Raw genomic sequence first — 144,179 nt, 5'->3', positions numbered from 1 at the left:
GTGGTAATTCTGCTTAACAGCAGGTGACAGACGTTGAGGCTAAGGAACTGACAGGGAAGTAAAATTGATCCTAATGACAATATAGTTCAGTACTACCGTTCGATGATACTTCAGCCAGAGAACGATGAGGCAGTGAGCCGGCAGACGAAGTTGCTACACTGGTTCGCAGTCTGGTTTATTCTTGCTATGGAGAGAGAACCAGCCGTGGTCTATAAATGAGTAGCAACGAGGACAGTCAGAAACGAGCGAAACAGATGCCGAATACGACAGCAGCATCCGATAAGATGTACGCTACATAAGGAAACAATGGAAGATGGGAACCCCCATTTGCTGAAAACAATACATGTACGTCAGCGAATACGACCCCGCGAGTTTCACTGCATAATAGGTTAACTACCGTCGCCGGCCGGGGTGGCCGTGCGGTTCTAGGCGCTACAGCCTGGAACCGCGCGACCGCTGCGGTCTCAGGTTCGAATCCTGCCTCGGACATGGATGTGTGTGATGTCCTTAGGTTAGTTCGGTTTAAGTAGGTCTAAGTTCTAGGGGACTGATGACCTCAGAAGTTAAGTCCCATAGTGCTCAGAGCCATTAGAACCATTAACTACTGTCGGCGTTCTAGCATAGGGCCACGACGTCCATGTACCGGGTGATCAAAAAGTCAGTATAAATTTGAAAACTGAATAAATCACGGAATAATGTAGATAGAGAGATACAAATTGAAACACGTGCTTGGAATGACATGGGGTTTTATTAGAACCATAAAAATACAAACGTTCAAAAAATGTCCGACAGATGGCACTTAATCTGATGAGAATAGCAATAATCAGCATAACAAAGCAAGTGGAAGCAAAGATGATGTTCTTTACAGGAAATGCTCAATATGTCTACCATCATTCCTCAACAATAGCTGTAGTCGAGGAATAATGTGAACACCACTGTAAAGCATGTCCGGAGTCTGGTGATGCATTGACGTCGGATGTTGTCTTTCAGCATCACTAGAGATGTCGGTTGATCACGGTACACTTGCGACTTCAGGTAACCCCAAAGCCAATAATTGCACGGACTGTGGTCTTGGGACCTGGGAGGCCAAGCATGACGAAAGTGGCGGCTGAGCATACGATCATCACCAAACGACGCGTGCAAGAGATCTTTCACTCGTCTAGTAATACTTTGTTTTGTTTTTTGGTTCTAATAAAACCCCATATCATTCCAAGCATGTGTGTCAATTTTTACCTCTCTATCTACAGTATTCCGTGGTTTATTAAGTTTTCAAATTTATACTGCCTTTTTGATCACCCGGTATATTGCGGACATGGGTTGGCACAATCGAAAATGGATGATCTTAGTGCGGAAATAAATTCCTGGAAGACCTACGAGCCAACGGCGTATCAGTGGCGAAGAGATACAGGAGTGTGTGAAGCAGGGGACTATTCGTCGGAGTGGATGAGGCAGACGCGAACTCCGTTCCTCCACAATGAAGAACGAGCCACTTGCCCCGTCGGTGCTTCGTGCAAAGCGAGTAACCACCGACGCTGTAGCACACGACGGCGGAAGAGGATCAGCAGTGTTCCGCAGCAGACCGCATACAATGCGGAGTACTGGACAGGAAGTGGCCGAAGTAACAAGCAACTAGCGACCATTCGCGCGGTACGGAGTTGGTGCACCCGTCTGCGGTACAGACGAGTCCAGAGGAAGGGAGAGAAAGCAATTGTTAAGGGCTGGCTGGCGCAGCGGCGGCGGCAGGAAGGAAGTATTGTCTCCTTGATCGCGGCGCGGCGGGCGCGGTGTCGCAGCAGGAGATGGGGTTACCGGGCTCCGGTTACCTCTCCCACGGCTGTTCTCGCCACCGGAAGTGGGCGCCTCGGCCGCTGCGGCGCGCGCTGCTCGCTCCTCGCTCGCCCACGCAGGCGCGCCTCCTTGCCGCTTCCCGTCCCGACCCCGCCGAGGAGCTGTCGGCCGCCGCGTCTCGCGTCGCTCAAGACCCACACCGCGGCTGTCTCCTACACTACTGGCCATAAATATTGCTACACCAAGAAGAAATGCAGATGTTATATTATACTAGAACTGACATGTGACTACATTTTCACACAATTTGGGTGCATAGATACTGAGAAATCAGTACCCAGAACAACCACCTCTGGTCATAATAACGGCGTTGATACGCCTGGGCATAGAGTCAAACAGAGCTTGGATGGCGTGTACAGGTACAGCTGCCCGTGCAGCTTCAACACGATACCTCAGTTCATCAAGAGTAGTGACTGGCGTATTGTGACAAGCCAGTTGCTCGGCCACCATTGACCAGGCGTTTTCAATTGGTGAGAGATCTGGAGAATGTGCTGGTCAGGGCAGCAGTCGAACATTTTCTGTATCCAGAAAAGCCCGTACAGTACCTGCAACTTGCGTTCGTGCATTATCCTGCTGAAATGTAGGGTTTCGCAGAGATCGAATGAAGGGTAGAGCCACTTGTCGTAACATATCTGAAATGTAACGTCCACTGTTCAAAGTGCCGTCAATTCGAACGAGAGGTGAGGGAGACGTATAACCAATGGCACACCATACCATCATGCCGGGTGATACGCCAATATGGCGATGACCAATACACGCTTCCAATGTGCGTTCACCGCGATGTCGCCAAACACGGATGCGACCATCATTATGCTGTAAACAGAACCTGGATTCAACAGAAAAAAATTACGTTTTGCCATTCGTGCACCAAAGTTCGTCGTTGAGTACACCATCGCAGGCGCTCCTGTCTGTGATGCAGCGTCAAGAATAACCGCAGCCATGGTCTCCGAGTTGATAGTCCATGCTGCTGCAAACGTCGTCGTACTGTTCGTGCACATGGTTATTGTCTTGCAAACGTCCCCATCTGTTGACTCAGGGATCGAAACGTGGCTGCACGATCCGTTACAGCCACGCGGATGCCTGTCATCTCGACTGCTAGTGATACGAGGCCGTTGGGATCCAGCACGGCGTTCCGTATTGCCCTCCTGAACCCACCGATTCCATATTCTGCTAACAGTCATTGGATCTGGACCAACGGGAGCAGCAATGTCGCGATTCGATAAACCGCAATCACGATAGGCTACAATCCGACCTTTATCAAAGTCGGAAACGTGATGGTACGCCTTTCTCCTCCTTACAGGAGGCATCACAACTACGTTTCACCAGAAAACGCCGGTCAGCCCGCATCTCGTGGTCGTGCGGTAGCGTTCTCGCTTCCCACGCCCGGGTTCCCGGGTTCGATTCCCGGCGGGGTCAGGGATTTTCTCTGCCTCGTGATGGCTGGGTGTTGTGTGCTGTCCTTAGATTAATTAGGTTTAAGTAGTTCTAAGTTCTAGGGGACTTATGACCACAGCAGTTGAGTCCCATAGTGCTCAGAGCCATTTGAACCATTTGAACGCCGGTCAACTGTTGTTTGTGTATGAGAAATCGGTTGGAAAGTTTCCTCATGTCAGCACGTTGTAGGTGTCGCCACCGGCGTCAACTTTGTGTGAATACTCTGAAAAGCTAATCACTTGCATATCGCAGCATCTTCCTCCTGTCGGTTAAATTTCGCGTCTGTAGCACGTCGTCTTCGTGGTGTAGCAATTTTAATGGCCAGTAGTGTAATAAACCACATCGTGATGGAAAACGCCCCTCTTGTGGTATCTGACCCTTTCGTGTTTACTAAATGGACCTATAACAAAACGCGCTGCTCTTCTTTGGATCATCTTTACTCCCTCTATCAATCATATCTGGTACGGATTCCCTACTGACCAGTAATATTCAAGTTTTGGTCGAATGAGTGTTTTGCAAGCTACGTCCTTTGTCGATTGACTACCACCAGAGAAAGCAGTGATATTGGATGCTGGGATCCGGAACGACGTCATCACAAAGGTGTTCCATGAGGTTCAGGTCGAGATTCTGGGTAGGCCAGTCCATTTCAGGAATATTATCGTCCACACACCTTTGCCTCACATATGCTGTTTTATGGCAAGAGACACTGCCGTTCTGACGCAATCATCGCCTCCGGATTGTTCTTCCACTGCAGCTGCAATTTCCCACATTAACAGATTATTGCCAGAGGCGAAAGATATGAATCCTGGGGTTCAATGGGGATTGAACTCCGGACTTTGTTTTGTAGTCGAGAACTTTCCCACCCGGCCAGCACACAGATTACTCAAGGAGAACTTAGTCCACTAAACATTCATAGACATACTGTTGTAATGTATTGTTTTTAGCCGACTAGATCGTTTTGACTACATTACGTCCTCCACTTGTTAAGTCTGCCTTCACGTAACTGTTTTCTCTGATTGGAGTAATACTTTACACCGCATTCGAGTGCTGGGCATGCGCCAATTCTCGGCGTTGCGCGCACCGTAATTATTTGGTTTGCTGTAAGTGCTGCGAGGTCAGAAGTGTCACTGGCTTGATTAACACCGTTTGGTCCCATCTACGAATTAGATCACATGCTTGTTCCTCACCCGCTTGTTTAAAGGCACCCCAGTTAACTGTAGTTCCCCGGAACTATTACATTCAACGAGGAGCGCCTACTGTGTGGGGACGACGCGCTGATTTACACTGGCACAAAAGTCATTTCGCCTAACAGTTTCTCACGAAATCATTAATCTTGCCCGGGCACATCGTTTTCTTTAAATGCACGCTGTTCACTGCATTAGTGTAAAAAGTGATCGTTTGGAGCTATTTCTGTCAACGCATATTTTCGTAGCGTTCTTATCTGTTGTATGGCGCACATATCATAAACTGTCCTCGAAAAGGAATTCGGAGCAGAGAATATAATTAATATTCCTAGCGTTCTTCCGTGCACACCTTCCATAAAAAAATTTGTTAAATGGATTTGGTCACTGACATACATGCACGTTTCAGATCGTTTATTTTTAGCAATGTTGCCAAGCTGTCACTGTCGATAGTTCAAATGGTTCAAATGGCTCTGAGCACTATGGGACTTAACATCTGAGGTCATCAGTCCCCTAGAACTACTTAAACCTAACTAACCTAAGGACATCACACACATCCATGCCCGAGGCAGGATTCGAACCTGCCACCGTAGCAGACGCGCGGTTCCGGACTGAAGCGCCTAGAACCGCTCGGCCACCGCGGCCGGCTGCTGTCGATAGTAAATTGCACATTAGTCCGTGTAGCCTGCATGTTCACTTTGGAAGGGACTTCCACAGTAAAGTAATAATATGGTGAGCAAGGAACTGTAGAAAATTCACGAGATGAATTACCAGTAAATAATGCGCACATACAAAAAGGCAAATCTCAGAACCACAGAAACTGAGGTAACGTATGCAATATACATCCCGGATGTTTGGACTGGAGGCTGATCATTCTCCAACTGAATCCTCCTTTTCACAAATAAAATCTTCTCTGCGCCGCCTTGACTCTTGAGAAAGACTACTGTCAAACCCTACGTTCGTTAAATGGCTGGTATCCTAGAAACATTGGCCTAGCGACGTTCGCAAGAGCAGGAAAAAGTTGAGTAGGTAATGCAAGGAAACAAACATAACTACCCACAGTGTATACTATCAGCATGTAGAAAGTAGGAGCAGATCATCGCTGCAAAGTATAAAAGAACTAAAGTGCTCGACGGATGCGCCATATGCCACCTGATCTGTTTTTGCGACCTGACTGGTCACATGAAGAAGAAGATGCAATTTAGGGTGGAGTCTTGTGTCAGCAGTAATTGCCCCATTTAAAGCGTACGGGTTTCCAGCCAGAATGAGACATGCAGCAGTCAGCAAAACAAGCTTGTTAATGCATTTAGGGAATTTTTTTTTGGTGTGAAATCTTATGGGACTAAACTGCTAAGGTCATCAGTCTCTAAGCTTACACGCTATTTAACCTAAATTATCCTAAGAACAAACACACACCCATGCCCGAGGGAGGACTCGAACCTCCGCCGGGACCAACCGCACAGTCTATGACTGCAGCGTATGAGACCGCTTGGCTAATCCCGCGCGGCTAGGAAATTTTCTACAGATTCTTGCCCAACAAATTATTACTTTATTGTGAATGTTGCTTTCGGAGTGTACATGCAGGGTACACTGAACAGTGACCAGTTTACAGTCGACATGACAGTTTGGCAACGTTGCTAAAAATAAACGAAGAAGCTCGCTCGTGAGAATTACCGTCTCCTGGACGATAAGACACGCAACATCGCCTCCTTGAGGTCACGACTCGGGAGTCAAAGCTGCGTGAGGTGTCCTGCGGGTTGCAAAGCGCCGTGGTCCGCCTCGTCCGGAAGGCGAGAGGCGCCTTTGAGTCCGGAGGAAACGGAGTATCGTTGACACCAAGGCCAGCCGCTGCGTCCCACCTTCCTCACTTCGATGCACTCGATTGACTTCGTCCACGGTTCCAAGACGCTACTGCGCTGTAGGATGATACAGACAGCTTTGTGTCCATACTGTTCATTTCGTGTTAAGTCGGCGTCTGTGCGGATAGCTTTTGTACTTCTTCACCGCTTAAAGTCGCTTCTGCTCGACTCGCCTTCTTCGCTCCAGTGGTTCTCTTTGATCTGAAAAGAGTAAGGTACATGGAAGAAAACAAGTGCTGCCAAAATAATATCAACAAAATTCAAGTTATATTATTCTTCAAGAATCAAGTTTGCCAACATCACTAGCATTCATTTTATTACTATTACCGCCGGCCGGAGTGGCCGAGCGGTTCTAGGCGCTACAGTCTGGAACCGCGCGACCGCTACAATCGCAGGTTCGAATCCTGCCTCGGGCATGGATATGTGTGATGTACTTAGGTTAGTTAGGTTTAAGTAGTTCTAAGTTCTAGGGGACTAATGACCTTAGAAGTTAAGTCCTATAGTGCTCAGAGCCATTTGAACCATTTTTTAATCTGTCATACATAAAATCCAACTGACTGTAGGGTCACGAATATCTCTACATTAGGAAGAGCTACTACTGTTACATCTTCTTATGAATATGCATACACATATATCATTCTACGATTTGTAGGGGCCAGTTTACGCTCCATCTGAGATAACTATGTACTATAGTGGAGTCTGTCTGAAGTCTTTCCACGTGACTCACGTTGAGCCAGTGAGGCTGAGAGATCTTGAGGGACATTCGAGGACGGTCACATGGATGACGATCCGGCAGTAAGTAGGCAAGCAATCGATAGTCGATGCGCCGTGGTCGACCCGTGGCTACGCTAATTGCGCCTTGCTGGGGCCTAATGAACAGCAGCGGGCGGGCAATGTCCACCGCGACTAATGACAAAGTTGCCGGACTTACACATTTATTATTCATGCGCTCACGGGCCGCAAAGAATACTGAACCCCGAAGCAGGACTAGCTGGTGGCTGTGCAGGGCAGACGACTTTTTCCGCCTCCAGCTGTAGAACCAGAAGACAGAGCCGCATTACGTCCACTCAAGGTGGGCATTAGTGGGTAAAGTCCTTTAGCGGTGCGTTTACCTGTCGGCGCGGCCGTTGTTAGGTGAGTTGTGTTTTGTTCATAACTTAACACCAGTTTTCAAGTCTCAATTTTTCCGTGTTGGTCACAAATCAGATTTGTTATTTGATTTCACCTATCATATTCAATATCAGTCGATGATGCTTCCTTGTTTCTTCTTTGTATACGAGTAGACTGTAATTAAAATGTCACTCTTTTTATGTCAGATCTGAGATGATAAATCAAAAACACGTCTTCACTACGCGAGTTTTAGGATATGTAAAACTGAAACAGAGAACAGTAAGGCAACACTTTAACGGTTCGTTCTGAGAGAAAAATGTTTTGTCATAGTCTGGGATTTCTCGTTTGCAGAAGGAAAGCAGACTAACACCTCTAAAGCCTGCGGGGGTGGCCGAGCGGTTCTAGGCGCTACAGTTTGGAAACGTGCGACCACTACGGTCGCAGGTTCGAATCCTGCCTCGGACATGGATGTGTGTGATGTCCTTAGGTTAGTTAGGTTTAAGTAGTTCTAAGTTCTAGGGGACTGATGACCTCAGAAGTTAAGTCCCATAGTGCTCAGAGCCATTTCAACCATTTTTCTAACACCTCTAACTCTGGAAATCACAACGGTTATTTATGTTATATTTCAACGTTCCGTAGACGGTAACATCCATATAGATGCAACACTGGCTATTTTTCACGAAGACTGGAAAGAAATCTGTTACGATATTCTTCAAAGAAATCCCAGTATTTCCAAAGAATGTTTTATTGCAGTAAGGCCAGACTATATGACAGCTCGTCTTTTTTAGTAAACGACGGTAATCACACCGCATTGGTTAGTGTTATTTGGATTAAAATATCCTTTTATATTGTATTGTACAGCACTGCACAGTTTCGGCAATATCGCCATTTTTAGTGTGTCATTTTCGGACATAGTCTGACCCGCCAGGGTAGCCGAGAGCGCTAATGTGCTGCTCCCTGGACTGGGGTAGGCACGCCGGCCCAGGGTCGAATCCGCCCGGCGGATTAACGACGAGGGCTGGTATGCTGGCCAGCCTGGATGTGGTTTTTAGGCGGTTTTTCACATCCCGGTAGGTGAATACCGGGCTGGTCTTCACGTTCGGCCTCAGTTACAGGACTCATAGACATTTGACAACGTTCGCACTATTTCATGACTTACACTAGTCACAGACAGCTGGGGTACACTAATTCCGTCCTGGGGGGTTCGGGGTGGTGGCAGGAAGGGCATCCGCCACCCTCTGCCACTAACATTGCCATATCCGTAATAACAAGGCCGACCCTGCGTTCCTGCGGAATAAAGGCCTACAGGAAAAGAAAGAAAGAAAGAAAAGAATTTTCGGACATAGTCTGAAGAGAGCAGATTTGAAGAATAAAAAATAAAAATATGTTTTAATCCAATTGACAACACCAAGAGCGGCATGGTTATTGTGATTTAAGAAATTTTCAGGGTGCGAACATCGTTGCGGCTGAAACATGGTAACTAAAATATGTGAGCGGAGTTGTAGCAGAGATGAACTGTTTTTTCTCCTGATCAGAAGTAAGCATGTGCGTATAGCAGTATAGAAGCAGGTATTCGGGAAAAAGAACTCACTCCACACCACGATTTTCATACACATAATGGGCAACTATAAAAAGTGTCAGTAGCTCGCAGCGTTTCGAGGATGCCTCGGAAACTGTGCGGCAGCGATAGCAAGGCTGATCAATAACTTCTGACAAGAACGTCACAGTTATCAGTGTGGCGTGCTACCTTGGGCGCGAGATATCAAAGAGTGTCGGCGGGCGGTTGGCACGCCTGGAGCTCCACGTACGCGCTTACGGGGGCATTTTGGCACCCCTGCTCGGCCGCACAAAGTGTCCGAGACACCGGAATGGTTTACAGGGACAAAAATCTCCTCTAATTTACAGTTTTGCTCTCCCGCGGCGGCCTCCTCGCCGTCTCTTACAATCCGGGGCTAATTTGCTAATTGATGTTGCCTTTAATTAGTGCGCCTGCGGCTGCGTGGCGTCTTACAAAAGCGGAGGTCGGCGGGAAAGCCTTCCGCCAAGACGCCGCTCCGCGGTGCCGGCGCCTTGAATCGCCACGGCCCTTTTGAAGCGATTTCGCCATTCACTAGGCCGACCCGCCTCCCTCCGCTGCGAACCGCGCCCGCGCCACCGGCAGCTCTCGCCACCCGCCCCGCGCTGCAGCTGCGCCAACTGTCGCGGACGACGCGGACTCTTTTTTTTTTTTTCCTGGCGATTTTTCGACTGGAAAGCGTCGCAATAAAGAGGCTGGATACACGACGAAACGAGGGCACTGTCAAAATTTCTTAACTCGGAATGAAAATACTGGTTCTTTGCTAACGGCGCGTTCTAGTTTCTCAAACGACGACGGCACATTCCGGATAAAAGGAGGAAGATTGGGAAAAAACAGCACTTACTTTTCTGGAGAAAGAGAATTATTCTAAGGAAAATTTCATAATCTTTTAAAAGATAACAGTGAATAGACGTTTGTTACTCTACACAGCAACCGAAATGCATGAAATTGTCTTTTAGTTACAGAATTAATTAAGATAGATTCTTATAAGGAGAAAATGATGAAAATTCAACGTCTAAGCGAAGAAATATAGCGTTTGTTATGTTTACATATTGTTGCAGTGACAGACGTTTCTGATGTCAGCCTGAAAAAAATTAATCGTTTTTCTCAGGGCGTCTACCCATGTTGGTGATTCCATTATCCAAATGGTTCAAATGGCTCTGAGCACTATGAAACTTAACTTCTGAGCTCATCAGTCCCCTAGAACTTAGAACGACTTAAATTGAACTAACCTAAGGACATCACCAAAAAAATGTTCAAATGTGTCTGAAATCTTATGGGACTCAACTGCTAAGGTCATCAGCGCCTAAGCTTACACACTACTTAACCTAAGTTATCCTAAGGACAAACACACACACCCATGCCCGAGGGATGACTCGAACCTCCGCCGGCACCAAAGGACATCACACACAACCATACCCGAGGCAGGTTTCGAACCTGCGACCGTAGCGGTCGCGCGGTTCCAGACTGTAGCGCCTAGAACCGCTCGGCCACACCGGCCGACTCGAAGCAAAATCGCGGAACACTTGAGAGAATGTGAACTCCTCTCTACTAGAACACGGGTTGCGTGCGCAATATTTCCACATCGACAATGGCAGCGTATGGCGCCGTCGTCGCCAATTTGAATTGAAGCGAAAAGAAAAAAAAAAAAGAAAAAAAATTACACTTTGATGAAGCTTCGTTACCTGTCTGTGGCAAAGAGCGAGGAAGAGATCCCTATTTATAAGAAAAGTCTTCGCCACTTCTGAGATTGTATTTGACCAAGAAGTCTCCGGCGGCGTATAAAAAAGAAGAGGAACTGGCGAAAATTCTGAAGAGCCCGCGGAATGAGATGTTTAAACTTTACGGAGCGGCGTCCGAGACTTGTGCAAGTTTAGGAGGGCCAGTCTGGGGCGCGGTCCATTTCGCAGGGACCGCTCGATGCGAACGGCGGCCGCGTCTTCAAGTTTTAATGCGGGTTCTTTGCGGGAGCCATTTGGAGCGCGTCCACCAGCGGAGCGGCTCGGTGCCAGCGGGCGCCGCTCTGAGTCAGCAGAGCGCGCGCTTCTGACACAAGACGCCGGCGCCCATCAAGAACATTCCGGGGAAGCAGGCGCAATTAGTTTCTGGGAAGCGTCGCGGCGCCGTTCGCCGTACTCGGCTGACACACGGCTTTGGTGCTCGAGGACGACGCTTGGCGTCGTGCCCACACACTGCAACGTGATCCCGAACACCCCTCTCCGCGTGCGCGTCTTGTTACTTGTTATCAGCAATCTGCCAGGTGGAATAATACTCCCCACCTCCACCACCTCGTTCTCTTACAGATGGAGGCTGGAACATTAGGGTTTAACGTCCCGTCGGCGACCAGGTCATTACAGACAGAGTACAAGTTCGGGTTGGTGAAGGATGGAGAATGAACAAAATCTCAGCATTTGACTAAAGCGACTTACACTGAAGTGATAAAAGTCATGGAATACCTCCCTCTATTATGTCGGACCTCCTTTTCTCCTGCGTAGTGCAGCAACTCGAAGTGGCATGGATTCAACATGTCGTTGGAAGTCCCCTGCAGAAGTATTGAACCCTCCTGCAGCTGTAGCTGTACGTAATGGCGAAAGCGTCGGGGGTGCAGTGTTCTGTGCACGAACCGACCTATCGATGTCCCACAAATATGCGAAACGTGAAACCAGTCAGAAGACTGATGACCCGGAAATATATATATAGGGATTCACGTCGGGTGATCTCGGTGGCCAAACCATTCGCTTCAGCTGTCCAAAATTACCTTCAAACCAGTCGCGAATAAATATGACCCGGTGACGTTGTGCATTGTCATTCATAAAATTCCAGTGTTATGTGGGAACGCGAAGTTCACGAATAGCTGCGAATGTTCTCCAAGTAGCCGAACACAACCATTTCCAGTCAGTCATCAGTTCAGATGGACGAGAGGATCCAGTCCGTTCCATGTAAACACAAAAAAGTGGTTCAAATGGCTCTGAGCGCTATGAGACTTAACATCGGAGGTCATCAGTCGCCTAGAACTTAGAACTACTTAAACCTAACTAACCTAAGGACATCACACACATCCATGCCCGAGGCAGGATTCGAACCTGCGACCGTAGCAGTCGTGCGGTTCCGGACTGAAGGGCCTACAACCGCTCGTGTGCTGAGTTAACCGCTATTATTTTGTCAGACTAAAGGAGTAACTGCCTCATTCGTGCCGTTTAGAAAATATATATAGAATCTTAACAACAAATTATGTACCGATTATTGCTATCTGACATCCTAATAAGCTTTGTTGGATTTGATACGAAACAACTCCCGAGCAAATATTAACCGATCAGCCTTTATCAGTTGTACTCGGTCAGACTATTCTGAACTGTTGGACTGTAATCCACTAGTTTATAACGGTGGGTTAAAAGGGAGTGTTTCAGTGTGTGTGTGTGTGTGTGTGTGTGTGTGTGTGTGTGTGTGTGTGTGGTGTTCAATGTTAGTAAACTAATTCGTAACTGGTAGCAATTGCTCTTGTACGGAGTTAGCCTGGAGAATAAAAGGTAATTTCTACGAGAAAGAAAAAAAACGGGACCATTGAAAGGCAAGGCAACTGATGTGGCACACGGCAATTGGAACAGGTCTCGTCTAGCAAATAACTGAGTTGCTGCGACTCCATGCGCAAGTAGAGCGAGCTGCGGTCGCCGTCGGGACGCAGCGTGTAAACAGTGCGGTGTCGGCTTACACGAGGTGACGAATTTAATTTTCGCCACACTTGACATTTGCGCGCGGAAGACGGGCGCGCCGTCCCGCGCGGGAGGAAGTAGCTAAATTAGCCGTAAACAAGAGAGCGCGAGCCGCGGCAGTAAAAACAGCGGCGGCGATGACTGTGAGAAAGGCCGGCCGGAAGCGGCTGGGCTCGGCGCAGCGGCCTCTCTGCCTTGAGATCAGGTGGCGTCGCTTCCTGGGCGCTGGGCTCCCGTCTTCCGCCCGCATCGCGCGTGCCGTACGAAGGGGGTGCGGGGGGATGAGAGGGGGGCTGCCAACGCGACAGCGCTGCGCCGCGCCCGTCTAGAGGCAACACTTTCTTCTCGCTGTCATCGCTCGCCTAGAGTGGTTACTGTGCCCTGGACCTGTACACAACTACACCAACCAATAACAGTGGTCACGCAGTAGACACCGACAATGGCCTCAATTCGGCAAGGAACTGGCCCCGCAAGTTTCATCGGGTAGGCCATATCCAATGGAGACCATTCGTGTCGTGTGGCATTATTGGCTTGGACATCGCAAGGGGACGGTTCAGTCGCTTAGTTGGAAAGGGTTTCCTTCCTTTGAGACAATGGACCCTTTATTGTGGATACGTGAAAGCTTTGTCTTCCGTGTAATTGTAGTGTAGGAGAGTGTAATGAATGCGTGTGTAGTGTGGTGATGTTAAAATGGTTCAAATGCCTCTGAGCACTATGGGACTTAACATCTGAGGTCATCAGTCCCCTAGACTTAGAACTACTTAAACCTAACTAACCTAAGGACATCACACACATCCATGCCCGAGGCAGGATTCGAACCTGCGACCGCAGCAGCACCGCGATTACGGACTGAAGCGCCTACAACCGCTCGGCTACAGTGACCGGTGCAGTATGAACATATTAGGTATGTCAGACGACCACGTCACCTCGAGAAAAGAGGATTCAGACGTCGGATGGCTGGGGTGGCCGAGCGGTTATAGGCGCTACAGTCTGGAACGGCGCGACCGCTACGGTCGCAGGTTCGAATCCTGCCTCGGGCATGGATGTGTGTGATGTCCTTATGTTAGTTAGGTTTAAGTAGATCTAAGTTCTAGGGGACTGATGACCACAGATGTTAAGTCCCATAGTGCTCAGAGCCATTTGAACCATTCAGACGTCCAGTTGACAACACGGTTCATAGTTGGTTATCCTGCGAGGAGAGACGACACAAATTAACACCTGCTCGTTGGCTTGCCCCCTCACAGCCATTTTAAAGCTGGAATGTGCCTTGCGTCGACCAATAGCTCTTTTGGGGGTATTTATTGTGTGATGCTTCCTATCCAACACTTCCTTAGATTACAATTTACCCTTCTCTGGGCAGCCTTAGCACTGATACTTGTTCATAGGAATGGTTACCAACTATTTCAAGACATGCCAAATACGCCTGTTTGTGTTTCTTGTGATAAAATTGGTGTAGTTTTGAACCTATCAAGAGAAAAACCATTAAACATGCTATCAGAAACGGAAGGGGGCGATAATGCAAACAGGATTCGTATAATTTTTTCAGCACCTGATGGTGGAACATAGTTCCGAAACGCACATACATACCTTTACGTGCTTTAAAGGGGAAGCAATAAAGAAAACGCGACCGACAGTTATGTGTGCTGTGAGTGATGCTTTAGAATTTCCACAGTAAGACTTCACAGTTCAGAAGTCCAAATAGCGCGACGCCAACACTTCATAGTGGAAATCTTGTGATATGACACTAGGGCGTATTGTCATCCGAACTGCCAAGTACACCGGTGATGCCGCTGAGGGCGCAGGGATTACGACCTGTATCGGGAGGGCGTCGTTAAACAGGGCGGGAGCCGCTTGATGATCAAAGAATCGGGGACAAGTAGCCCGCGGCGGTGGGATCCCGAGCGGACACGCAGGTGCTCCTCCAGACCTATCGACCGCCGTGCGCAGAGGAGTCGAGCACGGCCTTAGCGTGCCGCGCCGTGTCTTTGTGCGGCCCTACCACAAAGCCGAGGGCTTCTCAGCTCGCCGCCACTTCCTTCGGCTCTGCACACATCTTGAGAGCAACACACGGTAGGTCGTCAGCGCGAGTTCGCAGGACCTGCTGCATCGAGGGTGCCAGTCTCGAAGGATAGTGGTTACCTTGGTTTGCCCCTAAAGTAATACTTCGCGGCCCGACGCTCTGGACAAATGGGTCCGCGTATAAAAAAAACTGGTTCAAATGGCTCTGAGCACTATGGGACTTAACATCTGAGGTCATGAGTCTCCTAGAACTTAGAACTACTTAAACCTAACTAACCTAAGGACATCACACACATCCATGCCCGAGGCAGGATTCGAACCTGCGACGGTAGCGGTCGCGCGGTTCCAGACTGAAGCGCCTTTACCCGCGTGGCCACACTGGCCGGCGGTCCGCGTATCGTTATGGCGAGATCTTCACCAGGGCATTCAAGATGAAAAGATGCGACGTACAAGTGTTGAGATTCGCTCCTGAGGGATGTCGCATTTAAAAACTGACTGACAGCTGAAGGACTCGCGTCACTTGAGCGGGGAACTTAAACGCTTTCCCGTAACGGAACTGCGGTCGAACTGTAGCCTTCACAGATGAGACTACTTGATGCATTCTCAGACGTCTCTTAAAAAAATCTGGCGCCTAAGCCAGCAAGGAACTAGCAGCAAGCTGACAGGTTGCTTGAAGAAAGAAGAACAGCTGAGGGCAGCCGCCAAGTCCCGAGGACTTGGCACACTCGAACGGGGAGTATAAAGGCTACAAAAAAAAAAAAAAACTGCTTTTAAGTTGCAGATTTCTTGCTACATTTTAACAAACATCATGTCGGTACCAAACGACAACTTAAAGTCAAAGAAATGAACAGAAAAATAAGCTAGCTCTTCTTCGTTTTCGTCTCATAAATGGAAGGCAGTAAGGGTAAAGCCTACCGCGGTAGGACTCATATCTAAGAATTTCTGATCGCTTTACACGTTTCATCCCCTGTTCACCCACAGTTTCAGTTTCTCAAATTCATTCATTTTGAGCTATTCGGTATCTCTTCTTTTAAGGAAACCAGCAGCAGTAAACCCATATTCCGCCACTTACAATTTTAACTGGTTTTCTGTCAGTTTGTGAGTCCCAAGGAGATACCTTAAACACTTGAAATCGATTGGGAGGTCTCTGAAAGCGTTTGTGTTGAGTAATTCTCTGAAAGGGTGTCAGTGTTTGAGTACCAATTTGTATTCTTAAAGTTACCGTCACTGTTTCTGTTCTACACTGGCAAGAAATCAAATGATTCGAATACGAAGTATGTTTGCTGGATGCAACCCAATCAAAAACAACTCCCAAATAAACAGAGCCCAATGCAAAGATCTGTATTTTCGATGTTATTCAATGAAAAATATACTTCTGATCAAACTGAATACAATATACAGAGTACATTGGATTCAGAGCTCACGTGCTGAAACACGATGAAACTCCCAAGTCAAGTTTTACGAGGGAAACAAAGCAACGCTTCGTGACAAACTATTCCTAAGGTTTTGTGACCGTAACGCTAAACCTCATATTTTATTTCATCTAAGCCTTAAGCACTTGTGGAAGGTCATTTGATTTAGTGTAACACAGACGCTCACAAGCCGGTCAGGACAATCGCCGAAAGATATCCACAAGGCAAAAAGTGTGACCCAGTTTTTTGGAATTTACCCACAGAGGCCCCTGCACTTCCGTTCAACAAGGATACGTTTTGTGATTAAATCTTCCTTTCGCTAGTTGTCGTGTAAACGGTACACTGTGCACAAAGGGAGGAGGCATATTTGACTACACTCTGAGGCTGTTGTTCGACTCTCAGTAGGGCTGTCGTGATTTTAAGGTGTTTGTAATTTCTCTAATGGGCTTTCAAAATACACTAGGATCATTTGTTGTTGCCCACACAGATCAAATTCACACAGCTACTACGAAAATAGAAGTACTAGTGCTGAGCAAACCAGCTGAGAGCATCTGCAGATTTTAGCAAAAGTACAGAAGGAAAATGATTTCTTTCCTCAGCCCGAAGTTGCAGCGTCTGTACAGACTCTCAGATGCTCGAACGCCGAGAGGAGGCGAACCCCGCCGCCGTGCATCTCCGACGGAGAACCGCATCGGGCGTCTCCCCGTATTCGGTTTCGCGCAGTGCAAGATTATTCATGAATGCCGGCTGGATCGGAAGCCCCCGAAACCGGAATTAATTCTGCACGCAGAAAGAATTAATTGAAGACTTGTGTAAGAGCTGTCGCAATTACTAGTGGCTGACTCCTTTGATCGCGGCGGCAGCTGCTGCTTGCAGGGTAGGGGGCGGGGCTCGAGTCGCCTCTCTCTCTCTCTCTCTCTATCTCTGTCTCTCCCTCTCCCCCTGTGAGCGACGATCGATGCCCGCTTTATAATCTTATTTGCGTCACGGCGGATCCTGATATACTCGCGCTCGGCACACATCGCTCCGCCGTCACCGGCACCGGCACGGGATAATAATGCACGGGTAGGCAACTTCTGCGGACCGCTCCTCTTTCCTTCCTCTCTGTCTTTTTTTTTTTTTTTTTTTCAACTACCGCCGCTTCCTCCAACGACGCCGGCGCTCAACAGGCGCTCCGAATGCACCGGCCGCCCAACCGGGAAGCGCATGTCGCGCTCGATCGATTCTTCTGTCCGCATTACAAACAAAAGAAACTAAAGGCACAGCAGTCTCGTTTCGTGGACAACGTGGGCCCAAAGGTAATAATCGTTCTTCATCTTTTTACCGCAATTTGTGTCTTGTGCAATATATTTAATCGGGTAAACATCCGCAGTTGAGGGCCACATTTATAGAATAAAACTCCGCTTCAGTTGCCAGTAATTTCCTTAATTTTTCCCCACGACCAGTTTCGAAGCTTAAAGCTTCATCTTCAGGTGCCACCAAGCGTAGGACGAGCAACCACAGTGTCGGCCTCGACCGCACGACACATTGGCATCTAAAAATGAAACTTCTAACTTCGAAACGGCCTGGACAGCACGTCATGGATGTCGGTCGTGAAATAAATTAAGAAAATCGCTGGTAACTGAAGTGGATTTTTACTCTAGAAATTGTGTCTTGTTCCAATGTGTGTGAAATCTTATGGGATTTAACTGCTAAGGTGATCAGTTTCTAAGCTTACACACTACATAACCTAAATTATCCTAAGGACAAGCACACAACCGTGCCCGAGGGAGGACTCGAACCTCCGCCGGGACCAGCTGCACAGTCCATGACTGCAGCGCCTCAGACCGCTCGGCTAATCCCGCGCGGCAATTGTGTCTTGTATGTTGACGATATCATTAATAACGATCAGTCTCGCCCGTCCATGACTGACGAGTCTCGTGCGATAAATTGACCCTCCTCTACCACAACGAAATCTTATAATAGGCCATAGCAGTGAGAGGAGGTGTGGGAAACGCAAAACTGCATGCACATCGCGACTAATCGACGTAGCATCTCAGTATTGCACCTCCAGAACGTAACAAACGCAAGTACACTGAAAAACGTACAGCTGCGTTAACTAGTAGTAAACTGCAACATCTTTGTAGTAATGGAAAATACTGCAAGCACATTTACGATGGGGACCACCATATCTCCATTAATATACTGTTTTATCACATTCTGTGAGCGGAACTGTACAAGAATGGAATTGCTAAGCTCTACATAACGAATTAAGTTTCTGATGGCATCCCATTCCTTCCGTTTAAGTGTCAAGAGCACAATCCCTGGTACGACGACGGTCACTGAGTCGCAGCACTTTGCGGTATTAAAACTTAAACGGCATTAGAATTTCAATTTCCCCGCAAAGAAACATCGAAGCTACTAGTCCGAATGTCTGAAAAGCTGAACGTACACACTATTTACTGGAAAACATGTACAACGTTCAGTCACATCCCTAGATTTACAACTACCACCATTGTTTCGATTATGTCGATCAACTGATAGTATTTAACAGGTGGCAGCTGTATTTCACTCAGTAAGTTTTTATAAAAGTGTTACGAAGTGTGGCATGAGATTAAGATGTATTGAATGCTACCAGTTATTACTTATAAATTAAAAACAATCGCTACGTTACATGCGAATGTTAGGTGGTATGAAACCTTTCAGCTGAAATACGAATATAACACGGGATGAAGTTAATATTTTACATGTGTGTGAATGTAATTTGCACAGATGTGGATGAGTGGCTAAGGGGTGAAATGCCAGACTACGCATTCAGTTGTCAGGAGTTTGATCCTCGTTTGGTCCTACGAGTTTTATCTGTCACATATCAGTTATTCCACATCTGGTCTTGTCGTGGATAATAAAAAGGCTATGTTCGATTATAGTTTGGAGTCCTTATTAAATTAATCTATATCTATTATAAAAGTGGATGTAAGTATGTACGTATGTATATATGTATGTTACCCATCTGCTCCTAAACCACTGTATGGATCTCAATAAAACTTGGTAAACATGGTACTTACTGTATGTAAAGAACCACTGTGGGGGTAAAAACCACCTACCTTTCAAAGTGACGGGAGTGGGGGTGGACAGGGGCGTGGCTGCGATGCGCAAATAGCCACAGTCTATTCATCCAGTATTTGAGAATGTGAGCAGGTAGTGACTTGCAGCAAACTTTACACTAATTTCAAACCTTTATGAGATTATTTCTGGATGACAGCATCTACAAAAGAAAAAAAAATTGTCGCTTACTACGTTTTTCCTGTTTATGCAGTAAAACTGTAGCATCTGGCATGACCTTTCAATTTATTACTCCTGTACTAATGATTCTATTCGCAACACAATTCGCAGACAGTGTCCGCATATATTACTGGATGTATCTGCAAAATTATTGTGCTACACATTTTTCAGGAGATATGACGTCACAAACATTGAACTGCGCGAGAAAAAAATCTGCAGGGGGAAATTCGCCACAGATACACGTGAAATATGTGTACAAATATGAGCGAAGTACGTTAAATACATTTGACAAGTGCTTAAGTGGGCAAAGACTTGCGTAAAAATCTCCTTTTGAAACTCTTGGATCGATTTAATCTAAACTTGTTTTACCTCGTACTTAGTGTGGTGTCACCGCCAGACACCACACTTGCTAGGTGGTAGCCTTTAACTCGGCCGCGGTCCGTTAGCATACGTCGGACCCGCGTGTCGCCACTATCAGTGATTGCAGAACGAGCGCTGCCACACGGCAGGTCTAGTCTAGAGAGACTCCCTAATACTCGCCCCAGTTGTACAGCCGACTTTGCTAGCGATGGTTCACAGTCTGCATACGCTCTCATTTGCAGAGACGACAGTTTAGCATAGCCTTCAGCTAAGTCATTTGCTACGACCTAGCAAGGCGTCATATTCAGTTACTATGAATGTATTCTGAACAGATAATATTGTGAATCATGTACCGTCAAGAGCGACGTTGATCATTAATGGATTAAAGTTAAGTATCAAACTAATTACGTCCGCTTTCTGAATTCTAATTCCTTGTCATGTTCCAGACCTCACGTCAGTATAGTCCTTCCCTCCTCACGCGTGCCTTTCGGCCTCCACTAGTAACACGGTGTTGGCTGTTCTGCTAACACATCACTTAGTATCTGGAATGAAATGCTGTGGAGGCAAGAACCAGCAACCACCTGTTGTAATGGGGGTGGTAAAGAGTAAAGGGAAAGAGGGGAGGAAGAGAGGGAGCGACAGGGAGGGGGAAGGAGGAGATGGTCAGGGAGAGGGGGAGGGGAATGAACTGAGAGAAAAAAGAGGAGGAGATGGGCAGAGAGAGGTGGGAGGAAGAGATGGACTGAGAAAGGAAACAGGAGGAGCTGGACAGAGAAAAGGGGGAGGGAGAGGTAGAAAGAAAACATGAGAACATGAAGAAATGAACAGAGGGAGGGGAGTGAAGGAGATGGACAAGCGTGGTGTGGCAGGTTGGGGGGGGAGGGCGGGGGAGAGGCTGGAAGAGGTGGACAGATAGGGGAGAAGGAGACGCGCAGCTGAAGGAGATGAACAGAGAGAGGGGGGAGAGATAAGCTAATAAGATTGGAATAAAATACCTATCTAGACATCGATGGGTACTCAGCTAATTCCACTATAATTAGGTTGGTCGATTAGTTCAGGAGTCGGATGAAGGCGACGGCTTCAATAGGACCATGTCTGGAATAGCAATGAAGCGTTTAAAACAACCTTCGAGTTGTCGAAGACTTTAATTAATGTTGCACATATGACCGCTCACTACAACACCCGAGGCAGGATCTCCAATTTACTACGAAAATACGTCAGTAGCAGCCTCGATGTCGATAGGCCATTATGACCGAACTTTTCTCCTTCTCCCCCTACAGTGGCAACGATTTAAAAAATTCCGCGGCTTATTTTCGCACTCCACAGCCGCGGAATTCCATTCCGAGCAGTGGAACACACACACGCGTCGCGCACGCGCGCGCTGCAGCTGACCGCCAGCGTGCGGCAGCAGCAGGCGCCGGCCGGCGAGACACGTCCTCCCAATTTCCTCTCCATTTCCAGTCAATCAGCGCCCCGGGGCGCTGCAAACACGCGCCGCAACGAGTAATTGCGCGGCCGACCTCACCTGAAAACCGCACGCCGCAGCGGCGGCGGCGGCCACGGCGGCGCGCGCCGAGCACGTTCCAGCCGGCGCGGCGCGGCGCGGCGTCCAAGTTGCCAGCGAGTGGCCGCCGGTCTCGGCGGCCGCTGTCCGCAAATAGACCCGCCCCTCCCGCTGCGACCGGCGACCGGTCCCTGCCCCGCGCCGCGCCGCGCCGCGACTCGCGTGTAATTAAGTGTAAACATTTACCGTCTCAGCCGGCGCGCGCGCATGATTGCGTTCCGCGAGCTTCACAGGATCTGCGGCGCATTGTTTCGAGCCGACTGGCGCAAAATCATCGGCCGAGTGTCGCGGACGCGGTATTACGGGGCCGTGCGCAAAAACCCCGCACCGCGCTCTGTTACCGGCGAGGGAAAAGCCTCGCCACTTCCACCGTGACAGCTAGACGAGTAGTGCAGTCGATGACACTCGACTACGTTTGGCGCTCATTCCATTATTTACGCAGAGTTCTTACTGACATAAAAATTAAGGGCAATATCTTAAAACAAAATGATATACCTCAGCACCTGAGTCTAATCCAAAATATGTCCATACACAACGAAAAGTCCATTTGCGAGAACTATCTGTCAAGGAATGAGACAAAGGTGTCCTTTATCAAATTGTTCAAATCGCTCTGAGCACTATGCGACTTAACTTTTGAGGTCATCAGTCGCCTAGAACTTAGAACAATTTAAACCTAACTAATCTAAGGACATCACACACATCCATGCCCGAGGCAGGATTCGAACCTGCGACCGTAGCGGTCGCTCGGTTCCAGACTGTAGCGCCTAGAACCGCACGGCCACTCCGGCCGGCGTCCTTTATCACCCATATTATTTGATATACAGGGTGATTGCGTGATGATGTTACAAACTTTCAGGGATGACGGAGAAGGGTGTATGTATCAGTCTCAGGTAAGGGACTCTGGTCTGGAAACGAGCAAACCGAAAAATTATAAGCAAAAATCGTGCTGATACGTCTGACAGTGGACCTCTTCTACTGCAAGCTCTTTGTTTTCCATATTTTGGGGGGGGGGGGGAATTAGTACAGATCAAAACAAGAAAAAATTGTCCATAAAGCGCGGCCACTAATATGCAAGTCTTGAGAGCTATGGGCCTTTGTTCTGTAGAGGAGACGTGTCTCACGAAAACAAAGATGAACAAATAGTCGTAGCTCTTATTTGGATCCTTAGAGGCCATGTTTCCTTTACATTTGTTCTTTTTTTTTTTTTTTTGTACATATTACCTCGTCCCAAAATACGGAAGGCAAAGAGCTTGCAGTACGCGATGTCTGCTGTGCGTCAGAACGATTTTTCCTTATAACTCTCTCGTTTCAGAAACAAGGTCCCTTACCTCAAGTAGATATATTTACCCTTCTGCATCATTCCTCAAAGTTTGTAACATCATCAGGGAATCACCTTGCATACACAGACGACTTCGTAAAGACGTGGCAGAATAATCTAGTGCACCACTACAAACTTAATAATAAAGGTATAAATAAATACCTGTAAGATGATCAGATAATCACGGACTACTCTCCTCGAAAAATTTCGGGAAAAAACAATGTTGACGTTTATAACGTGATATCAGTACCATTTATAATTTATTGGCAAGAGACTTGGACTCTAACAGCCAGTGAAAGGAGGAGGACTGTAGCATTAGAGACGGGACTCCTACGACCACTAGCTCGTTACAGTATCATACACCGGATAAACAACAATGTGATTAGAAATGTACTCGGTGTAAAAAAGCATGCTTCAGAAAATAGAGGCACGCAGAAAGAAATGGCAGGACGTCAGATGAACGAATACATAAATTAATACGCAAATATGACCCTTAAGGGAAAAGTAATGTTGGGCTCCTAAGAAGAGATGGGGGGATCAGCTGCAATACGCTTGAAGTCCGGACTTCAGCCTATAACTGGATGTGATGATAATGAAAATCGTTGTCTAGCCTTATACGAAAGTGAAAATTGGGCGATAAGCAGCACAGACAATAAGAAAACATTTTTGTGATGTGGTGCAAGAGAAGTGTGTTGGAAACTACATAGAATGGTCGGTTAGCTGAAGAAGAGGTATTGAATCACATTTTAGAGAAAATAAATTCATGGCTCAACCTAATAAAAAAGGAAGGGCCAGCTCATACCACACATCCTCAGACAACAGGGAATAGTCAGTCTGGTAATGGAACGAAGTGTGGTGAGCAAGGTGCGGGAGGGGCGGGGGGGGGGGGGGAGGTGATTTCTCAACTAGTCTCCTTATTGACTAACAGAACCGGCTTTCCATGTAGCTTACAGTCTGTTGCAATACGTTTTCTTCAAATGTTAAAGTGTTTCTGTATAAGGCGACTTAATGCAGTAAATGACATCGAACCAGATTCGCGGTTGAATCGATAAAAAGTACAAAGTCTACAAATGCAAACCGAGCGAGGTGGCGCAGCGGTTAGCACACTGGAGTCGCATTCGGGAGGACGACGGTTCAATCCCGCGTCCGGCCATCCTGATTTAGGTTTTCCGTGATTTCCCTAAATCGCTCTAGGCAAATGCCGGGATGGTTCTTTTGAAAGGGCACGGCCGACTTCCTTCCGCCTCCTTCCCCAATCCGATGAGACCGATGACCTCGCTGTCTGGTCTCCTCGCCCAAATCGATGAATCATATCTACAAATGCAAACATTCAAACTTCGCTTATTACGAGTCTGTTTTCCATTACCTAACATAATTTTCATCTCTGGCAGTTCCTTGTGTTCAGATAAATAAGAAATAAAGGGGCCACTGTACTTTTTCTTATTTATAACTGCATATATGATCTGACAGTAGTATATATACCGTCTCATGTATATGACAATTGATAATGACCATGTGAACGACGTTGGCCAATAGTGACGAATAAAACATTTTACTCCAACAAGACAGCCTGAACGAAACCTTAACGTCTTTAACAGAAAGCTGTAACTCTTCAGTTAAAACTTACATGCTGAGAGACGGTAGACGATGTATACTTGCGAGACACATCTTCAGGGCCAGCTCGAGTATCCACAAATTTAGTTCATCTCATCGTAATACAAACTGGACTTTCACAGCCGATGATTAGCTGAAATTTCCAGGTTCACAGGTGCCGATATATAAAATTATCCACTGACATTTCATCCCGATCTGTGAGAGACGTTCAAAATGGTTCAAATGGCTCTGAGCACTATGGGACTTAACTTCTGAGGTCATCAGTCCCCTAGAACTTAGAACTACTTAAACCTAACTAACCTAAGGACATCACACACATCCATGCCCGAGGCAGGATGCGAACCTGCGACCGTAGCGGTCACGCGGTTCCAGACTGTAGCGCCTAGAACCGCTCGGCCACTCTGGCCGGCGTGAGAGACGTCTTCAGAAGTATAACTGCCGATTTATCTCTGAATATATCGGTCGCAGATGGTGCGGATAGTCTTGTACATCGACCACGGCCTCCCAGACCGAACATTTTCATTAAACAGAGGTCGTGTAAGACTACACGGTGCTGTAATGAAGAGAACTGAAATTTTGAGACGTGCTAAACAGCATCCCGATCTGGCCCCCAGTAAGACCAGAAGGGCACGTCCCTCGTCACTAACCTTTATGGCAGTCCTGGGTTAGAGTACCGGGACAGAGGGCTGCTGGGTCTTCCGTGGTCCGCGTGAGCGGCCAGAAGACGGCCTGCGGACGGAGGCGCTAGGCGCTCTGCTCCTTGGCTTCGGCTCCCCGCAGCACATACCGCCGGTCTGCCGGCGGCTGCTCCGGCCGTAGCGAGCGGTTCCCGTTTCCTCATTACGCGCCAGTGGGCCGGCCCTGGCGATCCCACGCTCCGCGGCGGCAGGTGCCACCCCGCGGTCCGGCCCGGCTCTCACGGTCGTGGTCGAGGCCCTCGTCGTGGTCGTCCCCTGTCCCGGGCCGTTCCGTCCCGTCCCGTCCCGTTTGCGGAATCGTTGCCCCTGGTCCAGAAGTCCAGCCCCGCGCGACCCCAGGGTCACATTCCCGTGAGAAGCTGGCCGCACCTGACCCCTGGAACCTCCCTCCCTTCCGATCGGGAAATTTCTGGTCGAACTCAGCTTCCTGACGGGACTGGTCCCTTCCCGCCCCAGGACCACTTGTCACTGCCACCGCCTTTTCTTTCGATCCGTTTCTTGTCTTCAGACCAGCTTCCCGTACACAAGACCCTTACGATACTGAGACCCTTGTGAATCGAGTCCAGATCGGTTTACCCCGCCGTTGCAACAGGCAGCATCCAGCTTCCATCAAGTTACAAGAGGCTACACTCGAATTTTTCTCGTCATGAAGACTCGTGGGAACATGCCTCTCAGTAGCAATGCCTGTAGAAACAGCTGGACATCGAGTGAACATCACAATAGTGCTTTTTTTTACGCAATGAAACTGACTGCTGTTAATTAACCATCATCAATAGTGATAAAAAAATACTCTCGCAGACGACAACGAGACACCGTTGCACGTTTGAAAACCACAGCAACTAAATTACATCTTAAAGGGAGTTTGGCAGAAAGCAAATGGCGAACTAAAGGAAAAGTAACATTTACGAACGAAGCCAAATAAATTCTGAACTAGGTAATTTTAATACTATCTCCCCCAGGCGCAGATGCAAAAATCCTAAAATATATCTTGGTCAAAATGGAGAACGGTAAGCTGCCACTAGCTCTAGATGGTATTCTAGGTATCCATGGATGTATGCAACTCACCCTGAGGGTCTTTTCGACGGACATATATTCTCAGATTCAATTTTCTGTTATTCGTCTGTATAAATAGTTTGAAGGATGGAGGAATAGAAGTGTAGGGTTTAACATCCCATCAACGTCGACTCATTTAGATCAGAATCAGCTCATAATCTCGAAATGTACTTGGAGTGATTTTATACAAACCACGGCAACTGAACTCCAGTGTTCTTCCGATTGTGAGGATCTGTCGCCTCACGTGGTTAAATCTTTTGAGGGTAGTAGAGTAGACAGTTGGTATCTGCTGCATCTCTGTGGTCTTGAAGACCATACTGTCAGACGACAATTTCTCTGCCTCGTGATGGCTGGGTGTTGTGTGCTGTCCTTAGGTTAGTTAGGTTTAAGTAGTTCTAAGTTCTAGGAGACTGATGATCATAGATGTTAAGTTCCATAGTGCTCAGAGCCATTTGAACCATTTTTCAGACGACAAAATTCACATTCGCACACAATGGCACACAGGCTGCTGCGAGTTTGCAGCCTCGGGCTTGCGTAAATATGAAATTAACTACAAGCAAGGTGGTTAAAGAGGAGATAATATGTATAAATCTGAAACAGGCGTAACGTGATTCACTTTATAGTAAGGCAGTAGTTGTTTTTTTCGTACGGTTCACCGAGTAGAACTACCGCCTGTCGCAGAGACGAGTAAATCGCAACCTGATCAAAAGTATTACTGTCATTATCGACTCTTGGCCGACTAAATCACTATACTGATTGTTTTTTCTGGATAGTTTCCCATAGTCCTGTGGGGAAATGCCCAACTGGTTCTCCATTTCTGCGGGTAGCTTCACATGATAAAAATATTTAAGATACGAAATTACGAGGAGAGCTATGCATTACTACAGCAGGCCAAGTAACTTTCATAGAACGTTGCACTAAGCTTCAACGAAGTCACTAAGTCCCTCTAAACAACGCTCGGAAACGTCGTAAAAATCGTTAAGTTACCAGATAACAGAAACCCGCTCTTTGGGCACGGAGCCCTTTGAGAACCGCAGTGTGAATGTCCCTATGGTTAGAACATCTCTTTCTCCCCGATGTTCTTTCAGATTGCCGAAAAGATAGAAATCGCACTGTGCAGGACGCGGACATCACGATCACCGTCACCCACATGTGTGCGGCCTTGTCATATTGTTCCACCTTTGTACTAGCGCTGGACGCCATATAGCATTTGCTTCATACACTATCAGAGTTTAATAGCGAATCTGCGTGCCATTTGGACGTTTTGCTCAAACGACTCGTCCCGTCCCGCGTACTTAAAATCTGGAGTACGTTTAGAGTTGCCACTCCATGTCAATTGCATATTGTGATGTACTTGTTACGCGTGACGCAGCAGAACTGTATCTGCAGGAAATCCATATCATGAACTCTTTTTTGACAATGCGTCACTCTTGTCTCAGCGTAGGACGACATATGTCGCTGACTTACGAAATCCCTATGTACGCAAACCATTATTTAGACGACTCGTATGCAGAACTGTACAGAAAAACGCTGTCGGTCCCTCTTGCCTTCCTTCGGCTGCAGTAAGTGACATCAGACACACAAACAAATGTGTTAATGATTGGGAAATGTATCAAGTGCAGTAGCGACGCGCCAGGAAACGGACAGGAGGAAGCTGCGGTCTCTCCTTGGGCTCTCGTTCTCCCGGGTGGGGGAGAGGGGGGAGGGTTGGGGTGGGAGGTACGTGAACGGGGCACGGGGCACGGGGCACCCGCCGGTCTTGCCCGCCTGTGACAGCCACGGGCCGTTCGTGTCTCAGGCCAGGGAAACCCTGATTGAGGATTTCCTCAATCACTCAGACGAACGCGCGCCTCACGTAAATAAGGGCCAGAGCGCGGACCCTTGATTTCTGTCCTGTCCCTCGCTTCCTCCCGCCGCGGTGCAACACAAACAGCTTGTTACTAGCCGCGGGTGGCGGGGGCGGCCGTCCGTGGCCGGCACCGTGGCCCAAAAAACTCCACACTTTGCGCCTCGTTCACCTAACAAGGTACCGCGGTGTCTCCACCAGGCATAACTACCGTAAAACGAGGCTCATCATAGCTAAATACCACAGCAAATGAAAAAAAAACTTGCACCTACTACTGGACGCAATCGTAAAGAAACGAGGGACTGTGTCGCAGAACACAGTGATTTTGTTTTGTTATTTTACAAAAACAAAAAAGCCATCTGCGAGTAGGACTCGCACCCTGAGTGTTCCGTACAAAGTTAATTATGTATATAGACAATTCATCCATTCCGGGAATCTAGGATTTCGACCATTTGTACCCGTTATCGACGACATTGATACTAGCAAGATATCGGCCTCTGTGATTCCAAGAACTTTGAGAAATTTTAAATTTAGGGTTTGAAGTCAGGTAACAGATGACAAAAGAAATATCTTTTCGTGTGCTATAGCTACATATTAACAATTTTCTGATACTTTTCTTTTCCTTGTACGGTGAAACCTTTCTTCTTGCCGAATTTCATCACTCAACGTCAAAGAAGTTTTAAAGAGTGAGTTTGCATCAAAATATTGGTTGCATTGACTTAGAAGTTATATTTATTACAACGCCAAAGGAGTGTAAACTTAGTATGCGACATATGTTTACCAGATCGTGACAAGAAGGTGTCCCAGCAGATGCACGAACAGACAGACAGTCTGATAACATAGGCAAAAAAATTTTTTCGTGTAATGCTCAATCTTACTTCTTGCCAAATCATTATTCTAGGACAACGGGAAGTACTCTATAGGTTTTAATGACCGAGTTTGCGAGTACGGTACCAAAGTATGTGGCAAAAATGGTTGCATCTTTTCATTGCACTGTCTTAGAAGCTTCACTTTTTTCCTTCGCCAAGGGGCCATAGACCTTAATATGTGACGTTTCAGCATTATACTTCTACCCGCTCCTGAGAAAAGGGGTTTTGAAGGTCCGTATGTACTGGTAGACATACAGACCTACCGACAACAAAGTGATTCTACAAGAGTTCCTTTCTTACACAGACTGAGGTACAGATCCCTAAAAATAGTCTACATCACGATTTATTTAATAGTAATTACCGGTTTCGGCCCAGTTAGGCGCTCTTCAGCTTTAAACCTAAAATTCCACAGACGTCAGTTGTTTTTTATAAAACACGAAAAGCACCTATGTATAACAGCTGGACAACTGTAAGGACAGTAAGTGTTGCAGAAACAGTATCAGCTTTCGCTCCAGGTAACGTGCGTAGCTGATCGGCGACCGTTTCGAGTGTCGGACTGCCCAAACTCTGATTTCACAGTGGGACGCAACCCTTGTGAAGGATCATCCAGCGCAAAGTACGGCCGGCAGCGTTCTCAGATAACAGTCTTTTTCTGTGGCTTTCTCCATGCCTGATACTCATTATGTGTGGCAAAGGAATACATCTGCGGTATCAGTAACGTGTTCTTAGTGCAGACGCAAGCATTGGAGTCCAACGGAGCGGATGATTGGTCAGCGGCCAGTATTGACGGGTTCGCGGTTCGCCTGAGGAAGACCATCCAGCGCCGCATCTGCCCGCCGGCCACGCGCCTGTCCCGTATCGGGTTTCACACGGCCTGGCGACCAGGTGGCCAGCCGCCGGCCAACAGGCAAAACACTCCGCCCACCGACATCCCAGCTTGATCTAGAGTCATGCTGTCTCTCCCAAGTGCCCGGAGGCCGCCTTCAGGTCGCGTTTCCAGTTGCACGGCATCTCTCGTAACGAGATGGGAACGCTCTGCACTCCGCCGAGATCCAGGTTCCTTTGTGATTTCCCACCGCACTGGTTCACCCAGTGTCAGGCCTTTCCGTTTATCTGTCGTAAATATTATTCCCAGTTGTTATTCGTTTAAGTGGCTTGCTCCCACGGGAGGGAGACAACGGAGTGAAGGACGGGAGATCCCGCTGACAAAGGAGTCCATTATAAAAAACAGCATCAGCTCAGTAGATAAGACTGTCGAAAGAAGTCTTAATCGTCATCGCCGCTTCTACGCAAAACGTAACTTGAAGCAAACGAAAGTCTCATACCTAAATGTGCAAAAACGTTACCTACAACCAGCATGGGAGCGTCTACAAGAATGAAGTCAACACTCTTTCTGGGTGTCCTCTATCTCTTCCTTTACAGTATCAGCTCATCTTCCCATCACTGCATTACTTCCGAACCAGTTCTCAGCGATCGGCTTTGCCAGTATTAATATCCTATATTGGACTATTATTCAAAAGAAGCGGGGTCCAATTCCCTGTTTGGAAATCCTGATTCAGCTTTCTGTAAATCATCTAAAGCGGGTAATGTCACGCGGGTAATGTCATGCGTCTCCGAACAAGGTTTTCTTCCGCCTTAAAAAAAAAAAAAATGCTTCAAATGGCTCCAACCACTATGGGACTTAACATCTGAGGTCATCAGTCCCATAGACTTAGAACTACTTAAACCTAAGTAACCAAAGGACATCACACACATCTATGCCCGAGGTAGTATTCGAACCTGCGACTGTTGGAGCAGCGCGGTTCCGGACTGAAGCGCCTAGAACCGCTCGGTCACAACGGCCGGCTTCCGACTTTCCCCATTCGATTAAGTTTTCCGCTCCTACCGATCAGACCCCTACATTATTGTTATCCTTATTTACAACATTCAATTCTACTACTGCTTGATAAAAAAGCTCATATATCCGTAGTCATTAGTTTTCTGGTAAGCTAAAAGCTGATTTAATGTAAGAAGTTTCTCTGCTACTTCAGATAAATACATTTAGGCCACACACAACACTTATTAGGCTTCGTTTCTGAAATATCTAAATGTAGTCGAAAAGGCTAATCTTACACAGTGTACACAAGGAGTTTTAACGGTTCGTGTTATCGCATTGCAGCAAATGCACTGTAGAAGTAGACTAGATGACACACAGGAAGGTCACCGACAGCTGTCTGCTCCTGAGCGTTCTAAAGTTCGCCGCTAATTTCCTTCACCTTTTGGCAACGGACGACCACTGTACTAGGTGAATAAAAAAAATGTAAAAATGTCATGTGTCGAAATCACCAGGGCTGCCGATATAATAATTATTTACTACCGTATCTTCTTCAGATATCACAAGATTGTTTGCGACAATCTGAGTGGCATTGGTGTGACTGTGGCGCCAATAAAATAAAAACCACAATAATGAGGTTGCCATGTAGGCTGTTGCAAACAGTTTTATGATACCTGAAGATGGATCAAAAGACCGAAACCGGTAGAAAATAAAGACTCATTTTATCAGCAGCTCTTAGAGCAGTTTTGAAAAAAAAATACCTGTTTTCAAATACTTACGAGCTGTAGGGCAGTACCAGCAAATAATATGTAGTAGATAAAGAAATCTCAGGCTCCTTACGATCGCGAATAAAAAAAAAGTCCCATTCTCAGCTGTGAGCAACGACTGTGTGCAAAAAGGTCACCACCTAGTGGGGCGTCACAGTGCCTCCCCTTCCCGATTCCGCAGTCGCTACACGGGTAACCGACGGAGGCTATAACTGCGAGGCGAGCCGAGGTGGCTTCTTGAAGGCATTGAGAACCACTCCTTGGGATCCTTTTGAGCGTCAGACGGGGGCACGAGGAGGCCGTACCGGTCGCGGCGAAAAGTCCGTTAGGCGACCGCCGCTACCCCGCCCAGCTACCTGCTCTGCGCAGGGTCTCTTGCCCGCTTCCTTCCTTCCTTTCTTCCTTCCTGCCGGCTGCCGACCTCCTTGCAGCCCGAGTCACCTCCGTCCCACAAAGACGCGGCTGGCAGCTCCTCAGCACAGCTGTCAGGAGCCCAGCAGACAAACACACCTGCCCCGCTGCAGCCAGCCCGCCGCTCCGACCAAACGTGCCACCACTGACGGAAACTACTGTGTTACATCTCCACAAAACATTATCCATATATTTAGTAGTGCTCAGTAAGGTTTTTCTTCGTCGTCGTATTCAAGCTTAGATGCGATCTCTTAAACCCCTTTTACACGATCGGCTTTCTTGGCTGCACGAACCCAGCGAGTCTACTGCAGTGCCCCTAGCTTTTTATTCATGTACTGAGTCTCGTCTGCGACGGGTGGCCGTTTTCATCTACACGTCAGTGTCAGAACTGAGTGTCTCGTGAGAACTGCCTGCACTGAAGTTCGACACCAGAACGGTGAAAGTGAGTTTATGAGGCACTATCCTTTTTGCGAAAAATCGAATTATATTAACAAAAAGGTGGAACAAGCAATGATAATCGTGTTTATTTATGACCAAAGCAGAATTCGTAGTGGAACTTCTTGGCAAAGGTCATTTGATAAATTCTCTACACTCCTGAGAACTGGAAGAATAGGATAAGTATCATCCAAACCTACACATTTATTTGCCCGAGAAAATATATACTTGCAAACTCATTAAGCATTATCTAGAATGCAGCAAAAAGCGCCGTTTTCTTTGTGCTTCTGTTTCCTTTCTAAGTACCAAACAATATAAAAATGCTGGTCGGTGTGGCCGAGCGGTTCTAGGCGCTTCAGTCTGCAACCGCGCGACCGCTACGGTCGCAGGTTCGAATCGTGCCTCGGGCATGGATGTGTGTGGAGTCCTTAGGTTACTTAGGTTTAAGTAGTTCTAAGTTCAAGGGGGCTGATGACCTCAGATGTTAAGTCTCATAGTGCTCAGAGCGATGTTTGAACATAAAAATTATTCTCTTCATCAAATAATTCTGCAATTTTCATTGGTGAGGTATTTTTCATCAAAACGCGTTTATCTATTTACGTTTTTATTTATGCATTATGTAGTCTTTTTTCTACAAAACAGAAAAACGTTTTTGCTTTGAGATATTTGACATCTCTCGTAGGAGAACACTATCAGGAAAAAATACCACGATCTTGTGTAACTTTTCAGCGTGTCACGGAACCGAAGCAAACAACACAATAAAGATTGAGATGACACGAAAGCACAAAATCCATGGCAGGTGTGAGCTCGGCCAGATCAGGTTAACTTCTGACGCCGCCATAGTCCCCTGTTTCTACGAATGCGCAGTGTGCAGCATAGTCGGAAATTTAGACTTCCACACTCTGCACAATCTATAAATCATTGACGTCATAGACACACTCTCATCGTGGTTGGTCGATAATTTACTTGCAGGCACAAAAGGCTCACTCACTTCGAGTTGTCGATTTTGACTCGCTCGAGTAAAACATGCTTTATTTAGGATATGTCGTGCCAGTCCTATCACGTCTGTGCACCTACCTTTCTTTGCCCATCTTCTTACTATACATATGTAATTCTTTCACTTCTGTTTCCCAGTTGTGATGCATAGCTACTTGTTTACGTCCCTCTTCGTGTCTTTTATATTAGATTTGTTTACCTTGAACCGATTTCTAAGATAAGTAGTCTACGCATTGTACAAAAAATTGACATTTTCAGGAGGAGACAGTGACTGCATTTTTAATTATAAGTTTAATATTTTCTTCGATGCGGTCACAGAAAAATTTTTACTTCGTTAATCAGTACTGGCTATCATTGACCCCTTCAGAACTAGAAAATAAAATAGATTCATTTCACTTCGTCGTCTCTATGGTTAGTCACCAATTAATAGTTTGTTAAGACGGATTCAGTTTGACAAAGAGTTACTGGGCAACCGTCTGTTTCAGCTTGCAGTAGGTGCGAAAAGTAATTTTGCTTTAGTTTTTTATGTTGTTGCCTATGCATGGAGTTGACAAAGTGAAATGGGTATTCTTTTCTGATGGCCGGCCGGAGTGGCCGAGCGGTTCTAGACGCTACAGTCTGGACCGCCAGACCGCTACGGTCGCACGTTCGAATCCTGCCTCGGGCATGGATGTTTGTGATGTCCTTAGGTTAATTAGGTTTAAGTAGTTCTAAGTTCTAGGGGATTGATGACCTCAGAAGTTAAGTCCCACAGTGCTCAGAGCCATTTGAACCAGTTTTTTTCTTTTCTTTTCTGATGGCCAGTGATCACTGAACGCATGTTAAGAATGCACAACGTTTCTTGTGACGTGTCGAAGAAAGTATTTAGTCTACAACTCAACTTTGTAACTGTTCTTTTTCCATTGTTGACATTGTGTTGAACTTCATTCACTACTTCTTGACATAAATATTACCGTCCCAGACTTACATTCTTATTCAAACTGACACCTGTTTTTTATCTTATGCTTTCACAGCACCCATTTTATTCTGAATGCAGTTTATGTTCTTTATTCACGTTTTTCTTAGGATTTTAAATCTCCCTCGGCCTAATATTGTAGAGCACTTTCCTACGTCCAAAAATACTACGATACCGATCGTAAATTGGTAAGCTGGTAGTGGTCGGGAAATGCTTGCGACAGTACTTTGCGTATCCGGAAGGGGTGAGGAGTGCGGGAGACGCTATCGGAGCGGCGCTCCCACGGGGTCACCTGCGCGGCATAGCGACGCCATAATTGAAAGGCAGGCTTGCGTGCGAACGGACGGGCGTCGGGGGCGGCAGCGCAAGTGTGGGAGCTGCGTGCAGTGCGTACGGCTGTGCGTGCCATATGGCGAGGCGAGGCGAGCGCGACAGCAGACACTTCCGACAGCTGCAACTGGTGGTGACGGACGGCTGCACCGGCTTCCAGCAACAGTTGATGCACTCATTAGGCCGGGGGTGGCCCACCCCTCGCTGTACGCGGCGCGCACCAGGCCGCAGTGCAATACTATTCTGCGCTTGGCTTTAAAACTTTATTTTGTTTTCTTTTAAATCGCCTCTGGAAACGTATCTGGGCTACTGCACAGCAGGCTCATCGTCTCCAGGTCGGGCAAGTATAGGAATTTAAAAATGTCAGATCTAGATTCGCTGTTATCAGAGGAGTTAGCATTTCACGTACTGTCATGACCTAGAGATAACTGTGGTTACGGAAATAGAAGGGATAGAGCATTTATTTGGACTGTTTTAGATGCGACGTTCATCTGAATTGTAGCGCTATACAACTATACTCCGCAAGCTATCTTACACTGTGTGCTTGGGTGAGGGGGCGGTACTTCTGGTAACCTTATTTTTCCCCTTCTTCACGACTGGTACAATGGAAGAACGAGTATCGATAAACCTCACCGGCCGCTGTGGCCGAGCGGTTCTAGGCGCTTCAGTCTGGGACCGCGCTGCTGCTACGGTCACAGGTTCGAATCCAGCCTCGGGCATGGAGGTGTGTGATGACCTTAGGTTAGTTATGTTTAAGCAGTTCTAAGTCTAGGCGACTGATGACCTCAGGCGTTACGTCCCATAGTGCTTAGAGCCATTTGAAAAAATGTTTCAAATGGCTCTGAGCACTATGGGATTCAACATCTGAGGTCATCAGTTCCCTAGAACTTAGAACTACTTAAACCCAACTAGACTAAGAACATCACACACACCCATGCCCGAGGCAGGATTCGAACCAGCGTCCGTAGCGGTCGCGCGTTTCCAGACTGAAGCGCCTAGAACCGCTCGGCCACTGCGGCCGGCAGAGCCATTTGAACCATTTGTTAAATCTCCGAAGACCTCTAATTTCTCTGAATTTTTCGTCGTGGTCATTCCGCGAGACGTTTGTGGGAGGGGTTAATACGATGCCCGTCTGTTTTTGCCACGTGCTATCTCGCATTTACAACAGCAAATCTCCCAGTGGTGCTCGGACCCCTCTCTTGTAGCCTCTGCCTCCAGAGTTAGCTGAGTGTTTCCATTATGTTCTCGCGCTTACTGAGGGATCCCGTGAGAAACGCGCCGCTCTTCTTTGTATCTTATCTCTTATTTATCTGATTTGGAAAAGGTCGCAGACTGATTAACGGTGAAAAAGTTCGTGGATAAGTGTCTAGTAAGTCACTTCCTTCGTGGATGAAGCACATTTCCTAAGAATCTGAGCCTGCCATCTTCTTTGGTTACTATCTGTAAAATGTCATCATCCTACTTTAACTCGCTCCGGCTGGTTACTCCTAGGTATGTTTAAAGTGAGTTATCGCCAGTAGCGTAATCGAACAGTAGTGTATCGCTGTGCGTCCAGGTAGACAGCAGGGTCGAAATCCTTAACAGCGTGAACTGTGGTATGATGAACGCATGTCTGCCATATTACCTTTGTAGGGAGAGAATGATGAATTTCTAGCGCTATATGTAAGGGTCAACAAGCTGCATCGTGTTCGAAAGTCCGTGTCAAACTGGTGGGTCCAAACTTAGTTGGTTGAGCTTGATCCATATACGGGTCGAAGGAAGGGACTGCAGTGTTCAGACATACTTTCGGGTCGAGATTTCTCACCTTACGAGGAGCGTAGCGGACGATAACGTGTACCTGATGTAGAGTGCGGCTGGCCGCCAAGGTGGCGGAAGTGAACGCCCCTTATGTAGGTGGACCCGCATCACCGTCTGTGTAAAAAGTGCGACAACCTGCAGGCTTATACGAAAGCGGTCTGGAGAACCATCAGTGACCGCGGAGTAAACATATGAAGTGCACCATCCATGACCGTTCCCTGTACGGTTCATTACAAACGTAAATCCAAGCTTTCCTTGCATAAAATGAAATACTGTGTAGTAGCGGCCCATCCGTTCCTGAAACTGACTTATTCAGTTTCAAACAGAAACATACGGTAATACGTACAGTGATTTAACTTCCTAGCTAGTATATTTTCATGTGGCAACATGAGTTACGATATATATATATTGTTAAAAAGCACAAGTCATCTCTCTTTTGACAACTTTCTGTACTTTTAAACGGCCCCTTCTTTTTCAACAAAAATTAGACTAAACGTAAATAACACAAAGAAAGGAAATTCTGCAGGTAACAGGGAACTAGTTAATACTAGCGTGTTACATCGGAAATTGATATTCGTAGATTTTTTCTCCATGACCTTGTCTTCGTACAGCTCATAGCAAAAACTGCGGAAGTTGTTGGTGTATGGCGAACTGTATGCTTCCCTTCAGTGGTTGGTTCTTTACTGACAAAGTAATAAGTCATTTGGACAAAGGCTTAAGGAGATGTTGTCCTTACCTCTTAAAAGTGACCATTCGGGCAACCGCGAGTTTGTGTGAGGTATTTCCTCTGCCAAGAACAGGAAAAGAAACCTCAACGCAATATAAAACACTCTTGGAAAACAGAGTAGTGCTGCGTTTCATTCGAGGTCAGGTGTTTAACAGCGGTCAAATTGTTCACAGAAAATACCATCCATAGGCCTTGCAGAGTAGTGAGGGGAAATCCTGGTGCGTAAGTGTCCTCGATAGTGATGTCGCCTTCTTCTGTTTTGTTAAATGAATAGCACGGAACGAAACAAAGGCACTTAACGACTGATCCACAGACGCTTCTTGTCGCTATTGTGTTCTGTGGTGCGAACACTGTACACGGGGCGCATGCTAACACCGCCGGCTAGACTTGGGCGTCTATCCTTTTAGGGAACGCCTAATAGACTTACGACACTGATATGGCCGCACTGCGTCTGGACTTCAGCTGAATTCTATAACATCGGCATTCCTCCAATTAAGAGGGCTGGATCCTTTCTGTCCTGTACTGCAGTACGATGAAACACACATGTTTCTGAAGAAACGTTCACTGTTTGGGAATATCATTGCATTTGGAAAGTCTTTGTTTTCGTCGTTCTTAAGGAGCCTCTGGAAAAAATTCGTCCTCATTGAATAGGCAGCCTTAACACAGAAAAATCGTTTTACGACTTGACGTTCAGGCTGAATGTCGTGAGAAATTCATGTGCCTGTACAAGAGTCCATCCTAGATGTCAGATGTCAGTACTGATGGGAATATTTGTACACAATTGTCCATACGATCGTACATCATAATTTAAGGGTCCTGGTGTCAAAATCACAAACAATTATTCCCCGTTCCTGATGTACATAATATTTTCAAATACGTGGCCTGCTTTTGTCCTTCGGTTGTTGTGCCTAAAAGAAGTACTGAATTTCACTTCACTGAACATTTACCTCATCTCGGCTGTGTAATTAAAAAACCAAACGTTTACGATGCAACAACACACGCACGTCAGCTTCTTTAGATCTTCATTCCACCGTTGGAACTTCATCACTGTGCTCAATTTTAATATGTTATATAATGCAGTATGGCCATTTTGTCTCTTTTTAAATTTTAAGGAAGATAAACATTTATAATATGTTTGTCCTAAAATTCTCATCTTTTAAGTCAAAACCCTTTAACATTAATTGCCTGAACGAGATGACTATATTGCCACACATAACAATCTCATTAACGTAATTCTATTACAGTCCAGTTCTGCCCACAATTATCAAAAGTGTGCAGCTTTATGGCAGCCCATTTAATAGCAGTAAAGCTCTACTTATGAACGTTAACGTAGTTGTGTTACAACTTGAACTGTGGTTTCCCCACATGTTGGGTCAGCGGGTTCTGAAATCGGAGGAAGGGAACTGGAGGTCCCCGTGAATAGAACCCTGCCTAGTTACCCTCTATGGTACACTAACCAACTTTGGAATTAATAAAAACTTGACTCACTATAGCTAAAACAGAATTAAAGAATCAGAAATAGTTGAGCAGTTCTTCTCTGCCGGCCGGGATGGCCGAGAGGTTCTAGGCGCTTCAGTCCGGAACCGCGCTGCTGATGCGGTCGCAGGTTCGAATCCTGGCTCGGTCATGGATGTGTGTGACGTCCTTAGGTTAATTAGGCTTAAGTAGTTCTAAGTTCTAGGGGACTGATGACCTCAGCAGTTAATTCCCATAGCGCTCAGAGCCATTGGAACCATTTTAGTTCTTCTCTACTGTTACCCAGGGAGAAACGCACCTATTGTAAATAGCCAAGTAAATGCTTGAGAAACTGGACTACTTTAGAGGTTACACTGATACGCTTTTCCGCGGCTTTCCTGAACGATTTCTCTGGAATGGCGAGTGGATACTCAGTAGGTCAACGTCCAAAATCTCTCCCATACTGTCGAAATGAGCGACTACTCTGTAATCACTTCGTTTTCGGGTTCTGAAATCGGAGGAAGGGAAGTGGAGGTCCCCCTCAATAGAACCCTGCCTAGTTACCCTCTATGGTACACTAACCAACTTTGGGATTAATAAAGCCCTGTTGAAAGTGTGGTTTCATCTTGGATTTCTCCAGAAGCGTTTCAGCGACGGAGAAAGTAAGACACGACAGCAGACAGCGATCTGAGCCTTGCTCCCGTCGAATACTATCTCCATGTCTTAACCACAGTGACACCTCTTCGCCGGCCGGGGTGGCCGAGCGGTTCTAGGCGCTACAGACTGGAAACGCGCGACCACTACGGTCGCAGGTACGAATCCTGCCTCGGGCATGGATGTGTGTGATGTCCTTAGGTTAGTTAGGTTTAAGTTGTTCTAAGTTCTAGGGGACTGATGACCTCAGAAGTTAAGTCCCATAGTCCTCCGAGCCATTTGAACCATTTTGACACCTCTTCGCGCCTCGAGGCTGGTGGAACGTTGAACAGGAAACAGGCCGTATTACAAGCAATTCTGCACCACCTCATCTATAAGCGACGACCTACATTCGTTCCCAAACGTAGCTACTTCTTTCTGTCTAAAGGGACGCGCCGGGTGGTGAACCACGGTACCTGGCGGCCGGGGGCTGCTACGCGCCTTGCAGACCGGAGGCTAGGAAAGTAGCGGCGGTGGGAGGCGGAGAGTGCGCCCCTCGCCCCGTGGCGCGGCTTCCATTGTCGACACACAAAGCCGATGACGTGGTACGGCCAGGGGGACCGAGTAGGTCTTTGTCGATTCGCGTTTTCTCCCGCGCGCCCATAATGACACACGCCAACCAAAACCTTTACACTGCAGCAGCCAACCACTCCGCCGCGCGCGCCGCCTCCGTTCCTTCGCATCAAGCCTTCTTCTTCTCCTTTCCTTCCGACTTGTTAAGCAGCTGTGCGTCAGAGTGACAGAAGAAACCCGCGCGTGTTCACTCGCACCCGCTTGCAGGTCTTTCTCTGCGCTCGTTTTAACTACACTGGCTCGTGCAGCGCAGTCTTTCCGCGGCGATTGTCTGAGACCAGCTCCAATTTAGTCGCAGAAAATGATAAGATATAAATGTTGGATTGCTCCTACGTCGTTGACTGAGTTCGCTAAACATGTCAACATTTAACGCTGCTTAGGGATTAATGTGTGATGTTGTCGATAGCACTGCTCGCAATACGCTCATCCAAGTGGCCCAAGAGAAATCCCTCTTCGCTGTTCCACTGCTCTTCAGCGTTGTATTGAACCACAGTCGTGAACATGTCCGTCAATGTTGCTTGTAGCAGTTAGTCTACTGATCGTAAACGATTGCGGTGAGAATGCATCATCTTGCCGGCCGCTGTGGCCGAGCGGTTCTAGGCGCTTCAGTCTGGAACCGCGCTACAACTACGGTCGCAGGTTCGAATCTTGCCTCGGGCATGGATGTGTGTGATGTTCTTAGGTTAGTTAGATTTAAGTAGTTGTACGTTCTAGGGGACTGGTGACCTCAGATGTTAAGTCCCATAGCGCACAGAGCCATTTGAACCATTTTTTTGAGCATCAACATCTTTGCTGCACATCGATTTCTCCACATCTCAAATTTACATCTGTTCCCTGGAACAACAAAGTCAAGAAAACAGAAAACGGAGGAATGGTACAGTTTCAAGTATCGTCGACATTGGGCTAGTAAGATGAAGCGAAGTAGAGCTGGAGGCATCTGGCATCTTGAAGAAAATGTGTGGTGAGAAGTTGTGTATGGCAACAGCCGAAAATGTAAATTATGATTACACACTACTATTTGAATTTCATTCCTCTCAAATGAACCCAGTGTCTCAACCAGTTCACCAAAACTACAGATAACAAAAGTGTGATCTTGCCATACATATAAACAGACACTCACTCACACACACTTAAGCCCCCCCCCCCCCCCCCCCCCCACATACACACACACTTTTAATTTTTGTCTGAGATAAGGGACAAATTTTTCTCAAACGCAAAACTGAAATAGCTCCAAATACTCTGGTTCCGACCAAAGCATTTGGGAGATTTCCTTTATTATCAGGTTATTACCAATACTGGGTGTGCCCTCCCAAATATTCCCATTCGGGAACCCCTTCTCCTCAACCCAAACTTGCTGTTATTTGGCTGAGAAAAATGAAAGGAAACAGTACCCCTGCGGAATTAAAATTGTAAAAAATAGCTTCATAATAAATACTGTTCTGCTGCTACAGCAATAGGTAACGGGCGTTATAAGAAAGTGGCCACTGTAGACCATTTGAGTAATAGGTAGAATTCGCCCGCATTCTCAGAGTTGAAAGACGGTACACAATTAGTACCATGTGCACCTGTGATGACATTATATGAGAAAGTATCCTGAGAAGATACGTACAAAGCCTAGAAAGTGAGTCACATACGGACAGTCTCTTTGTTTATCTGAACTAAAGGAAGGAACCACTTATTAGTTCTATATTTACAGCTTCATCTGTATTTGATAGATCCTAGGAGTTTCATTTTAAAGGGTAATTATTTGATTCTATTCGCAAACCACTGGAAAAATGACTAAATGAACAGCTTACTACGTGTTCTGTCTCATGTAATCTTTCTTTCAAGAGATCCGTAAACAGCACTTGACATTTCTGTTAAGAATCTTTTAACATGTCATCTTTATCGTTTATCAATAGTCCGTCAGACCGATTTTTCTAGACTTCTGTGAAACTGGCATAATATCTGGGAGCCGATGGTCACCTTTACTGCCCTTCTTTAAATGGCAATATCACTCTCTAGTTGCATGTCACGTTCGTGTCTCCTGAACTACTTTATATATTGCTCTCATTACTGCGAAGCAAGCGTTCTTTTGCACTTATAACACCGTACTCAAGCAGGGCAGGGAGAGATGCGTTAGACCCCGACTGCCAGGTATGTTCTAGCAGTGTGTGTCATTCCCCTTTTGCCATGACATTTGCTTCGCCCTATCGACAGGGGGGGGGGGTTTACTTTTGCGACAGACGCGCACTGGAAACCACACCGCAGTTAAATTGAGTCTTGATTGCTATTACTGGTTGCGCAGAAACGGTAATATCGCTTTTCCACTTTACGTCATGGTACCATCAAAGAGATTTCCTGTCTAATTGGAGATATGCAAATGTTAACCCTGGGACAGCCGCCGTATTACGATACGTGCAGTCTATTGGTCGTGGCCGAAGAGATGTTTGATCGTTTCGCCGAAATTGGTAATTCATCAATTACGATATTCAGTTTCTCCTTTCATGCTGCGTTGGCCACAATTAGCTGATAGTGAAGGGAAATGCAGAATGGCGTAGCGTTTGTTGCGAATTTAGAATGGCATAAGGAGTCAGTTGTTGAAATGGAACGTCGTTGAGAAGTCCAGTGACGGTACGTCGCTCGGTTTGTATTTACTTTGTCTACAACAAATGAAATCTGAGTGTATGAATCTGATTACTTTGCTAGGCCTGTATTCTGTTCCTAGTATAAAACTGTCTCGGTCTTGTTCTGATGTCGACGCTAAATTCTACATCATCTCATTATTCGCTCTTTCCGTGACAGAAGACAGTGGCACTGTCTCACTTGTTTGCGTGTTTGTGTAAGAGAAAGACAGCTGTATCGTTCTACTTTGTTGGCACTGACACAGCGTTGAAAGTAAAACTGCTCACCTTCGATATCGTGAGTCCATTCACTTCTACTGACAGCCTTAGCTTTGCGTGTATTGACTGAGGTAACCGTGCTCGAAATGGACGCAGTTACATGGGCATGATATTGGCAGTTGCAAGCTTTAAAAGACGTTGCGAAATATAATGCAATATACAGTATGAACTCTAAGTGGTATCAAAGTATTCGTACCATTTTACAGAGGAGAGTAGTACGCCTACGAGATGTATTTATTTCTGCTACCGTTTCTGATGTTTAGAGTTGACAAATCCAGAAACAGTTCTGAAGCAGAGTGAGACGATCCTGAAGTGTCGACGCCATTTCGCCATGCAGTTGCACACTGAATAGTGCTGAAAATCAATACCATTTAAACTGAATTGCATGACTTTTAATTTAATGCTTGTTTCACTATATTTTACCGAAGTATTTCGGCACAGCTGGCGTCTATGTGCGATATTTTCATACACAACCGTTACAGAGCTGCTGAAATTTTTGTTGTTCTTCTTCTAGTTTGGACAGTACGTAATCATCTGGTTGACGAACTACTGAAACTGCAGAACAACAGATATTTTAGGAGGTTTGTGACGGTTATACTTAAAACTATGTGTTTTATAAAAGCAATGCAGCACAAGATACAGAAGATCACCAGGTGGCTTTCATTGCCTTTCGTGTGATTTTCATTACCGAAAAACCCTGTTACTTGAATTTTTTGCTAGCGAGTGTGTGTTTCCACTGCCGTGAACATGTGGAAAGCAATTGCATTAATTTACGACTCCAATGTATTTTCTTCTCTCTGGAATCGTGATATTTCCACTACATACTCTAAAAGTGAACTTCTGGCCAGAAAGGTAACCCTATCTGAACACAGTACCTTGGTAATCAAAGGTTTCGTAACTATTTTGGTAATTTATAGTACGTCCGTCATGTTCATTTCTTGGGAAAACAAGCAGTACCAATATTTGGGGTTAATGAGAACCACCACAGCTGTACTGAAACACTTTGATTGTGTCATAACCGGTTTCGTTCATTGCCGAGTTGTGCCAGTATCAATGTTTAGGCGGTATAGTTGCCTTATGTAACGTTGAGGCAAAACCTGGAAATGACGGTTAGAAAAATGGTTCAAATGGCTCTGAGCACTATGGGACTTAACTTCTGAGGTCATCAGTCCCCTAGAACTTAGAACTACTTAAACCCAACTAACCTAAGGACATCACACACATCCATGCCCGAGGCAGGATTATAACCTGCGACCGTAGCTGGTTCCAGACTATAGCGCCTAGAACCGTTCGGCCATCCCGGCCGGCAAACGACGGTTACAGAAACCGGCCGTGGCGCAATAAATGAATATCAACAGGGCAGTGGTGGTTCCAATTCATCATTAACTTTGGTACCAATTAGCTGTTCAGCTCAAAACAGAGATTAAAAAGCAGTACATTAGTGTCGTGAAAGGTACCTGAAAAGGGATCGTTGTATGGAAACGCTTCGTAACACTTTATTTTGGTAAATTGTAGCAACTGCATTGTGCTTATTTGTTGGTAGAAACCAGTACAGTAGCAGGGCACGAGAGGGCACTGGCTGTGGAACTGACTTGAGGCAGAGCGCGCGGCGGCAGCGGCAGCGGCAGCAGTGGCGAGGGCGAGCGGCGGGTGTGCGCTGACGCCAGGTGTGCGGTGGCTTGTTGCAGGCGCGGCGATGGGCAAGTGAGTCTGAGCGGCGCGCCGTCGGCCGGAGTACAGCAGCAGCAGCGGCAGAGGCACAGCCCGCACCAGGAGGGGAGTCGCCGAGGTGCCGAGGAGGGGAGGCGCGGAGCTCCACTGGCTGCGCCGGGGCCCCTACCACTCGCAGCGGACCCTCCGCCAATAACAGAGGCGCTTTCTTATGATGTCATCAGAAGAGGAGGCCGAATGCTTCGGGTTGTACGGAGATAAACTGCTGAAGAAGACAAAGCGCACGAGGCAGCGAGTGGACGCGGGCGAGCCCAGGAACAGCTACTCGTCCATACCGAACTTCAGTTCGCGACCGAGCTTCCTCAGCGGAGGACTGTACGGCGCCATTTTCAGCCAAAGCCAGCAACACTTCGGCCTGTTCGGGCCGGCGGCGTTCGCGCCCGCCAAGATGCTCAACGAGCTGCTCGGCAGGCAGGGAGTGAAGACAGACGGAGGCGGCGGGGGCGGCCAGGCGGGCGGCGGGGGCGTCGCCACCAGCGCCGGGCCCGACGTCATGATGGACAACAGCGCCGGCGGCGACTCCAAGGGCGCCTTCGACTGCCTCAACGCCACGTCGGTGATCCGACGCGGGCTCGACGGCGAGGACACGACGGGCGCGGGCAGTCCGCCGCCGGGCGACCTGGCCCACCACATGCTCAGGGACATCCTGCAGGGCCGCAAGAAGGACCTCCTCGGCCTCGACCTGCACGACCTGCGCGGTGACCCGGGCTCTCCGGACAATAACAACAGCATCACCAGCAACAACAACGACCTGTTGCTGCAGCTCAAGAACGGCGACGTCACGTCCGAGGGCATGGGCGACAAGGAAGTGGCCATGAACGGCAGTGACGGCGAGGTGCAGAGCGGCGAGGAGGAGTCGACGACGGCCGTCGAGGAGGCGCTCAACGAGGTCGCCGGCGCCGTCAGCAAGCAGATCTCCAAGGAGATCAAGAAGGAGATGGAGGAGGCGCTGAACGGCGGCGCGAGCTCCGACACGGAGCAGTCGCTCGCGTCTCCCGCCTCCGACTCTGGGAATCGATTGAAGGACGAGACGGAGAGCGACGCGCAATCCGGCGACAAGGACGGCAAGGACAAGGACGTCCCGTCGCCGTCTTCGGGGCAGCAGTCGCAACAGCAGCAGCACCAATCCACCAGCACGACGCCGAACAGCCAGCACAAGCCTTCGGAACATATGGCTGAGCTGAAGCGAGCGCGCGTGGAGAACATCGTGTCGTCGATGCGGTCGAGCCCTGTGCCGATCGCGGTGAACGGCTGTAAGAAGAGGAAGCTGTACCACCCTGTCCAGCACGACAGCAGCAGCCAGCAGCAGCAGCAGCTGCACCTGTCTGCAGGGCTGGGACTCCTCATGGACGATGAAGACGACCTGTTGATCGAACCGCCGGAGGTGCGCCAGAAGCGAGTCGAAAAGAACGCCCTGAAGTCGCAGCTGCGGTCGATGCAGGAGCAACTGGCCGAGATGCAACAGAAATACGTTCAGCTGTGCACGAGGATGGAGCAGGAGTCGTCGGATTGTGCCGACATGGACGACGGAGGCAGCGACTTGGACGCGGACGCGCCGAGCCCGACGCCGCCGCCACCCCCGCCTCCGCCACCTCCGCCCCCGCCGCCCCCACAGCAGCAGCAACTGCCGCAGGTGATGCCGCCGGTTCCCATGGCTGCTGTGCCGCAGCAGCAACCTCCGCCCCCGGTCGTTATGCCGCAGCAACCCCCGGCGATGCCTCCCGTCGGCGTGCCGGATAAGAACGTGACTCCCAAGCCGTGCTCTCCGGCGAACAGGTTACCCGTTCCCAAAATGGGACAGCAACACCATATGATGCAGACGATGAACGGCGGCATGCCGATGATGCACCACCAACAACAACAACCACAGCAACAGCCGCCGCAGCAGCAGCAACCGACGCCGCAGCAGCAGCAACAAATGCACGAGGGCCACCCTCAGATGGCGCAGCACCACCAACACCACCACCCCCTCAGCAACGCCGCTGCCATGTACCTGGGCGTCAGCCACAAGCTCTTCTTGGAGCAGGAGAGGATGGCCAAGGACGCAGCAGCGGCGGCTGCCGTGGCGGAGCAGCAGCACCACCACCACCAGCAACAACAGCAACAACTCGCCGCCCAGCAGCAACAGCAACAGCAACAACAGCAGCAGCAGCAGCTGGCTGCACAGCAGCACCATCAGCAGCAACAGCAACAAGCTGTTGCACAGCAGCAGCAGCAACAACAGCAGCAGCAACAGCAGCAGCAACAACAACAACAGCAACAACAACAACAAGTTGTGCAGCAGCAGCAGCAAATGAAGAGCTCTGCTGTCTCGGCGGACTTTTCTGAACGCTTCACCATGTTCCGCAACAGCGTGGCCGCCGCCCCAGTTTCCGGCGCCGATCTCGAGGGCCTCGCAGACGTCCTCAAATCGGAGATCACCGCCTCGCTCTCGAGTCTCATCGACTCGATCGTGTCCCGGTTCGTGCAGCAGCGGCGTTTCAAGCAGTCGGAAGCAGCGGCTGTGGCCGCCGAGCAGCTGAACAAGGACCTCCTGCTGGCGTCGCAGCTACTCGACAGGAAGAGCCCCAGGACTAAGGTCATCGACCGTGGAGGTAAGTGCTGAATAACTCCTGTACCTGTCATGTTGCCTACTCAGACTTCATCTGAAGCACGTAACTCGTTTAAAAACAGCTTTTTAGAATGTTCACAAGTGATTCGGCTTAGCGAAAGGTGTGAGACGGTTTGTGATTGTTAAGCATACGCCACGGCATGACAGACACGGTGGCGCCCACCTGTTGACGCCCGCATGCTGCGACGACGCCTCGCGTAACTGGAGCAGCCGAACGCCATATCCCGGTGGACAGCTGTTGTGGGCGAAGCCCCGAGCTCACGTTGTCGCTCCTTCCGTCGCAACTGCTCGTGTTCATTTCCGCAAGCATTGCGTCTACTGTAGTGCTTTATATACCTGATATAGGTAATTCACATTACCCATAAAAAGTCTGTGGCCCCTAATACGGTTAAAAGTATCCTTTGCTAGATCCGTGTAACGAATACAATCACTTACATAAACAATGCAGATATCACCTCACGCTCTATGTTAGAAGATGAGTCTTCTACATTAAAAAGATGTCGTATGTAATAATGTGTTAAATTTCTAGATGAAAATGCCTAACAGTTACGTGAAATTTTTTAGAACACAGTCCGTAGCTGCAAGTGTGATATGATTCAAACAGTGCATTAACTAGAATCTACAGCTTTCATCCTTGCGCTTCTTCGAAAATGCGAAAGATTTTTGTACACCTGATAAACTGTCACAAATAAGCAGCACTTCAGTACACATAATGTTGCTACCTTTCATGTGCCCGTAATAGTTAACGGAATTTCTCTATAGTCTTTCCGCCAGAGTTGAGTTACTGTAACGAAATGATCCACTCGTTTCAAATAGATCCACATTTTAGCACTGTGCATCAGCCTGAATGTTCCTCTGTCGAAACACAACAACCGTTGACGCTCAGTATTTTCTAGTTCTTTACTATTTATTCTCATTCATTTTTCTTTCTTTTGCGCAGTGACATAATTGAAAGACTAGACCGCTGATTAATGAGTTATTCTTTGTTGTTTCAAATGCTCGGTTGTTCTTGTTACAACCTCGAATTGTACTATGTAAGAGCGAAAAGTGTTTCTGAAGAAGTGCATCGTAAAATTTAAAAAGGACACCTCGCTGTTTTAAACGCAGTTAAAAAGAAATTCTTGTTATTGCTTCAGATAAAATATTGCATATCTGACATAGAAGTTAGTGTTGGTCTTTCAATTTCCCAATTAAAAAGATTATTTGCTATTGATATTTCCTACTACATACAATCTCTATCTGCGTCGTAAGAATTTGGTGAACGAAAGGGCTAGAATGAATTTTTTTTACTTAGCGACCATGTTCTTGTATACAAAATATTACACAATATTTATATTTATGGACCGTAGTGAAGACAGCGCCATTTCAACTATTATTGATAAAAAAAATTCGAACGCAGTTAATCCGTACAGAGCAGTCTTACGCACATTTCGCATTCCAATATTTCTGATGCAATAACTTCTCGGAGTGTCTTGCACTTGCATCCCAAATACAAGAACATATACAAAATAAGACAAGGAAAAATAAAAATATATTTAATGTGGAAATATGAAGTCAAGGTGTTTCCCTCTCATTTCACAGGGACAGCCATTTAAGTACGCATTAAAAGCGCAACTTGTACGTGCTCTGTGTACTCCTAGATTCTCGTCGTCGTAAAATACGTGCAGATGAAAGCATGGAAGGCGAAAAGCATTTCATTGTGCCTGAAGCTATTATTGTTTATGTAAAGTCAGATTGATGTTTTTGTGACAGCTATTTTTTTTACGATAACTTCCGACAAATTAAATTAGTTTGTCCAGGCTTTTCAGCACGAGACGTTTCGGCGCACTTTGGCATCCTCACTTAACATACTTTTGCATTGCCGTAATACTTAAGAATTTCATATCAATAGCGAACCTATCTTACGATGTTTTGCCAATGAAAGTAAATTTGGCACTTTCTGATTCCTGCGAAGTGTTCTGTTCCCACAGAAAATTAACAGTTCACGTTTCGAGCACTTTTGGTAAAGATCTGTTTGGCCGATGTGTCTGTTCACATACACACGCAAACTAGAGCAACAGGCAGTCACCCCACTATAAGCTACCTGCAACAGGAGTATATTGCTTTAACACTGTGAGACTGTCAGACATCCAAAGTATTTTACACAAAAATTGCTTGCAGTTTCACATGCTAATAATAATTTGGGCTATTCGCACACGCGTAATGACTTTGACCGGTAATGGTCAGGGGTAATGTGTGTCATCATTTCAGATAAAGCAGCACTTGGTATCAATTTGAAGCCAACTTTTAGTCGCATCGAGTGTTCCAGAAAGGCTAAAATGTTTGCCAGATACAGTCGACTCTAGATATATCATTGTTCGAGACACCTAACGGAAAGTCTCAATAACTAAGAGTTCGATTTAACTCATCAAATTGTAATCAGGAAAAAGTAGAAATAAGAGTATAAGTTAAAAAATGGGAGACTACTGTAATTTGACAAACATACTTATTTCTGTACAAAGTGAAGCTGAGAGTAACAACTAGAACACACATAAAAAAGTTGATTTTTTTACGTGTTTAGTTACTTTTTTATATACTTTAATATTTCAGCCAAAAGACACAAAGTCCCTAGAATACATAAGAAACGTTCAGTTTTATTCATTTTTTATGCTGAATAATATTAAGACTCTCGTTTTCCCAAAAAAGCTCCTCAAAGCGACGTTATGTCTTTTTTCATTGTAAGTGAGTCACCTCTCACTAGTGGCGAACCCTATAGCGCCCACATTAAAAGCGAATGACCTCTGTCCGCTTGCTCTCGACATTCACTAAACAACTTCAAAACGAAACTGGCTGTACAGTAATAAACGTACCTGAAACATGGCTTATGGTTTCTTATTAACATTGACATTATTCAACGGTGGGGCACGAACAGATCAAGATTAACTACGTAAAGCCATATTAACTTTTAATCGACCTTGACTAATTCAAAAATAAGAAAAGGTTTTTGAGAGACCACTATCAATCACAAAATTTGTTGAGTACGTAAATCACTGAAGGAAGCAACATGTTTCTAGGCATAAACCTAAAGTCAGGCAATAATGGCAGCACAAAAAAATTAACAAAAGTAGTTGATTGTGAGGTTGTGTTTAAAGTAACATTTGGTAATTTGTGAACAGTCGTTGACATCAAGGAAAAATCTTATGAGTTGTCAGGCCGCGTCATATTTGTTCTACGCGATCGATATTCCGTCCCGTCCGTTGGGATCTTCTTCAGGAACTTGTGATGCCCACAGTCGACCGAGTTTTCAGCCAATCATGGACACCACAAGATCTGAAGAAGATACCATCAGAGGGGTAGAAACGTCGATCATGTAGAAGAAATAGGACGCAATCTAACAATCTAGAAGATTTTATCTTTAATGACAACGACCACGAAAGTCTTACGTAGTGGGTAACATGTTCGAAGGAGCCATAGCAACGGAGATAACCGAACAATCCACAGCAAGATATGGAGAAATATGACCAGAGTACGTCCCAAGACTGTACAAAAGAGCTTTAATATCTACTTGTACTTGTATTAAAGGGTTTGATATTGGCATTCCAGCCTGAAGATGATTTTTATACCTCGAAACATGATGCTTCATTAAATAATTTAAGTGGTCAAAAAGTTTTCATATTGATTAGAGCTGTATTCTAATGAAACGTTGTTACGAGTGGTGTTCAGCAAATGATGCAACACTTTTTTTTCTGAGAGCAGGTTGATTTTATTCAGGATTCCCACACACCATATTACTGCCCACTCTTTTGGCTGCGTACCCTATTTTTTACCATAGTATTCGTTCAATGTGACGGATTTACGCCACCTTACTGGGAGGGCCTGTATGCTTGCATGGTACCACTCCACTAGCCGACGTCAGAACCCACGTCTCACTGCATCAGTAACATCCCTATCATCCATGTGCTTCTTTTTGCGGAGTGCATACTTCATTGTGCCAAACAGATGAAAGTCGCAAGGTGCGAGACCTGGACTGTAGAGTGGATGAGGAAGCAGAGGCTAATAAAATTTCGTGAGCTTTCCTAGTGTGCGCAGACTTGTGTGATGCCTTGCGTTGCCATGGAGAATGAGTAGTTCGTTTGCATTTTTGTGGCGACGAACACTCTGGTCATTTATTTCTGAGGGTAGCCCAATACACAGCAGAGTTGACTGCTGCACCACGAGGGACAACATCAAAAAATTAAAGCCCCTTCTGAGTCCCAGAAGAGCATCGCCATGACTCTGTCGACTGAGAACGCGGCTTTGAACTTCTTCTTCGGAGGAGAAGTGGTATGGCGCCATCGCCTGTGACGATGATGGACAAAAAATTGACATGATCAGCCTTGTAACGCGCAAGCAGTTCTTCACACATGGTCCTTCGTTGCTTTTTATGATCTCCTGCTAGGCGGCTACGAACCCAGCAGCCACGCACCTTTGTGCATCCCAAGTAGCGGACGAGTGCGCCAGCACTGCCAACAGAGATGAGCTGTTGTACAGCGAGGGGTTTGATTGTAATCCGTCGATTACTTCGAATGTGACTGTCCGCACGTTCCAACGTTGCAGGAGCCACAGGCTTGCGTGACCTTGTTACAATGATGACAGACACCTCGCCCAGCAACTCACCGTGCTTTTGTTCACTGCCAGATCTCAGTAGACATTCTGCAAGCGCCTATTAATATCTGCGATGATCTGGTTTTCCACCGAAAGAAACTCCACGGCAGGTCTCTGCTCGGAAAGCATCTCCGTTACAGACGCCATATGGAGGCTTCGTATAGCGCCGTCACCCATTGGAACTTCATGAAAGTATAGGCGTTGAAGCGGGAATATTCCACGATGTTCCAAAACAAGTTCCGCATTTCTTCAACCGAAACTGACTGACAAAGAAAATGTGTTGCATTACTAACTGAATCCCCTCGTATTTCCACCACTGTGTGCCGTTTATTTCCCGTTGTGGCCGAGCGGTTCTAGGCGCTTCAGTCCGGAACCGCAGTGCTGCTACGGTCGCAGGTTCGAATCCTGCCTCGGACATGGCTGTGTGTGATGTCCTTAGGTTAGTTAGATTTAAGTAGTTCTAAGTCTAGGGGACTGATGACCTCAGATGTTAAGTCCCATAGTGTTTAGAGGCTTTTTTTTTTTTTTGTCGTTCGTTTCATGTGTACTAGGGGCAGTACAGGGTCTATATTTTGAAAGTTTCTTGCACTAAAGCTCATTGCCATTGTGCAGAGTAGTTTAGGTGGGTAGCGCCGACAGCAGACTTCGTCACTAAGGCGACCAGACGTGTGCTGTGCTGCAGGTGGCGGCGGTGGTTCGGCGCCAGGCACGCCCCGCGTCAACGGCACGGCGTTCCCCAGCATGGCGATGACGCCGCAGTCGGCGGACGGCGGCTTGGCGGGCATGGCGCCGCAGCAGGTGGGGGCGGCGGGCGGCCAGCAGCAGGCGCCGTCGCACGTGCGGCCGTCGCCCACCGCCGCCATGTTCGCCACCCCCAAGGCGGCCGCGCCCTGGCTCGCCGGCCCGCCTCACGTCAACCCCTTCTGCGGGGGCGGAGGAGGCGGTGGTGGCGGCGGGGGCGGCGCCGGGGGCGGCGACTCGAGGGACGGAGTACCCGAACAGAACGAGGCGCTCAGCCTCGTGGTCGCGCCCAAGAAGAAGCGGCACAAGGTAAAGCACCGTCTCACCCCTCAATGGCAGATACTTTGGTTCTCTGTGAAACATTACGCCGAAGCCTGCCCCCTTACGGGGAGGCCTCGCCGGCCGGTGTGACAGTCGCCGCCTAATTTCCTTGACGTCAGACGTCGATGTTGCAGGTGACGGACACGCGGATCACGCCGCGCACCGTGAGTCGCATCCTGGCGCAGGACGGGCCGGACCCCAGCAAGTACGGCGGCATGATGGCGCCGGGCCCGGGAGCGGGCGCCGACTCGCCGCCGCCGCAGCCGCCGCAGCAGCCGCAGCAGGTAACCGCCGCACCCTCAGTCACCGCCTCTGCCTCCCGACTTCCTTTTCCTCTGTCTCGGAATACGCGTCACGCTGGAAGGATGGTGAGCGACGGATGATCTTTCCAGGTGGGAGGCGTTCCTCCGCAGGCGGTGTCGCAGCGGCCGTACCACCCCCCGCCCCCGCCGCCCATCATGCCGGTCTCGCTACCGACCTCTGTGGCCATCCCCAACCCGTCACTGCACGAGTCGCAGGTCTTCTCCCCGTACTCGCCCTTCTACGGCGGACAGCAGCAACAGCAACAGGTACTTGGAGCCTCCTTTTTTTCGCTAATAGACAATGTTCCAGTAGGCAAAAATCTTATCTTCATGCACTGTAAACCAGGGTAGCTTTGTGCTGCGACTAAATAATTATGCGATATGAGACAGAGCTATTCGCTGGGGAAGACACTAATCCTGTTACAGCTCGAACTCGAATGAGCTGGGGAAAAAGTTTCTTGAAAGCAGCAAAATGAAAGGGGTGAAATATTCTCTGAAAACCAAAAATGTCAGATTCATATTCAGAAAGCGAGAACTCGTTTGTACTCCTGACACCTGGGATCAGAAATTTTGCAAAATGAAATTTGTATTTATATCTGAACAACTCTTTAAAACCATTGTACAGGAATTGTATTGTTTTTTGTCACTAATTTACCTTTTAGGTAGCTCGGCACTATGCCACCCAGTATTTAGCATTGGAAAACCCACAATAAAGAAGGTGAAAAGTCATCCATTCCTATGAAGTGACTTCGTGTCAAGTTCGCCTCTTTTTTTTGATCCAGAACTATACACTGGGAAACAAATACTAAGTTTATGGAATAAGAAATGTACTAAATTTCTACATCCATTCAGTCTCTGTCGAAATTTTTTTTAAAAAAGTTTCCTCATTAAAACCTTCAAAAGCAGCACAAACTCGACTTGGATTACGGTAGTCGGGAGAAATTAAAGACAGGCTAATGAGTAATCTATCTGCGTATGGTATCACTGGACATCGGTATGCAGGAGTATGTGATTCGCCCACTGCTCTCTCTGTCGTTAATGCCTGAAGCCAAACCATTTTATGAGATGAAACTACCATAACTTGTGAGTGAAGGGAATAGTTTTGGTCTGTGTGCTATCCATGCGATGATCAAGATAGTTAATTCAGACATGTTACTCCCTAGTGGTCTAATGATCAGCCTGTGTGATATTTACAAGAGGGTCTGAATTTTATTTCCAACACAACATAGGCCTTTCCCTTGGTTTGTCACATTTATTTTTCACCCTCTGGGACACTAGCTGCCACGTTACGAAATTTCCTTCAACAGTAATTGGTCCCACATAGCTGTCGATGACATTCACCTCTACGTTTGTATAAATAATACGACTTTTAGAATTGAAGTAACTATGATTACCAGTGATGGTTTGCTTCTCACAACATTTACTACTACACAATTCAGAGCCCATGTTTACTATATGATTTTCCCTTGTTTTTGTCCACACTACCGGCTCCCGAAATATAGAAACAAAGAGTTTGAAGTAGAGTTGTTTCACAGTTATCTTACAAGGGCAATTAGGAAAGTAAAGTCCGATCGGGAACGAAACGGAAACAACAGTAAAAATCCGAAGAAACTTTGCACAGGTATGTTGCACAGTGTCTCTAATTGCACATCGATCGCGTCACGTCGCTCTTTTTGGTTCTGAGCTCACAGTGAGCGCATAAAGATCCCTAAAAAATAGTCTCTCGCCAATTTGGCCGCCTGCCGTGAGATTTCGCTGGTTTCGTGCAGCCCACGTAACGTAACGGTCATGCACTTCCTTCTTCATGACGATTCTCGGTATCATACTGCAAGGGCAACGAAGACGCTCCTGCAACGTTTTCAACGGGAAGATTCTGATCGCCAACAATACTGTCCGGACGTGCCACCGTCTGATTTTCATGTCTCCTCCCATGAACCGCCGACTGTGAGGACAAAATTTTGGCGGAGACAACGAGCTACAGACCAGCTTAGAGAACTGGCGGAAAGCGGAGGTGGCTGCTTTCCATGAGGAAACTGTTTTTAAGATTGCACAACGTTACGACAGACTGGTTTCCATTTCACGACCGATCGGACCTAAGTAGCTCTAGTATGTATTTTAGAGCCCATTTTTACTACAATTTTTTTCTTCGAATGCTGATTCTTGTCATATCCCTGAATACAGAGCATTTCTCGTGGTACACAACGCATAATGCGAGGCCTGGTGGTTTTTCCTTTAGCCTTGTGTTTCAGATTTAAATAAGGTGAATACTGGCATGCAAGCAGTCTCTAGGCAGCGTCAGAATGAGACGATTACATCGCTTTGTGTGTATTTCATTTGTCATTTACACTACTGGCCATTAAAATTGCTTCACCATGAAGATGATGTGCTACAGACGCGAAATTTAACCGACAGAAAGAAGATGCTGTGATATGCAAATGATTAGCTTTTCAGAGCATTCACACAAGGCTGGAGCCAGTGGCTATACCTACAACCTGCTGACATGAGGAAAGTTTCAGACCGATTTATCATACACAAACAGCAGTTGACCGGCGTTGCCTGGTGAAACGTTGTTGTGCTGCCTCGTGTAAAGAGGAGAAATGGTACCATCACGCCGTACTGTATCCCAACGGCGTCGTATCATTAGCAGAGGAGCTGACAGGCAACTTATCCTCATGGCCGTAACGGATCGTGCAGCCACGTCTCGATCCCTCAGTCAACAGATGAGGACGTTTGCAAGACAACAACCATCTGCACGAACAGTTAGACGACGTTTGCAGCAGCATGGACTATCAGCTCGGAGACCATGGCTGCGGTTACCCTTGACGATGCATCACAGACAGGAGCGCCTGCGATGGTGTACTCAACGACGAACCTGGGTGCACGAATGGCAAAACGTCATTTTTTCGGATGAGTCCAGGTTCTGTTTACGGCATCACGATGGTCGGATCCGTGTTTGGCGACATCGCGGTTAACGCACATTGGAAGCGTGTATTCGTCATCGCCATACTGGCGTATCACCCGGCGTGATGGTATGCGGTGCCACTGGTTACACGTCTCGGTCACCTCTTGTTCGCATTGAAGGCACTCTGAACAGTGGTCGCTACATTTCAGATGTGTTACGACCTGTGGCTCTATCCTTCATTCGATCCCTGCGAAACCTTACATTTCAGCAGGATAATGCACGACCGCATGTTGCAGGTCCTGCACGGGCCTTTCTGGATACACAAAATGTTCGACTGCTTCCCTGCCCAGCACATTCTACAGATCTCTCACCAATTGAAGACGTCTGGTCAATGGTGGCCGATCAACTGACTCGTCACAATACGCCAGTCACTACTGTTGATGAGCTGTGGTATCGTGTTGAAGCAGCATGGACAGCTGTACCTGTACACGCCATCCAAGCTGTGTTTGACTCAATGCCCAGGCGTATCAAGGCCGTTATTTCGGCCAGAGGTGGTTGTTCTGGGTACTGATTTCTCAGGATCTATGCACCCAAATTGCGTTGAAAATGTTATCACATGTCAGTTCTAGTATAATATATTTGTCCAATGAATACCCGTTTATCATCTGCATTTCTTCTTGGTGTAGCAATTTTAATGGCCAGTAGTTTAATATCGGAGGATTTGAGTGACTACTTCTGACGCCGATCGAGGTTCAGACTAGAATTTCCTACAGTGTTTTTAGGAACAGGTGAAGTTTACATAGACTGTCGGGTATAACAGTGGTGATGTACTGGGAGTGCACGCCCGGGGTGCGGCAATCGTCGTGTACACGCAGCGTTGTCGCCCGCAGGTGTCCGGCGCGCAGGCGGGCGGCCCCGTGGCGGTGCCGCCGGTGCAGTCGGCGGGCCAGCAGGCGGTGCAGGTGCCGGTGGGCGGCCCCGGGCAGGCGGGCCCCGGCGCGATGCACCTGGGCGGCGGCGCGGGGGCGGGCTCGCCCCCCGGCGGCGCCGTGGCGGGCGCTGAGTCGCCGCCGCTGCCGCCCCCGCACCCGCAGTCGCTGCTGCACCCCGCGCTGCTGGCGGCCGCGCAGCACGGCGCCTCGCCCGACTACTCGCACCTGCGCGCAGCCTCCGACGCCGTCGACAGGAACTCCGACTGCAACTCCGGCGAGGGGCCCTACGACGGCATTCAGCCTACAATATCCTTTTGCTCCAAGCTGTAGTGAGTTTCGCTCCAATGTGTAGTTCCTAGACTCTACCCTGCTCGCTGACGCGCCCTCTGCTCCTTCGTCCACCAGACAGTGTGCTCTGCTCTCAGACTTTTGAAGAATGCTTTCCTTTCCTGGTAATAATGAACGAGGTCACACGATGAAACACCATTTGGGAACCGAGCGAGGTGGTGCAGTGGTTAGCACACTGGAGTCGCATTCGGGAGGACGACGGTTCAATCCCGCGTCCGGCCACCCTGATTTAGGTTTTCCGTGATTTCCATAAATCGCTCCAGGCAAATGCCGGGATGGTTCCTTTGAAAGGGCACGGCCGACTTCCTTCCCCCGTCCTTCCGTAATTTGATGAGACCGATGACCTCGCGGTTTGGTCTCTTCCTCCAGACAGCCCAACCCAACCGTTTGCGAGAACGGCGGTTTAAATCCCCGTCCACTAAAGCAGTATTTTCCTCACTCACCTAAGTCAAATGCTGGGAATATTTCTTCGATGAGTTTCGATTTCCATACGAGTCTGAGCTTGTGCTCGTTCTATAATGACCTCGTCGTCGATAGGTCGGATTGCTAGCTGTCTTTCCTCGTGGCCACCTATTGAATTAAAAGTCGTATTTGCTGTCTTCTGTATTCCGATACTCTCTCTTTATAGACTTCACGCATACGTGTCACTCGTAGTCTCTTCCAACAACCCTCCACCCCACCCAACCCCCTTCCTTGCACGCCATTATGAACAATGGAATTAAAGGTGGCAAGGAAGTGCTAAATCGGACCGTACGCTATCTGATCTAAAGTATCCGGATATTTATCAGCGGCCATCAAAATGGCACAACTCTCGCTTTTACGATGGCTTGACCTCTCTGGAAATATTTTCAATGGAAGTCTCTGAATGTCTGTGGAATAATAACAGCCCATTCTGCCTCAGGAGCCAAAACCACTGATGATAGTTGTTGGTCGCTAAGGTCTGGAGTGAAGTCGACGTTCATTCTCGTTCCGAAGGTGCTCCATTTGGTGCAGATTGGGACTGTGGACAGGCCAGCCCATTTCAGTAACTTCATTGTCCACAAACCATTGCCTTGAATCTGCTGTTGTAGGACTGTGTGCATTGTCACGCTGATACAGACAATCATGTTGCCCGAATCGTTCCTTTACTGCACACAGTACACGATGCCCTACTATGTGTTTATAGCCTGCCACACTTAGCGGTTTCTTAAGTGCAATATGGGGACCACACCTAACGATGGAAACATCGCATGCCTAACACTACCTCCTCTGTACCACGACACGAAGCCAGCTATCATTCTCCGGACATTCGCCAAATCTAAACCCCTCCATCAGACTGGCACGGGTATAGCGTGATCCATCGCTCCAAATCACTCGTTTCCAGTCGTCCACTGATCAGTGGCGTTTCTCTTTAGACCACATCAAGCGTCGCTTAGAGCCGACTTCATATGACCCATCAGGAGCTGCTCGACCGATGTACCCTATTCTTTTTAACTCACTACACACAGTCACTGTGCTAGATGGACGGCTGGCAGCACTTTGGCACTCACGAGTGGTTCCATCCACGTGATGTTTACAACCACGCTCTGCTATGCTGGATAGGTACGTCCGGTCTTGGTTTAGCTGTAGTTGTTCTTTCGCGTTTCCTCTTCACAGACAAATCGCTAACCAAATCACTGGGGCAGCTTTAGAAGGGCTGAAATGTCCCTGATGAGTTTGACGCTCAGGTGACGTCCAACGACGAGACAACGTTCGAAGTCACTGAGCTCTTCCGACCGACCCGTTGGATGTAACTTCTTCTCTTGTAACTGCACAGTATTCCGCCTCTTTTAATTCTCGCGGTCCCGCCCCTCGTGGCATCTACAGGTCAGTTTCGCTTTGCATAAACGTGTCCGGATACTTCTGATCCAGCAGCGCATTTGGCATTCCCTCTAGCTGACAGTACAATCGAGTACAACTGATGAGAGATGCTAACATTCTCACGAACAGCGACTAGCATCAGCAACTACGCAGTTACTCTCTGCATTCCTGTTTCTGTTCACGCACTCCTCTTACATGTAACTCACTCTTCTGCAAATTTAACTATTTGTCGCATAACGGACAAACTGCATTCTTGAGCCGGCCGCTGTGGCGGAATGGTTCTAGACGCTTCAGTCCGGAACCGCGCTGCTGCTACGGTCAGAGATTCGAATCCTGCCTCGGGCATGGATGTGTGTTATGTCCTTAGGTTAGTTAGGTTTAATTAGTTCTAAGTCTACAGGACTGATGACCTCAGATGTTAAGTCCCATAGCGCTTAGAGCCATTTGAACCATTTTTTGAGCATTCTTGAGACGTAGGGTTATGAAAGGTATGGTGGACGAAGGAGTGTCAGTACTCAACGTACTGATACGGAGACTGCATCTGATAAATGTGCTAATGTAAGTTTTTGCATGTGCAAGCATGACTGGAATTACACAACGTGCGCTGTGCTTTCGTCAGCTCCTCTCCTCAATGTTTAGATGTATTCAGTGTATGTGATTAATCTTTCGTGGCGAATAAATTGTACAGTTGACAAGTTAACTCTGAAAACGTCGTTATCTGATCAGTACGTTATTTGGATACCAGATACCCAAAACGCGTGAAGTATTGTAGACGTGTAAGCAGCAACGTTCTGTGTACATCAGCTAACAAATTTGAAGTTATTCCTTGTTTCATTGATATTGTCCTGCAGGATATTTTTGTTGCCTTGAGGCTCTAATCAACTTTTTCTCTCAGCCGTATACTCGCAACTGGAGAGGAAGGTAGAGATTCAAAGTTCTAAGTGATCTGTAAGGCATGTTCGGTTATCTAACACTGGAATTGCAAACAGTGGAATTCCAGTGCTAATGAGGTACATTTTTTCCAGCCTATTACGTTTAGCCCAACGAAAAATCCACTGTACACACCGTAACTGAATGAATTATCTAGTTTATAAACTATGGAGTAATTTGAAGCGTCCACGAAAATTGGAAGGTGCCTTCTGAGACAGATTCACTCTAATGCTCTCGAAATGGGCAAGATTCAACGGGTTAACGATAGACTTAGCCGCACCTGCGTAAACAGCGTTACAGGTATCTAGGATCTAGAAGGTTCTGTGTACTTACTTATCAGTTTCTCTGTGTCCGCACCCGGTAGCTGAGTGGTCAGTGCGACAGACTGTTAATCCAACGGGCCCGGGTTCGAATCCCGGCTGGGTCGGAGATTTTCTCTACTCAGGGACTGGGCGTTGTGTTGTCCTAATCATCTACATTTCGTCCCCATCGACGCGCATGTCCCGGAAGTGGCATCAAATCGGAAGACTTGCACCAGGCGAACGGTCTACCCGACGGGAAGCCCTCGTCACACGACATTTCATTTCATTTCAGTTTCTCTGTCAGGTTTACTCGATCGTTCACGCAGTCGTAATATCGACTGCAGCAGCGTCTAGGCTAAATGGTGCTTCTTCATCCCAAAAGACCCCTACGATGTCGGGAAACTATCAGAGAGGGCTAAAAGGCTCCTCGTTATTCATTACTGTGCTACATTATAAAAATGAGCTCTACAGAACGTAAGGTTCGTCAATACTATATGTGGCCCTGAAGTACATCCTCCTGAAGCAGTGTCTCGAACAGTCTCCTGTGTGACTTCACCCCGTAGAGTTTCCTCCGCTCTGACAGAGTTCGATCAGTCTCGACCCAAGTTTTCCTTTCCGTTCTTCGAACGCAACACTCAAGTTATCCTCAAGTCAAAGTTGGCGACCGCCCCAAGGAGCTCCTTACCCCCCTCCCCCTCCCCCCCTCTCTCCTCAGTCCTGTGACCTGCGCGGGGAAGATACGACGTAACAGAGGCGGAAGGCTGGGAGGGGAAAAAATATCATAACAGATGCACAAACGAAGATTATAGGCGGCCGGCAGCTGGACTCAACTTCGGAAAGGGGAGTACGGTGAATAATGCAGGCGGGTACGTCATCACAGAGTCCGTCTTTGGCGGCGGCGGCTCGCGCTCGTTCCTTATTCAGCGGCCGGCCGTGAGAACGCGGCCGCGCGGCCTGCCTCGTCTTGGCGTCTTGCAGCGCCGCCTTGGCGCAGGCAACCCTTCGCCCCGGCCTGCATTATGGACGGTCGCCTCGCTGTTTGCCTAACGTCCGATAACCTATTGTCACAAGAAGCTCCATTTTTAATGGCCACCAGCGGTCTGCCGAGCGTGTCCAGGACTGGTCTTCATTTTTTATTCTGTCTAAACTAATGAAACATTCACGCTGCCAGTTCTGAGAACTAAAGTTGTTCCAGCGCGTTATTAGTTGCAACTCTACGGCGAGTTCGGACCTTTTTTTTTCCCCCAGCGAGGAAAAGTTACGATTCGTTTCGTCGGCACAAGTGGTCCTGTGAAGACGAGTGGGGGCAGTACAAGTTCCACTCGTTCCTCACGACCTGCATTCATTTTTCACCCGCTCGTCTTCGTTGTCTATGTGCAAGAGACTCCTAAAATGCGCCTTTAAATTAACTGGTATTTCGAGCTGTATCTGTTACGTAACTGGTGTAGAAAGAGACGAACAGGGAGGTTTCACCGAACAAAGATGAAACTTGCTATTCATTGCTCTCTTAACAGGCGAGCCGTTACCTATTCAGTGGGTTACGGTTCGAATTTCCAGAGGCAGCTACGTATACGTTCGCAGGAACTGTGTAACGTATTAGTTGCGGCAAGACCTTCAAATGGCAGAAGACCTTGCTCGTTAGAGACTGAGCTCCACTTTCCTTCAAATGAACTTTGGAGAAGGATATGCCCGTGACTTTATTAAAGGTATCATTCCATCATACGCCTGAAGTGATCTACAAAAACCACGGAAGTTCTAAATCGCTATTTCCATACCGGGCATTTGCTGGGGGGGGGGGGGGGAATAGCGTGGGTAAAATAATACTGACCCGGAAAAAAATTACAATGAAACTGAGACGAGACTGACCGTTGTTAACGAACATCACAGAAGATGCTGGAAGTGGCCACCGTTCATTTTGATTCAGCGCTGCGTTCGATTTGGCACACTATGAGACATGCGCAGCAGTTCTGCCTGAGGCACAGTAGCAGTACCGTTTTCACTCTTCTAATGTAGCTCTTTCTACGTGTGAGGATTATTCGAGTACACCAGGCACTTCAATTTGTCCTACGGGTAAAAACCGCAGGGAGAGAGAAACCAAGCAATCGAAGTGGGCAGGAGATTGCACTGCCTCTACTGATTGTCCTCAGCGAACACCTCATGCACTAGTGTGACAAGATTGTCAGAGCGTTTCGAGCTGTGACTCCGTCTTGTCTCCCTACAGTCGTTCATTTTTGAGTTGATCGACATACGGATTAAACCTTTTCCGCATACATCGATTAGCATTAACATTTTGGTAAAAGAATCGTACTACGTTACGAACACCATACTTTCCGTACCAAACACCAATTTTGAAATTATGCATCAGTTCTTCAAAGCACTGAAGGGGATGTTCTGATGCATAATAGCGCACGTTCTGCGGGTCCATATAGTCCGACAGACTGAACCAGACTTCATGTGAAGAAATGGAAAGCCACTGGCAGAATTCAACACGCGAAAGTTGATCTGAACGCTTTAAGTCATGCACAACAACAGAAAAATTCGCAGTATACAGATGCAGCTCCTTTTTCGTGATGTTTCGACACGGCGATCTCTTAATTCCCACTTGCTCAGCTAAACGGTGTTTGATTTCATCTGACTTTCTTCAAACGGGAAATGTTTCCTGGTATTCGAACTCGTTTCGGGAGGCTGAGGTTTTTATTCTCCACAGAGCCTGCTTCACGCCATTTGGCCATTTAGTTTTGCATTGCTTGCTACGCTGGAATCTTTTCCAAAACACATCCAACCTCAGCCCCTTGCGCAAACACTTTAGCAAACGATTTTCACGTATTGTGCCTGGCATAACAGTCGAATCTGAACACCCGCTGTTAAATAGTGAGCACAATTTCATGTTGCATTCAGCTGGTCAACAGACACTTCTGGTCCTCTCCGTCACTCAAGCGTGATGTCACAGAGAAGTACTCGGTGCATTGAAATTACGGTTTCCAGCATTTTCTGTGGCGAGCAGTTCTCCTTTTCATTAAAAGTAGCCAACTCCGCAACCGTCTTATAAATATTTTCCGTGACTGTTTTATTTTGCTCCACTAAGTTTGTGGGTGTCAGAAGTGAAGTGTCTTGAGGAGGTAACTTATTTGTCTACTTAATACTTATGTTCAAGAACTACACTTCAGATACTTACAAGTGATAAATTACTTCACTTGTGTTACTGGCTGGATTTTTCCCTCAGATTCTAATCTCGAAAGAGTAGTCGTTCGTTATTAAACTCGTACCAACAGAGAAAATGTTTTCTAAGATTTACTAATTACTGGAGGCAGAGAAACCTTACTTATACTGAAATAACATCCAACAGCGAAGCAAAAATGCTGTAAATTCGTATGTGAGAGAATATTGCATATACAATGCTTGGATTTAATCTCGAGTGTCTTTTCGACAACGGGTTAACAGTTCTACTAGGCACTTCTCTTCGTCTCCAGCTTCGTAATGAACAGTTGACAATAAGCAGCTAATAGGTCAAAAAAAAAAAAAACAGCAACAGTAAACAGGAAGTTATCAAAGCCAGCTTATTTCGCAAGAAACTGGAAATCTGTCTCCCAGAATTTCTTCTCTGATGCCAATGGTTCAGTGATACAATCTTACTTGTTCCGATAGCCGCTCCAGCGATTCTATATTCACATTTCGAAAAAAAAAACTGTATCAGGCGCAAAACGTAACAGATCGCTCTTTCCACAGCTCGAAACCTCTGCATACACAACGAACTAGCTACGATTCAGTGCAACCGCACCTTACGTACAGAGAAGTAGTAAAACACTAGGAAATTTCCTTCTTAACAAAAAAGGATAAACGTTAGAAGAGTCAAATTCTTATTGGGATGTGTACCCTGTGACTGAATAGAGTGTAGTTTCGCGAGCTGTCGGTTTCTCCGAGCTCTGCGGGGCGGCTGGCATTGCTAGCGCTTCAGCATTTCCTTGCATTGTCTCCCATCCGAATGCTGAATCAAATCCTTTTATTGGGTATCTTGTGGCGGTCGAAGCCCCACCGCTATTTCCCCGCGATAGGCTTAGCCGCCGAAGCCTTAGGCGGTGCGATGTTGTTGTTGCTGAGACATCCGACCCAGCAGGGTCTGCCCGCTTCACGCGGATTGACACCTGACCCGGAGGTTGAACCCAGCGGCCGCTGCTCATCTGCAGACCTCCGCCCTCCAACCAGTCCGCTAAGCACTTACAGACGCCACTGTCCCTGCACGCACCAGTTGGTAGATAATATGTACTGAGGAAAATTCTTCAGTAGCCAGAGGGAGGAAAGTAGCAGTTCATGTACATCTGTTGAAACTTTAGAATCACCACAAGAGAGAAACGCCAAACTAGGGACGGAGCGACGGCTCAGATTGGAGAGATACCACAGATAGAATACTTTTTAAGGAACCATCCGTGCAATCACTGGAATGATCTAAGTAACCCATGGAAGATCTAAATCAGTATCGTCAACTGCCCCTGTCTTTTCGGTTGCCCCAGAACCTCAGTTCTGAGCGATTTCAACAGACTGATAGTTGCATTTTACTGTTTCCGATTATCAGTCTGTGTTTACGCTGTAGCTACTAACAGGGCCACCTAGAACTGTGGAGCATTCAAGTATGTTCTGCCAAGTATTACTGTCCCTCAAAAGAGCTCTCTTTGGGTTAGTTTCCGAAACCCACACCCTTAATCATATTTTAGATTTCTCCTCCTCTAAGAGGAATGTAGAGTATCGTGCTTCCCCAGTGTCCTTTTGTTGTCAGAGAATTAGTAATTCATGAAATTTTTCGTCATTATCATTCATCAAGAAAGTCACACGTATTTATGTTTTCCCATATGCAACAGTAACAAACAGCTTTTCTTCTCAAGGGTACTCATCGCCTGCGTAGGGCCTGAATTCTCAAAATCTATTAATATCATGGCACTAATACAACAGAGAGTGTCTTCTTTGCTTTAATTGCATCGTTAACACAGTTACAAATCAAAATCCAAATCGTTTTTGTATTTTTTCTCTTCCCATAGTGTTCTGGCAAATATAGGTACACGTATCGTGTGCTCAGTGTCTGAAATTAACCTTTCTGATCATGTTGCTAAACTTCAGGATTATTTTACTAACAGCTAGTTTTATCAGGGTAAATTCCGAAACTGATTATTCTCTGAGCCAGTTAGACAACTCCAACGAGTGCAACACATTTTAGGCACTTTACTGGAAACAAAGAACTACTGCAAAAACAGCGTGAAAGTTCTTTTCGCGGTGCTCGCACAGAAACAGAAATACACCAGCAGTTTGGCGTGATGGCATTCAGGGGCGTTGTCTAATTAAGACTTTGACACTGCCTGGCTATGCCGAACACCCCTCTCCCCCAACCCTCACCCCACCCTTCCATCCCACTGCCAGCTCCGCCATCTGATGCACTAATTTCAACTGGGACTCATTAATATACTTGCGCAAAGTTTGTATAATTTTTCCCCACGCTTTGTCTTTATCTTGCCTCGACATTAGGAAACTGATTAACAGATAAGGAACACGCATTTGATTGCATGGTCTAAGGTAATACAACTTGGCTCCAAGTCGGCTTGCAACACCTGCCGGTGGCGCGGGTTGTCATTAACGATTCATCCCTGTGCTCGTTGGCAGGAGAACTGCCGGCTTCTCTGACCGGAGCGCTTCCCTCGCCTCTATTCCAGCGAGCTGTGTTACGCCCTCGCCGCGGACGGCCAACTTAAATACCACACTTGATACTGAATACTAATTTAGTTTTACGGCGCAGTTTAAGCCGAGTTACAGTCGGTAAAGCTCCCGTCATCCCTTTTCACTGTCATTACGGAAAGCGCGCTTACTGTAGCGTGTGCTCTGCTTCGATTAATGGAATATAATTTGCTTTCGAGCAGCGTTGTAGATCTCAATAAGTTACTACGAGGCTACGCTTGACGAGTAGTCTCCGAGGCACCTTGTCGATTACCCGATGTATTAACGACGCAGTTTTAATGTCTTTGTTCTTCATTGTCAGCAGCAAGTGGGTGACCGGCCCACGCCTCACCCCCGCCGCATTCAGCTTTCAGTTGCCTCTACGTTACACAATATTGCAACACTCGCACGGAAGAGGTTGTACCACATTTTATACTGACGCGTAATGGCACAGTATGCTGTTAATGAGAGAAAGAGGCTGCCATATGTAATCTAGTTCATTACTTTTCGGAAATTTAAGAAGAAAAGCCAGACACTTTCTCTGTTTATCTACTCCTTTACTTTATGAAAGTTCCATTGGCTTGGAAGTAGTCTTAAAGGTAATTTGTGTTAAATACGGGAATTGGCTCCATCTAACCTCTGTCTTTTTCACGTAATCGTTCGAAGTGAGGCAAAATAACAAAGTCAGCTAGGTAATTTCTTGCATGCTGATACAGGGCTGATAACTTTCTATTGCTCTTCCTAGTAGAAGCAACAGTTAAGATTACTGCGCCTTAGTTGGACTTTTGACACTTGCTAGCTTATTTCTCATTCCTTGTGTCTGGTTTCTGAGCAAACTGCCGACTGGTAGAAATGATTATAAATTCATGAAGCAAAATATTCTGTTCTTATTTAAATCACATTTTTCAGTCAAAGTACTGCAATGGCGAAACAGGTAGTCTTTAGGGCGTGCAAACAATGTGATATTGGATTGAAAGCAGTGTGTAGTCATACAGGTTTTCCTATGATTTTTGGATACATTCTTATTGAAGTAGTTCATTGGTGTGTACCTTTAAAACTGCAGCGTGATTAGAAGTCGCTTGCAGTACCTTCCAGTTTAAGGTTTATCCAAGACACAAGTAACTTTTTGGGAAATTGTCAATAATTTGTTATTGGCTTAGCACATTCGCCAAGTTCAGTGTCTTCCAGCATGATATTTACCGTTTGGTATTAGACACACTTCTTGAGTAGAGGAGTAATGCCGTTTAGAAACAAGTATTCGTAATAAGAAGCATTAAATAGTTCTCAGTAGTTTGTATACCTAACATTGTCATGACATTTTTAGAAAAGTGATATGGACGTTATCATAACTACTATGACCGGAAGGAAGTCTGAATAGTTACTCCGAACAGTTCATCATCAAACGACTGCACCAATTCAATGTAATCAAACATAGAGCTATATTAAGGAACACAAAGAATGGTGGAAGCACGTGCACCATTTGTGTTATTTGTGTGTGTGTGTGTGGGAGAGCATGGGGGAGTGTGTGGAGTGTGCCAGGCTGACGTAGCCCTCGCATGGAGGGCGCGAGCGAAGCTGCGTGCCACGGTCTGCCCGTCATTGTCCAGTTGTTATTTCCTTAACCAGCGTGAACTCGTCGACGTTGACGCCGATGCACCTGCGCAAGGCGAAGCTGATGTTCTTCTGGGTGCGCTACCCCAGCTCGGCCGTGCTCAAGATGTACTTCCCAGACATCAAGTTCAACAAGAACAACACGGCGCAGCTCGTCAAGTGGTTCTCCAACTTCAGGTAAGCTAGCTAACCGCACTTTTCTAGCTAGAGCACGCTACTAGCGTAAAGGCCCGTGTTGCACCATGGAATAGCCCGTGATCGGTTGGTTAGACCTCAAGTCACGTGAATGTTGGCAGCTAAGCGTGCAGGGTCGTCTGACTCCACATGCCTAGCAGCTGACTTACGAGACAGCTGCAGCATCCAGCTGAGATCTTTCCAGTCCGTTTATCACGGCGTTCTTTATGGCGATACACGAAATTTAGTGTTAAGCTTAAGATCGCGTCCAAAGCACACGAATGTATTCAGATATAAATTGAATTTTTAATTCTAAGCGCATCACCCCCATCTGAAAAATATAGTACTTACCACGGAGCTGGAACTAAATACAATCTTCAAATATTCATTTTTACAACGTAATTGCCTGTATTCGTACACAAAAGGGGCTAATGAACAAGTAAATATATTGGAAGTATCCAATTATTCGGTTTACATTCCTACAGCCCTCTAATATTACAACATGGGCGACTGACATATTTACAGTATACGAAGTATATGATTTACTATCTTTGACTTGACTGATAGTAAGTCCCTGGTTTGAATCTTTGAAACAAATAAAACAGAGCCTTCTTTCTTAAAATGCATACAACTAAACAGAGGTGCGAGTTACCTTCAATGTGCGCACGATTTCCATACTTCTGTTCACAAACAATTTACACTGCAGCAAGGGTATGTTGCGGAGTGTTACGATTAGAAGTAAAGCTTCAAGAAAGACCAGAAAGCTTCATGACAGATCAGAACAGAGTGTAGCCAGGGGTTCAAACTCAGACCCTTGCCCTTCACCTATCCAGGAGCGTTTTACGGTCACTCTCATAGCTTCTATCTACCAGTATATGTCTGCTTCTATTCAAATTCCACATAATTTTCACTATCTACTGACCACTGTACTAATTAGTCACAACTGTTTAAGTTCACCACTACGAAACATCGTTAAGACTATGAATGGGAAGACATTCTATCTTGTAAATATTGTTTCCTGTAATTAATACAGGATGAAGGCTTCCCGAAGACAGATGAATGTTATTTCGTTCAACAAGCCTCTTGAAACTATTTGAATATACTGATGTAGCTTCTAATGTGACACACAGTAACCGACTAACAAAGACAAATGTATTTTCACTGGTTGCTTAACTCAAATGACTGCAGCACGTTTAGCAAAGGAACTTGAGGGTTGTTGTACTACACATCCTTCATCCTAACTAAGCTGATTCGTAGTTCGATTTCTATATCTGCAATGGTTGTTTTCATGTGAAATCTGACTGCTCGAAGTGCCAACATTCCATAGGGAACTGCAACCCACTAGCGCTCTTCAGCTTCCTTTTTCCAACTTTCGACACCTCAGATGGAAGAAGGAGAAACAATTTCGAATAATAACAATATCCGATGACTTCACTGTATTCTAAACTGATCCATCCACCGAGCGGACGAGTCACTAAGAATCAAAGCATGACCATTACATTAAAGAGCAAAACATGTAATCACGTTTAAGGGAAACTAACTATTTCTCCAAGAAACCACTATTACTCTGAAAAAATCTGTAGAAAAATTCAGTTTCAACTCTTTTCAATTTCACCGTGTTGTGTGCTGTTGATCCGTAATTGGTATTTCCCTGGCCGGAGTGAGAAGAAGAAAATTTTCGCCACAGCTGTCGGCCACGAGACCGCGGCGTAAGAAATGTGACTCGTTCGCAATATGTGCTCCCCTCGGCCCATTTCCGCGGCGCTATCGATTGCGAGGGGAGGGATCTACAGAATGGGTTCCACGCGGCACTTGCTGCTCCCTTCGCGCAGCCTCCTTATAACAACTCTCCAGACCACGCCAGGCCGCGCAGCGCCGTGCCGCGTGCTGCTCGCTGCTCGCCACCCCTGCGACGTAGGCTCCACTCGCCACATCCGCGTCTAAGACGTTGCCGACACAGCGAGGCTATGTCGGGGCTCGGAAACTACACATAGTCCTTATATCGAATAATGATATATGCTAAGGCTGCACGCATTCCTGACCGTTGTTAATCCGGATGAAGTTTGCTGAGTTTCCAGAATGAAATTCCACTCTGCAGTGGAGTGTAAGCCGATTCCTGGTAGATTAAAATTGTGTCCTGGACCGAGTCTCGAACCACGGACGCTAAAGGCAGTGGTTTCAGTTTGGAGTCCCGTCCAGGTACACAGTTTTAATGTAGGAGGAAGTTTCATATTCTGCGTTTTTTGACGTTCCAGTTCCACTGTTGCGTCCTTCCTCTGGAGTCACTGTTCTTCATGTGACTGAAAATGGTTCACTAACAACTCTTTAATCTCTCATTTTGAAATGCCTTCATGTTTGAAAATTAAGTAGGATTGAACGCTAGATATGTGAACTACTCCAGGAATTAAGGTAAGGCATCGTTGCTACTCCCCAAACATTATTCGTTAATCTTGATACTGATCTCAACATGGAGTTGTGCACCCTTTTCCGTACAAAAAATAGCGAAGGTCTGCAGTTATATACTGAAAATGGCCTTCGACAACTATATTTCTAATTGCAATACTGTGTAGCATAATGCAAGCCCCTCTTTCTTTATGTTAGCAACCGTGTATCGTCACAGAAAGAATCGCTAGCATCGGTACAGCAGTTAGCATAAATTCATACACAAAACCTCTTTGCTCACTCTTAAAATCAACTATCTGTTGCTTCACTCTCCTCGTGCTATCTTCTCCGCATTCAACCAGTTACCAGGACTAATCACCTACTCATCCCTTACCGCCACACATGTCTAAAAGTCCCAACACATTTTTGTTATGTTTTTTACTGCTTGTGGAATACATTATGCGTTGCTGTTTTCAGTAGTGAGCAAAATGACGGCAATGAGTGATAAAACATCTGGAGGGAGGGGAGGGGAATTCCAAACTCAATACCTCTAGCATACGACATTCGTGCAGATGACATACCAGACTGCTAAACAGGCCTAAACAGAACACTATCATAATTTAGTACCACAGAAGTACCGTATGCCCAAGTTTTTCTAAGGCATCTACTGCTGCAGTGTTAGCTCAATGAGATTATTGACACATACAAAGTGGATTAGTCATAACAAATTTATGCGAAAAATCTTTTCCTCGCAAATAAATCTCTGGTGTTCCATTCGTCTTTAGCCATTGGTCTAACACGAACAACAGTCAATAAGGTTTCTGAACGAAATGAACTTCACTTGTAAGGTGAAAAACATTTTTCAGTTGGGAGACAACAAACAAATGGAGTTACATTAGTCCATTCTTTCCCTCTCGTATGGGTCTCCACTGTTCTTCATATTCTGTGTTTTTCTTCCTTTCCCTCGAACATTCCTTCATCCTTTCTCTGTGTTGATTTTCTCCCGTCCGCAGTGCATTTTGAACCTGTTTACTTACCCTTCCCCCGTTGGTCCCCATCCACTTGTAACATTTCTATTCTAAAGCTACCCCCTGTCTATTGTTTCTTCTTCTGTTCAGTTGTTTCTTTCTAAACTCGTCTTTGTCTCTTGAGCTTGTAGTCGACTGCCCTCGCCAAAAGTGTTTGTGGATCTCGGTATTTAATTTGTTGACATTCGTTCTGTGTGAATGACGCAAGATTATTAATCTACTCTTCCTTGTTCTTACTGTTACTGTTTTGTACATTGTGAAATATATTTCAGCCTTACTCCTAATTTTTGGCTTCAACTTGTAATACAGTATTAGACATTCAATGGGATATAGGCATTCTGGTTTCACAAATGTATGTTTGGCCTTACTTATATGGTGTAAACGTGTTTTAAAGGTTCTCACGAAGTAAGAGGCACAGCGTTCCGACTTGGCGACTGTATTAGTCGTTAGTCTGTGAAGGCAGGCCAAGAATCGGCGAAAGGTTTTCCGTCGTACACCTCCGTACAGGGCAGTTTTCATGGTACAGTGTATGAGAACAGTTTTTCGGTGTCCGAGTCAGTTTTTCGAGGAAATCTCTGCGTGATATTACAAATTAAACGATCCTACGTACAATTCCATAGTGGTCGTCTTCAGGGTGACACCGACCGTTGTAGCTCCGTAAGCATACTTTGCAGGATTTTGGATAAATCATTAAATCGGAGCCTCGCAATCGAAAAAGGGACCGTGCTAGAGAAGGGCGGTTGTCCTCTTTGGTGTGACGTTTTGAGGCCGGCCTTGCTCGATCAGCTACGCAGACTCCAGCCACCACCCCCGCCACCCCCGCCACGCCGCCCCCGCGCTCGCCCGGAGCTCGCCGTCGTGTTCCGTGATGTCGGCCGTGCTTTGTGGACGCGTCCCCGCCCGGCGTACTCCACGGTTCCGCCTGAAACATTTATCGGCCTGCTCCGTATTTACCCTTGTACGTGTTTTAATGGCGAGTTACCTTAGCACGGGAGCGCACTCTGTTTGCACGCCGTTACCCGAAATAATTAATTAAAAGTTGTCTATCCTGGCTCGACACGCAGTGCATAATGTCTCTGATTCCCTCTCCCCTACCTCTCTCTCTCTCTCTCTCTTTTTCCTTCCCCCCCCCCCCTCTCTCTCTCTCTTACTAGCCTCTTCTTCCATTCGACCGTTTCTCCATCCATGATCTCATTTCCTGCTGCTCAATGTCACTTGATGTACTGCTCAAGAATCGTTACGTAATACCGTCCCAAGCAGTTCTTAACATTTCGCACTCCGTAACTCGCTGTTATTAGTTTACTTAGGAAACAAAGAGAAAGAGCAGAAAGCACGGAATTAGATGTGGGGCATAAGCTGGAGATAGAGAACAGTTTATTTCTGCTAAACCAACCTATCAATCAATCTTCGACAAAATAAAATGAGAAACAAACAAAAATAAATTGTTTACCGTTTCTTCACTTCACTACTACTGAAGACTGATGTATCGAGCAAGCTGCTTGGCCCAACTTTTTTCACACCGCATACCAATTTCTCCTCCAGTGTACTCGAATTACGTCCTTTATCTTGTTCTGCCTGTATCGTAGCATTCGGTGAGTCCCAGCCGAGTTATGAACGCGAGGACAGCATTTGTCCTGTTTGTTGTGTAATTGCTACTGGCGTCTGTAGAAAAACATATTTTCAGAGTGTACATGGTGCAGAATTCCGACATTTTTCTGTGGTTGTAACAGTACTGAATGTAATGACTTGTGGTTTGTTTTCCGATGCGGTATTTTTAACCTGCGGCAAGCTGTACGTTTATTACAAGCAGTTTATGATGACTTATCCAAGAATTCACTTTCTGTGCATTGTTTAGTTTCCTCATTCCTATGTCGATTTATCACACACGCTTAAGCGCATCGTATGAGTAAGTTATTCATTCTATTTTCTGTTTCATTGGTTGCCCTGTTCTTGTTTCGCGTTTTCGTTATCCTACTTTCGGTTTCCTTACTTCCGAATTTCTCTTCACTCACTCTAACGCTCTGTGTATGTACCCAAAATCGACTGTAGGGGCCCTGGGTTGCGCTTAGTTACATCGTTACCAGCATTCGTAAGAAAAATGACCCAAAAGCGTGGAATACTTCTCAGATTCGACACTAGATTTTATGATTGAATGTCACCAGCGTCTGGCTACTCAAACATTCAGTGTGTCAGTGACAGCTTTATTGACACTCTCCTTGGAATTACGTTACTCTTTTTGGCATTGTTCATACAGCTTGACAACTGATACCTGGAGATCTGTAGGGCGTGTTCTGCAGCATACTTTGATTTTGTTGCTTATAAAAAAAAGTTTCATTTTTAGATTAGACAGCAGAGCGTATTGGTAACAGTGGTCTGTTACCCTTCACGCGTGGTCAGCTTAAGTAGGTTAACACTTGTACTTTTCGGCTGCAGTCACCATGGGTTAGCTTTTATTGCTCGATTTTTATTTGTAAATGGAAGTCATGTTCGTCCAGAGACGTGATAGCTTTTCTGCATATTGTATGACGTGGCACAGCTGTAATGAAAATCATCTTCAAGTGTGGTGTACCTCTTAGGTTCGACACAGCATTTTGTGGTAGAAAGGCACCAACGTCTGACCAACGCAGCCTTTCAGTGAGGCAGCGACAGCCTTCCTCGCTCCTCTCGGCAGCAGCAGCCGTCGCGCGAGCGTCTAAGCACGCAGCCGCAGTATTGGCCTGGTCGGCCGCGATGCTTATCTGCTGTGGGGCAGGGGTTGCTGTAGCGTGTCGGAAGGCGGCAATTTCCGCCACCGACAGTTCCCCATTAGCGGCTGCGTCTACCCGCTTGTTGCTCGCAAGATGCGGGGGCGGCCGCGGTGACGCGGCTCTGAGTTGTCCTACCTCACCACAGGACACCCAGCGCCATAGGAACGTGCCACCTGTGCCTCAGATGAATAATTTTTACGTTTCCCCTTTCCTGTCTAGCGTCTGATGCGAATGTAATTGTGCTCTGATGAGCTGCTAGGGAGCCCAAAAAGTGGCTAAATGCCTCCTACCGAATTGATGGTGAGGGACTAATCTGGCTCCCCTGGCGTGGCGTATGATGTTATGCAGAAGACGTCGCAATTGTTTGTACCACACGATTCATAAAGCACATATAGAACTATCGACAAATTATGTGTAAGAAAGTTTTTCCACTCGTGAAACAACGTCAGTCTGTCAGGCAACATATTCACATCACGATCTGTGCATGCTGCAGACAAAAATTAGATTCCAACTTTCTTATAACTTATAACCGTAGAATTACTAGCAGCTGGAGTACATAATAAGAATCTAATTTATGGACAAGAAATAAGTAATGGACATACCATAATCAATCATAATATCTAACAATGAGGTAACAGAGGTTTTCCTAGGTTATCGTGTACATCTGTAAAACATCTTGAAGAAAAGCATTTTACGCCATCGGCTGTGCAGTTTTTTCTTTATTCTCTACCGGTATCGATTGTTACGATCATCTTCAAGGAGAAAAATATCGCACATCAATGGATCAGTCACTCATTTCCATCATGCAGATTTACAACATATATAACTGCGATATTAGTCTTTCTTAAAACAGTCCATACAAACACTCGGTGCTCTGGAACAATTACAGTTGTGTTTTTCTTTATCACCAAATGTGCACAACTATAACTGTGCCAAGCCATTTGTATGGCTCATATATATAACAGAAATGTATTGTCGATCCATTGATGTACAATGTTTTTCTACTTGAATATGACTGTGACAACAGAAACCAGTGAAGAATAAACATAAAACTGCACAACAGATGGCACGAATATGTTTTTTCCCAAAAAATGAGCGAACAGTCCAATGTAGCAAACAGTTTAACATCTGGTAGCCGACTTAGCCCTTTTTATGGAAACTAAAACGGTTGGATTTTTCATTGACTTTGCTTTTTAGATAGTTCTGAAAAGGTCCAGTATTCACGTCGGCGACTGGGACTGACTACCAAACGACCCAATACACTGTAAGACACGATATAATGATTAAGTGCTTTGTGTTTGAAGCTCTGCTACTAGTAATTTCAAGAATGTACGAACTGATGGAACTGTTACTGTCAATCATTTCGAAAGGAACTTTTAAATTGCCGAGTCTTTTGCTGACACATCCGGATTTCATTCTCAGAAGAATGTTCGTGCATGTTCGACTGTCACTTCTTAAAGTGAGTGCTTTATTGGTGTCTGCTGATTCCATAGCAGCTGGTATAGGCACTTAATCAGTGACGTTCGTAGTTTATACCAAACTAGTCTTCATATCGCTGTGACGGAGTTCTAACCAAGGCTTCGTGGTACCAGTGCCCTTCAAACGGGCAGTGAACAGGCGGTTGTTTAATGGTTCGTCTGTTAATAAAAAGTACTTCTCCACTTCAGTTGGCAGATGTCGCATTAATGGGATCTGCGGTGATGCATAATTCTATTACCACTTTTTTATGCAGAGAAGACTGAATGTGCTATGTTTCATACTGTGATATTTACGTCGCTACCCTGAATAGCTCCTCCTTTGATTCTCGTGGCTTTCTTAATCGGTATAAGGCTTTCCATAGACACCCTCCCCCCCCCCCCCCCACTCTATTATCTTAAGTCTAGATCGTGCTTTGTGGAACATCCATAACTCTTAGTCTCGACGGAGAATACAACAGTAGCAACAAAATGACGATGACTGCACATTTACCTCGTTCACATACTGTAAACACCTATCGAAACTACTTTACCGAAGCATAAAGCATCATAGTTTACTGTTCAAAAATGGCTGTGAGCACTATGGGACTTAACTTCTGAGGTCGTCAGTCCCCTAGGACTTAGAATTACTTAAACCTAACCAACCTAAGGACATCACACACATCCTTGCCCGAGGCAGGATTCGAACCTGCGACCGTAGTGGTCGCGCGGTTCCAGGCTGTAACGCCTAGAACGCTCGGCCACCCTGGCCGGCTCTACTGTTCGTTTCGTGTAGTAGTTCTGATATGGTTTTTCTGATGACAGGTAGCGAAAAGTATCAACAGACTGTAGGATTAGAAAACAATGAACATGTAAAATGTCCTGGAAATTACGGGACAACACCTGCATCTTCTGTTATACAAATTACCTCTAAGATCCACCAACGATTTCAGCTAATCCGCTATTGTCTTCTTGTGTCATCTCGTTGCAACCGTCCACGGAGAAAGAAGAACGCCATGCTGCAGGTAGGGAAGGCAAGCAATGCTGAGTTTCCCTTCCCGCACTGAAAAAAAAAATCTCCTCTTCGCGATTCGAATTAGCACCCCCGTGCGCGCTCGTGACCAAAGATGCGCGACCGGGAATCAAGGAACGGGGCATTCAACACAGCCGCGGTGACGGTTTTGTTGCGTGTGGTGCGCGACGCCCAACGTAGACACACACACACACACACACACACACACACACTCACACACTAATTCACGGGCACACACACATACACACACACACACACACACACACACACACTAATTCACGGTGAGTGCACCGGGGGGCCTGTGACTGTAGCACTGGCGTCCTTTCCTTTTTTTTTTTTCGAAATTCGACATTAAACTGTTACGAGGAAGTCATTTCCCTTAAGAGAAGGCGCGGCCATTATGAGCTTCGCCGGGTTTCTTCCCCAGTTTAGATACACGCGCTGCGGTCCTTTTCCTCCTTCTGTTTTGTCTTTCCCGCCTCAAAAAAGAAAATAAAAGTAGAACGAGAGGCCGCGAACGTAAAGGGTTGCGGAGGTGAGCAACAATTTGAGCCAGAGGAGGGTGCGGGCGCGGGCGCACACACGCCCGGACTCCTCGCCTCACATGCTCGCCGTACGAACGCCGCACCTTGAAATAATGAATAGTAATTAGGATAGGTTAAGAATAGCAATTACGCACGCATGGAGAGGGAGGGGGTGTGGCAGGGGGGGGGGGGGCGCTTGAGGAGGGGGAAGCAAAGGCAAGACGGAGACGGAGAAAAACGCCCGAGCGCCGAGGGAGAGCGACAAAGATAAAGAGCGTGAACGTCAAGGGACAGAACCGGAAAAAAGAGGCATGTTCACTAATTAGAGCCAAGACCGTAATTAAGTAATTTTTAATTAAGTGACTCCTGACTTGGTAATTCTACTGTGTGGCGGGAGACAGAGAAACACGCGGCGGCGTAGGAGGGGGCACTTGCGGCCGCGAGGGAGCGAGGGTGGGGCCGCAGAGGGGGGCGGGAACGAGGGGGGGGGGAGGAGGTAAGCGCGGCCACAGGGGGGCTGCAGAGGGGGGCGGACCGCGGATCAATCCGCTCACTCACGTCCTGTTTATGTCGAGTTTTTTCGCAGTTATTTTTATTTTTCGAGGAGCGAGTAGCAGAAGCAGCCCCCACCCCAGGAGCTGCCGCCCACGTGCCCCGCCGCCCACCCCTGCTGCTCCTTCCCTGGGGGCCGTTTTTTAACGATCCGGCCGCTGTGCCGCTGCACCGCGCCTCCCGAGATAAGTAGTGCGTATGTGCCGTGCGTAACGCCTAGCGCGTAAGGCACACCACTGCCGGCGGCCTAACCTGTTCGTTCCTCCTGACGTTGCACGTGTGCGCCCGCTAGGAGCGGCCAGACCGGGTTCTGAGGCAGGAGGCCCGCACACATCCACGACCTCCCAGCTGGGCTTAGCAAGTACCAACAGTGTTCCATTTATATATATACGTGGTGTCTGGTCTTCCTGACATGTCACCACAGCCGCACGCGCTATGCTAGCAGGCCTCCCGTCGTGCCCAAATTCTTAACTTACACCACACACTACTGATGTAGTGTCCCTGTTCATTAGGCTCATTACTGGCGGCGTCTCGCAGATTCCTTTAAGAGTTCGTGCTTGGTGTGTATGTCCACTGAAGAGATCGTAGGTCGTCATCGCCATTGGTCAGAAAATGTCTGAAACGCTTGTAGGGATGGTGCAGGGCAGGTTGTACTGAGATATAAATGTTACGAAAAAAATTCGGTACGTTGCGCCGTTTCCGAGTTATTTAGCATTGAAGTTAGCCAATCAGATCGTCGCACGCGTAAATTCAAGTTTCAGCTAACGAGACAAAGCACTCGTTGGGCAACACCGCCCTTGCTAGGCCGCTTGAATGTGAGCGCGCGACGCCCCGATTTGCTAAATTCTATGCTAAATAACTCGGAAACGGAGCAACGTATCGAATTTTTTTCTTAACATTTATGTCTCAGTACAATCTGCCCTGTAACATCCCTACAAGCATTTCACACATTTTCTGACCACCAGTGGGCTATTATTTCGGCCATGGCCGAAAGAAGAGACACCATTTCGACCCTGCAGACAATATGGATGAAGACACATAGGAATTAAAGACGACGGCTGTCATTGGACGTTAATTTATATCAGTGGGGAAAGTTGAAAATTTTCAAATTTCCCCGGTGATACACAAATAAATCATTGCCCACCGGCAGCTAATGTCTTTAATTCCTTTGTGACTTGAATGTTCCCTTTTTCGCTAGCCGGAGTCATTTCCTTTATGGCGTCTAGTTTTTCATCAACAGCAAATCTATGAGACTTGCAGCAAGTGGGAGACATCATCCTGAGAGAGTGGGTGCGGTTGTGAAGGCATTAGCGGCCGACGCGTTCTACGATACAGGAATCCATCGTCTCGTCTCTTGAGGGGATAAATATGTTAACGCATATGGTGGTTACTTTTGAGTGAAAATATTCCATGGTCCCGTTATGGCGGGTGTTCGGTTTTCATTTGACTGCCCCTTATACACGGTAATTCATAAGTATCTCCAGGGCTTCAGGAGGTGTCTGCGTGGAAGTTGAAAGGCATGCAGAAAAGAGACAGATCTCAGTGGATAGTGCATCTCCTGAAATTTTTAATTCACTTTACCGGAGCTCAGTGTGGGCACAGCTTGAGACGTGGAGAAGTCAGTGTAAGCGCGGGATTCATTGGTGCTGCCGCTACTATTGCCGCTCAGCAAGGCGCCAAGACAAAAGTTTACTTAAGAAATCTGTTCATTTGGCTGCCTGTCTGCAAGTGCAACAACACGAGCAGATGATCTGTCTTCATTGTCTGACACGCTTGCCCTCTAGTGGTGGGCTCTGTAACTACGCCACAGCGTCCGGGCGTAGGGGGGTGGGGTGGGGGGGGGTTTGGTTGGGTTGTCTGTGAGAAGAGACGAAACTGCGAGGACATCGGTCTCGTCGGATCAGGGAAGGACGGGGTAGGAAGGCGGCCGCGCCCTATCATAGGAACCATCCCGGCATTTGCCTGGAGCGAATTACGGAAATCACGGAAAACCTAAATCAGGATGGCAGGACGCGGGATTAAACCATCGTGCTCCGGAATGCGAGTCCAGTGTGAATTTAAAGAGATGCACGTCTACTTATATGTATAATTTTTCTTTATACCTTGTACTTTTCACGCAGTCGTTCTCATGAATTACACTGTAGGTGAGTGAGACAATGAAGTGGCTCGTGTAATAGGGGCATTACAATGTCAAAATGGCCGCTACAGTCCGGAACCACGTGGCTGCTACGGTCGCAGGTTCGAATCCTGCCTCGGGCATGGATGTGTGTGATGTCCTTAGGTTAGTTAGGGCTACGTAGTTCTAAGTCTGATGACCTCAGATGTTAAGTCCCATAGTGCTTAGAGCCATTTCAACCAACGTCAAAACATTTCACTGGGAAGACATCAGGCAACAATCGATAGATGAGTGATGAGACAAGACCGTCGTATTTCCCACGAAAGGCGCCTCGCGCGACGCACCGCCTGCAGGAGGGGGACGTTCCGCACACTGCAGCGGACGGCCGGAAACATTAAATAACGCGAACTGATTAGCGTGACGGCGCTGCGGCAGCGGCGGTGGCCGACCTAATCGACGTCTGGCGGGGGCGGCGGGGGCGGCCCCGCGGATACGGCGCAGACGGGAGGACGCGGCCGGCCGGCCGCAACTCGACACCGGCGGGCCGTCTTAATCGAGTTAGTCTTTATTAAGTAGTCCATTAAATTAGCGCGGCGCGCGAGCGCGGAGCCCGGCCGCAGCCTTGGCGCAGTTTGTAAAACATCCATCACGGGCAGCGGACGCCGACGGCGCCGACGCCGACGCCGACGCAGCGCGCCGGGACGGCCCTTTCCGTCGGCCCCGCCCCGAGCGTCCGCCTCCGACTGCAGAAACGCCCAGCGGCGCCGTCTCGCTGGCGTCTCCTCCGCTGCCGGCGCCAATCGTCGCCCTCATTTGCGAGATAGGCCACCGTCACAAACGCTGCTCCCTGTAGAGCTGAGAACCGACACGTGTTTAAAGGCAGAGACTGGCAGTGGTCTGCGTGGCACTTTGGCAGTTTACGTGATAGGTGTACCTCCCAAACGCGGTCTAAGCTACCAGTCACTATACATTCCAGACATCGTCAGCGTGCCAATCGCCAAGATCGCTAAAATTATTTATTACCACAGATTACCGGTTTGAGCAATTCTCAGTTGCCACCTTCGGATCCGCAAAAGATGGGACCACAAATGCTGGGATACAGCAACTAACATAATAGCAATCATAATTATATCCAAGAGTCGCAATACTTTGAATAAGAACACGCCCGTGTTTACATCATTAAAAAAAATTGTTCAAATGGCTCTGAGCACTGTGGGACTGCTGAGGTCATCAGTCCCCTAGAACTACTTAAACCTAACTAACCTAAGGACATCACACACATCCATGCCCGAGGCACGATTCGAACCTGCGACCGTAGCGGTCACGCGGCTCCAGACTGCAGGGCCTAGAACCGCTCGGCCACTCCGCCCGGCTACATCATTACACGAACTTCTCTTTCTGTACAGTAAATGGATCTTCACAATGTATATTCTCGTTGATATCGTGAGCTATGCTAGAAGTCGGCATGTCAATTTTAAATGTGTGTACATGGCTGTTATTTCAAAACTGACATGCCGACTTCTAGTACATTTCAGGATACCAACATTAACATACACCGTATGGCACCAGTTTCTGTACTGAAAGAGAAGACTGTGTAGTGATTTGCCGAGCGATCTAAGGCGCTGCAGTCATGGACTGTGCGGCTGGTCCCGGCGGAGGCTCGAGTCCTCCCTCGGGCATGGGGGTGTGTGTTTGTCCTTAGGATAGTTTAGCTTAAGTAGTGTGTAAGCTTAGGGACTGATGACCTTAGCAGTTAAGTCCCATAAGATTTCACACACATTTGAACATTTTTGTAGTGATTTAAAAATAGGTATGTTATTATTCCGTGTATTGCAAATTTTGGTTATAATTATCTCTGCTGTTATGTTAGTTACTGCGTCTTAGCATTTTCGGTCTCACCTTTTGCAGATTCTAAGATGCCAACAGCGACTTGCCGAAACTAGTGATATGTGAATAACTGATTTTAGCGATCTTGGTGGCTAAAAATTTATTCAGCGTTCATACCACCATTCAGTATTTTCACTGGAATAGACTTCACTTGTAGGGCAGATAAGTGAGAGATATAGCGCAATCAGCTCAACAACTCATTTGTTGAAGTTGCTGGCAAGGATGACGTAGAAACGAATGGAAACGAAAACTAGGGGTCTATTAGGTGACGATCAGTTTTCGTTCAGGAAAAGAAAAGGCACCAGAGAGGCTGTTATGACGTCGCACTTGATAGCGGAAGCAAGATTTACGAAGAATCGTGAAACGTTCGTAGGATCTGTCGACCGGGGAAAACTGTTCGACAAAGTAGAAATGGTGCAAATTCACACTAAAATAGGTTTAAGCTACAAGAGGAGATAATAAAGAGGGTGTCCCAGAAATATTGCGACAAACTTCGAGAGGCTGTAGAGAGTGTCTTGAAGAACAAATCGAGATAGGAACCCATGTCTGGAAACGTCATCCATGCGGTAGGATGACAGGGTGTCCCAGAAATGTTGCGACGAACGTCTAGGAGCTGTAGAGTGTGTCTTGACGACAAATCGACGATAGCAGTCCAATTTCGGTATTGTTATCAAAAATCTAATATTTCCCGACGACACTCAACCCTTAGCTTCGGCGTATATACCATAGAACTGCCTCAGAGCCTGTTAGAAACAGGGTTTGTTGACCTGTTGCCGACGAAAAGAAACTTGTTACTCACTTGCTTGTTTCAACCCTGAATTGATACACTGCGGCATATTAACTCCGTCTTCACGTATTGCGCAGTGGTACAGTCTCTCAGTTGTGAGGTTAATGCAGCTTGAGCTCCTTACTTACCATTAAGACTATTCTCAAGGCTGCCACAAATACTTCCCAGAAACTCGCAGACGGTTTACAAACCCTGCCTAAGTAATCCGGAACTGATCATTGGATGCTACGAGAGGCAGACCCGCCAGTGCAAAACAGGTTGGGAATACTGAGGTGTCATGAAGGCCCTCACGACGTGATGCTTCAGCTGCCGAGAGCCCTTCCGGGTTGTATGCCAGTGGTCCATGAAACTCCCCTATCCCTGACGCTTCGCCCAAAGCTATATTGGACATCCTTGGAGGCGCTCCTGGTTGTGCGGAGTCCCGCCGACTATTCTGAAGGCTGCCACAAATACTTCCCAGAAACTCGCAGACGCCAATGCAAAACAGGTGGGGAATACTGAGGTGTCATGAAGGCTTTCACGACGTGATGCTTCAACTGCCGAGAATTCCTCCGGGCTGTATGGCAGTGGCCCATGGAACACCCCTATCCCTGACGCTTCGTCCAAAGCTATGTTGGACATCTTTGGAGGTGCTCCTGGTTGTGCGGAGCCCCGCCGACTATTCTGAAGGCTGCCACAAATACTTCCCAGAAACTCGCAGACGGTATACAAACCCTATGCATCGAAAGCACAGGACGACCCCTTAAGGCAACACGGGTTCAGCCATCGGAATGCCTACAGGAAACTTGTAATCGCTTTGTCATACTACTTGCGCCAGTGCAGATCACATGGTCTTGAGCTACTTGTATGGCAGTGGTCCATGGAACACCCCTATCCCTGACGCTTCGTCCAAAGCTATGTTGGACATCTTTGGAGGTGCTCCTGGTTGTGCGGAGTCCCGCCGACTATTCTGAAGACTGCCACAAATACTTCCCAGAAACTCGCAGACGGCATACAAACCCTATGCATCGAAAGCACAGGACGAACCCTTAAGGCAACACGGGTTCAGCCATCGGAATGCCTACAGGAAACTTGTAATCGCTTTGTCATACTACTTGCGCCAGTGCAGATCACATGGTCTTGAGCTACTTGTATGGCAGTGGTCCATGGAACACCCCTATCCCTGACGCTTCGTCCAAAGCTATGTTGGACATCTTTGGAGGTGCTCCTGGTTGTGCGGAGTCCCGCCGACTATTCTGAAGGCTGCCACAAATACTTCCCAGAAACTCGCAGACGGCATACAAACCCTATGCATCGAAAGCACAGGACGAACCCTTAAGGCAACACGGGTTCAGCCATCGGAATGCCTACAGGAAACTTGTAATCGCTTTGCCATACTACTTGCGCCAGTGCAGATCACATGGTCTTGAGCTACGCGCTGTAGATATATGACGAGACCATATTAATGTGACAGTGTCCCGTGTATGCACTTAACAGTAACGTTAGAAGTCGTGACATTAACGACATACGTACCTTTTTGGTGAAAATATAGTCGCAGAGCGGGAGACGGCAAGAGGCCTGAAGAAGCGCCTTGTGACACCCGACTCCCCGCAATATCGCGTTTCCCCTTCCGTCCGCGGCGAGACCCGAAACGGGCGTCCGGAGGCGCCTTGCGGCCTCGTGTTAATCACTTTCATTACGCTAATGAAGCAAGTGTCCGCAGATAGCGTGCGCGCAGACAACGCCCCGCCGCTTCCAGGGGAAAAACACGGAGCGTCTTTGGGCTGTGGCGACGCTTCTGCTGCCCTCTAGTGGGAGAGGTCACGCGACGGTCGAGGGCCGTGCCGTCTGCGGTGGGCGGCGGCCCTTAGCTGTCGGGCCAACACTCCACGTCTGCTGGGAGCGCGCCGGAAGCACCGCGAGTCACGCTGTCCATCCGAACGCGGCGCTGTGTTGGTGTTTCGCGTGTCTGCGTCAGCGAGGGTTGGCACATGTAGCGTGTGTGTTTGAGTTTGTACGCACGCACGTGTTTCAGTACCTCTTTCTTAGTGAGGGCAGGAAGAGTTGCGTGATTATGGTCTTATCGGTTTTTTTGGGTCAAGTTTTCATCTAGGGGACGATGTGATAATCACAATTTGTTACTGACCTGGGTTGCTGGTGACCAGTTAAGGTGTGTGTGTTTTATGATACCTCGTTTCTAGACAAGGTCGAGTAGAGCTGCGTGATTATGGTCTTACTTATTGCTGTCTTTGAGTCAAACATTCACCTACGTGGTGTAATGATTACCACAAATGGTACGTTTTTAGACAGTCTTGTATTTGATAACGGGGACTTAGATGTAGACATCACCGGCAGAATTGGAAAAGGTTGTAGAGTCTTCCAACGATTGCAGTCCATTGGGGAAGCCCATCCAAACAGCTTTGGCTGCACTCCTCTGTCATCCTACCGATTACCGTATAGAAGTAAGCTCAATGTTTTCCTTAAATGATGCCTGAGGCGAATTTTGAAATTCAGCTATAGCGATCGCGTTTCAAATGATGAAGTGCAGAGAAGAAATGGTCTACTCAGCTGCCGTAAAATCGTTGCTGAAAGAAGGCGAATCGGCACCGTCTTGGAAACCAACTGATGTATATAGAAAAAGACATCGTAATGCTTGGAAACGAAATTTGTCAAAGGATCTACAATGAACGGACATGAACTGGGAGGAATCTGTAAACCTGACAATTTATCGAGTTCGATAAAGGAAAATTGTTGTCTGGTATGGTATCTATCATTGGAGGAACTAAATCTCTCAGAGAAAGAGACGTAGAGCTGCGGGATTATGGTCTCACTTATTTGTATTTGAGTCAACTCAGTCTTCTGTGCGCACACAAAGACCTGCTTTAACAAATACTCTGCTAAATTAGCAGAAAACTTTTCCAAAAGTGTCAAAGTCGAACTGTTACTTCCGTGCAATGAACCACTTGAATGTATCTCTTTCTATTTTCATCTTTTGTTTATTAAAACAGTGGGCTGGCGACAGAGTAGGCAGGTAACGTTTGACTAGGGTGTGACAATTCGCCGTCACGGCACGATACGTTTCCGTGATGTATTTGCTGGAATAGTATTCACGCAGAAGTTGCGAAATTTGTGATTCAATAATAATCAGGAAAGGGCTGCTGACAGATCCGCAGAGGAGAATACTGAACACTAAAGTGAAATTTTCGAGGTGGATCAATAATGTGTGTCTAGCCGGCTCTCGAATCTAAATCCACTGCTCTCGTGACCAGTGCCTTACCAATGCCTGATCCGAATAAGTGTTACAATTTACAGACTCATTTCTGACTGTTACGTGACAGATCTGTCGAATGCAAAATAGACACGTGGATCGAAAGTTATAGTGCATAAATTTCTCGTGGCAAGAGCGAAAATAACGAGGAAACCACTTGAAAAGTCGCTTCCGAAGATCATTACTATTTGTGGAACATCATTTTCTACATTTAGACAGAAATAATAACCTAAATACTGTACGGGAAACAATGAACTAATCTGCGTAACGTAACTCATAACAATTTCCACAAGAATGATCGAAGAAATCAGTCTTGTGAAGAGAGCGCTCTCAGAATCTGTTGGGAGCACTGGAAAGGAAAGCAGAAAAGATTTAACGTCCCGTCGACGAAGGTGTCTTTAGAGAAAGAAAACAAATTTGAATTGGTGATGGAGAGCGAAGGTAACCAGTCGTGTCCACTCCGGCCTCTGTCTTACGTAATTTTGAGAAATAAATGAAAACTTCAAAACTGGATAGCCGGAAGAGGATTCTAACCACCGTCTTCCCGAATGCGAATCCAGTGTTTTACCGCTGCGCCACCTCGCTCGGGTGTAACATTGGAAATCATGAAATAGAATGGTCAGACTGGACTCAGCTCGACTAAAATGTTATATGGCGAGGTCGTAACTGAGGTAGACGCTGTTCATTCTCAAAGTAAGAAGTCTGTGACAAATTAAAAGAGTACCGTTGTTTAGGTTACGTGAGTAACGTAATAATAACAAGGCCTTCCCCGCCTGATTTCAACTAGGGTTGTGATGCGCGTTGCTAACATTGTACCTGAACACACCTGACTGTAGACAGAGAAATACGTAGCCACAGAAAGAGAGCGTTTAGATGAACTAATTTGACGCAGAGAGATGGAGGCCCGACGGCGGGTAACTGGTACACTGACCTCAGTGTGCGTGCCGCAGTTGCCACGCACTGCGTGGGCGTGTCCCGGTGTGAGTCGCGTGCGTACGGCGGGCAGCACAATGCGTGCCAGGCACCGCTCTCGCCCCCAAGGCTCCTTTGCGAAAACGCCTCACCTCGTTCTGCAGAACTGCCGGCGCCGCCGCAAATGCTGCTTTCGCCAGCCGACGTCAGCTGTCTGCTAGACAACGCTGCCGCGCTCCTGAAGGCGTAAATGTAATGGAAGTCTATCTCGTCACAAATATGTCACAAACGAACCAAGAGTTAACAAAATGTGATCTGCATGGTAATTAAGCGTATATTCACGTGTGTCTCCCAGATATGGCATTCGAGTCGTCATTTGCATTTGATAAATAAGGAAAAGCTCGATTCCATCCTTTGTGTGACGATCGATTTCAGTAATAACGTCGCAGGGTAGCTGGCCAAGTACTTTGTCGACTGAATACCCCGAACAAGTGTGGACTGGCGTTTCTGTCTACAGAACAGAGAAACACATACAGTTTCACTTTCCTGCTAACTCCTCTCGTTGCTACTCCTAATACAGACAGCTGCCTCTACTTGTTTCGTAGTCTAAACAATGGCGCAGAGACCACATGAAGTCAGAATTCTGTTTGGACTCCATCCCGAATACTGCCATGTGAAGACGACCTAAATACTGTCGCCTTCATAAAGTAAACTTTATTCAGCTGTGAACAGACACTGCGTCAATTACACTCCTGGAAATTGAAATAAGAACACCGTGAATTCATTGTCCCAGGAAGGGGAAACTTTATTGACACATTCCTGGGGTCAGATACATCACATGATCACACTGACAGAACCACAGGCACATAGACACAGGCAACAGAGCATGCACAATGTCGGCACTAGTACAGTGTATATCCACCTTTCGCAGCAATGCAGGCTGCTATTCTCCCATGGAGACGATCGTAGAGATGCTGGATGTAGTCCTGTGGAACGGCTTGCCATGCCATTTCCACCTGGCGCCTCAGTTGGACCAGCGTTCGTGCTGGACGTGCAGACCGCGTGAGACGACGCTTCATCCAGTCCCAAACATGCTCAATGGGGGACAGATCCGGAGATCTTGCTGGCCAGGGTAGTTGACTTACACCTTCTAGAGCACGTTGGGTGGCACGGGATACATGCGGACGTGCATTGTCCTGTTGGAACAGCAAGTTCCCTTGCCGGTCTAGGAATGGTAGAACGATGGGTTCGATGACGGTTTGGGTGTACCGTGCACTATTCAGTGTCCCCTCGACGATCACCAGTGGTGTACGGCCAGTGTAGGAGATCGCTCCCCACACCATGATGCCGGGTGTTGGCCCTGTGTGCCTCGGTCGTATGCAGTCCTGATTGTGGCGCTCACCTGCACGGCGCCAAACACGCATACGACCATCATTGGCACAAAGGCAGAAGCGACTCTCATCGCTGAAGACGACACGTTTCCATTCGTCCCTCCATTCACTCCTGCACGCCTGTCGCGACACCACTGGAGGCGGGCTGCACGATGTTGGGGCGTGAGCGGAAGACGGCCTAACGGTGTGCGGGACCGTAGCCCAGCTTCATGGAGACGGTTGCGAATGGTCCTCGCCGATACCCCAGGAGCAACAGTGTCCCTAATTTGCTGGGAAGTGGCGGTGCGGTCCCCTACGGCACTGCGTAGGATCCTACGGTCTTGGCGTGCATCCGTGCGTCGCTGCGGTCCGGTCCCAGGTCGACGGGCACGTGCACCTTCCGCCGACCACTGGCGACAACATCGATGTACTGTGGAGACCTCACGCCCCACGTGTTGAGCAATTCGGCGGTACGTCCACCCGGCCTCCCGCATGCCCACTATACGCCCTCGCTCAAAGTCCGTCAACTGCACATACGGTTCACGTCCACGCTGTCGCGGCATGCTACCAGTGTTAAAGACTGCGATGGAGCTCCGTATGCCACGGCAAACTGGCTGACACTGACGGCGGCGGTGCACAAATGCTGCGCATCTAGCGCCATTCGACGGCCAACACCGCGGTTCCTGGTGTGTCCGCTGTGCCGTGCGTGTGATCATTGCTTGTACAGCCCTCTCGCAGTGTCCGGAGCAAGTATGGTGGGTCTGACATACCGGTGTCAATGTGTTCTTTTTTCCATTTCCAGTAGTGTATTTCACAAGTCAGTATTAAGGCAACTAAGTTTAATACATTAGTAAGAAAGGTGCAAAAACGAATTTCGGTACAGCGTCAGAAGATGGTCGACATAACTGAAACTAGCAGCACAGTTCAGCATAGTTTATAAATCAGACGATAGTGTGTATTAATGCCTTTCATTAAACGTATTACAGGTGTGAAGCACCATCTTGCAAAAATGTGTGGTTAGCTTTATCGTATTATGCATTGCCTACAGTTCGCGACCGTAGCTGAGTAGTGAGCGTGTCTGATGGCCTTGTGGAGGACCAGGTTTCTGGTGCAGATTTCGATTCTTGACCATCAACAAGTGTCAGCGTGCGAACCATTCAACGAAACATCATCGATATGGGCTTTCGGACCTGAAGGCCCACTTGTGTAGTCTTGATACTGCACGACATAAAACTTTACGCCTCGTCTGGGCCCGTCAACATCGACATTAGAATGTTGATGGCTGGAAAGTTGTTGCTTGATCGGACGAGTCTCGTTTCAAATTGTATCGAGCGGATGGACGCTTAGGGGTATCGAGACAACCTCATTCATTCATAGACCCTGCATATCAGTAGGGGATTGTTCAAGCTGCCGGAGGCTCTGTAATGGTGTGGGGCTTGTGCAGTTGGAGTGATATGGGACTCCTGATACGTCTAGAGACGACTCTGCCAGGTGACATGTACATGGATCCATTCATGTCCACTGTGCATTCCGACGGACTTGAGCAATTCCAACAGGACAATACGACACCCAGAATTGCTACAGAGTGGCTCCAGGGACACGCTTCTGAGTTTAGACACTTCCGCTAGACACTAAACTTCCCGGACATGAGCATTATTGAGCATATCTGGAACGCCTTGCTACGTGCTGTTAGGAAGAGATCTCCACCCCCTCTTACTCTTGCGGATTTATGGACAGCCCTGCAGGATTCATGGTGTCAGTCTCCTCCAACTACTCTTCAGAGATGAGTCGAGTCCATGTCACGTCGTGTTGCGACACTTCTGCGTGCTCGCGGGGGCCCTACACGATATTAGGCAGGTGTACCAGTTTCTTTGGCTCTTCAGTGTATTATGTGCTCTTGCCTCTCTACAAGTCCTGTAAGTTTATAACGGGGATTTCGGAACGCCCTGTATTTGTAGTACTGAGTGCTTCAAGTCTGATGACATCAGAGTCAACGTAACGCTAAACATACCGCCATTTGGGGTGACGGGATTCTGGGTCCAACTTCCAGCAGCTGGCGCTTATGCAAAGAAGGGCGCACTTGCTGCAGGTGTCAGTAGGTGAGGAGGAGGCGCTTAGCCGCGCCGTCAGCGAACACGGGCACTGCCATCGACTCGGAGGACAGCGTCACCGTGTCTGCGCGGCCCCCGGTCGCGAGCTAGCGGGATGACGACAGCGCCCACAAAGGGCAGGGAGCACCAAGGCGGCCCGGGAGAGGTGGCGCTAATTTTTGAAAGTGCCTTACGCATTTAATTCCGGCCCCGTGCGCGCGGATAGCGCTGGCGGGACACCGTCTGAAAGCCGCGCCCGAGACGAGATGGGACGGGACGAGACGAGCGGCGCGACGCCGCGACGCCGGCGCCGCCGCCGTCGTCGTCGGCCCGAATAAAAAGCGGAGCCGAGGCGAGCAGCAGCAGCAGCAGCTTCCAGCTCCCAGCTCCGTGCTAATTGGCTCTCTCCAGAGCCGCCTTGCTCGTGCGCTGCCATTATCGCGACACAAGAGGGTGAGGGGGCGTGCGATGCCAGTTGATAATGAAGCACCAGCCGTTTTGTCGGTGTGCTATCATCTGCGGCGAATTGCGGTTGTATCAGTTCTATAGCCTTTTCACTTTGGAATGCCGTGGAGCGAGCTCGTGCGCGCGCGCGGCTGCCGCTCGCTCCAAGGGCGAGGTTTCGCGGGAGGAGAGCGAGAGAGAGACAGAGAGAGAGAGAGAGAGAGAGGAACGCGGGCGCAGCCGGCGGTCGCTGGGAAACGAGTGCAGCCGAGTGTCCCGCCACGCCCGGATAGCCAATACAGGCATTAGCTGCTGCTGCTGCTGCTAGCTGCTCCTCGCAAGGAGTCCGCGGGCCGCGGCCGCTGCCGGGCTAATTACGGCGCGGAGGTGGCGCCAGCGCGCTTTTTCTGCGGGCGCCGCCGACGCGGCGCACAGGTGCGTGAGCGCCGGCTCACAGTCCTCAGTGGGTCCTGTTCGAGCGTCAGCCGCCGTGTTTCGTCCCCGGTGAACACTGAATAGCGCAGCCGCCGACACTGGGATGACAGCGAGCGGCTGACTCTCGAGAGTGATGTAGCACCAATCGCACCTGTCTCGTGATCGTAGAGAGTTGTTTCAACAAACTTCCCCATCCTCCCTCGAGTACTTCTCTGTGTTGCTCTCTTCCAGTCGATCTCTTGAACTCCCCAATGGCTGTTTCGAAACTCTTTCATGTGCCTCCCTGACAATGCTCGAGTGACGATTTCTATATACCTTTACTACCAATATCATTCATTGGTCGAATAAGCTGATCTGTTGACGTAACACGCACAACACTGTAATTGTGTCACCTTTCCTGGGATTACCCTGACTTCTGTACCCAATAAGTCTACTAATATATCCAGATTATTGACCACTTTCTATGTATGACCTTCCACATCTGCTTTTATGCTTACCCCCCTCCACACAAATCCCTTACCAACACATTAAATTCTCCCCTATCTTCATCCACATCCAACCCATACGCACGTTCTACGCCAACCTGTTCATCGTCCCTCTCAAATTTCCAGTATTCTACAGTGCTACACATCTCACCAACCATAAATCTACCCTCTCTCCACATCCTCTTCCACCAAATTCCAGTATCAGGCCGTTCTGTCATCTGCTCACACAACCAGACGTAAGATAAAAAAATTGTTCAAATGGCTCTGAGCACTATGGGACTTAACCTCTGAGGGCATCAATCCCCTAGAACTTAGAACTACTTAAACCTAACTAACCTAAGGACATCACACACAGCCGTGCCCGAGGCAGGATTCGAGCCTGCGACCGTAGCGGTCACGCGGTTACAGACTGAAGCGCCTAGAACCGCTCGACCACCCCGGCCGGCAGACGTAACATATCCTTCCCTTTTTTTCTACATGGCAGAGCTTCTCTCTTTCCTTTCCATTACCGAAAATTACATCGTAATCCATATCTAAACCATCCAATCCTCTCACTTTCAAATTATTTGTAGTATCCATATCTCAGTACACCGTATTCCTGATCCTCAAACGATTACCAACATGATTTACTCCCACATGTATTTCCTTCCAAGCTCCTCAGAGTTCTGGTAAAGGCCGTTGATGCAAACTCATTATTCTCAATCTGCGTTCATATCGTGTAATGCTGTCTTGCTGTAGAACTATAAAACTGCAACAAACCGCCTTATTTGTGAATCGCCTTGCTGTCTTCCATAATTCTACCTACCACGTGTTTACGCTGACAGTGGCAACAAGGTCTGCCAAAATAGATCAATGTCTCAAATTAGGTGATGAAACTTCTTGGCAGATTAAAACTGTGAGCCGGACCGAGACTCGAACTCGGGACCCTTGCCTGCAGGAGAGCTTCTGTGAAGTTTGGAAGGTAGTAGACGAGGTACTGTCGGAATTAAAGCTGTGAGGACGGGTCTTGACTCGTGTTTGAGTAGCTCAGTTGGTAGAGCACTTGCCCGCGAAAGACAAAGGTCCCGAGTTCGAGAGTCGGTCCGGCACGCAGTTTTCATTTACCAGAAAGTTTCATATCAGCGCACACTCCGCTGCAGAGTGAAAATCTCATTCAGGTGATGAAATGTTGAATGCTTGCTCTCTGCCTGAATAGATTCCGTCAGTCAGCTTTAGCCAGTTCTGACTCGCCTAATCGACATTAGAAATGGAATATTAATTGCGTTACGTTATTGTAGAAACTGTCAAATTTCCTGGAGTCTTCGTTCATTCTAGATATTGCCAAGGTATATTCTAGCAACTATCCATTATTTTCGAAAGACACAACATGAAAATCATATTTCAAAACCTCTCTCTATGAAGGAAAAGATAAAATGGAAAGAAATCTTTGATCTGTTTACTTGTGAAACACTTATAACACTGTAGACTCACTCTGAAGAGCAGATGTGTTCAGATAGCAGAGTCTGAATCTCAGTCGAAAGCATGCATTATTTCAAGGCCAGCCTAATTAATACGCAGTCTGTAATAACTTCGACATCGACGGAACGCTAAGCTGTTTCTTTGATCCTGTGCGTGCAAAGGAAGTCACTGTTATGGGAAATCTAACGAATTTTAATGGAAATGGAAGGAGTTAGTAGATACTTGGGAAGTAAATATTAATCCAGAGGGATAACTAGATTCACATCAGCACATAACAAGTATACTACCGGAAGTCCAGCAGTGTAGTACTGTCTTTCAGTGTGTAAACATTTGTAGTACTGTCTTTCAGTGTGTAAACATGTGAATTACTTGTACAGATCTGCTGATCTGGCGTATAGGGCTATAGTGTGGAAAGTGTTTTTTGCTTCGTGAGAGGCAAGGTAGGTTGCTGTGCGAAGCGTTTCTGAAACAGTTGAGTCAATCACATCAGATTCATATCAAGGGTCGCCATTGGGCTACATCCCAGAAGAACACCATCTGCAAAACAAACACCTCAAAGGTGCTCGTTAAACAAACTTCACAGATATGATCACGTCAAAGGAGCTATTACGCTATTAAACCGAAAATGCAATATATTGAAAACCTCAAAAGTGTATTTAGTAATATACCGTTTTGATGAAAACACAAACCAGCATGACAAACTGTCAGCTTTAACTGCCAAATATGTCAAAATCACAGCCTACATTTTATGCTTTGCCGTCAATCTGAAGCACCACCTTCTCCATCCATAACAGTAAGCCAACTGATCGTTCCTGCCGTTCGAATCGGTCTGTCTCCGTCTCTGAAGAAAGGCAGTCTAACTTGAGCCATCACGCTTCTTTCCTCCCAGCAAGTTATCTGTTCACTCTTTCTTTCTTAATCATTGCCGTTTACACTATTGAGCTGGAGTAGTTAATATAACTTCCGAGTTCAATAGGCGAGAACCGTAACGCACCCTTCCTCCGACGTCGCTTGTATTTATAAATGATTAAATTACATTTTTGGTCGCTGTCTCGCATCCAAACACAGGCCGTAGAGATCAGTGGCATCTCCCATATTCCACCCTCCCACTCTCTCCCCTCCCCGCTCTGACCGACCGCGCTCAAGGGCTGCGAAACTCATCTTCGCTATGGTACAGTTATTAACATGTGAGGGTCCCCCAACTCACACCCACCCTGACAGTGGATCTCCAATGTTGTGAATATGCCCTCTAACCTTCAATTACTGTGTGATATGTCGAAACCGCCTACTTCAATTATTTTTATATGCATGTCGGAAGGAACATTGTATCGTACTTCGTAACAACACAGGTACTCCAACATCGTATTTATCCGAAACTTTCTGGCAGATTAAAACTGTGTGCCGGACCGAGACTCGAACTCGGGACCTTTGCCTTCCGCGGGCAAGTGTTCTACCAACTGAGCTACCCAAGCATGGCTCAGCCCTCGTCCTCACAGCTTTACTTCTGCCAGTACCTCGTCTCCTACCTTCCGCCGATACCAGGTAGCAGCTGTCAGTTACGTTACGACGCCTGAAGTTTGGGTCTATCGGTGAGTCGTGGACGGATAGCCAAAGCGGGTAAGGCGTCCGCTCGCCTAAAGCGGGAAATTCGTGTTTGATTCGCGGTCCGGAACTAATTTTCATTGTCGTCATTAGGCTGATGTTTGTCCCTATTCGCAACTGAGAATACATTCATGTAAATCGCAAAAGTAACACAAAGAAATTATACGTAAGCTGAAGGCTATCGCACACCGACTGCTCGCTAGTTTTCGGATACAACTCAGTGCAGGAGCCTAATTAATTTGTGTGAGAGCTGAGACGCATAATAAACCGAGAACCCTTCTACGACGCAGAGCAGGGACTCGGGAGAGACAAGGGAGTGCTACAATGCTTGGCGCCCCCCACGAAGACTCGTGGGCCACTTTTCTTTTTCGCGCAATGCGTGATGCAGGCTTGCGGTCCCCCGACGTCGGCGACGGTCGGTCTGCTAGAGGTACTCGGTGGCTATCCTCTGTCCGGGACGGCGCGAGGGCCTCGCACTCACACACACTCACACACACACGCACATTGATGCGGACCTTGTCTCTGCTGCCAGGCAGAGAAGGAGCAACACGGCCTGCCCGGGACCAATCTTACAAATTACACGGCTCCTGCGAGTTGAGGAAGGAGTAATGGCCCCGACTGCTATTGAGGTGCGCGCCGGCGAGGACAGTGCCTGCGCCGCGCGACTGCCTTCTAATTGCGCTGAAGGCCAATATTTGTGTCGCGCCGCGTCGCGCAGGCAGCCGCCGCCGCCGCCACCACCTCCGCCTCCGCACTCGCGCCTCCACCCCCGCAGCACAGTGTTCCGCCCACACGGCGCCGATTCTTCGCCCGCTCTCCCGCGCCCCGCCCGTGCTAATGCTGCGAGGCGCTGCGCTGAGCGGCGCGGCGCGACATGTGATACAGACAACGGCCGCATTGTTGACATCTTGTACTTGGGCAGCTCAATGGACAATTGTGCGCGAGGGTGGAGGCGCGCGCAAAACGTGAAAATGCGCCGTTCCGTTGCGCCCGCTCGCGGCGCGCGAGACTCATTTCCTAACTAGCCCCGGCGAGGCCTTAAAACGCCTCCTCTTTCCCGCGACGCGGCGTGTCCCACTCCGTGTTTAACACGTGCAGCTGAGCCCGCGCAGCCCGTATTGCTTCCTGCTCCCCATTCACGCCGGAGCCGTTGTCTTCTATTGATCTGCCTAGCGCCTCTTTTTCGATGCCATCCACCCACCTACGCCCGCATTCCGCCTCGCTCTCCCTACATCATTTCTCCGCGCTTTCTCTTTCCCTCTCTCTCTCTCTCTCTCGCTCTGCCCGCCTTCCGGAGTCACGTCCCATTCGTCGCTTAGACGACCGGTAAACTCACACGGTAACTTGGCACCGTGTAAAGTGCTACTTATAATCGCGGAGAAGCCATTCTCTTGAGGAACATAATGTCTCCCCCTCGCTCTATTTCCCGTGCTACGCTAGCGAAGGGGAGGGGCGTTTCTTTTGTTCATTCTGCCATATCCTCGGTTGCAAAGGAACTAGGAAAGAAAAAAGAAAACCATACAACAGTCTGGCGCGGAAATTTCTCGAAGCTGGTCTGTAGGAAGTAGCTTAATAAATACTGGGTAAACTACCATCAGTTCCTAGAATTTTTACGTACTCACTTGGACATTTATTTTACTCGGAAAGCTAGGGTCATGAACAAAACGTACCCTGGATCTGAGCTACGCAAGCCAACTGATATTCATTACATGAATAGGGGACCCGTCAAGGAAACGAAGCTCTATTTCCTACGGAATAATATACAAAACTGTTCAGAAAGGCTGTGTTTTTCGCCAAAGACACTAATGCTACGTCTTTATAATGCGAGCGCAATTCAGAAAGTAAGGTCCGATCGGTCGCAAAAATGGAGACCACTATGAAAATTAAAAAAAATGTTATATTTGTCGCAACAATTAGCTACACCTTCCAGTTATTTCTCTAGATAGTCACCGCCCCGACTTGGACATTTGTCTTACAGTTGTTCCAACTCTTGACTGCCCTGTTCATGCCAGGTAGCAGCCTGTGCCTTCCGCCAATTCTCTACGCTGGTCTACAGCTCGTTGTCTGTGCCAAAATGTTGCCTTCATAGCCAGCGGTTCATGTGAGAAGAGATGAAACTCAGGAGGAGCATATTACAGGCTGTATTGTGGATGATGAAATACTTACCATCGAAAACACTGCAGCATCACCTTCTGTGCCACACCTGTGTGCGGCTGAGAATTGTGATGAAGGAGGAAACGCATCACTGTTATGTTGTGTGGGCTGCATGCCTTCAGGCGACATATCTCACCAGGCCCACTTGGCAGAAGACATTATTTCCTAGGCATCTTTACGTGCTCACTGTGCGCTCGGGACTAAAAAGAGCAACGTGACGCAATCGGCGGACGTACTGCAGATACTGTCCGACACATCTGTGCAAAGATTCATCGGATTTTCATTGTGGTTTCCATTTTGCGCTTGATCGGATCTTACTCTCTGTGTAGTCCACGTAGGTACCCACAAAATGGACACCAGCTGTGAGGAACATTGAATGATGATAAACGCGGTGGTAACAGCGGGTCCCGTCACATCACTAAAGTTAAGCGCTGTCGGACTTTGCTAGCACTGGGATGGGTGATTGTCTGGGTCTACAGAGCACTGTTGGTAAGCTGGTTGCACTCAGCCCTTGTGAGGGCAATTGAGGAGCGACTTGCTTGAGAAGTTCGGCTCCGATGACGAAAGCTGGTAACTGCAGGGAGGGCGATATGTTCACCAAATGCCCCTCCATATCCGATTCCAGTGACGTCTATCGGCTCAGGATGAGACAGCGGTTGGTCGTTAGCGCTGGACCTTCCGAGGCCTGTTGAGATGGAGTTTTAAATGTAAAGAATACGAAGGTAAGGGGTTCTGAGTCGAGGAAGATAAAAGTGAAAATTTGTGATGTGAGAACAAGTTGATAACTTCGGGTACGTTGGATGCAAAATAATCAGTAACATGGCATGGATCAAGAAATAAAAACAACGTTAGCTGTTGCAAAAGTAATATTATACGGAAGAAGGAATATTTTTTCCCTCCTTTTAATCAAACAATTAAAGAAAAGTTTAGTGATGTATACTTTATGGAATATTGTCTAGTATGGTGCTAAAACGTGGACATTGCGGCAGAGACAGTAGAAATGCTTGGTGGCTATTGGGATGTAGATGTGGAGAAGAATGGAAAGTTTGAAACGGACAGATAAATGAAGGAATCGTGTTCTGTTACAGAGGGTGGAAGGGAATACGAATACTGGAAATAGAATTTGGCGAAGACACTCGATGAGAACAGACTGTATAATAAAAGATGTAGTAGAAGAAATGGTGACTGGGAAGACGCTCGGAAGAAGAAGAAGATATCAGTAAACAAGTACATCAACATAATGCATCCTACGCAGCTACGAAAATGATGGTGGAAAAGAGGCACAGTGGAGAATACTAAACTTGCAGTGATGGATCTGCCTAATTATCATCAGCATCATCATCATTAGCAACAGCAGCAGCTGCAGCATCAGCATCACTATGTACAATGTTCTTAATGTAGAGAGTAGAGCTTGTATGATATTTACATATGTTAAATTACATATGCTGTCAGGAGGGTGACGTTCATTTACCTGCGAATACCTTCTAATATTGACATTTAAGTGGTGTACGACATTGTCTGGTACAACTAAAAAAAATGAAGAAGCAACGCTCCTGGAAGCGCTTAGAATTTACAGCTGTGTGGCATTTTCAGTTGCAAGGGGAACGGCGGTGAAACTCGAAGTACTTTCGAGATTTCGTGACAAATAGCTCTGTATGCAGTTGCTACTGGCCGATATGAATCACGTAGACTAACCAGAATTTCTTTAAAGTGGTACATTTGTACCTGAATTACTTGCATCCAATTTTGTAACATTCGTTTCTTTCGCTTGAGTAATAGAGGGTGGAGAAAATAAAAGTGACCCAGAGAACAGAGTTCCAGGGTGCAAATAAACACAGCAGAGGAAAGAAAATACAGTAATAACCTGGCTGTAGCACTGTTGAAAGTGACCTCCGTTCTTCTCTTGGCACTTCCGGGCCCTGGTCAGCAAGATGGTGAAGGCGGATCGAAGCTGGACTGCTGGAATAGCTGCATTCTCGTCCAAAATGTTCTGCTGCAGTTCATGAAGACTATACAGATTGTTGCGATACATCTTAGACTTGACAAAAAGTAATCGCACACTGACAGATCAAGTGACCTGGGACGCCAGCTGGGGCCGCGACCAAACTGACCTCTATTAACAACTCTGTCGGGCGTAAAGATTGTGTAAATGTGCTCCAAGGTTCGGTCGGCTGTATGAGCAGTTGCTACATCCCGTTGGAAGTAATTGTAGGTCGTTTCTTCCTCCATTAATGCTGCCACAAGCGGTCCGGGCCGCTTTCATTTGCCCCACCCTGTACTGCGTAACACATTTGAGTTACCGTTAACATAACATAAACCATCTGACTTCGTGTGCTTGGACAATGATCATCTCTCTAATTTAAAAAAAAAGGTCTTTCTTACTATTCTCTGAATCTTTTTCCACTTCTATCTGTGCAACAAATATAATGGTCAAACTCTTGATAAAATCGTGTAATGTCCGTCAGAAGACAACAGATTTTTAGAAATCCATATTAATTTCTGATATCAACTGCATTTATTTGCCCGTTTAATGTCGTAAGTTGACTAATTATTCCGTGCAGTGTAAGCTCTATAGACAGTCGTGTAATGTATCGTCGGTTTATCTGTGTTGCAGGGAGTTCTACTACATCCAGATGGAGAAGTATGCGAGACAGGCGGTCAGCGAAGGCATCAAGAACGCAGACGATCTCCATGTGGGTGCAGACTCGGAGATCTACCGAGTCCTCAACCTGCACTACAACAGGAACAACCACATAGAGGTATGGGGACCACAGGTGCGGCATTCTTCAGTTAACTTTCCTAACATCTGCTTGAGTGCTTGCACGACCTCACCTGCCTTTCTGTTCTACGCCTTTTTTTTGTACGTAGCCAAAGAAAAGACAAACGACCAGTTCGCAAGAATCCTGCATGAAAATTAGTTACTCCTCTATTCAATGTCTGCCACTGAAATCAGGCTGATGAATAGTCCGTCCAAATGGAGTTCAAGAAGTCATGTCTGATCTGTTGCAAATGAGTGTTAGATTCATTAAACAGTGTATTTGGACTAAGGTAGTCCACTTCAGATTCTGTACAGTATTTCCCCAGTATTACTGTAGTTACCAGCTTGATACCAGTCATCAACAAGCCCATGACTAGCTGATTTCCCATTCGAATACCCTTCACTGCTACAGTAATATGAGATAATGATTGTTCAAACAGTAAGATGTAAATGAACATTTTATTATAACTTCTTCATAGTTCGTGCGAACGCTGTACGTTCCACAGCGTATCAAACGTCCGAGACTTCGACTAAGGCCAAACACGATGAAATGTCTGTGAAGACATTAAATTTTGAGCTTACTTCATTCTCTTTAACTGTAGAACTGTCAGTGGCACAACAGCCTTGCAAAGTCTGAATAGATCTATCTTTTCTGCTTCTGTGAAATGGATTCACTTCAAATGATGACTAGCATGTTATATAGCATGACTTTTAATTTAATAAAATGCAAAATTAAAGATCAAATAATTTCAGTGCAATTCAGAATTATACAGAATAAAATTCCTCAGTCACTGTCAATAATCAACATCTTCAGGCGAAAACCGTTATGTGGAATATATTACACTGTAATTTACTTAAAAATCTGTAGATTTTATTATTTTCTTAATTTATTTATTTTTTTGAAATTAGAAGTTCGCCTTTTTCTCCTCATTACATAAGAAAGTAGATTCTGGGCTGCTCTAGGCAGATCATCCAAAATGTAATCACATTCCCTCCACAAATTACCATACAAATATTTTCGTCTGCAACTAACAATACTTGTTATTAATCTACTTAATGCGAAAGAACGGACTCTGGATCCGCTAGGACTTTAGAGCTCAGAAATAAAGATGTAAATATGTATTTATCGAGAAATTCTGGAAGATATAAGGGAAAGTGAAACACTAAAGATGAGTCCAACGTACTAACAACAGCGTAATCTATGGCATTCTGCATTATATGGTTGACGCTTCACGGTCGTTGTTCACCGATATTTAGTTTACTGGTACACTGCCTTCCCCCCATAATTTTTCAGTCTTTGAATGTCAGAAGTCCATAGTCGAAAACCTATTACATACGTTTCCAAAATGACATTTTCACTAACATCACTCTCACTTTCTTTTCACTCACGCAGCGGTGAGTCGTCGGAGCAGCACCAACGATGGAGGGTATTGCTGACGTCGGAACTTCCCGGCTTCTCTCACATTTGTTCGTTGCTTTGTCAGGTGCTCTTGGTATACCCATTTATATGAAGTATTCTCCCAACTCTTCAGGAAAAGACAGTGTTGCATTTCGCTTCCTTTAGGAGCAAAGTTGATACCTAACTGTAACAAATCGTGAATTGTTTTAAGTGCAACGGAGGATTAAAAGCTGACGGAGTGCGGTGTAAAGCGTTGTTCAATTTTAAATAATTAGACAGGAATAGGGGAAGAGACGCTTGGAATGTTCATTGCGGACAGATGCGGCTTGTAGTGAAAGGTTGTGAGGCGGAGTCACCCAAAGAGGTATATTAGACTATATTTTTAAATAATGTATTACAGAATTTGAATCGAAAATTTTTGCTTGGGGTTTAAATGGGTAATCATCTTTTTTTAGAGCTGTTGATGTCGATTGATGTTATTTCTAGCAGGTAGTACCTACTCTTACGACTGTGCCTTCAAATGCCAGTTAACTGTTTTAGTTCATGTTTGGATGCATGACTTCTACGAAGTACAGCAGTTACGGAATTCTAGAAAGCTCAAGCAGCTGAACGTAAGGCAGTCGTACCAACATCCTTTCGTGGTCCACTGTCTACAGTAAAGGAGACTCAGTAGAGTGACTGAATGTCCACTGTCGAGTCCCTGTCCTCGTCGTTGTCTATTATGTCTCGAGCATCACTAACTGACTTTAATATTAATGCTTTGCTAGAATTAAAATTACTTTTTAGGTTCTGGAATTGGCAGTTCTGTTCACTGTGGTAAAGGCGTGCTAAGGCTGTAACTGGAATTTCAATATCGTAACACGTCAACACTTAACGAGGGATTCACGAAGGTTTAAATGGAATTACGACTCGAAACAACTGTCATTATTTTCAGTTGTTAACAAGTACCTTACTAGAATGAGATTTTCACTCTGCAGCGGAGTGTGCGCTAATTTGAAACTTCCTGGCAGATTAAAATTGTGTGCCGGACCGAGACTCGAACTCGGGACCTTTGCCTTTCGCGGGCAAGTGCTCTACCAGCTGAGCTACCCAAGCACGACTCAGGCCCCGTCCTCACAGCTTTACTTCTGCCAGTACCTCGTCTCCTACCTTCCAAACTTTGCAGAAGCTCTCCTGCGAACCATGCAGAACTAGCACTCCTGAAAGAAAGGATAATTCAGTAGTGCTAGTTCTCAGGAGAGATTCTGTAAAGTTTGGAAGGTAGGAGACGAGGTACTGGTGGAAGTAAAGCTGTGAGGACGGGGCGTGAGTCGTGCTTGGGTAGCTCAGCTGGTAGAGCACTTGTCCGCGAAAGGCAAAGGTCCCGAGTTCGAGTCTTGGTCCGGCACACAGTTTTAATCTGCCAGGAAGTTTCAAGTACCTTGCTTGCTTACGACGTTGGCTCGAGAAAGTGCAGTATTTGCAATTTTCTCTTTGTTCCCTGAAATACATTTTGACGTTTTTCGCAATGTGTCCGTCAGATAGAATTGCTAAATACACGTGATTTGAGGAAGGGGGACAAAGCAAATTCGGTAGAACTCAAGAGAATTTTACCCCACTGGTAACAGATTAACGCACACCGGACTCGCATTCGGGAGGACGACGGTTCAATCCCGCGTCCGGCCGTCCTGATGTAGGTTTTCCGTGATTTCGCTAAATCGCTCCAGGCAAATGCTGGGATGGTTCCTTTGAAAGGGCACGGCCAGATTCCTTCCTCGTTCTTCCCTAATCCGATGAGACCGATGACCTCGCTGTGTGGTCTCCTCCCCCAAAACAGTCCAGTCCACAGATTAACGGCCTTCTCCAGTGCTGCAACCACGGGTAGCTTACTGATTTTGGATGATCGTGCCTCAAACATTTTTTTCGCTTCGCTGTAGTTACTTTCACTTCCCGATCGGCTGCACCGCCTAACAGAGCGCCTCTTTCTTTCTTTCGCAGGTCCCCTCGAACTTCCGGTTCGTAGTGGAGCAGACGCTGAGGGAATTCTTCAAGGCCATCCAGGGCGGCAAGGACACGGAGCAGTCGTGGAAGAAGTCGATTTACAAGATAATCTCGAGGCTGGACGACCCCGTGCCCGAGTACTTCAAGTCGCCCAACTTCCTGGAGCAGCTGGAGTAAGCGCGTCCGCCCGCTAACACCGAGGACAGCCCCAGCCGGTGCCCTGGACGGGCGCCGTCCCGCTCCACTCCTGCGGCCGCCACGCGTCTCCCCGCCCAGCCTCCGCGCGGGCAGACTCGGCTGCAGTCCTCAGCGTCGCTCCGCGTCGGCTGCGGGACCAGCCGGCTGGCGACGCAGGAGTCTCCAGGACGCTCTCCGCTTGCCCCGACGGTGCTGCCGCATCCGAGGACCGCGCCCTGCTCGTGTACATAAGGAAGACCACCGAGGCGTACGTCCGCCGCCGCGTGTTGCCACTGTGTAAAGCAATTATTGTGGTACTGCCTTCCCTTTTCGTGTATGTAAAACCAAGAAAAGAAAAAACACAGACAGAAACGTACGAGGGAAGAACACCAACACTTTGGCACGGGGCGGACACGCCAAGAAGTCACGTGTGGTACCGATACGACCAAAGATAACAAAAGATCCTTTATAGATAATTAAAAAAATGAGTTTGTTAATTTGTGCTAGTCGTTGAGTGATGTGTTTTGAAACGATCGTTGAACACTCTGTGCGAAACGCCAAAAAAAAAAGTTGTTTTTACCTTCCTCTCTCACGGACTCGGGAAGTTGCGTCAAAGTTGCTATTGTTATATAAGTTGTAATTATTATTATTACAATTGTTTGTGAACCCCATTGCGGGAGGGATTGCCCACAAGCGCAGCACGTTAAGCACAAACTGTTAGCCGTAGTGACGTCACCTGATCTCACGCCCGCTGCTTCCGCAAAAGGGCAATCTGTCACTGTGGCACGTGGGCTGCCCGTGGTTAAACTTCCTAGTCAAAAATCAAGTTGTTTGTCTTAGGTTAATGCAATGTTTATATCATGTGGTGCAGTGGAAAGAGGAAATAACGTATTCCAGATCTTTTTGCCTTCTCATGTTAAAAACGACGGTGTAACTGATTTTGTGATATATACGCGATTGAATTTTGCATTGAAAATTTTTATAACTGCTTTTAAGTAAGAAGTTAAAAAAAACTGGAATTGTGGATAGAGATTTATGTAAATTTTCCTCGAGTTCAGAACGTGTTTCAGTGAGGACATGCAACAGAGGGCAAGGAGTATTTGTGGACACCATCTCTGCGACGGCGGAGAAGAAAGACTGTGCGGTGCTGTGCAGTGCAAAAAGAAAACTTTTTTCCTTTTTTCGTAGGGAAAGGGACCATCGAGTAACTAAAAGAAATGTGATTGTTGGAGGAAGGTGGTAAAAATGTGGATAAAAGAATTCCGAACTGTCGTGGAAGGGATTTATTAGAAAAAAAAATTAAAAATGGACTCTCCTCGAGAAATTGTAAGAACATTTCAAGAAATGTGAACGTCAGGCTGGATAATGGTAGCAACTGGCCGATTAATTTCTCTATTTTAAAATAATATGCATACAATTCTACTGCCGATTGTATCAATAGTAACTTCACGAACCACAATTTACAGTTACCTTCAGTGCAATCTTCGTTTCCTAGTTGTCTACTTGAGTTCCAACAGCTCTCGTATGGTAATGCTTTCCTTTTTAAATGATTGTCTTCGTTAAAAATAAAAAAAAGGTACTTGGTCGCTGAACAGGGGCAAGGGGGCCCCATAGAACGACACTGCTTCAGGCCGACCGATCCATTCTGTCAGGTTACAAATTTCACCACACTACGCTGCCAGTGTTTAGGGGAAAAAAATTGGGAGAGAAAGAGAGAGAGAGAGAGAGATAGAGAGAGAGGGAGGGAGAGCGAGGGAGAGGATTCAGGGAAAGATAGAAGATATAGTATATGTATAAATAAAAAAAATTATATATAGAGAGAAAGAGATAAATTATGTGGTAGGGAGATGTGGAGATGGGTGTAACCTAAGATGGTGACGAGGGAGATGAAGCAAAAAGAAACCAAAGTGTCCTTTAAGTTCCGGACTGATGAGACCGCCAACTGTTTACCGTAAATATGGCGTCTCAGCAGTTCTGGTACCTAGTCATCACCAAAAAATGATCGTAAACAAACTATCAACAAGCCAGAAGCACATACAGTATCCAAACGACAGGTGATCACTCACACACACACACAGAAACAAACACACACACACAGCTTTGACAGTGGCGGTACTCGACGCCGTCCCCGCATCGTACACACATTCACACACACACGCAGACACACACACACACACGCAGAGCCGAGTCGTTGATCGCAGTATCGCCGCTCCTACGCAGTGTCCTAACCCCCTCCCCGGGCCGCCGCGAGCTGTTGCGCGCCTCTTATTGTATTTAAAAAAAAAACAAAAGCGCTTCTTGCAAAAGAAAAATGTTGCCAGTGCATGTACTGGGATTTTTTACGTAATAGTTTTGTTTGTACTCTTTTTTCCCATAGAAAAACTGACATTGTTGACTCCTATGGTGATTGTTACCCCCTGTAGTTTTTACCGCTTCCGATGGTTGTTGTAGCATTTGACAGGGAGCTAACCCTTAACAAGGTGGTGGTAGCGGTGAGGAATGTTTTCTCTCGTTGGGTTCGTCTGAAATACAGCGGAGGTGGCGCACCCAACTATACCGGACTAATTTCGCGGTTACTTTACAGGTACAACACTACAAATAACACATATTATAGACAGCCGATTCTGTTACTGTTGCAGTGCAGACCATATGAACAGACTTTATTTCCCGAACGCAACAATTTTTCAAATGCACACGGACCATTTGGACCTACAAACCCCCTCCCCATTTTTGTGTGTCGGCGTTCTTTTTATCAACGGTGCAATATTTTTTTTAATTCAAAAGACCTTGGTCCCCAGCCTTTGATAGCGATACTTAGAAAAACAGATTTGGCAAGTTTTAGTCCTGTGTTTAAAAATACCTTTATCGTTTTGCAATGAAAGAAAAAGAGGTCTCGGCAATGTTAGGATTCCCGTTCGAACCTTGTCACAGAAAGTACAAGCTTATTTAAAAAGCACCTTCGCGCCTTATCTTTATGATAAAAGAGTAAGCGAAATAAAATTGTGTGTAATTTTTACCAAAATCTGCCTTACATTCTATTTTCTTACAGAAGTACCTAGTGTGATGATTTGCTGTAGACGAAAAACAGTTCTCACATGTCTGGGTCTTGCCATTCAGTACATCCATGTTTGTTTAGCAGCGCTCTACTACGTATCACTGGCAACTGCCCCGAGGGTTGCTTCCGCCACTCGTTCGTACGTTCGTTCGTTATTCATAAACAGGCTGTTTCACAATCTTCTAGTCCATTTCGCAAAATAGTCATTCTTTTGAGTGTGAGATGTAGTATATGTAAAACTGTTGGTAACTTTTGAGCGTTATGGGATACTTCCTTCAAGTTTGTTGTCTTTTTGTTTAATATGAATATATATATATATAGAAATATATGAACGAGTCGCTATGCGACTCTAACTGGTGACTTTGAGGTTGCGTTCTACTTTTTACAGTTGTATTTGAAGCGAAGACATTGTACAGACAGAATGGTGGCATTACTCAGTTGATGAAACGGCGGTACTGTTTAATGCCGCTACCGGTTTGTGTTGTTGGCAGCCCTGCCCGGGGAACTCCGCCCCGCGGCCACTCAATAGAGGACGCTGCTAGCTGGGGACCCCCTACAGTGTTCTCAATTCTGAAATAGCATTTTTGAAACGGAACCATATTCACAATACAGTGCTCGCAATAGTCTGAAGGCAACTAAAACGAAACTCTCGTCTAAAATATTTCTGATCAAGGCAAAAAAAACTCACTCAACATACACACAGGGCCAACTCGTCCGATCTAAAGTGCCTTCAAAATGTTAATTTTTTTAGAAAAAAAAGAAAAAAACAGGGCCCTAAATAGACCATTCTCGCCCCACCAAAACACTGTACTTGGTCTCCAGAGCAACGCCCTCTTTTCTGTATCATTTCGAAGGACCCAAAACGCAAAACTCAAGTTATTAAGATTGTTATGCTGAGAAATCAAGATAATTCCGTTTTACTGGTATTTTACGCAAGTACCGCATATTTAATTTATTGGTTCTTATTTAATATTGTATTTACAGAGGTTTCATATGTGATGCATGTAAGAAACCGTATATCCATGGTATAGCATTACTCTAGAATGTAGGAATACATGATTATAATGATAATAATTACTTAAATTGTCTTATTATTTAACATACCAGTTCCTCAATTCCAAATCACAGCAGACTATATCTGCAACCAGGAGATAAAGTTAACTTGATCAATGTCTCTCAAACAGTAATGAGCTTCAGAAACGGGATATAACGTAGCAGTTGTGAGATTTCTTACAGGTAGGCGAAAATTCAGCCACACCGACAAAGGAAGTCCTATAAAGGGATGGATCATACCATCTCCATGTGATAGATTACCTGGATCAAACTTGACGAGGATCAGTTTTAACACATAGTATGTCATGTTCGTTACAAAGTGTACTCTCAAATAAAATACTTTGTGTATTTAAAAAAGATGCATACACAAAAAGGAAATACTTCAATGAAAAGCTCGACACATTAAACCTGTAGGACCAAATCGATTGGTATCAGAGCAAACACTCAGGATGTATACCTATGTACGGATGTGTAAAAAACACTGGGGTACATTTCAGACCACAGCAATTACTCTGTATGTTTTGGGGTCAAATTGTCACTCTAGTTTACTTAATGTTTTTGTTTAAGAGTAGATCATAGTACCAACCAAACTGGTGAAAACTGGCTTCTAGCATACATTACTAACACATCTGCATTAGTATTTGATAGGTAATAGACATTATTTGCCACACAAAATTATATTGCCAGCATTACAGAGAAGAAACACAACCAATTTGTTGGTGATATACTGAAGTAAAACCTATGATCTTGAGCGTCATCAAAAAAATGGTTCAAAAAAATGGTTCAAATGGCTCTGAGCACTATGGGACTCAACATCTTAGGTCATAAGTCCCCTAGAACTTAGAACTACTTAAACCTAACTAACCTAAGGACATCACACACACCCATGCCCGAGGCAGGATTCGAACCTGTGACCGTAGCAGTCCCGCGGTTCCGGACTGCAGCGCCAGAACCGCTAGACCACCGCGGCCGGCTGAGCGTCATCTCTTCACAGTCTTACAGTTAATTGATTGTCGTGGTTTTTTTTTTTTTTTAGTTTTGTAACAGAAACTGTGAAGTAATAAATAACACACACACAAGTGCATAAAGTCATCAAATGTGTACGTTTACAACTGCGAAATAGTAATATATGCTCTCAAGAACACTTTAACAACAACGTGAAGTAAAAATCAGACACAACACGTTTTTTATGATACTGTGAACAAGACAATACACTGTAAAAAGTACAAAATGATATGTGAAGAGCATGCAATAGTTCAGAGCTGTGAAAGTGTAGCTCCATCAGGTAACTATTAAATAGTGAAGTCTCACATTGTTTTCAATATTGTAGGTTATTATCATTATTTCAGAAAAACAGTTAATTTTATTAGATGCACTCCTAATTCACAAGGTACTCACCAAACGTTTTTATAGACTGTCAAATGATATGAGAAAGTATAGAATAATGCTCTCACAGTTTACTGCTCTCTGCAGACTATTGTAATTAATAGTCATTACAGTATACTGACTGATATAACAAAACCTACAGATCATTTTCCTTTACATACAAACATATATTCTGGCATTCAGTGTTCTATTATTAGTGAACTGCAAGAGTGATAACTTTAGATATTTTACACATGTTATGCAGTCACTTACTCATTTTAACAATTCATTGCAGAGATAATAGTAAACAGGTATATGACAAGAACTCACGTCGCTGGGCACAACAAACACACATCTAGTTTTCTACTTGCACTTATACTACACAGAAAACAAGAGATGTAATCGAATCTCTATTTAAATTTGAGATTCCACATTAAAAATTTCTTCACTGACTTGGCGTAGCACAAATTGTAAGATTTTTCATGTCATGTTAAACATTTACACTGATACGAAAATCAGATAATTGATTACACTATTGAAAGTTAGCAATTTTCACTTACTCTTCTCTGAATAAAAAAGCCCACACTACAAGTACTGATTACCATAAACAACAGCATCTCATTTCGTGTTCTGATACAAGAAGTACATATCTAGAAACAATAGTACAAAAGATCTAAGAATGGTAACAGGCGGTTCACAAACAACTGCAAAATCGTTTACCTCATTCGGCCTATGTAGTATATCTGAAACGACATGGTAGTACACTAAAGCGTCATGCAATCACGAGTCTTCACACAACAGCTAACAAGTAGGATTTCACATGTAAAAATAGTTTCTTCAATGCAACAGGACAATTTTTACTTGTCAGTGAGAAGAGCATGCTGCAACGTCACTTGGGTACTTGCCATATGTTCTTTATTCCACTCATTCTAAACACAACATGCACCGTCTAAAGCAGCGAAAAGTTGTAAGTTGAGATCTGTACTTCTAGAAACATGCAGAAGACCAAAACCACAGACGAAAAGTATTTGATCAGAATGACAACTGTGCCTGGATTTACAACAGGATTATAGTATAAAGACTAGAGAAGAAATCATATGAAGTCGGTAGTAAGAGATATCGGGTTCTCAGTCAGCAGAAGAACGAGATTCACATCCATTCAGATGGGTAGTTTATAAGATACAGCTATCAAGTTTTATCACACTCATTTTAAAGACAGCATATACCGTTCCCTCATTTTCTATACAACTTACTGCTGCAATAAATTGTTTTCATCAATACACACTTGTGTTCACAGAACACATACCACTTACTTCACCTCCAAAATGAATCAAGCACAATACTCTCGGTACTTGGTCAGTGAAGAATACAACAGTCAGTGAGATAGTGACCTAGAGTAAGGAGCATTGTGTTTAACAAACGACGTATAATAAATACAAACAGATAAAAGTCGTATCCGACACCATCGCTCTGACAAAATTTGGAGGTAGTATCTCAACAGTTACGTGTAAGTCAGTAAACCAGTTTACAACTAAACCAACTGAAGGTATTTTTTAATTGCAAATTTAGTGCAGAAATACTTCAAACACCACAAAGGCGAAGTGAAATGCACCACAGCATTGCAGAAAAAACAAAAAAATACATCAAAGATGGATAAACGGTGATCTCATAAGAGACACACATCAACTAGGTTCCAGTCTTCAACTTGCTCTATTCATAATGGTATTGGTATACCGCAGCAGAAACTGTTTTGTCTGGCGCAGAAAAGAAAGACTGATACCTGTGTATTATAAAAAAATGTCGATGTTACTAACAACGTACGTTGTCTGGGCCAACTGCGACTTGAATGCTGACTGAACTAGGTAAGTACGAAAAGAAAATATCAGTAAAACACCGATTTCAGAATATTAATTCAAGGACAACCCCTTTATCATCAAAGTCACTCAAGACGGCCGGTTTAAACCAACATCCCACAGAAGAGATTTGAAACAGTGCATTTTCAACAGGGTACAAGTTTTTTTTCGTAATGAAATGATCTAGAGTTAAAACTCCGTTTGAGTATTATGTTTTGTCTCTGCTGGTGCTACAATTTGAGAAGTACACCTTTCGTGATCCGCCAGATTAAATCCAACAGTAGTTAGTTTCGTGGTTCTTCCTTGAAATGAAAGGTATCTTTTCTTGATTAAAATAATAACTTACTAGAGTATGATGGTAGAGTAGTTAAACTCAGGAGCAGATTAGGCTGACTGATAGTATCTTTTCCAAAGTATTCCCCTTCTGAAGGAACAAATTTCTACCACTATCTTAATCAAATACTTTAAGATCGCTACACTATTCTTGAGCACTGCTTCACAAGTTCTCATACCCAATGTCCATGAGCCTCATCTCAAATGAAACAAGTCGTGGAGTCATAGGAAATGAGACTAGTGTTGGAAGACTGAAGCAGGAGACCCACTTTACAGGATGTCTACAAATATTCCATGATATATTCCATAATTTTTTGGTGTGCATCGAGCGTATTAAAACTTGATCCGATTTTTCTTCTGACAAACTTTCAGCCATTCTCAAGGTGAGTCGCTCGAAAGATTTTTAAAGCACTTCCCGCTGTGGAGTAAACGCATATGCGTCAGAGGAAACCCTGCTGATAATAAGAGCGTCAGTCATAGATAAAACTTTACGCCTGTAAGAGTAAGACAAAGGAAGAACAGAATCAGCGAATCCACAGTGTTTAAGAAAAATTCTGTCAATTTTTATGGATGGAACATGTTGGAATGCCAGGCAGTGCAGCCTTAGAACAATATTTCCCTGGAGAGTGCAGACATCTCAAGGTAGCAGCTAGTCTATCTTCGGTTTCCTGGGAGGGGGCTGATGGCATAACTTGGGACTCAACCCATCACAGCTCCACCGCTAGGTAAGCTGCAAAGTTTGACCACCTGACTGATTTTTCTCAGCAAAAAAGTCTTATAAATATTTTGTTTTTGATCTAACGAATAAGGATCTGGACATCTCGGGAATGGCTGCTTTAGGAAAGGACTTGAATTTAGCTGATAATTAGAACAATAGTTTTTTCGAAAGCGCAGACGTGAACTAAGGGTTTTCCATTATTTGCTGAGACGGGAACCTTCATCTCGGTTGAGCAGGTTGTATTTGCAGAACTCCTTGGCTAGCGAATCCCAGCAGGTTGAGGCCGTGGCCAGTATCTTAACTTACCCGTAACCCATGGAATGGCCAATCGAATGACAATGGTCAGCTACTGCAAATTTTTTGGTGTTCAGTAGACGAATGTACCGCTAGTGTTCAATGAAACGATGTTCTACAGTGCGTATTGTTTGCCATATGTGACTAAGTACCACACTCAAAGGAATTTCGTGTACACCCGCATCCCGTAAAAAGAGAACATACTTCATTGATATCAGAAGAGCTGTCGTCTTGGTCACTGGAACGAAGATTACATCCATTTTATGTTTCTTCACTACTCTTGGAGGTTTTGAAGAAATGTTTCCATATACGGTAGAAAAGCAGCAAACTTTACGTCTTTTCTTCTTGCTCGTTCGGTTGGTCTGAAGTTTTAGTTTGTAGAGTTCTCATAATTTGATGTTTCATGTATCTGTTCTTACGAAATATTTCTTCAATGTGTACCAGTCCACCCTGCAGGCCGTCAGCAACAGAAGCTACATGGGCTATGTGCTCTGAAGTTTCAAGAACACTTATAGTTTACGTTGGATGGTGGCAGCAAGACGCCTGCAAGTATAAATCGGTGTGGGTGGGCTTACCGTAAACTTTGTATCCTAAAAACCTATCTTCCTCACGTCGAACTAATACATACAGAAACTGTAGACAGCTATTCATTTCCCCTTCCTCCGTAAATTTGATAGTTTCGTGAATGGTGTTTAGATGCTCAAGAAACTCGATCAGTTTGTCCTCACAATGGGGCCAAACGAATATGTCATCGACATATCTCCAGAAACACTGTCAGTTTTAAAACTCTAAGAGTTGAGTGCCTTTCCTTCAAAATCCTCCACGAATAAATCAGCTACTATGGATGAAAGAGGACTCTCCAAGCAACACCATCATTTTGTTAATGGTTATCAAACAAACAGTAAGTAGAAGTTAGCTCATGCTTAAATAATAGCGTTAAGTCTCCTTCAAACTTGCTGCTAATCAATGACAGAGAGTCAACAATAGATGCTTTAGTAAATAAGAAAACGACGTCAAAGCTAACCAATAAATCATATTTGTTAAATCTCCAAGTTTTTAACCTACTAATAAAGTCTTCTGAATTCCGGATATAATGTTCACATTTACCTACAAAAGTCTCAACAACGAGGCTAAACACACTCCTGGAAATGGAAAAAAGAACACATTGACACCGGTGTGTCAGACCCACCATACTTGCTCCGGACACTGCGAGAGGGCTGTACAAGCAATGATCACACGCACGGCACAGCGGACACACCAGGAACCGCGGTGTTCGCCGTCGAATGGCGCTAGCTGCGCAGCATTTGTGCACCGCCGCCGTCAGTGTCAGCCAGTTTGCCGTGGCATACGGAGCTCCATCGCAATCTTTAACACTGGTAGCATGCCGCGACAGCGTGGACGTGAACCGTATGTGCAGTTGACGGACTTTGAGCGAGGGCGTATAGTGGGCATGCGGGAGGCCGGTTGGACGTACCGCCGAATTGCTCAACACGTGGGGCGTGAGGTCTCCACAGTACATCGATGTTGTCGCCAGTGGTCGGCGGAAGGTGCACGTGCCCGTCGACCTGGGACCGGACTGCAGCGACGCACGGATGCACGCCAAGACCGTAGGATCCTACGCAGTGCCGTAGGGGACCGCACCGCCACTTCCCAGCAAATTAGGGACACTGTTGCTCCTGGGGTATCGGCGAGGACCATTCGCAACCGTCTCCATGAAACTGGGCTACGGTCCCGCACACCGTTAGGCCGTCTTCCGCTCACGCCCCAACATCGTGCAGCCCGCCTCCAGTGGTGTCGCGACAGGCGTGAATGGAGGGACGAATGGAGACGTGTCGTCTTCAGCGATGAGAGTCGCTTCTGCCTTGGTGCCAATGATGGTCGTATGCGTGTTTGGCGCCGTGCAGGTGAGCGCCACAATCAGGACTGCATACGACCGAGGCACACAGGGCCAACACCCGGCATCATGGTGTGGGGAGCCATCTCCTACACTGGCCGTACACCACTGGTGATCGTCGAGGGGACACTGAATAGTGCACGGTACATCCAAACCGTCATCGAACCCATCGTTCTACCATTCCTAGACCGGCAAGGGAGCTTGCTGTTCCAACAGGACAATGCACGTCCGCATGTATCCCGTGCCACCCAACGTGCTCTAGAAGGTGTAAGTCAACTACCCTGGCCAGCAAGATCTCCGGATCTGTCCCCCATTGAGCATGTTTGGGACTGGATGAAGCGTCGTCTCACGCGGTCTGCACGTCCAGCACGAACGCTGGTCCAACTGAGGCGCCAGGTGGAAATGGCATGGCAAGCCGTTCCACAGGACTCCATCCAGCATCTCTACGATCGTCTCCATGGGAGAATAGCAGCCTGCATTGCTGCGAAAGGTGGATATACACTGTACTAGTGCCGACATTGTGCATGCTCTGTTGCCTGTGTCTATGTGCCTGTGGTTCTGTCAGTGTGATCATGTGATGTATCTGACCCCAGGAATGTGTCAATAAAGTTTCGCCTTCCTGGGACAATGAATTCACGGTGTTCTTATTTCAATTTCCAGGAGTGTATTTGGCCAACCAATAAGTATGTTACTCATTGTCGGACTAAACGTCAATACTTTTAGTATCTGCCCCAAACGTTTTTTATAAGTACCGGTTTCTTCTGAAATACTTTTGTTTTTGTATTACTTTGTGGGCATCGGGAAGGCCGTATATTTTTGGAGGAAATGTATCCCTTAATACTGTTGACAACTTGCTTAGGTTGAGAGATGGTCTCAAAAATGGAGCACGTTTTCTATGAACTCGTGCAGTTAGGACCCTGTCACTCTTACGATATGTTGTGTCCTCAAGTAAGTTGTATTTACATTTTCTCTATGTTGCCGTCTCTCGGCTGAAAGACAGTAGCCTTACCTATGCCTGCGGGGTGAGTTACTGTCTAGGAATAGTTCCGTAGTTTACGAAGTTCAGGTCTCTCAGACGAGGATAAGTTGCTTTTTTGTGGACGGTATATTGTTAGTGCTCAGCTTGCTGCACGCCTTACTTCTTCAGTAGCTTCATTAAGTAGTTTCGTACCAATAAAAGATGTTAATAGCAAGGATATCGGTATATGGGTGAAATTCAAGCCCTTTCCTAAAACAGCTGTCCTCTAGTTGTCCAGATCCCTATTCGTCGGATTAAAAACAATACATTTATAAGACTTTTTACTGAGAAAAAATAGTCAGGCGGTCTGACTTTGCAACTTGCCTTGTGGTGGAGCTTAGATGCGTCCAGTCCCATTGTACCTAAGTAATACTATCAGCCCCATCCCGGAAAACAGGAGCAAGACTACCTGCTACCTTGAGATACCTACGCCTGGCATTCCAACACATGCCATCCATAATAATCGACCAGATTCTTCGTAACCACTGTGGATTCGTTGACTGTGCACTGCTTTGTTTTCCTATTAGAGGCACCAAGTTTTATCTGTGACTGATACTCTTGTTATCAAAAGTGTTATCTCCGACGCACTATTCCACAGTGTAAAGTGCCTAAAAATCTCCCAAGCCACTCACCTTGCGAATGTTGAAAGGCTATCAGTCAGTCATTACGTGGTAATCAACAGCATACCAGTGGGCAGATGGGATGGGAAAGACGCTGTTGATATGGAACAACACAGTTCATAGTGCAATCAATTTTAGCAATTTTACAAGTTTTTCCGTAAATTCAACACTGATCAGTGACACAACAGCATGCTTCCCAATTTCTGTTTCATCACTAAGCCACCCCTCGACTATTTTGCTGTTCCATATACTAGATCATGAATGTAGATAGATGACTGTGCAGTACATCCATTCATGGTTAATTCTCGAACATATAGATCAAAGTATACCAGACAGCGCCCAATACCAACATTCTTAGGTTATCTACATATTTCTAGACCTTCAATCATAGTGCACAATTTACTATTACAATTTGTCCATCTTTGGGCAGTGGGAGTCACAGAGCATTTTCGCATTCTTAGGATAAAGTTGGAGACTGAAAGATCACCCCTCACTGTTGTTTTCCAACCCTTCTTACAGCACTGTTACCAATTTAATTTGCAGCTGACTAGAAATAGGAGGTTACTATACACACTACATTCCACATCTTCTGAAGGAATGGAGGGGTCCGAGTCTGTAACTGCTGTACAAAGAAGACTGTTCTGCAACAGTCTTAATCATGGCACTCATCCAAGTGCATAAGATCTCTCCAGATGCGCACATGACGAGGAGATTAGCATCCATTATCAGTGTATAGTAGGTAGTAGAGTGTTGTGATGATATAACAGGCAGTTAAGAAGAGCTGTGTGGTTTATGCATGATAGAGCATCAGACAGATGGAGTTTGAAGCATTTTGTGTAAATCAGCTGCACTATCAATTATAAAGTATTGCTCTAGTGTTTGGGGCGACTACCAAGAAATCATTGACAAGAGACAAATGGTCATAGAACCTTAACACATGCACTGCTAAGGTTACAAGGTTCTGTACTTAAACACACTATAATGTTAAAGCCATGTGGTTTCAGAGATATTAACATCTGACATTCATACACCCTGCAGGTTTTTTGTCCCACTCTCTATGGTGCCAAACTTTAATATGATAAAACTACTTCCTTCTCCACCAAAGAAAAACACACAGTGTTTGTGATACAGACACAATATAGCTCTCCAGAGGTCTATACTACCTACTGTTCACATCTAATCACTGTTCAGAAACTACAATATGCTCACATCAGTCTTATAAAACGATCATCAGCAAGAGAGAATGCCTCTTGCAGGAAACCAGTGGTCAACACTTTCAGACAGTTGATTGGAAACGCTCCATAAGTCCACATACTCTTCCAGTTTCCAAATGTTACATTTTTTGTCAATAAGAAACGCCACCTCTGTGGTTTATTTCAACCATCTCGTGTGTTGTGGGAGCAGCGTAGTTTACACCATGTGATGTTGAGCTTTCTGTGAGAGCCAATGGATTGAAACATGTTAATGTCAGCTTAGCACCTGACACAGACTTCGAAGTGATGGTGAAAACACAAAACATTGTGTGGCGGTGTACAAAGCAGCATTCGTACACTGCTTGGATGTGTTACACCAGGAAAAAACAGTATATCAAACTGATTATGAAAGAACAACACAGGGACCCTCTCTTGTGATTGATAGTCTGTGGGGTATAGTCCTCCTACAATGTAACGTGATGAAACTTTACACTGGTCTGTGCAAGCGATTTCAGTCACTGGATATCTGCTCCAATGAAGCAAAACCCATATATTTAATAGGAATGCCATACATGCTCGATGTCAGCAAACAGATAGTGTTTGTTTTCGAGATATCAGAAGAGAAATATACAGGAACATCTTATCAAGATCATCACCTGGTAGTATCTTATCAATTTCTCTACCGGCTGAGGTTAGCAGAGAATTTATGGTTCGCAGTTTTTCTCTGTTGGGTGGTACAAAACAATGAAGGTAGAAAGAATATTTGGGTGTCAGACATGAATGCACCATGAGGAATGCAGACCTTTGGATTTCAGTACCTGTATGTACACTCCTGGAAATTAAAATAAGGAAGGGGAAACTTTATTGACACATTCCTGGGGTCAGATACATCACATGATCACACTGACAGAACCACAGGCACATAGACACAGGCAACAGAGCATGCACAATGTCGGCACTAGTACAGTGTATATCCACCTTTCGCAGCAATGCAGGCTGCTATTCTCCCATGGAGACGATCGTAGAGATGCTGGATGGAGTCCTGTGGAACGGCTTGCCATGCCATTTCCACCTGGCGCCTCAGTTGGACCAGCGTTCGTGCTGGACGTGCAGACCGCGTGAGACGACGCTTCATCCAGTCCCAAACATGCTCAATGGGGGACAGATCCGGAGATCTTGCTGGCCAGGGTAGTTGACTTACACCTTCTAGAGCACGTTGGGTGGCACGGGATACATGCGGACGTGCATTGTCCTGTTGGAACAGCAAGTTCCCTTGCCGGTCTAGGAATGGTAGAACGATGGGTTCGATGACGGTTTGGATGTACCGTGCACTATTCAGTGTCCCCTCGACGATCACCAGTGGTGTACGGCCAGTGTAGGAGATGGCTCCCCACACCATGATGCCGGGTGTTGGCCCTGTGTGCCTCGGTCGTATGCAGTCCTGATTGTGGCGCTCACCTGCACGGCGCCAAACACGCATACGACCATCATTGGCACCAAGGCAGAAGCGACTCTCATCGCTGAAGACGACACGTCTCCATTCGTCCCTCCATTCACGCCTGTCGCGACACCACTGGAGGCGGGCTGCACGATGTTGGGGCGTGAGCGGAAGACGGCCTAACGGTGTGCGGGACCGTAGCCCAGCTTCATGGAGACGGTTGCGAATGGTCCTCGCCGATACCCCAGGAGCAACAGTGTCCCTAATTTGCTGGGAAGTGGCGGTGCGGTCCCCTACGGCACTGCGTAGGATCTTACGGTCTTGGCGTGCATCCGTGCGTCGCTGCGGTCCGGTCTCAGGTCGACGGGCACGTGCACCTTCCGCCGACCACTGGCGACAACATCGATGTACTGTGGAGACCTCACGCCCCACGTGTTGAGCAATTCGGCGGTACGTCCACCCGGCCTCCCGCCTACCCATTATACGCCCTCGCTGAAAGTCCGTCAACTGCACGTACGGTTCACGTCCACGCTGTCGCGGCATGCTACCAGTGTTAAAGACTGCGATGGAGCTCCGTATGCCACGGCGGCGGTGCACAAATGCTGCGCAGCTAGCGCCATTCGACGGCCAACACCGCGGTTCCTGTTGTGTCCGCTGTGCCGTGCGTGTGATCATTGCTTGTACAGCCCTCTCGCAGTGTCCGGAGCAAGTATGGTGGGTCTGACACACCGGTGTCAATGTGTTCTTTTTCCATTTCCAGGAGTGTAGTTTGGAGATGCACTACTATGCATTAGCGAACTCATCATTCTTCCAGTTCCCCAATGATGTGTAGTTTTCCTAATTTTTCCAACAAGAAACACTATCGTAGCTGCTCGTACTGTCTTTTCTACTACTTTGTGTTGCAGGAGAAAGCTTCCTTTGGCGATGGCCTTACACATTTTATACAGCTGGCGGAGCTATGAAAACATGTTCCCATTTTCACTTAGTGGTCAAAACACGGTCCTGTTGCATTATCTCAGCTCAGCCTGTTTCTCCATGAAATACAGAAGGTGGTGCATACAGTGCTCTCTGACTTCTGCTCACTTCCGACTTACATTGGAATGATCACATGGACAAAAGTGCATAGAGGGCAGGGCAGAGACGGAGGAACAGCTAATCAGTTGTTTCTTCATTGTGGTAAGATCTTTTAATGGAACCTCCACAGGTCGAGATGATCATCATAACAATATCAGCTATATTATCAAATGTATAGAGTGACACACAGTATAAGCCTGATAGTTACAGCTTATCGGTGCTGTTACCTTGAGGGCCTTCACATGCGATGAGACATTTGTTTACTTTAAGATACTGTTAGCACTCCATCTTGAGCCAAAAATGAGTTTAATATCATGGTCCAATGATGCAGAAAGTAACAGATAAGAAGAGATATTTCTCTACCTGATAAGAGAATGCTTGGAGGAAATACAGCCAACGTCATAGAGTTGTACAGGATTTTCTCAATGAGTAACGACACTTTTAATGATATGAAAATGTGTGTATGGGTCGATTTCTTTTATCTTTGAAAATAACTGATATAAATGGGAGAGATCTACATTTCACATGATAAATTCTAATTGTATTCACAAAACAACATATTTATCTCGGATTTTTGAAACTGAGTAGTCTATATTAGGGATGGTTCTCCAGTTAGCCTGAATTGGACTACATTGTGATGCAGCTGGCGGCGGGAGTGGTGTAGGCAGCGACAGGAAGTCGGGATTTAGCTGGGCTTCGGGCGAGCCATGGTTTCCCGGCTGGCTGGCTCCTCAGATACACAATACATTTGGTAAATGGCGCTGTACTAGACTGGAGGTGAGTTGAGGTGGCTGATCAGATTTTTTCCTCTCGTCCGCCTCCGGTAGCTGAGTGGTCAGCGCGACAGACTGTCATTCCTAAGGGCCCGGGTTCGATTCCCGGCTGGGTCGGAGATCTTCTCCGCTCAGGGACTGGGTGTTGTGTTGTCCTAATCATCGACATTTCATCCCCATCGACGCGCAAGTCGCCGAAGTGGCGTCAAATCGAAGAGACTTGCACCAGGCGAGCGGTCTACCCGACGGGAGGCCCTCGTCACACGACATTATTATTAGTTTCCTTTTCGTCTTGAGGCACCGCATTTAACTAAGATAATGACCACTACTTTCATAAAAAATACTGTACGATATATTTCCCTGTTTCTGTTTATTAGGATTTGACTTGCGACTCGTAAATACGTGTATGTGCGTTTCATTTTCAAATGATATTGCTATAGGAGTCCTTCATAACGGACAGGCTGTTACAGGTGCAATGGGAGAGTGGGTCACTGTTCTAATATTACACCACTGGCCATTAAAATTGCTACACCACAAAGACGACGCGAAAATTTAACCGGCAGGAAGAAGACACTATGGTACGCAAATGATTAGCTTTTCAGAGCATTCACACAAGATTGGCGCCGGTGGCGACACCTACAACGTCCTGAAATCAGGAACGTTTCCAACCGCTTTCTCATACACAAACAGCAGTTGACCGGCGTTGCCTGGTGAAACGTTGTTGTGATGCCTCGTGTAAGGAGAAGAAAAACGTACCATCACGTTTCCGGCTTTGATGAAGGTCGGATTGTAGCCTATCGCGATTGCGGTTTATCGTATCGCGACATTGCTGCTCGCGTTGGTCGAGATCCAATGACTGTTAGCAGAACATGGAATCGGTGGGTTCAGGAGGGTAATACGGAACGCCGTGCTGGATCCCAGCGGCCTCGTATCACCATCAGTCTTTGATGAAAAAAAAAGAAATATATATATATATATATATATATATATATATATATATATATATACTGGGTGGCGCAAAAAGGATGGTCGGATTTGAACTGCGTAGTACCATTGAAAGGTGAGGAGGGGGGACCACTGCCGGCCGTCTGCAAGTCGGCCATTACACCCAGTTTGCCACGAGATGGCGCAGTGGACGGTCGAGCATCGTGTTTTTGCTGTGGAACAGTTTTTCAGAAATGATGAATCGTTTATTACTGTGCAACGATTGTTTCGACAACGTTTTGGTGTAGCGCGTGATGGACCCATTCCAGATCGCAGATCCATATCACATTGGGTGACTGCATTCCGGACAACAGGGTCTGTCAAAAGTGGTAAATCTACAGGGCGTACACGTACGGCAGTTACTCCACAGAACATTGATGATGTTAGAGCGTCAGTGCTGCAAAGCCCGCGTCGTTCCACTAGGCGTCGTGCTCAAACTTTAGGCCTCAGCCGTAGTTCGTTGCAGCGTATTTTAAGCCGTGAGTTACAGTTTCACCCATACAAAATTATGATCACGCAAAAGCTGTATGATCGTGATTTTGAGCAGCGAAGACGATTTTGTGAATCAATGCTTGACATTTTGTACTCTAATAATGATGTTGTGCTTCTTATGTCAAATGAAGCCCATTTCCATTTAGACGGCTATGTCAATAAACAAAACTGCCGGTATTGGGCAGCAGATAATCCCAGAGAATTGCACCAAAAGCCTCTTCATAGTGCTAAGGTAACAGTCTGGTGTGGAATTTCAAGATTGGGGATTGTTGGTCCTTATTTTTTTGAGGAGAACAACGCTACAGTCACAGTGAACTCGAAACGTTACGTTAACATGCTACGTAGCTTTTTGGTGCCGAAACTGCGAGAGTTACATGTAAATCGAGATCGAATTTGGTTTCAACAGGACGGGGCCACGGCCCACACAGCCAATGACTCCATGTGTGTTTTAAGGCGGATGTTCCCCCACCACATCATCTCGCGTTTTGGAGATGTCCACTGGCCCGCGAGATCACCTGACCTCTCAGCCTGTGATTTTTTTATTTGGGGATACCTAAAGTCAAAAGTCTACGTACAGAAGCCCCGAAACTTAATTGATCTGAAGGAGGCAATCAGTGCGGAAATTATGGCAATTCAAGAAGAAACAGTAGTGAAAGTGATGGAAAATTTCGAGGAAAGACTTGTGGAATGCATCACCGAGGAAGGACACCATCTTCCGGAAGTCATTTTCCGTACATGATTTTTTGTGGTTAGTTCTTGTAATTGGGTGCCTGGGAGCATTTAGTTACGTAAATGAATAAAATTAATTTGTAAAACTGATGGAGTTATAGTTATTTAAAATGTGACCATCCTTTTTGGGCCACCCTGTATATATATATATATATATATATATATATATATATATAAAATGAATGGATGAAAATGGGGAAGAAATGGCTTTAAATATTTTTGTCATTTACTCCTTCAGTACGAACTTTGTTGTAGAACCCCTTTTTTTACGTGTAGTAATAAAAATTCATTTAGACAGAATTAAGCACATTTAAAATTACGTGAACTGTAGCAACCCTCTCATGCTGATAAATTCAAACTAACTGATTAATAACATTTATGACTTTGAAAATTATTTAAATTAAATTTCGGCCTTGGCACATATTTTCTAGATGCAGTGGGTTTTTAAATATTTACTGAATTCTTTCCCGGCGTTAGCTATGGAACACAAGACTGTCTCTGTTAGCATGCACATTATTAGTGCTATTTATACTATTGCTGATAATGAATATCTCTTTGTAATCTTACAACATTATTTTCCTCTGTGGCTATATTTTACATTTTTTCATCGCAGATATTAACATATTTCGTAATTACATTATGAGTATAGATATATTACAGATGGGGACGTTTGCAAGACAACAACCATCTGCACGAACAGTTCGACAACGTTTGCAGGAGCATGGACTATCAGCTCGGAGACCATGGCTGCGGTTACACTTGACGCTGTATCACAGACAGGAGCGCCTGCGATGGTGTGCTCAACGACGAACCTGGGTGCACGAATGGCAAAAAGTAAATTTTTCGGATGAATCCAGGTTCTGTTTACAGCATCATGATGGTCGCATCCGTGTTTGGCGACATCGCGGTGAACGCACATTGGAACCGTGTATTCGTCATCGCCGTACGGGCGTATCACCCGGCGTGATGGTATGCGGTGCCATTTGTTACACTTTTCGGTCACCTCTTGTTCGCATTCACGGCGCTTTGAACAGTGGACGGTACATTTTAGATGTAACGTCCGGGTGATACGCCCGTATGGCGATGACGAATACACGCTTCGAATGTGCGTTCACCACGATGTCGCCAAACATGGATGCGACCATCATGATGCTGTAAACTGAACCTGGATTCATCCGAAAAAATTACGTTCTGCCATTCGTGCACCCAGGTTCGTCGTTGAGCACACCATCGCAGGCGCTCCTGACTGTGATACAGCGTCAAGGGTAACCGCAGCCATGGTCTCCGAGCTGATAGTCCATGCTCCTGCAAACGTCGACGAACTGTTCGTGCAGATGGTTGTTGTCTTGCAAACGTCCCCATCTGTTGACTCAGGGATCGAGACGTGGGTGCACGATCCCTTACAGCCATGTGGATAAGATGCCTGTCATCTCGACTTATGGTGATACGAGGCCGTTGGGATCCAGCACGGCGTTCCGTATTACCCTCCTGAACCCACCGATTCCATATTCTGCTAACAGTCATTGGATCTCGACCAACGGGAGCAGCAATGTCGCGATACGATAAACCGCAATCGCGATAGGCTACAATCCGACCTTTATCAAAGTCGGAAACGTGATCGTACGCATTTCTTCTCCTTACACGAGGCATCACAACAACGTTTCACCAGACAACGCCGGTCAAGTGCTGTTTGTGTATGAGAAATCGATTGGAAACTTTCCTCGTGTCAGCACGTTGTAGGTGTCGCCACCGGCGCCAACCTTGTGTGAATGCTCTGAAAAGCTAATCATTTGCATTCCATAGCATCTTCTTCATGTCGGTTAAATTCCGCGTCTGTAGCACCTCATCTTCGTGGTGTGCAATGTTAATGGCCAGTAGCGTAGTTACTGTGCTGGAACTGTGTACTTGACAACTGCTATCCTTGAGATTTAAGGCGACGTCGTTTGGTTTCAGACCGTTGACATCATTATATTAGTTGTTAATAAGCTAACAAAATTATTTAAGTAATTATTTACAGAGACTTTGCGACATTTGTCTACGGGAAACAGATGATGCCATATCTTTATCGCATGAAAAAAGTGCAGTGAAAAAGTTAAACATCCACGTTGTGTATGCACGACTTTCAGAAAACTTACATCATTAAATTCTAGTATATACACTGCTTCTTAATATATGCCTTACAACGTGTAATATCATTAATGTAGATGAGTATGTTCAGCAAATCGTGATGTCTAGTGTGATTTCCTAATCGGTTAGTTCGTTTAATTTCCAAATTCTGTATTTGCGACTGGTCTAAACTGGTCCTTCGGTGTAGAACGGGTGTCACAGAAAAATTTATAGGACTGCTGTTAACGTATTTAGATCCTGCAGTGCAAGAGTGAAGCACAATGATTACTTTGTTTGTTGGTCTGGAGGCGAATAAGCTAATAATGCGTCTAATACGAAAGATATCGGCGATTGACGTAGAGTGAAGAGGTGTAGGGCAGTTTGAGAATGCCGTTGGTAGAGAAAGAAAATAAAAATCATCGTCGCGTGATTATTGTATAGTGCCCTACATGTCATGCTGACATGTGATGGAGTGACGTCAACGATTTGAAAACGGACGCCTGTTCGTGGAAGGTGATCCGCGAACAGGATAGGATAATTGCCTCATTACCCGTGATGTTAATGAGCTGCCGCTATCTATGGAAATCGATGGATCACAGCTGTTTTCTCCCTTAGTACACACTTACTATCATTAAAAATTCCTTATAATACCAAAAATATACCTTGTTGTTAATCAACGAACGAACAGGAATATTAGAGAATGGATGTGATTGTGGAAAAAACTGATAAGCTACAACAGTGACTCTAGAAGCATTTATATGGGCAACACCATGCAACTTACTGGGACGTACAACAGTAGGTATGATATCGGTCCCAAATGTAGCCAAAATATTTCTACAAAAAAAGTCGAACGCTTCGTCTAGCAATAGTATCGTTAACACATTTTGTTTAAAGATGAAGAGCGTAATCTTAACGTGTACTGCCAAGCTCACTTTCTTTTGTGCGTACTACTGACTAAAATTTTGAACGATTCGAATCTTTCCGTCACTTGTTATACGACAGCTGTAACAATCGTTACGAATTTGAACTTCCGTTTTTAGTATAATGGTAGTTATATTTACGACTTGCTCTCTGATTGTAGGGTTTTTGCAGTTTGAATAACTTCATTGATTTTGTATTGCAGGTTGAGGATGAGCTGCTAGCTAGCTGATGGTGCTCGAATAAGGGAGAGTATGCAGACTAGCAATACCAAGAAAAGCCTTTCTCAAAATGGGAAACATTTTAACACCTGATGTACTAAGTCATTATATGCTCGAACTTTTGCACAAAAATTCATATTTTGTCGACTTATAAAAATGTGCAAAAGTAAGAATCTGTAAACTAGTCAAGTGGATGTGGTAAGAGGTAATGTTGCCGTATCTCATGTTATTCTTCTACGAAATATTAACATATTCATTGTCAAGTATCACATGCCTGCCAGTCATCATAGATACGAAAGGGAAAAGTGAAAGGTAATCGACATATAGACAAGAAGGGAATAGATTCTTTGAAACGTAGTGCTACAGAGAAATGCTGAAGATAAAGTGGGTCGACGAAATAATTAATGAAGACCTAATGAGTCGAACTGGCGATTACACAATGTTAAGGCGTAACTTGACCAAAGGAAGGTATCGGTTGAAGGACACATTCTGAGATGTAAAGGCTTAGTAAATCTTATTATGGGGGGAAGCGTGAGGAGTACACATTTCGAATGGTGACCCAGGCCTGGCGAGGGGTAAGCAAGTTCAAGTGGGTGCAGGTTGTAGTAGTTAAGTTGCTCACGATAGTACAGCATGAAGATCTGCCTCAGAAGAGTCTTCAGACTGAATAGCGTAACAAACTTCCATATTTTTTAGGGTTGCGTATCTCAGTAGGTAAAGACGGAAACTTTATAGGAGCACTTTGTTACTCGTCTGTCTCGCTGTCTGTCTGTATGTCCGACTGTTGAGACCACTTTTTCTCAGGAAACGGTAGAAGTGTCAAGTTGAAGTTTAGATCAAATCCTGAGATCTACGGTCCCTTGGCGGTGCAAATAATTTAAGTTTATAAATTAATGCAATCAAAAATATACAGTGAGATAAGTTTCATAACTTTATATCAGCAAACGCAATCAAGAGTAATGAAAATGAGGAAGTCTGAAAGCTCAAAGTGGAGTTTTCGGATCCGGGTTTCCTCAGTCCTGCGCCCAAATGGGTGAACGAACCAAAATTGTCTATCCGGACTACAGTCAAAATGATTCCAGACTTCCTGAGCAAGTCATTGTACGCTCGAACTTCTGCACAAAAATTCATATTTTGTCGACTTGTAAAAATGTGCAAACGTAATAATCTGGAAACCAGTCAAATAACTACGCCCCATTTGCATTTCAGTAATTTCAACTGAATCCTGGAAGTGAGGCGTTGATAACACATTAACTTCCAGAATTCACGGGGTCGATAAAATGTATCTTACAAAAAAGTGTTTGATGGCAAGAACTTTCAGTAAATTATAAATGATTTTTTAAGGAAGAGGAGACTTCGATGTAGTAAGACGTAATTTTCCAGAATCTCATGTTATTCACTTCAACGAAATATTAGTGTATTAATTCTTAAGTATCAGGTGTCTGCCAGTCATCGTAGACAACATTTTGATGTCACAATTTTAAATTTGTTAACGAATTTATGTTTTACAGATGTATCGATAAATTGAGCTCACATTGTTTGAAAGCAAAGCGACCGATTGCTGATCGCGTCGTGTCGTTTAAGTACTTCATTATCCACAAGTCAAACCTGGAGACCTGCTTTAAGGAAGTCAGATCGAATATTCGTTACCAAGTTTTACGTGGAAGTCAGAAATGTTATTTTACAGTCGACGAGCTTTCAAAGAAAGATAATGCTCAATACCCATCAGGGTTTGATATATCAAAGGGGTGGACTAGAGGAAAAAGGTATATCATCTGAGCCAGGGGAGGCTAGGGCTGGCGATTTCGCGCAACGGAAGGCGAAGTAGAGGACATGCCCTGAGCCGCAGGGGTGCACCCACGCCATAGGCAGAGGTGGTGCGTTGTTGCAGTTGCTGGCGGCAGAACTTTTTACAACTACTTTCGCTGACTAGCGACTGACCGGCGCCCGGGCAATTGTTCTCGGTTGAAGAAAGTGCATTCCTCCTGTGGACCTTCCTGCGAAATCAGTACCTCTTAGGCGTCTGAAAATATTTCGCCTCAGCGGCCGAAATGGGCCGGTACTGCAGAATATTGTTACGCTATTTCGGGGGCATATAGGCACCCAATCCGTGATGCTTTCCCTGTGCGCAAAACGACAGCGTTTTGATTGGGACGACACCTGTGATGTCAGAAAGCGTATCGACGAAATCCTGCTCAAATGTCATGAGATGTATTGGGATTGGAGGAACGCATTTTGCCCATCTTCTGGACAGAGGCAGTATGGTATGCTACTGGCAAATGAGGGCACTACAGTTTTTCTATCAATGATTTTTAGCTTTTTGGTGGATACTCCTCTTGGAGTGTTCCGTGGACTTCAGTGGAGCGTGAGAAAGCTGGGATCAGTGTGGTGGCTGTACTGGGAGAGGGGTATTGGAGAGCAGGTTCGGGCAGTGACCACGAACGCGGAGAGGCCGATTCGGATTTCGGTAACGAAGGTGGATCCGGACGAGAGAAGAAGACGAAGGTCCGTCATTCGAGTCGACGCAGAGACGCGCTGGTCGCCATATTCTAGACAGATACATGCATACTGTGAGTATTTCGCAGCAGCGGCGTTGCGAATATTTATGGCAAATTTCACCAACTACAGCATGCTCTTACAACAGTTGCATTTGCTGTCTAATTTAGGCATATTGTGGCAGCTCTCTGATTCACAGTCACTGTGAAACGAATTAGCTATAGTCAGATAACGTTATCCAAAATTAAATTCATATTTAGTCAATCGTTCTCTCTCTTTCCAACATTCTCAAAAATGGCTCTGAGCACTATGAGACTTAACATCTGTGGTCATCAGTCCCCTAGAACTTAGAACTACTTAAACCTAACTAACCTACGGACATCACACACATCCATGCCCGAGGCAGGATTCGAACCTGCGACCGTAGCGGTCACGCGGTTCCAGACTGAAGCGCCTAGAACCGCACGGCCACACCGGCCGGCCCAACATTCTCAAGCGGACATGAGGACACACTTCATTTCATTAGACAGTCGGTTTCATTGACGTCCGTTTGCAGTAGGGTTTTGGAGCATATACTGTATTCAAACATTATGAATCACCTCGAAGGGAACGATCTATTGATACGTAATCAGCATGGTTTCAGAAAACATCGTTCTTGTGCAACGCAGCTAGCTCTTTATTCGTACGAAGTAATGGCCGCTATCGACAGGGGATCTCAAGTTGATTCCGTATTTCTAGATTTCCGGAAAGCTTTTGACACCGTTCCTCACAAGTGACTTCTAAACAAGCTGCGAGCCTATGCGGTATCGTCTCAGTTGTGCGACTGGATTCGTGATTTCCTATCAGGAAGATCGCAGTTCGTAGTAATAGACGGCAAATCATCGAGTAAAACTGAAGTGATATCAGGTGTTCCCCAAGGAAGCGTCCTGGGACCTCTGCTGTTCCTGATCTATATAAATGACCTGGGTGACAATCTGAGCAGTTCTCTTAGGTTGTTCGCAGATGATGCTGTAATTTACCGTCTAGTAAGGTCATCCGGAGACCAGTATCAGTTGCAAAGCGATTTAGAAAAGATTGCTGTATGGTGTGGCGGGTGGCAGTTGACGCTAAATAACGAAAAGTGTGAGGTGATCCACATGAGTTCCAAAAGAAATCCGTTGGAATTCGATTACTCGATAAATAGTACAATTCTCAAGGCTGTCAATTCAACTAAGTACCTGGGTGTTAAAACTACGAACAACTTCAGTTGGAAATACCACATAGATAATATTGTGGGGAAGGCGAGCCAAAGGTTGCGTTTCATTGGCAGGACACTTAGAAGATGCAACAAGTCCACTAAAGAGACAGCTTACACTACACTCGTTCGTCCTCTGTTAGAATATTGCTGCGCGGTGTGGGATCCTTACCAGGTGGGATTGACGGAGGACATCGAAAGGGTGCAAAAAAGGGCAGCTCGTTTTGTATTATCACGTAATAGGGGAGAGAGTGTGGCAGATATGATACGCGAGCTGGGATGGAAGTCATTAAAGCAAAGACGTTTTTCGTCGCGGCGAGATCTATTTACGAAGTTTCAGTCACCAACTTTCTCTTCCGAATGCGAAAATATTTTGTTGAGCCCAATCTACATAGGTAGGAATGATCATCAAAATAAAATAAGAGAAATCAGAGCTCGAACAGAAAGGTTTAGATGTTCGTTTTTCCCGCGCGCTGTTCGGGAGGTGAATGGTAGAGAGATAGTATGATTGTGGTTCGATGAACCCTCTGCCAAGCACTTAACTGTGAATTGCGGAGTAGACATGTAGATGTAGATGTAGATGTAGACAGGAGCATGACTGTAATCGATGTGGTATCTTGATCTCTGTCCCGTGTCGTTCATGTCTTATGGTAGTTGTGGTGTCACCGCAAGGCACCACACTTGCTAGGTTGTAGGCTTCAAATCGACAGCGGTCCGTCAGTACACATCGGACACGCGAGTCGCCACTGTCGACGCTCGCACACCGAGCGCCGCCACTCGGCTGGCCTAACGAGACCAGCTAGTGCACTGCTCAGTTCTGCAGCCGACTTTAATAAGAATGGTTCACTCGTTATAGCATCAGAGATCTCATTTGCAGAGACTCTAGTTAGCACAGTCTTCAGCTAAGTCAGTAGCTACGTCCTAGCCAGGCGCCACATACATTTTATGCATTGACAATTGATCTACACTCCTGGAAATGGAAAAAAGAACACATTGACACCGGTGTGTCAGACCCACCATACTTGCTCCGGACACTGCGAGAGGGCTGTACAAGCAATGATCACACGCACGGCACAGTGGACACACCAGGAACCGCGGTGTTGGCCGTCGAATGGCGCTAGCTGCGCAGCATTTGTGCACCGCCGCCGTCAGTGTCAGCCAGTTTGCCGTGGCATACGGAGCTCCATCGCAGTCTTTAACACTGGTAGCATGCCGCGACAGCGTGGACGTGAACCGTATGTGCAGTTGACGGACTTTGAGCGAGGGCGTATAGTGGGCATGCGGGACGCCGGGTGGACGTACCGCCGAATTGCTCAACACGTGGGGCGTGAGGTCTCCACAGTACATCGATGTTGTCGCCAGTGGTCGGCGGAAGGTGCACGTGCCCGTCGACCTGGGACCGGACCGCAGCGACGCACGGATGCACGCCAAGACCGTAGGATCCTACGCAGTGCCGTAGGGGACCGCACCGCCACTTCCCAGCAAATTAGGGACACTGTTGCTCCTGGGGTATCGGCGAGGACCATTCGCAACCGTCTCCATGAAGCTGGGCTACGGTCCCGCACACCGTTAGGCCGTCTTCCGCTCACGCCCCAACATCGTGCAGCCCGCCTCCAGTGGTGTCGCGACAGGCGTAAATGGAGGGACGAATGGAGACGTGTCGTCTTCAGCGATGAGAGTCGCTTCTGCCTTGGTGCCAATGATGGTCGTATGCGTGTTTGGCGCCGTGCAGGTGAGCGCCACAATCAGGACTGCATACGACCGAGGCACCCAGGGCCAACACCCGGCATCATGGTGTGGGGAGCGATCTCCTACACTGGCCGTACACCACTGGTGATCGTCGAGGGGACACCGAATAGTGCACGGTACATCCAAACCGTCATCGAACCCATCGTTCTACCATTCCTAGACCGGCAAGGGAACTTGCTGTTCCAACAGGACAATGCACGTCAGCATGTATCCCGTGCCACCCAACGTGCTCTACAAGGTGTAAGTCAACTACCCTGGCCAGCAAGATCTCCGGATCTGTCCCCCATTGAGCATGTTTGGGACTGGATGAAGCGTCGTCTCACGCGGTCTGCACGTCCAGCACGAACGCTGGTCCAACTGAGGCGCCAGGTGGAAATGGCATGGCAAGCCGTTCCACAGGACTACATCCAGCATCTCTACGATCGTCTCCATGGGAGAATAGCAGCCTGCATTGCTGCGAAAGGTGGATATACACTGTACTAGTGCCGACATTGTGCATGCTCTGTTGCCTGTGTCTATGTGCCTGTGGTTCTGTCAGTGTGATCATGTGATGTATCTGACCCCAGGAATGTGTCAATAAAGTTTCCCCTTCCTGGGACAATGAATTCACGGTGTTCTTATTTCAATTTCCAGGAGTGTATATGTGTGAAACAATCAGAATTGTAAAGAAGTATTCGCAGTTCAATCTATAACGGCACTTGTAAATATTATTGTACAAAGTCACGATCGACGTTCACCGCTGATGCTTAATTAAAGCTAAGTATTTAATTGTATTTCTGTGTACTAACTATCTAATCACCTAAGATGTTACAGATACATCCCGTCAAGTATAGTTCATTGATCCTCACGTCAGCTACGTGATCAACGAGTGGAATTATTGGCCACACCTCGTGATCGAAGTATGAGTCAAATAGCGTGACTCAGCCGGGTCACCCTTTTTTCATGAGGCCCATAGTTCCGCCTCATACATAACAGAAGTAAATGATCGTTATTTTGAATGTCATCTGTTATTCAGTTATACAGCATTCCTTTGATCACTTTTATTAATTTCATTAATCTATGTGGGAACAATAAGAGTAATCTTGGAGTAATCATGTCAACCTCAGTTTCATTGCTAAGGGCCAAATACTTTCGTCATTAGCACTAACATTCCATTTTACAGTAGTGTGACTGAAGGGTGGTTCTGTATCATAGAAATATTCAGACGCAGGGATTCATTGGAGGTGCCCACATACCTGCCCACAAAACGGGACATCTTGTTAGAGTACACGACGGTTACATGCTACGAGGTCCGCCTCCCGCCTCTCGGTTAAAGTAGCTCCCAAAACGCTCCACAAAATTATTTCAATTTTAGGTATTCTGTCCAATGGAAATCGGCGGCAGAATGCAGGCGCTTTCAAGGTCCATTTCCTGCTTCCACTAATAGAGCTTCCGTAAGGTGCTACATGCTGGCAGGACTTTTGCAAGTTTCACTATACTATGGGTGTCGGAAAAATCTGTGAGCCAACCATGCCGGCTCCAGCAACAACCCATTTAGAAGCTTTAGGGAGAGATCAGCCCGTTATCTTTAGGGCAAACAAAAACCGCAACAGTGCACAGGACTAGCACACAGGATACAAGGTGCCCAGCTCCTCAGGCATTTTTTACGCATGAAAACAGTTTCAGCAGCCTGTCTCCCCAAATGAGAAAACAAATTCTCAACAACATTGTGATCTAATGACTGCTGTGACCAAATCAGATGCGACAGTTCATCCTCGTGCTGACAAAACCAGTCCTGGACGCTGCAAGGTACTTGAAGAGGGATCCTCTCATCTTATAGCACAGCATCACCATTGGGGAACAAACATTGTACCATCGTTTAAATCTGTTCAGTCTACGTAGTTACATAGTCCTAAGTAGTAGTGCGACCCTGCAGAGTAACAGAGTAACTATAGGATTTACGTAATACCATGTAACGACTGCCCTAATATGATGACCGAACCCCCCCCCCCCCCCTCCCCCGTTATAGTCACTCTTGAGATGTAAACTCAGTCAGAAGTTAGAAACAGAGTGACACAAGACTCATCCGAGCAAATTACATTCTTGCTTTGCTTCGTAGTCGGCACTATGTTTTCCTTTTTACGGACACTTTCCAGCTCTGATCAGTGGTGCTGTAATTCCAGCTGGCCGTGCAATTCTCATTTATGGAGCTCCCTTCGTGCTGTTTTTGTGCTGACAGGCTTCGTGAGGGCGATTTTCAGTTCCGCAGTGACTATTGCATCTGTCACCCTCCTATTTTTTGTTATAACTATCTTCAATGACCGCCTGTCACGAATACTCAGTACACACTTTCGTCTGGAAACACCCAACGTATTTGCACCAACCTCTTGCTTACGTTCAAGTTCAATTCGATATAATGTACTCATATCTCAACAGAACACTGCTCTGACAACGACTGTTGCTTAGAACGTATTTAGGACATTGCACAGGTGCCACGGTCAAACACAACAGCGCTACCTGCAGTTATCTTTAAGCACGAGTTTCTGGCAGTTTTCCATACTATTGGTTCAAATGGCTCTGAGCACTATGGGACTCAACATCTTAGGTCATAAGTCCCCTAGAACTTAGAACTACTTAAACCTAACTAACCTAAGGACATCACACACACCCATGCCCGAGGCAGGATTCGTACCTACCACCGTAGCAGTCCCGCGGTTCCGGACTGCAGCGCCAGAATCGCTAGACCACCGCGGCCGGCTTTCCATACTATTGTCCACTCCGTCCACTCCCTGTACCTTAGACAGTGTGAAGGCTCAAGGCTGGCCATATTTGTTGGTACACGCTTTGCAAAGTACCACAGTAGTCACAGCATGGACCCTAACACAAGCGCAAGTTGCAGCTGCTGTTTCTTTTTGCACTTGTGATTTAGTTTAATTTTTTCTCTCTCATTCTTCCTTAAAAGGATGAATTTTGCCTGCCTTTCTTACAGTGTTGACAAATGTTTACTAATATGAAACTTTTAAAAATGTCCTAATAATAATCTTCGTGATATAAAATAATTTCTAATAAGCATACATTTCAATTTAAAGAATTTACTAATTTCTCCAATCCATGATCATTCCTGTTGTTGCAAAAGAAAAATCAGTTGCTTCCTTTCATAAATGACAAATCTATCGGCCAGCATTGCACAGAGCTGTCCCGGAAATATTTTATATAGGAGCAGATATATTCGCTGTTTTTATTGAGGTAAGAATTTTTCCTTTTTATTCAGAATGATCTTACAGGGACATGACGCAGCGCTGCTGTCGTCCAAATTCTACCAGGTTACTGAATTTATTTTTTATTACGAGGTCTAGGAATTTTTCTGTTTCGAGCTTACATTAGATGAGAAAAGAATTTCTGTAGGGATGTTATAAATGGGAACCAATTTTGTTTTGGGGTTACACAAAAATTAGAGTCACTATCCATATTATTATTTTTATTATTAATTTTTTGTGGGGAGGTTACACTTTTTTTTATATCTATATCACGAAGATTATTATTAGGACATTTTTAAAAGATTTACATGGGACTTCACATACCATTACTAGATATGCGCGAGGCTGCTTTTTACCTTATACAATAATACTCAGGCTCCGGCATCGCTGCACCGCGACCGGCCGAACCAACATAATACACCAGACTGCTCGCTAGCAACAACTTACTGCTACAGCTACACAGTACCTACTGCAGTCAACACTGCTCTTTGATCTCAGATTCTCTTATAGCTTACATATCGCAGGCAGCACACACCTCTTACAACGGATTTCAGATTTCTTGTCAGTCAACATGAGAAATTCACCTCCAGGACTCACAATGTTGAGGGTCAATGCACAAGGCTCAAGAGCGTTTCATAAAACGCCTTAGAAAGGTATTTCCAATGTTACACCTGACATATAAGCGATGTCAGCGCAGTAAAAACAGTGAAAGCTTGAACTAACAACTGTAAGCAAAAGAGGTACATTAGTCGGTTGTGAACAGAGTTAATAGTGGACGTGGGAGCGTACTGTGTCAAAGTGGAGCAACATCTGTAAGTCGAGTGTTCAAGATACTCTCTAGATTGTTTTAAAGGAGAGAAAAGTGTGTGCAAAGTGTGTTCCCCATACCTTGACTTCCGAACATAAAAAAAGACGTGAACGCCTGCCACGCCTGCACTGAAATGAAAAACTCGGACAGTTCTTTTCTGTAGAAAATGATACCAACCTACCACAAAGAATCGAGTTTACTACGATCACGGTCGCACAGCCGAAGTCAGAACTGAACTCCTGGGCAGTGTGTGCTGCTTTTTATACAAACAAGGACGATCCCGGAATGTACAACAATAGATACACACTTTATTTCTGAAACCTTTCAGTAATGATAAATAGTAACTGACAAGAAACTGCGGGTGGTCGGATTTGATCTGGCGGCTTGCAGCACTCTATGACGCAACTTGAACCGCTACGCCAAATTGCAAGCGGTGCAAGGCGACCCAGTATATAAACTTCAACTAATTCACAAAGTTTTTCCATCCACCTGTTCTGCATTGGCTTTGGACACCCGAATCACAGTATCCTGCATGCAAGGTTGGTATTCCTATTCTCTAAACGATCTCCACTGTTTTTGTGAGTCTCAGTAGAACTCGATTCACCGCATCCCATGTTGATTGCTAGTTGTTATGTCGATGATACTTAGTACGAACGGAAATTTTGATGATTTGTTCATAAACAAAAGCGTCTGTTCCTAGTTCAAGAAAAACTCTTTCTATTTTATGAACCAATATTTATACAGGGTGAAGAAAACTTCGCGCACTTGGACTTCGCAGCGTGATTCCTCACATACTAACAAAACAAAAATTTCTTGTCACAAAATTTAGTTCTGCCCATGTTTCCGGCAATAAATGGACATTGAATAATGGCAATCTGGCAGCACTGTAATCACATATACGGCAACTATCTCTGTCATTTCATAATGCCAGTGCTGTGCAGCTGGTACAATGAATATCCTTTTGGTTAGCAAGCAGTAGGTCGAGCATTCGATTCTGGGTCGAGGCGTATTTGTTTTTATTTGCCAATCTCATTTATCCAAATGATACTGTAGTGTATACCTTTACTTAATCCATATGTATCCGACATTTACATATTACAATCCTAACGAAATGCAGTGGACCTGAACATGGCAAAATAATGGTTGGTACTACTCGATGGGACCATTGGGAACAAAGAAAACAGGTTTGTATTCTAGCAAATGCAGTGGTGCCAAACTATTCGCTTCCATGAAGTACAGAAGGCTTCTTTAAAAGCTGTCCAATGATTGTATTTCCACTTCTGCGTTCGCCGTACTAACGTGCAAATGTTTTGAGGAAGACTCATTGTAGTCGCTGTATGACGATTAAGACGCCAGATACCGTACCACGCTGACTTCACTGAGCCAATAAAAACAACTTCGCCCCATCCAGAATCGAACCCTAGACCTACATCCCAACCGAAAACGCTAACCACTGCACAAACTGTACATCACTGCTGCAATGTACTGACAGAGCTAGTTACCGTAGTTATGAAGACAGTGTTGCCAGATTTCCGATCACTGACGTCCATTTACTGCCGGAAATATGTGCAGAATGAAATTTTTGTGACGTTTTTGCATTGTTAGTATGTGAGGAACTGCGTAGCGAAGTCCGAGTGGGCGAGTTTTTCTTCACCCTGTGTAGTTGCTGTGGATATTTAGTTAGCAGTGTTACTTGTAGTTTCCGAGAAAAGATTAATCTTCAACGTCTAACGAAGGTCCACTTCTGTAGCAGTCATACCCCTAATATGACAGTTCAGAACACGCTGTAACACGTTTACCCACCTCTCCATAACTGCATTTGTCTGACAGTTTATATGGGTGGAGGTAATCTTTGCTGGAGTTATAAGTGAAACGTGGAGGAGAAACAGCTCGAGCAGGAAGGAAACAGAACCTGAGAAATGAATAAAAACTGTAACTAATGAAGAGTTACTCAATCGAATTTGGATGAAATAAATTTTTGGCTCAATTTGACTAAGAGAAGGAGTCCAGTAACAGCATACGTCCCGAAGCATCAAGGAATTGTCGATTTCGTATTGGTGGGAAATGGAAAATGAGGGCGGGGGGGGGGGGGGGGGGGGGGAGGGCGGTGGTAAAGACTGTAGAGGGAGACCAAGGCTTGTCTACAGTAAGCTGATTCAAATGGGCGTAGGAAACTATACCTAGGCAGAGATGAAGAGGCTTTCACAGCATACAGCAAGTCAGTCTTCGGTGCTGTCAATTTCCTATTACAAAATTGATCATCCCTGTAATTTGGTTCATGCTTTCGTGAATGTTTTGGAACAATTTTTAACCACGTCACTTGATGACATGGTGATTCAAATTAAAGATTGGCGTTGTAGCTGTTCTGTAGGCTAGTTCCCATGTCATAGTTCGCCTAATACGAGAGGTGTTCAGAAAATTGATGTGCTCTAATTTTTTATCGGAAAATTCTTGAAGCTTTGTAACAAAAGTTATTAACATTCTACATCTTTATTCTTCATGCTTACATATTTATTTCTCAACATAGTCACCCTTGCGGCAAACGCATGTCTCCCAAAGAGAGACCAGTTTGTTGACACCGGCACTGTAAAAAGTTTGATATTGTTGACGGAGCCACAACCTCACCTCTGCTTCACCGCTATCAAAGTGAAGTCCTCGAAGGTGTTCTCAAGTTTTGAAAAAAAATATCAACATCGGATGGGGCCATGTCTGGAATGTAAGGAGGACGATCGATGGCAGTAAACCCATGGCGTCGGATTGTTGCACATGTCACCTCGCACGTGTGTGATCTGGCACTATCATTCTGAGGGAGAGGATGCTGCATATGCGGAAGAACTCTTCGAATTCGAAACTCGATTACAGCACGCTGTTTGTCAGGTACCGAGATAGTTATGTTACCCACTGCTATGTTACATGCATGAATTCGGAGTCTCTAGCGGCAGAGCGCTGCAAATACAGGGTGGTTCACGAAGATATGCTAGTATTTTAATACTTTATTATAAAAGTAAAACTAAAGAAAGAAGTTCATATAAAGAAAGGTCCGCAAATGCTTAGTTACGGAGTGACGGCTAATAAAAGATTTTGCCTGAAATTTAGCAACTTCGCTGATATGAAGCCATCGCAAAACTTTTAAAGTAAAGCACGATTTTCATTTATTCCATTGCTATTCGTCTGGTGAATGTAATAAAACATGTCCCAGACGTGTATCTGCAGTAGTTTTCCAGAACATCCAGAGAAGCAAAGATTATTATACTGTACAAGTAAATGTGTTTACTTTCCATTACAAATGTAGAAACGCTTATATCATTGTTGGCAACCGTTAGTGAGTTTTCACTCGTTTCCTAACCTTGAAACGAGCTAGCTTTCTGCATTGTTCAGTGGAAGAACATAATAACAATAGTGTGTTTAAGTGAAACAGAAATTGGAAATAAGGGGCAAGTTCCCATGGGACCAAACTGCTGAGGTCATCGGTCCCTAGGCTTACACGCTACTTAATCTAACTTAAACTAACTTACGCTAAGGCCAACACACACACCCATGCCCGAGGGAGGACTCGAACCTCCGCCGGCTAAGTGATACCACATAGTAACTGTTGTAGTTTCAGGTAACGTTATTACCATCATTTTTCCAAAATTAATTTCTCTACAACTTCTGTTGAAAACTTGGTCCAATTTCCTGGAATTTAAAAAACAAAGTGTGTCAAGTAGTTCATAACTAAAAGAATTTACGAAATTACTTCTTTGCTTCTCTGAACGTTCTGGAAAACTACTGCAGATACACGTCTGGGACAAATTTTAATAGGTTCACCAGGTCAATGACAGCAAAATAAGTGGAAATCGTGCTTTAGTTTAACCTCGTACAGTTTTGCGATGGTTTCGTATTAGAGAAGGCCGGCCAGAGTGGCCGAGTGGTTCTAGGCGCTACAGTCTGTAACCGCGTGACCGCTACGGTCGCAGGTTCGAATCCCGCCTCAGGCATGGATGTGTGTGATGTCCTTAGGTTAGTTAGGTTTAAGTAGTTCTGAGTTCTAGGGGACTGATGACCTCAGCAATTAAGTCCCATAGAGCTCTGAGCCATTTGAACCATATTAGAGAAGTTGTTAAATTTCAGGCAAAATCTTTTATTAGCCGTAACTCCGTAACTACATATTTGCGGACCTATGTTTATATGAGCTTTTTCCTTTAGTTTTACTTGTAGAATAACGTATCAAAATATTTGAATATCTTCGTGAATCACCCTGTATGTAGGCGCGAAGAAAAAAGACACAGAATGTTCGTTTGTTTTATTTAAAAAGCTTTGATAGTTTTCACATAAAAATTCGGAAGCATCACCTTTCCAGTACGCTCTCGTAGTAATGTAACATCAGCAGAGAGGGCTGCTCTGGATTCTTTCAGTGTGGGTCCGCATATTTTTGTCTTATCCTCGGACAAAGGTAATGCTGCACTAGTGTTGGACAAGCAGGGTCACGTTCAAAAGACACTGTATTTGTTACCTGCTCCAGCGTATCGCAGCCTCAGAGCTTCCTGAGTCAGGAAGACTAAAAATTCCTGGAGGAAGTTCCTTGTCGCAAGAGACTACGAGCAGGATTATTAAGCTGTTTTCCGTACATTACATGACCTACCGAAGTTCAACAAGGAAGGTAATGCTGCACTAGTGTTGACCTACCGTGAGTAACATTGGTACTCCTACATACCATGTAACAAAACACGTTACTACTCTGATGAGCCCACTAGTAGGTTGGAGGTGGCAGAAGCCCCCTCTCATATTTCTATCTTACTCTGACTAATTAGATTTTCCTCTCTAATTGCATGCGGTGAAAAGTTGCTATTCCTTCACACGCGGACTTCCCATGCAGCGTCTCTCGTCACCCGGGTGGTCCGGTGACAGGCGGGCACTGCTGATCTTGAAAGGGTTAAGCCGACGGGTGTGAGGGAGTCGAGTGAATGCTTTCCAGACGCCGACATTGTCAGTAGAGTGGCGGAGACACGCCCAGATGCGCCTGAAGGAGCGGCTGGGCTAGAGATTCCGTTACTTCGCAGAAACTTAGCGGAAACACTTTTTGGCGGGCTACCAGCGAGGCGTGGGAATGACTTGTGTCCCCAGGCAGTCTTGGCGGCAAATTCCCGCGTTTTCTGCCAAATCGTAACTGTGATTGGCTTGCTCAGGACATAGCTCCGTGACGTAGCAAAATCGGCGCAGAAATTGGTGCCAATAATCTCCATTGGTGGAATGGTAGTGCTTCGGCAATAGAGTGGAATTTTCCGCCGGTTTTCGAGTTGCTGATTGGAACGTTTGACCACGGCCACTGTCGTAGGGATGGAAATGTTCTGTGTTCGGTTTGTAAGGGTGCTCTTGTGGTGGTCGGCTCTCGCCTTTCGGTCGGAGTAGGTTACAAGACTGAGCTCTCGCTGCTCTGTACAGCCTGCCTTCCGTTGGCTGTCTAATATACTTTTATTTGATTGTGTTTGATGAAGTTGCTGAAGTTTCGACTTCAACGTAACATTCCAAGTACAGTTGGCAATTGAGCGTTCTGCGTACAAGCGGCCTATGTTGTCTGTCTTGGGCAGTTTTGGCTAACGTTGACTGTATCGGAGTTACTGTGTGACTTCGCTTGTTACAATCAATCACTGCACTGTCAGTGATTATGTGGCGAGCCTTCTTCGCCTCCTTCAGAGGCGCATTTGTATTGATAGGAAGTCTTTAGTCTGGAACAACCAGACCAGGACAATTTGTTTCGGGCTATACTCGCGACATTATCATCACCATGACGGGACGTCGAAGCAACCAGCCATCACTTCCGGTACGCCAGATCGTGTCCTTGCAGTTAAGAAGACAGCTTGGTAATGTATGTCCGCAGCACCGGCAGATTAGGGAATTTGCACTGTGATAATCAGAGCTCAGCAGAGCGCGCCTGTTCGTCTTTTTCTAACTTTGTTCTGTCTTGGGTGTTCATTGTCTGAGTTCTCACTACTGTAGCAGCAATTAATGTTGGGTTGGTTGTGTGTTTTCTCTTAAGATTTGAGTTGCAAGGGATTGGCTCCACATACCACTTCGTCATAAATGTCACAATCTAGTTTATGGACAACTTCACCTTCACAGCATTTATTTGAGTATCCAATTTGATGTATTGTAAATGTTTCATGTGTTTTGTTTATGATTTTGAGTTTAGGCATAATAAATCAAATTGTTATTTTGGACAGAACTTTCATTCTGTTAATCGGTAGAGCAACCCTTTCATTTCTCACTACGTTACTGAAACTTTCCTTTATTTAATTAATGTCTATCAAATTAAATTATTGCAGGTGCCAAACTCTTTTCTACCCCACTTGCAGGGTCGATTACAGTCAGTTCGCGTTTCTTTTTAATCCATGTGCAACAGCAAAAGTCGGAGTTAGAATAGGGGGCCTTAGAGCATCATTTATATATGAAGATTCTCTAAGAATTTAGCGTTAAATACACTACTAGCCCCGGCACCTCGCAAGGTGACTTCTCGCGTACATCAGATAGATTGCGTTTGCACAAAAACGTTCCTTTTGTCCATGCGTTGGAGCTTCGGTAGAGCGCTCGAAGGCACACCCACGGCCGCTGTCAAAACATAGGTACTCTCGGCAACGTGCGGTGCGCGAGACGAACTGCTCCCCAAATTAATCGGAAACGTTTACTGGCGGACCCACATTAATTCTCCGCACTGCTGCGCACGTGAGATCAGTCTAAATAAGGGTTGACGGTCTCGCTTTGATACGTGAGACAGTGTTAAATGTCTCACAACTCCAAAGCCATTAATTACAAGCCCTGTAGCTATCTAACGACAATCAAGGAAGATTTCAAGATCCGATCAGTGGGCTGAAAAACGTTCAGCACCAACAGTCCAACATACCACCACCAACTGACTACTAATATCTCCCACCAATGATAATCACAACAACAAAACTGGAATACAGTTCAAATCAACGGGTAAAAAGTCATACAAAAAACTCCACGCTCAAATTTGCAGGGAGACAAATGAAATACATTGGTGTCAGTTAACGCTAGCCCAGTCTATTACTTTAATCTAACACCACGTCCAGGTAGATGTTGTTTGCACGCTCAGCTCTGAGGTCCACCATCCCTAATCCGAAACACTCACAGCCAAAGCTAGGAAAGTGCCTAAGCAGAATTCCACGACCGCGCACAGCAACGCACTTTCGAACGCTTTGTAAGCTTTTCCTACTGGAAAAAGAACCCGTCGAGCTCTAAGGATAGCAACCTCCCGACTTTCGAAGTGATAAGCACTTAAAAACTCCGCCCCTGATGGTCCGCGATTCACCACGTCAACCGCTCGAGAGCTGCCGGTCTACTTCTCGATTTTCACGAATTCCAAAACCGCTCCCCTAAATTATTTAACGTATCTGCTTTTCAACCAGTCAGAATCAGAAGCATTGGCCATTTCTGGCATACAAAGCTTCCGAAAGATGTTGCCTTCTGACGGCACTTTAAGAAATTTTTCTGCAACGCACGTTGGAAACAGTGGCTGTGACGGGGAAATTGCTCTCCTTGTAAGCCATCCAAGTAGGCTCCTGCCACAACGCATTTAGGAGGATTAGGGAAAGACGGCACGTCAGTGCAGACTGAAGAAAAACCACTTGCCCACGTTAGCTGAATACTGTTCCAGTGGACTACAACAGTGGTCAGGACTACCACACATTGCTGGCTAGGAAATAATGTTACATAATAGCTCTGTTATTTTGGTATGTTTTGATATGGTTTCTCCTCTCACTTACTTCCCTCTATCAGACTCGTTATGGTTAGTTAAGGTTTGGTTTAGTCTTAAATTAGCGAACCTATTCCGAAATATGGCGATCTCCATTTACTTTTTATTTTATGATCAATTCAGAGGACAGACAGTTGCGATGGGGAGCTCTTTGTCGCCTATTATTGCCAATCTGTTTGTGGAAGATTTCGAGCAAAGTGCCACGCAGTCGGCGACGTTGTAACACCCATTTTCTTTTTCATATATATAGACGATACTTATTACACTGCAAGACAAAAATAACGACGCATCACGAAGAAGCTATCCGAGTGGAACGGAAATCGGTAGATGTGATTTACTTGTACACACAAACAAATAATTACAGTTTCAGAAGAACTGGATGATTTATTTAAGAGAAAGAGCTTCACAAATTTAGCAAGACAATAACGCATTGGTTCACATCTGGCCCTTAAATACGCAGTTATTCAGCTTGTCATTGATTGATAGAGTATTGTATTGTATTGTAACCGGGGACCTAGAACCGACGGAGAGGCTCCGTCCCCGCCGCAGCCGCAGTGGTCCACAACCCCACGACGACTACCGCAGTCCACTGCACCCCTCCGCCGCCCTACACCGAACCCAGGGTTGTTGTGCGGTTCGGCCGGGAACGTCTCACACCAGACGAGTGTAGCCCTTATGTTTGCGTGGTAGAGTAATGGTGGTGTACGCGTACGTGGAGAACTTGTTTGGCAGCAATCGCCGACATAGTGTAACTGAGGAGGAATAAGGTGAACAACCCCCGCATTCGCCGAGGCAGATGGAAAACCGCCTAAAAACCATCCACAGACTGGCCGGTTCACCGGACCACGACACAAATCCGCCGAGGGGATTCGTGCCGGGGACCAGGCGCTCCTTCCCGCCCGGAAAGCCGTGCGTTATACCGCACGGCCAACCGGGCGGGCGATTGATAGAGTGGTTGGATGTCCTCTTGAGGGTTATCGTGCCAAATTCTGTCCAATTGGCTCGTCAGATCAACAAAATCCCAAGGTTGTTGGAGGACCCGGCCCGTAATGCTCCAATTGGGGAGAGATCCGGCGACCTTGTAGGTCAAGGTAGAGCTCCCAAGCACGAAGACAAGCTGTAGAAACTCTTGCCGTATTTCAGTCGGGCGGGCATTATCTTGCCGAAATGTTATTCCAGGTCGGCTTGACACAAAGGGCAACAAAACGGGGCGTTGAAATCGTCGACGTATTCCTGTGCTGTAAGGATGCCCCGGAAGACAGCCGAAGGGGTCCTGGTATGAAAAGAAATGTCATCTCAGACCTGGTTGTTGGGCGTTGGGCAAGTGACAGTCACGTAGGAATCCCATCGCTCTCCGGAGCGTCTCCAGACACGTCTTCGGCCAGGAATCTCATAGATTGTGAGAGAATTGTCTTCATTGATGACACCCGCTGCCAACTCTATACCGATGAACCAGCTCGGGATTCTAACGACCTGAAGTACCAATTTGACAGAATTTGGCACGAGGTCTCTCAGAAGGACATCCAGTAATCCCATCAATCAGTGACAAGCCGAATAACTGCCTACATAAGGACCAGAGATTAACCAACACGTCATTGCTCTCGCGAGGCGCAGTCGGGACTGGCGCTTAAGAAACCGCAGGCACGCGCCGGCGCTGCACAGCGCAGAGTCGCAGACACGGCAGCTGGTGGCTGGTGTGCGGGAGTAGCGCACCGCTCGGAGCGATTGCGGCGGCCTGCCAAGTTGTTGCTTGCGTTCCTGCAGATTAGAAACACACACGTCGGCGCCGCACCGCACCGGCGGCAAGATTACTGCCGCCAAGTTGCGGGCCGCAGATTAGAAGCACACACGGCGCGGCGCCGTGCCGCGCTGCGCCCCGGGAAGAATGGGCCTCCGCTGACAGAAGATGGATGAGTGTTTCGGCCGAGCGGATGCGCCCGCGCGCGGCCCACACATGCAAGGAGGGGCCGCAGCCGCCGCGCCGCGCCGCGCGCCAAGCAAGCTGCCTGCCTGCCTCTGCAGTCTTCCGCCCCGGGCGGGCCGCGCCTCGTCCTACCTGGCCGGCACGTGCCTGGCTGCTACTGAGGGGTGCTCATCTCGCTGTGTTCCCGCCTCGCGCTGCTTCGT

The 144,179-nt window shown here is 46.3% G+C and overlaps 1 protein-coding gene across 1 annotated transcript; it reads left to right on the top strand.

The window, feature by feature from the left end:
* Nucleotides 1–44,304: 44,304 nt before the first annotated feature.
* Nucleotides 44,305–106,786, top strand: LOC126179047 (homeobox protein prospero-like). Its single transcript, XM_049924582.1, has 10 exons — nt 44,305–45,831; nt 45,928–46,888; nt 52,193–52,305; nt 52,351–52,578; nt 52,725–52,874; nt 52,983–53,159; nt 56,685–57,055; nt 67,469–67,630; nt 98,949–99,093; nt 102,469–106,786. The coding sequence occupies exons 1-10, from the start codon at nt 44,446–44,448 to the stop codon at nt 102,646–102,648; spliced, it is 3,873 nt and encodes a 1,290-aa protein (XP_049780539.1). The 5' UTR covers nt 44,305–44,445; the 3' UTR covers nt 102,649–106,786.
* The last annotated feature ends 37,393 nt before the right edge of the window (nt 106,787–144,179 follow it).

Source organism: Schistocerca cancellata, chromosome 1, assembly GCF_023864275.1.
Source record: "Schistocerca cancellata isolate TAMUIC-IGC-003103 chromosome 1, iqSchCanc2.1, whole genome shotgun sequence".
NCBI classification, from domain to species: domain Eukaryota; kingdom Metazoa; phylum Arthropoda; class Insecta; order Orthoptera; family Acrididae; genus Schistocerca; species Schistocerca cancellata.
The sequence above is the reverse complement of the archived record's forward strand: the minus strand, read 5'-3'. Positions and strand labels throughout refer to the sequence as shown.

Bases quoted from the DNA above. Each gene is read 5' to 3' on its own strand.
- LOC126179047 (XM_049924582.1), top strand. From the start codon at position 44,446: ATGATGTCATCAGAAGAGGAGGCCGAATGCTTCGGGTTGTACGGAGAT. The intron at 46,889-52,192 runs GTAAGTGCTGAA...TAAGGCGACCAG, and splicing joins TAAGGTCATCGACCGTGGAG to ACGTGTGCTGTGCTGCAGGT. The intron at 57,056-67,468 runs GTGAGTTTCGCT...TTCCTTAACCAG, and splicing joins TCCTTTTGCTCCAAGCTGTA to CGTGAACTCGTCGACGTTGA.